The 134825-nt window shown below is 38.7% G+C and overlaps 4 protein-coding genes and 2 long non-coding RNA genes across 16 annotated transcripts; 5 read left to right on the forward strand and 1 right to left on the reverse strand.

The window, feature by feature from the left end:
* Positions 1-6563: 6563 nt before the first annotated feature.
* Positions 6564-12620, forward strand: LOC131325709 (uncharacterized). Of its 2 annotated transcripts, XM_058358113.1 has the most exons (3): positions 6564-8170; positions 10839-11051; positions 12096-12620. In XM_058358113.1, exons 1-3 carry the CDS (start codon positions 8047-8049, stop codon positions 12167-12169), a joined length of 411 nt encoding a protein of 136 aa, XP_058214096.1. In that variant the 5' UTR covers positions 6564-8046; the 3' UTR covers positions 12170-12620. The 2 variants fall into 2 exon arrangements, 1 of the variants encoding a protein (XP_058214096.1); XR_009199793.1 differs by lacking the exon at positions 10839-11051 and having other exon boundaries at positions 7560-8170.
* A 1369-nt stretch (positions 12621-13989) lies between these two features.
* On the reverse strand, positions 13990-104535 carry LOC131325667 (probable LRR receptor-like serine/threonine-protein kinase At3g47570). 10 transcript variants are annotated; one of them, XM_058358038.1, is made up of 5 exons: positions 104112-104533; positions 103792-103874; positions 101662-103365; positions 15100-15537; positions 13990-14214 (listed from the first exon to the last, which is right to left on the reverse strand). In XM_058358038.1, the coding sequence occupies exons 1-4, from the start codon at positions 104354-104356 to the stop codon at positions 15110-15112; spliced, it is 2460 nt and encodes an 819-aa protein (XP_058214021.1). In that variant the 5' UTR covers positions 104357-104533; the 3' UTR covers positions 13990-14214; positions 15100-15109. The 10 variants fall into 10 exon arrangements, 7 of the variants coding, with proteins under 7 accessions (XP_058214021.1, XP_058214018.1, XP_058214020.1 ...); XM_058358035.1 differs by having other exon boundaries at positions 101662-103874; positions 104112-104534; XM_058358037.1 differs by having other exon boundaries at positions 103792-104533.
* LOC131325718 (uncharacterized) lies at positions 15547-103069 on the forward strand. Its single transcript, XR_009199796.1, has 2 exons — positions 15547-15964; positions 101177-103069. It is a non-coding gene; the product is annotated as an uncharacterized LOC131325718 (long non-coding RNA).
* On the forward strand, positions 71507-98226 carry LOC131325715 (uncharacterized). The gene is made up of 3 exons (XR_009199794.1): positions 71507-72096; positions 97248-97299; positions 98113-98226. It is a non-coding gene; the product is annotated as an uncharacterized LOC131325715 (long non-coding RNA).
* A 1587-nt stretch (positions 104536-106122) lies between the features above and the next one.
* LOC131327525 (uncharacterized) lies at positions 106123-106996 on the forward strand. Its single transcript, XM_058360681.1, has one exon. The coding sequence runs from the start codon at positions 106430-106432 to the stop codon at positions 106994-106996; it is 567 nt and encodes a 188-aa protein (XP_058216664.1). The 5' UTR covers positions 106123-106429.
* A 10733-nt stretch (positions 106997-117729) lies between these two features.
* LOC131327526 (uncharacterized) lies at positions 117730-120162 on the forward strand. Its single transcript, XM_058360682.1, has 2 exons — positions 117730-118489; positions 118733-120162. Exons 1-2 carry the CDS (start codon positions 117730-117732, stop codon positions 120160-120162), a joined length of 2190 nt encoding a protein of 729 aa, XP_058216665.1.
* Positions 120163-134825: the final 14663 nt, after the last annotated feature.

The raw sequence follows: 134825 nt of genomic DNA on the forward strand, positions 1-134825 counted from the left end.
GAGCGGCTCGGATCATTTGTATGGGACCCGCGGTGGACCCCACAAAAAAATATGTGTACAATCTGTGCGCTTTCGTCTTTGTGTAGCAGCCTTCTAAATCTAAATTCAAAAAAATTGAACGTAAGATAAGAAAAATGGTATGGTAGTACTTTATTGCGCGCATATGTACAAATATCAAATTAAACGAATCACGTACACATTGGACAAAACAGTAGAAACTAGAAAGTACGCGTAAAATCAAAATCCTCCGAAGATGAATATTGTTCATTAGATATTGTTTGTATTGTTCTCCTGAAGTCATATCTGATCAATTTTAAACCTCTTGGTTTTCAATAAATGATGGAGAAAGCAATTATGCCATTTTCTATTCACAAACCTGTTACAAATTAAGATTGGCCGAAAAAATACATACCCAGCAAGCACTACAATAGATTAGATTCAACCTAAAGAAATTTCACACCGAGAAAACATTACAACAGATTCTTTTTAAGCCGTTCCATACCTTCGGTTGATGTATGGCCTACTCAAAAAAAAAAAAAAAAATCCAACCAACTCTGGAGAAGATGAAAACCATAAAAATTCATGGATAAAATTGAATATGTAAAAGAATAAAATCATAGAAATCCTTGACAAATACTAATAATGGATAAAAAATTGCTCTTTCTCTAACTACCCAGTCCATCCATCATTTGTACTCTATTCATTTTGAAAAAGGATACCAGAATCCCATAATTCAAGGATGGAATAATTAGCTGTAAATCTTCTTTTATCTTCTTTTTAAGAATTGAACATTTATTAGTTTTTCAAAAGTTAGCAATGGAAATTCTAAACTTTCGGGAAAAAAAAAAAAAAAGGTTAGCCTATCAGTTAGTTAAACTATTTTTAGGTCAATTAATACCTATCTAATGTGGAGATAATAGGATCATTACAAAATTTGCGTGCTTTCCATAAATCGCAAATTTTGAATTTTACGATTTGAATGAGATAAGTCTATCCCTTCCATAGGTATTTTATCAAGGGAAATGTTAGTGACACATCAATGTGTCACACACCTCTTTCACATGCATGTGTGGAAATTTCACAATAAATGCTAGGGATCCGCTAGGGACCTACATGTATGTAAAAGGAATGTGATTGAGGTGTGACAATTGATGTGCCCCTAGCATCTCATTTTTACCAATGGCTCCTATAAAGGAATAATTTCTTAAGGTATTTTACCAATTGGAAGTCGTATATTACCTGTTTAATTCTGTGGGGCTCTCGATCGAGATCTGGTTACCTCGCCTGAGCCACTAGTTTGGATGGATGGGTTCTCGTCTAGCCCTTCGCCTGAGCCTCCGAGTCAGCGACTGAGTTCGCCTAGCTTGCACAGTGAAGCATGCTTCTGCCGCAACCTAACCTCTCAGAAATAGGTTTGCACCCCAAGCGTAGGGCTAGGTCATTGAAAGCATAATAACCGGTAAGACCGGAATCGTTCCACAGAGAAATCTTCTTTAGCGAATTTGGATTAGATGTTGCGTAGAGAGTTGTGGCATTCAAGCGGCCAACTTTGGTATTTGATTTGAATAACGAAATTTAAACTTGGAAATAAACTAGGTTAAGATGGTCGAGTCAAAGGGATTGATTCACCCACGACTTAGCCGTCAAACGGTTTCTTCATCTAACTCATGAATGGACCGAAACCGTCCGGATCCACTAGACGAATTAAAAGCTGAAGACTACTTATAACTTAATTCAAAGCTCTAATTCAAATTGAACTCATTTAACGCAAGTGAGAGACGAAAAAAGATCGTTCGCACGCGTAGGATTATCAAGCACGTAGCACAAGGCGATAGACTTCATTGATCAAAGAAGCCACCAATCCCCATGATCAAAGCTAGAAATCATGGGTTTAATTCATTCAAAACCTTGAGATTAAGCTAAAGTTAAGAGAAACCATTTAATGGACTAATCCATAGGGTGAACCTCACCCCATGACCAAACCGATTAACTACTCACTCATAATAAAAAGACTAGAAAGCATGCTAAGAAAGGTAAACATGATTAACCGATAGAATTGAAAACAAACTTGATTTATAAGAAGATCCATACAATAGCTACAACATTAATAAACGAGAGTTTAACATAAGACAATTACCTTAAGGAGTTCTTGAAGGAAACACAAACAAAAGCTTGAAAGACTAACAATGGAGTCCTAGGAAGAAAGAAAAGACTTAGGCCTAAAAAAAACTAACTAATGGCCATTATTCCCATAAATGGCATACAAGACTATTTATAGACCTTACAAAATCAGCCTTACAATGGACAAAAAGGCCCCCAAAATATCCCAAAAACATACTGGAAGTAGAAACTTTCCATTTATGGAAGGTTGAAATATTCAGCAAAAAAGGTGCTGGCCGAAGGGCATTGGTACCAATACCTAAAAAATGAGGTATTGGTACCAATCCAACTGTCTTCTAATTCGGCATGATGGTACCAATACCTAAAAAATGAGGTATTGGTACCTCTGTGTGAAAACAGCAGAACAGGGTCAGCTTGGGCCATCATGCCTTGTCGTGCCCCGACGGCCTTCCAATGCTTCATTACATGATCAACGGGACTTGGCGGAGGTATGCCTTATGGCCTTGGAGTCTCGGATACCATCGAGGGCCATCCTCGATGCATTAGGCTCGCTTGAACCACTTTGGCACGTTCCTTGCCAACCTTGACCGCCGGCTAATCTCCGAGGCTTCTTGTGGCACCGTTAGGCTTCGGTGACAATGAAATGAGTACCGGCGGGCATTTGGACACTTGGTTCATCCCGGAACGTTTATTGGCGATCAAAACCGCCTTATTAGCACGTTTTACCTGAAATACACAAAAACGTACCTTACGTGCAATATCGCATAAAAACGACAATATATATGTACAAACACAACATACTAGAGGACTTAAGCACCAAGAATATGCATTATTGGGTGCTTATCAAAGCACGACTAACAAACCACACCGGAGGGACTCCGAAATGATCCTCGTACGTGAGAGTGATATAGTGCGGAGCAAGAGGTTAAAGCATTAGGGTTTTGAGGGTACGAGACGATGTACCTTTTTAGGGTTGCTTAGCTTCCTTTATATAAAGCATCCTTACTTGCTCCCTAAGTACTAGCATGCGCCATGCACGCTTCGGCTGACGCCGCCTGACGTAACAGATAAGGTTGCCAATTAACAATCTTTTGCATGAGTGCACCCACATGCGCTCGCATCTCTTCACATAACCGCTCGAATGACACCTTCGTCATACCAGATAAGATGGTTATATGCATGTGAATGAGTTGGCATAATGTTCACCGCCGTGCCTAGTGTTTGAGCACTAGACCGATCGCAGTAATGTTCACTGCCGTGCCTAGTGTCAGAGGACCAGACCGATCATAGCGACTCTATAGGGCTTGTTGGATGGGGTATTAAGAAGGGGTATTAGTTTCCCCCCCTCTTAAGACTGTGGGCCCAAGCTTATCACTTGGTTTGGCAACCCAAAAATGCAGGGGTATTAGGTTTCTCCCCTCTTGTACTGGCTAATACCCCGTGCGGGGGGATTATTTATGGGTTGATTTTGGGGTGTTATTAGTTAATACCCCCGGATAAGGCTAATATAACACCCCATCCTCCTCCATTTCAACTACAAAACAATCTTATCCCCACATTTTATCCCTCATCCAAACCAAATACAATTTTATCCTAATACCTCATCAAAACCAACTACTATTTAATCCCGCTTCATAAACATCACATCAATGTGCGTCAGCTATTGTTAACCAACACCCCTTACTATTTTATCCCTCATACATAAATAATACCCCCAATTCTTATCCCGCATCCAAACGAGCCTGTGTGTTGCTAATGGACCAACAGCCCTCACTTGCCCGCCAAGCACTATCATAGCCGAACCTTGTTGCCGAGCCTAAATGCTCAAATGTAAGTCCACGTGCTTTGGATATCATAGCCGAACCTTGTTGCCGAGCCTAAATGCTCAAATGTAAGTCCACGTGCTTTGGATACAACGTGACTTGTGGCCTGGCTTTCGCCTAGCACCTCGATAGTGGCCGAACCCTTAATGTTCGAATCGTAGAAAGGAGCATTAACCTCAAATGGGTTGGCCGAACCATAGCGAGGAGCGTTGACCTCTTTATAAATTGGCAGTTAGATACTCCATATCCGAATATCGCCACGCCCCTATTTATCTGAACCTAAGAGTTCGATGCTTGACTCGGCCTTACTATGAGCTCGCCGAACCACCATGTCCGAGCCATAAGAGAGCTTGAGTGTCAACCTCAACATAGGCGGATAGGCCGATCATTCATATCTTCTTGTCCGAACGTCACGTTTGTGCCGAACCAAGCCCTACCTTTCCTAGCAACCCGGTCAATGCCTCGATCAGCTCAGACAAAATCGAATACTTTAACCCGGCCTTTCGCGAACAACATATTCGGCCCAGTACAAATTCTATACATTCTTGATAAAGTTCAATCATTATCATGTTACTTTCCTTTCTTCTTATTTTTTTTCCTTTTCTTTGGATGATTTATTTATACTAACCTATTGGAAAATATTTATTTAACTTTAATTATCTTTTCATGCAATCAAATCTCGCCATTTGTCACGATGAGAGTCCTCCTTATTAACGACAACTTTGCTTTAATATATAGCATAGATGGATAGAAGTATAGATATAGATAATGCTAGTTATTCCCATTTGGCCGTTTGGCTCATCGGCTCATTAGAAAATACTAGGTGATCGGCACGTGCCAGCACGAGGTGTCCTATGCCTAGTATTGGTATTGGTATTGGTAGGAGGTGTCCCGTGCGTGTTTGGAGTATTGGCACTGTAGTTGTAGATGTTTGTGCCTATGATATTATAGTAGTAGGTTTTATTTACAGTGAAGTAATTTGCACGAGAGGTAGGACTAAAAAGCTTGCAAGCTAATGACATGTCAGTATTTTTCTTTCTGCCCTTTAGAGAGAGAGAGAGAGAGATGTGTCATAGGTAAGAAGTAGGATGGGCATCATGGCCGGCAAATGCACAAACAAGAGGTGGAATAAGATTAGTAATAACACCTTCCGCATTGGAGCTGAGCAGCTTTCCATTTTGTTTTTGTTCTTATTGTTTCGGTGTTTTTTGTTCTCGTTTTGTTGTATTTGTTATTTTTCGGCCTATGGACCGAGCAATTTGTATCTGATTTGTATCAATATTACTTGCGTTTTCTTTCCCCGAAAAAAAAAAAAAAAAACCCCTCTCACATGTGATGGCTAATCCCCATTTTAGCTAATCCCCTCCAACTCAACTTTTGTAGACCGAACAAAGAACTAGAGATTTACAATGCAATCCCCCATCTACAATTGTTATCCGAAATGCCCAAGTATATGATAGTAACAATTTTTTCGAATTTGAAATTCGTATCTAGCATCTGTTTAGTATTCTTAGTTTTCTAAGGAAATGATATATTTCTGCGATCTCTTTGCTTACCTTTTGTATTTCGATAAATCTATTAATTTTTATTGTTAGATTTATGTAGTTGTTAAATTGATTTGGTATATCTTTCTTTTTTCTTATCAAGTAGCTGTGCATGCGTTTTGTACAGCTGTTTTTCTTAGATCTATTATTTTCGCAGTAGGAATTCTGAATATAAAAGGGCGCCGATGTCCTCCATATATATGTGTGTGAGATTATAAAGCATACGTATGGTTGTAATCATAAATTTATAATGCATATAGAGATGCTGAGTAATAAACAGCATGTACCGGATCTCATGCACATGTACTTATCTATTGAACATGGATAGGTACTAGCGGATTACTCGTGCCAACTACACTTGCAACAAATTTTTTTAGCTCACTTAACTTTTGCCTGATGGCCTTTCAACCGATTAAAAAGAATATAGAAATATTTTGAAAAATCTTCAAATTTATTTTGTGATTATAAATTTTATATTTAATTCTAGACCGAAAAAAAATCACTCTAATGAAATGATACAACCCAATACACAGAAGGTTGAACGCTTGGGTACACTCCTATAACCCCATGCCTATAAGAAATTATTAATTGCTCTTGGAGCCTCACACGGGCAACGCCACAGCTTATTGTGGGTGTGCAAGTGAACACCGAACATAAAATTTTGTAAAGAAAAAAAAATTGATATTTGATATTTAGGTTTGGCCACTACATTGAATACCCTACCCAATTAATTTTGAACATCATAACAATTCATTTTATTCAAATTTATTTGTTAGGAGACCATGCAAAAATTAAGTTCTATTAGATATCATAAGTGCTTGACCTGACCCTTCTCATCATGGGCCTGTCAAACTACAAACCAATGGTCCTCAGAACAAGCAGAACTCGAACCCCACAGCCCAAATATAAGGGAGACGTGTTTTGATAATTAATATCTGTCAATGACATTTTTAGTATTAACAAATATTTTTAACTTATTCTTGGCGGGTATTAATTATCAAAACACGTTATTGGCCGTCATTTTCCCCAAATATAATCCACAATGATAAAGCCGTAGAAGGTTCAACATTGAAATGCAAATTGATTCTGCTAGCCCCCAACCAGATTTGGTCGCGTCCAAGATCTCAAAGTTCAAATACCAGGCTACCCACAATGGGCAAAGACCCAGTTCGTCTAGCGGACCATAGAAAAACTCAAGCCCAAAAATTTCTCTAGCCCCTATCAAAAGCACAGTCCATAATCGCAAAGGTAAAGAATCCCTGCATGGAGGTAGTAGATTAAAGCCCATTTTCAAGCCCATCAATTCCGTCTCTATTGATCTCAACCTGGCAAACCCTATTCACACCACCAACCTAACCGCCCCTTAACTGGTCCAAATTAACCCTCCCATTTCCCTCTCCGTCCCCCGTTTCCACAACAAAAAACCACTGGACCCAACAACCCTACCCACTCTAACCTACCATGAATATGCCAGAAATGCAGAGAATGCAATTCAGTCACCACAAGATGCAAGTGTGGCTAGAGTCAGGGACCGAAGCAACTCACCTGGTCGAAGCTGCTATCTGGTGGACGAAGGAAATGATTCTGAAGCTAAAGCTTTGCGAACAGTTTCCGGAGGGAATGGATCATCACACAGAGGTCCTGAAACCGCTCCAGAAACAGGATCGGAGCAAAAGTAGGTCCAAAACCTTCTTCGTCTTCCCGGGAACCCCCGTTTTTCAACCACCAGTCTATGGCGTCTTTCAATATCCTTATTTGGAACTGCAGAGGAGCGGGTAACAACCGATTTAAACGAAATTTCTCAGAGATGCTGCGTTCTCGCAAACCTGAGGTGGTGGCACTCCTGGAAACAAAGGTCACTCTTAACTCTATGGGAATGTTTTTCAACTCATTTGGACTTTCAGCCTCTACCCATGTTGATCCCAGCGGCAGAGTGGGTGGAATTTGAGTTCTTTGGGACCCAACGAAAGTTACCCTTAATACGACGCATATCTCCGCTTAGGCTATCCATGCTACCGTTAGGAAAGACGGCTTCGAGGAATGGATTTTCTCTGCTATCTATGAGGAGCGGATAACAACCGATTTAAACGAAATTTCTCAGAGATGCTGCGTTCTCGCAAACCTGAGGTGGTGGCACTCCTGGAAACAAAGGTCACTCTTAACTCTATGGGAATGTTTTTCAACTCATTTGGACTTTCAGCCTCTACCCATGTTGATCCCAGCGGCAGAGTGGGTGGAATTTGGGTTCTTTGGGACCCAACGAAAGTTACCCTTAATACGACGCATATCTCCGCTTAGGCTATCCATGCTACCGTTACGAAAGACGGCTTCGAGGAATGGATTTTCTCTGCTATCTATGCCAGTCCTAATGCCCGTCTTAGGGATATCTCTGGGAGGACATGGAAGATTTAGCCGCCTCCAACCAGCTCTCTTGGATGGCCGCTGGTGATTTCAATGATGTGGTATCTCTCTGTGAATTGAAAACCTCTTCCAGCGATTTAAGCTCTAGTCAACGTTGAAAATTCTCTGAGAACATTAACAAGTGCAACCTTGTTGACATGGGATCTGCTGGCCCTAAATTCAAATTCACGTGGACTAATGGAAGACGAGGTCCAGCCAATGTGCAGAAAAGGCTAGACCGTGCCCTCTGTAATGAAAATTGGAGGACACTATTTCCGGAAGGTATGACTCTAGTACTCCCTCGTACTTACTCCGATCCTTCTCCCCTTCTCATTTATATTCTTGGTAAACCTACCACTTGCATAAGAAATAGACCATTTCGTTTTGAAGCCGCTTGGTTGATGGATCCTTCCTTCGAAGATCTGGTTAGAAGAGCTTGGACTGGTGTTGATCCCTGACCATATTAACATATTAAAAAAATTTCCACTGCGGCTTCCACATGGAACAAAAATGTGTTTGGAAACATTTTTAGAAGGAAAAGGTAGGTGAAATCTAGAATTGGCGGGATCCAAAAGGCCCAGGGAATTAATTTCTCCCATAACCTTTTTCTTCTTGAGAAAGACCTCATTTTTGAATTTAACCAGATCCTAGCCCAAGAAGAAATGCTTTGGTTTCAACAGTCTAGGAGTAAATGGATTACTCAAGTAGAGAATAACACCAGATATTTCCATCTCTCTACTGTCATTCGTAGAAGGAAATCCAAAATTAATATTTTGAAAAATGATGCGAACATTTGGGTTGATGATCCTAGCATTATGAAAGAGATGGTACAAAATTATTTCGTCAATCTTTTTAAGGATCCCCAATTCCAATGCGGGCATGAACCAGGAGATGTTCCCACATCCTTCTCTAGATAGCAATGATAATGCTAGACTTTCCTATCCTGTCACCCCTATTGACGTTTGGAACTGCATGAAAAACATTCAACCTTATAAAGCACCTGGGCCCGGTATCCAGGCCGTTTTTTATCAAAAGCATTGGAATGTGGTGAGTGAAGAGATTTGCTCCTTTGTTCAATATTGTTTCATCACCAGCACTGTCCCTGAGGAGGTAAACAAAACTCTTGTTTCCTTTATTCCAAAAGTGGATAATCCTGATTCTATCAAAATGTTTAGACCCATTAGCTTGTGCAATGTGGTCTATAAAGTTATCTCTAAAATCATCATTGATAGGCTTCGTCCTTTGCTGACTAAGATTGTTAGCCCCTTTCAGAGGAGCTTTATACCTGGGCATACTACTAATGACAATATCATTATCACCCAGGAAATCCTTCACACTCTTAGAAGTAAGAAAGGGAAAAAGGTGGTATGATTTTCAAAATTGACCTTGAAAAAGCCTATTACAGTTTCTTGGAAGTTCCTTCATGATACTCTCATTTTCTTTAATCTTAATGCTTCATGGGTGAATCTCATTATGAGCTGTGTGTCCAATGTGAAAACCTCCATCCTTTGGAATGGAGAATCTCTTAGTGAATTCTCTCCTAGTCGTGGTCTCAGGCAGGGGATCCTCTATCCCCCTACCTTTTTGTCCTTTGCATGGAGAGACTCTCTATCATCATTAATAGCAAAAGTGAAAATGGCAGCTGGAAGGGTATTAGAGCTTCTAAGACTTCATGCCCTCTCACACACCTATTTTTTGCTGATGATCTGATGCTCTTTGGCCAGGCTAATCTTTCCACTTGTAGGACCATTATGGAGGTCCTTCACACTTTCTGTGATATGTCTGGACAGACCATCAGCTAAGTCCAAGCTTTTTGTTTCCCCTAATGTTCATAGGAGAAAAGCTAGAAGATTTAGTGACTTTTGTGGCATCCCTTTAACTAATGATCTTGGTAAATACCTCGGAGTTCCTTTATTTCACAAAAGAGTTAGCAAAAATCACTTTAACCAACTTATTGAAAAAATGGAGAGGAAGCTGTCTGGATGGAAGACTAATACCCTAAGGCTTTCTGGGAGAGCCACCTTGGCTCAGTCTGTTACCACCACTATCCCTAGTTACACCATGCAAACCATGAAATTACCAGCCTCTGTTTGTGAGAAACTTGACAGGCTTAACAGAAACTTCATTTGGGGTGACACCCCTGACAATAAAAAACTGCACTTGGTTAATTGGGAAAAAGTGTGTGAAAGCAAAGACTGTGGTGGTTTGGGCATTAAATCTGCTAGAAAGCAGAATATGGCCCTTGTTGCTAAACTGGGATGGAAAGTGAATGGTAAAGAGGATAGTCTTTGGGCTACTATCTGAGAGATAAATACCTGAAAGACCATGATTTCTTTTGTTGGCCTAGAAAAAGGCCTGCCTCTCACATTTGGAGAAGTATTGTGGATACCCAATCTGTCATTTCCAAGGGCCTGAAATGGGTCATTGGGGATGGTAAATCTGTGGATATATGAAAGGATTGGTGGTGTGGGGAAACTCCTTTGGCTCTCTTGTTTCCTAGTAATCACACCAATTCTAACGCTAAAGTTGTGGAGCTTATTGAGCATGGTAGATGGAATTTGGATATGCTCTTCCCTTTAGTGGACCAAGGTGTGATTGATTCCATTTCCAGAATCAAACTCCCTTTGGGTCCTAACGTGCCTGGTCACCCCACTTGGGCGGGTTCCCCTAGTGGGAATTTTTCAGTTGCGGCTGCACAGTGTTTTAACAAGTGCGTGAGGCGCGCGCTATGGCGCGAGGCGCAATGCAGCGCAAGAATTGCGCTTCGAAAATTTGGGCTATAGCGCGGAACACAAAGGCGCACGAAAGGTGCTGAGGCGTGCGCTATAGTGCGAGGCGCAGAGGCGCGCGCTTTTTGTTTTGAAGTAAAAATCAATCTCACACGTTCGCGATGCACTGAATAATTTCTTCCTGTAAATCAATCTCAACCTTATTCAATCGACAAATGCAGATCGAGCAGTGGCCTTTTCTTCTTCCGATGATTCAGACCCAGCTTCTTCTTCTCCCTTTCTGATCGTCGTCTGTCCAGGACTCCAGGTAACATCATCTTCTTCTTCTTCTTCGATCGACAAATGCAGATCGAGCAGCGGCCTCTTCTTCTTCAGACGATTTAGACCCAGCTTCTTCCTCTCCCTCTCTAATCGTCGTCTGTCCAGGACTCCAGGTAACTTCTTCTTCTTCTTCCTCTTTCTCCTCCTCTCACCGTCTCACTTCTTCTTTTTCTTCTATTTTCCACTGACATGACCCACCCACTTGTTTTTTTTTTTTTCCAGTCACTGACACAGTCACACAGTGACACTCACCTGCTATTATTATTATTTTTTGTTTCAAGCTATGTTTAAAGTATTTGTTCAGTTTGTTGTATTTATTTGTACTTGTTAATTGTAGATGACATCTGAAAATTCTAGTAAAAAGGTCATTTGAAAGTTTTACAAGTGTTTGTTTGTGTTTAAAACTTGTTATGTTTTATGGCATTTGAAAGTTTTACAAGTGTTTGTTTGTGTTGAAAACTTGTTTTAATAAAATTTGCCTCGTTGCGAAGATTTTTTTTTTTTTTTTTTGCGCTTCGGGTCAATAAAGCGCCTTGCGCTAAAGTCCCAAGGGACCGTTGCGCCTCGGTGTGCCTTTCGCCATTTAAAACGCTGCGGCTGCTTATAATCTGATCAACAAAGATGAAACGGATGTAAAGGGGTGGAAATGGTTTTGGAAACTAAAATTACTTGCTAAATTGAAAACTTTTATTTGGCTTATTCTCCTTCAAAAATTACCCACTAACAAGCTGCGCGCCAGAAGAGGAATTGTTACCTCGGATTTATGTCCGAGATGTAACAATCTCCCCGAAGACATAGATCACTTGTTCAGAGATTGCCCCAAAGCTGTTGAGCTTTGGAATGCAATCACTTTACGCCATAGCATGTGAAGGGGATGGGATAGACCTTTATCTGAATGGTTACATTTGAACCTAAAGTTTAAAAATTATGCGAGCATATAGATGGAATATTAACTTGGCCTACTTTATTTATGACTTCTCTTTGGCAAATTTGGAAAGACTGTAATAAAAAAAGTTTTGATAATATGGACTCGGCGGTTTTCATTAGTGCCAAGCTAATATACTCTTATGCGCGCGAGATTGAGGAAGCCTTTAAATTCCTCTGCATGCATGGCCTGCCCCATTCACATTGTGCTAATTGGATTGCTCCTTGTACAGGTTCAATCAAGTTTAACATGGATGGTTGCTGGAATGAATCAAACGGTAAAGGAGGCTTTGGAGGATTTTTTTGAGACTCAAAGGGCGACTGGATCCTAGGGTGCTTTGGTAAGCTCGTCTGCGACTCTAGCCATGAAGCGGAACTCTGGGGAATTTATAGAGGGCTTACTATTATCCTGGAGAAAAGTTTGGCAAATGTTACTATCGAATTAGATTCTCTTGTGGCTATTGAGCTCATCAATGACAGCAATCCAGGTAATCACACTCAAAGTATCATCATAACTGAAGCTCATAGGCTGCTAAACCACACGGGCACCAAGTTATCCCACACTTACTGCAATGCCAATTAATGTGCCGACCATCTCGCTCACTTGGGAGCTGAACAAAACGATGAGCTGATTATTGAAGTAACTACCCTCATCTCCCTACGGGAGTTCTTGATTAAAGATAGCCTTCTTCTTAAGCAGACTTTAGATTAGTGCTCTTTGGACTTATCTCGGGCTATTATATCCTTTATTTTTGTTATGACGTTGCTGTGGATTTTGCTTTTTTACTTAATTGAATTTCCGACGTACCCAAAAAAAAAAAAAAAGTGCTTGATATGTACATCGATTTTGTTGGGTTAAAATTCTCAAGCGAGAATTGAATTTTTAGATCAAGCACTTAATGATATGTAAATGGGTTGAATTGTTGTATGGTCTCCTAATAAATCAATTTGAATAAAACGAATAGTTATGATCATCAAATCGACACCCGAAAAAGGCCTCATTCAAAATGAGGTTTTTTTTTTTTTTTTGATAGTTATTTCTTTTTTCAATCTAATCAAGGAACTAAGGGAATTAAGTAGATAGGGATCATCTTTTGTATCTGCTTATTCGTTCTTCTATTCTAGTACATAAAAAGGGATAGGCAATTGGCGTGAATGGATTTTTGAAGCCCGATCATCTTTTGTCTCTGCTTATTTTTTTTTATTTTTTTTATCATCTTCTATTATTTCCTTTTGCAATTCTCTTATATGTACATCCTCAAACCTTAATAATCCGTATGATGTTGAACAGGGAGAGGTCAAAGGTGATCGATCGCAAGTTAGTCTGATCATATAGCTAGTTTGGTGGAGGCATAAGAGTATTTAGATGGATTTTTTTTTTCCCCTTAAAAAATCAGCACTTGAATATGAATAGAATTTGCATTTGGGCAATTCCCACTCTAGCATTAACACGCAAAATATCGAGGGACTGGAGGGAAGAGCAACAAGATAATTAGAAGGAGAAACACATTTCGGGTGTGTTTAAACCTAACATTGCTAGTCATTCCCATATATATGCTTGATAGAAGATATTTATTGCATTCTCGAACAACATTGGTAAAATATTTGTATTGTTCCCCACATTGTAATTTTAGAGCAATGCAGGCTTGTAATCAAGTGGGGCATTAGAGTAGTTAAATATTGTTGCAATTCCTCAATATCTATCTGGGGTTTATGTATTCTCAGTCATGTGGCTTATGGGTCGGTAGCAAATTCAATGCAAATAAAGTAATTTGGTTCAGATGGAGACAACCTTGCACATATATACTAGAAATTGGTGACAAGAAACAATTACTCCCTCCGTCCCTTTTTAAATGTCCTATTTCGTAACTCCAACTTATTAAAAAAATATCATCATTATACCTTTCACATCAACTTTTTCCTCCACTTTCTTTACTTATCCATCATCATTACACTTTTTACTCACTAACTTTTCAAAATGGAATCTACTTTTAAGGATAAAATAGACAATGTACCATATTTTACCCACTAACTTTACCAAATGGACACTTATTAAGGGATAACCCAAAATGGAATACTGGACTATAATAAGGGGACGGAGGGAGTACTTTTTGCTCATACGCTATTGAAGTCCCACTTAACATGCATGTTAGTCTTATAGTACATTTACATGAGAAAATTCTCATGCTTGAAACAAACTAAAAACACTAGAGGAGCATAAACTTGGAAAAAAAAATGCAGAAATTGAACAACAAACTAGCACGAATAATGCGTACCCAAAGCAATATGCGCGCAGCATCACAAAGTTGTAGTCTCGGCAGATACCTTCAAGACCCACCAAACCTTAAGCACCTACGAGAGAAGAAGGAAAATTAGTTATTGAAGAAGTTTGATGGGCGAAGATAATCACTTACGGAATGTTTAACTTTGATCGAAGATGCAACATATTGAAAATTGGGTTGGTTTGTGCACATAATTAAATATACGTAGAAAAATGCTATCGTATACTCCAATTTTCAGTAAAAGAAAGGAGGAGGAAAACACAACCTCATCCTCCTTTTGATAGATGCAGAGGTTATTCAAGAACTTGCCTCATTGACGTTACGAAAATAAGATTTGTTTATCCTGAATTGGAATGTGGCATTAGAGTTCCTACTTAATTTGTTGTCTCTTCACTATTGTTCAGAAAAATACTTAGGTAACTGAGGTTCTAGGTGAATTTATTGATTCTCAAGTTTGAATTAGACCACGTGAGAACTACTCCCTCCGTCTCTTTTTAAGTGTCCTGTTTCGTAACTCCAACTTATTAAAAAGACATCATCATTACACCTTTCACATTAACTTTTTCCTCCAATTTCCTTACTTACCCATCATCATTACACTTTTACTCACTAACTAATAAAATCTACTTTTAGGGACAAAATAGACAATGCATCAACTTTTACCCCCCTAACTTTACAAAATGGACACTTATTAAGGGACAGCCCAAAATGAAATACTGGACACAAAAAAAGGGGCGGAGGGAGTATTTGAATTGGCATAAAGAGGAGCAAATGAAAACATCATGGTTCTTGGAAACCTGGGTGAAGTTGAACAAAACTAAAATGCTTATGTAAGTCAGCAACAACTGAACAAAACAATCGAAGTTTCACCGGCTGAGTGCAGAATTGGGGTGGTTTTAGTGCCAAATGTAGGTTTTTTCCTCCAGTAGTTATTGGAATGTAAAAGGAGTCATACCTACACATGATCAAGCTGCAATACTAGCTCTCATTCCTCCGTGTACTCCAACTCCGAGAAGAGTGTTCTTGATGACATGTAACTGAGTAATGATTTCTTCGATATCTGGTCGATCTCTTGGTAGTTCTTCTGAACAAGCTATTCCCACTTTAAGAATTGAAATCAAACACTCCCGAACTTCGTGAATGCTAGCTGGACTTTGATTCTGAGAGCTGTTGATGCTTGAGCTCTTCTCTCCCATTACTACTTGTTGAAACAATGTTGGATCAGCAATGTTTGTTACTTGTTCAGCCATAGCCATCTTAACAAAGTTGTGGAGAGTCAGACTACCCTCGAACATGGCATCTGTCGGTCTCTTCCCTGTGAACATCTCCAATAAGAGAATACCGAAACTGTACATATCACCCGATGTTGATACTTCATTTCCCATGCCATACTCTGCAATTCATCCATCATAAAGATAAGATTATTGCAAATCTGCTTGATAAGCAGCCTCACAAGGAATAGTAAAGAAACTTCAGCAGACAATTCTTAGATGGATACTCCTAATTTTATGTCTCGAATAAGACTACAAAGAGTTGTGTCGACTTCTTTGCCTCTTGCTAGATCACAAATAACAACATTTGGTTCTGCCTATGCCATATGAAATGCCAAATTTGTATCACGCCTAATTGGTTCACTATGAATTTTTTGGGTACATGTATATTTCATTAAAAAGCTCGACAATAACGTACAACAAAACCAAGGGTCATACCCCAGCATACAAGAAGGAACCATAATTACCAGAGCATGAAAACAAAGAGAGCTAAATTTTCTTAGTAGCCATTACCTAACCATAAACTTATCAATTATCCTTATATTTGTTGTAGGTTTGTGGTACTCACGTAATAAATTTAGAAATTAAAAAGTCTAAGGAGATAGTGTTCTTTGAATGCCGGTTAATTCATGTAAAATGAACTAGGAAAATATACTAGCTCCATCTCCATTTTAAGAAACAATCTAGACACTTTATGCTTAACTCAACTCTAATACTTTTAAAAGCAAGATGATGCAGTGGGGAGTAAATCATATGAACCAGCATCTATACTTCTGTGTATGGGTTACCAGACTCAAAGGACAAGTTAATTAAATCTAAAACCGAAGGAAGTGAAGGAAAACAGAAACACGAAATGAGTTTGAGGGATACATTTACCTGGAGCTACATAACCGGATGACCCACGCAAGCCAATAGAACTTGATTGATTTGTAGAAGCAATACATGTCGCATCTACAAGGAATCTTGCTAACCCAAAATCACCTACATGTCCAACCAGTTCATCGTCAAGAAGAACGTTGCTTGGTTTCAAGTCACAGTGAACTATTGGTTCTGAGCAATGGTGGTGAAGATAAAAAAGTGCAGAAGCAACATCAAAAGCAATATTTAACCTCTTTAGAAAGTTTAAACTCTGTGACTTGTTGTGTGCATCATCTTCTTTCTCATTTGGATGCAACCACTCCTCTAGGCTCCCATTGACCATGAAATCATAAACCAGAGCCTTGAACTCGTCACCTTTATAGTCAACACTTGAACATGCGGTGAAGACATGTACAAGATTTCGATGTCTAATGCTCCTTAAGGCCTTACACTCGGCAATGAAGCTCTTGGCAGCTCCTTGGGATTGAAGGTTTAATACCTTCACAGCGACTAGTTTTTCACCTTGATCAAGATCAAGAATTCCTTTATACACTGAACCAAAACTACCCATGCCGATTAGATTGACTGAAGAGAACCCATTGGTCGCTTTTAATAGACTCTGGTAAGACAACATAGGAAGCGCGTGGCCAAAAAAGCTAAAAGATCGTACCTCTGTTTTCTTTTTAAACCAACGAAGATACATGAAATATATCATTAAAAGTAGACATACAAGCCCAAAGGACGATGGGAGTACCAACTTCACGACGTGAGTAAATTTCTTCCTTGTGAATCCCTTGAATTGGCAATTGCGTAGTTTTAAATCAGGTATACCACCACAAAGCTTCTTGTTTCCCTCAATAGAAATAGCTGCCGCAATCATAAAAATGCCTCGTTTTGGTACTTCTCCATCAAAATCATTGAATGATATATTTAGTTTTTGTAAGAAATGAAAGCCCTCTAAATAATCTGGGATTTTTCCCGAGAAATCATTCATAGAAATGTCTAGATCCTCCAAGCCTCTCAATTGGCTCAAAGTTGATGGAAGGACTCCCCAGAACTTGTTGCCCTTCAAATTAAGAGATGCCAATTTCACACAACTACCAAGGCTACTTGGAATATTACCAACCAACATATTCTCAGAAACATTTAGTGTTTCAAGATTTTTTAAAACCCCGATTTCCATGGGGATGACACCAGTCAAGTTGTTATGAGATAGGTCTAGAGAAAACAATGATGAGAGACTAACAACTCCTTTGGGTATGGTGCCGCTAAGATTGTTTTTGGCGAGCGTAAGCTTCAGCAACATCTGGCATTTGCTTAAATTCGATGGGATGCTTCCTTGAAGACTATTTTCGGATAGATCTAGAGTTAGTAACAAGGATAAGTTTCCGAAAGAGGACGGGATGTCACCATAGAATCTATTACCTCCGAGAGAAAACACATGGAGGTCTTGAAGCTTCCCAAAATCAGCAGGAATGTTACCAGTCAAATGGTTGTTCTCTGTTCCAAGTTCTTGCAAATTTACCAGATTCCCGATCCCTCTTGGGATGCTCCCATACAGGTTATTGTCCCCCAAGGCTACGGATCTAAGATGATTGGAGAAATTAGTAATTGCTTCAGGAAACACGCCTCCAAAACTGTTGCTGTTCAGCCCCAACGCATTCAACTCGGTGGCATTGATCAAAGAGGAGAGAAAACTCAAGTCATCCGCTTCCCCTGTTCCTAGATGATTAAAACCAGCAGTTAACCGCTTAAGATTACGCAGCTTATCCAAAGAAGGCATTTTTCCACTAAGGCTGTTGCCTCCCAGCCCAAGGTTATATAGATTGGTGGCATTAGATATTGAACTAGGAATGGATCCGGTCAACAAGTTGTCCGAAACTCCAAGGAACTTGAGATTAGGAAATGAAGTTCCTAGGTTCGAGGGAAGAATCCCTTGGATTTGGTTCCTTCCGATGTCGAAAACCTTAATGGAAGAGATATTAAATAACGAGGAAGGGATTGTACCGACGAACCTGTTCTCCCCTAACGCAAAAATTTCTAAGTTTGTCAATCTGCTTAAACCATCAGGCATCTTCCCACCAATACTATTAAAGGGTATCATGAGGGTTGTTAGAGATGACAGATTGCCAATAGTTGGAGGCACACCTCCTGTTAGATAGTTTTTTCCAACATACAATAGCTTAAGTTTAGATAGGCGACTGAGCTCCGTTGGAATTTTTCCTGTTAGCCTGTTTGCACTAAACTTAAGGACAACAAGGTTAGAGCAACGAGAGAGATTGGCTGGAATTTCGCCGGTAACTAAATTATTATACAGTGACATGTATTGCAGTCTGCGTAAGTTGCCGATTTGTTGGGGGATGTTATGGCTCAAGCTATTGTTCTGCAAGTGTAACATCATAAGGAAACTTAAATTTCCAATGTGAGGCGAAATGGACCCTGTTAGTTTTGCGTCACTAAGGATTAACCTTATGACCCTCTGGTGTCGACGGCCACATGTTACACCAACCCATTGGCAGAAGTGGACGGATCCATTCCAAGAGCTCAGTATCCTGAGGGGATCACCAGTGATCTCGGCCTTGAATGCTAGTAAGGCTAGTCGGTCGGTCTCGTTCCCGTAGTGCACAGAGTCGGGTACTGAACCCACAAGCAAGAGAAGAACAAAAAACATGAACAGGAAAGGGGAAAATGAAGGCGGCGGTAACAGACCCATGTGTTGGTAAGGTTTGCGGTGGAGCGGATTTTGCTGCTTACTTTGTGTTGAATCTGAAAAAGAAGAAGAAGAGGCTGGTGCGAGGAAATTGGAAGTGAACGCGGAAATTTTCTGGTGGAGTTGTTTGAATGGGATGTTGGGTTGAGCTAATTAAGCTTGCACTTCTCCAAGTGGTGGAGCCCTTTGTTTTTTCCTTGCGTGTTCACTAATCAGAAATTGATGGGGGAAAATTATTTCTGAGTTTTTGGGGAGAAATGAAGTAAACGAAAAGGAAATTTTTTGTTTTTTTGGGCATTCTTTGTATCAAGAAATTTTTGAGTGTCGGGTGGATACCACATGGTCCCCAACTCAGCACATTTGGGCCGTCCATTTCTGTTTTGGATGGCTCAGATTTGGAGAAAGAAAGAGGAGAAAGAGTGGTGGGGTGAGAGGAGAGAGAGGGTTTCAATCTAGGCCGTCCAACACACTTTTGGACGTCCTGGATGGGCTGCTCCCACATGGTCACGTGGTACCCACCCGGTACTGAAAAATTTCTTTTTTGGATCAAAGAATTTTGTCAGGAGGTGAAAAAATTTGTTCAGGCTTCAGGAACCTGGTATAAAAACAAGATTTTCTACAAAATCTTCCTGACTTTTTGGCATGACCTATTTTATTATTTGCTCTTAATCGTGAAAAGATTTGCGTCGAATTTTTACACCACATTGTTCATCTCGATGAGAGGAATCAAAAAAGTATAAAAATATGGACCAAAAAAAATAATATAAGGCAGCGAACAAATCCAAAAGTTTAGTCTATATTTTTAAAATTAAGAAAACTAATTAAAAAAAAACACGTCAAATGAGTCAGAGAGGCCTTAAAGAAAGTATGACATGTGTATTTGGGTGTCTATTTCTTGCCAACTTCGTTCGTGCTTAGGAAAGTATACAATCGGTCGCCTTGGACATTCATTCGTGACAATGATGATTTTCTCCAAGAAAGTATGACATGTGTATTTGGGTGTTTATTTCTTGCCAACTTCGTTCGTGCTTAGAAAAGTATACAATTGGTCGCCTTGGACATTCATTCGTGACAATGATGATTTTCTCCAAATATTCTTCTTAAATTAGTTGTTATTATCAGTCAAGCTTATGAAATCTTTTCCTCAAAAAAAATCCAAACATTCGTGACAATGATAAGTCTTGACGGGAGGTGGGAAAAGCCGGTCTCATGTCTTAACTAATAATGTGGTGATAACTTTATCTTTCCTTTAGTGCATGTTTCTAAAAAGCCATTGACTCAGACCTCGAGTCTATTCACTCGGCCCAAGTCAGCCTTCGCTGAAATTGACACCAGCTGTTGTATATCTTGGATTCGGTTTCTCTGCATTAGAAAGATGTACGGTTTTCTCTGAATCGTTCATATTAACAATTAATGGTAAAAGTCTTTTATTACTGATACAAGATTGAAAACAAATCTGAACCATTAAAAACACTATCCGACGGTAGCGATTACTTGGACCGCACCTCTGCAGTCTAAACCTGGACAGCACACAAGCCAAATTTTTACGTCTTATAATCTATAATGTTTTAGGTGATTTTAAAATTTTTGTTTAATAGTATAAATTTAACCAATTTAAAATCCAGTAAGAATGGAATGAGGGTTAAAAATGGGGACGAAGAGAGTACATTGTTTGTGATCCCCACTAGGTGGTATGCATAGCGTTACAACAAATCTACCTTCAAAATATTGCTGAGGTATTCGGGCAAGGTATAATATCTCTTGAGGCAAATTCAACCAATATAACCCAAACGTGTTTGGCTATTCTGGGGTAATTTCCAACTCAGTGGGGTCAGGTGACCCCACTTGCCATAACATAGTCAAACTGGTAAAATTTTACACCACTAACTTTGCTTATAGAGAAATTTTTCAGTGCCGGATGGGTATATCCCCGTGGTATCCTCTCGGCACATTTGGCCGTCCAATACACTTTTGGATGGTTCGGATTGAAACATTTTCTCTCCCCTCACTTAACACTGTCTCTCTCCTTTTTTTTCTCTCCAAATCTGAGCAGTCCAAAACGCTATGGACGGCTCAGATGCGCCGAATGGGCACCACGTGGTGCCCACCCGAAATTTTTTCCGTGCTTATAGGTATTACAATTTTTAATTGTTGATCGATTAAGTTGTGTTGTTCCCGGTGTTCCTATGCACAAATTGTGTGGCAGTTGTCTCTGTTGGGAATTAATATGAACTCGATTCAAGGTGATTCGTTTCTAAGTTGGTGGGACATTTTCTAAGTTGGTGGGACATCTGCTGGTGGAAAGGAATAGCTGAAAAGAAGGAGGTGTGGGCAGCCGTGGGATCAATTGTTAGGAGAATCTGAAAATGCAGGAACGACGCCGTCATTAACGATAAAATGTGGAGACCGGATGAAGCTTGCACTGCTGCTATTAGGGAGACAACTGAATGCTTCGTCCGTCAATATATTGAAATATGATCACCCCAAGCGTAGGGTAAATACGTCATTTGAAGCATAATAATCCGGAAGATCCGGACCGTACCCAAGGGAATATTTAATTTGACTTGAATGGATTTGTAGATGTAAGCAAGGTTTTCGGCCTTTAGACAGCCAACTTTGTTTTACTTTATGCGGGAGAAATTAAAAGGGTAAATTAAACAGCGAATTAACTAAGATAAAAGGCAGGTTAGGTCTAGGAATTCCTAACACCCACGACTCAAGTCAAATCACTTTTCTCACCCGATTACACGGTTTGAGATACTCAACTAAGGTCATCAACCCTAAAGATATATGGTTCGATTACCAAGCTAACTCTAGAATTCATTTGGCAAACGCCTCGTGTGACAGAGCTCCAAGCATCATGTGTGGCAAGTAGGCAATGCTCTTGCCTACACATGATCAAGGAGGTTAACACCTTAGCAATTTGACAAACAAACCCGAACCACACATCGATTTTCGAACCAAATATTCAAACTTTATGGTGAGAAAAGTAATTTTAACTCAAACCATGAGGTGTTAGTCACTCCATGATCTAACCTTTAAAAACTACTCACTCATATCTAGAGAGATAAAAGCAAGCAAAAATCTAACTAACATATTGAAATAGTAAAACATGAAATAAACTAGAGATTTAGATAGATTGAAGGAAACGTTACAACTTTAATGAAGGCAAAAACAACAAATCTAGATTAACTAAGGTAGGAAATTAAAGATTCAAAGCTGAAAAAATGAAGAACAATTCAGAAAGCAAGTAAATCCTATTCTAGATATAAAAATGGGTACATTTCTGTCAGAATCGTGCAATAGTGACATAATGGGGTATTTATACCGCCCCCAATTACGTATAGAATATTTCCAAAGATGCCCTAAAAATTCTGCTCCGAAGGCCCTCGGTATCGATACCTCTTTTGAGTTGGTATCGGTACCGAACTCATTAACTGCCGCCTCTAAGCTCCTCGATACCGATACCTCTTCTGCCTTGATATCGATACCGAAGCCTTTAGCTCCAGCTCCAGCTTCAGCTTCACAGTACCCAACAGCTTTCACAGCATCTTATTTTCATTCCCTAAACTTAAGTAAAGACTACATTTTAAACATTTCTTTTACATTTTCTTTACTTTAATGAAAATAAATAAGTACCCCCCATTTAGAAACAACATGGCATTACTAGAATTTTGAGATTTTAATCCAATCAAACTATTGACCCCCAGCTTTTAGTGTAAAATAGAAAACAACACGCTTTTCTATATAAGAAATGACTCAACACATGACCTTGCTCTTCGAATAAAACCCTTCAAATTTGAAGTTGCTCTTAGAAAATCTAAGGATCAATTATCGCCATTTTTTATCTTGAAAATCGATATTTTTTCGAAAAGTTATTTTTCCATACTTAGACAGATTTTCAGGAGCCAACAGGGTTTTCATTAGTTCATCGAATACTTGGACGCACTTGGGCCATCCATGACGTCAAAACATGACTTATTCACACGATTTACCTGCAAACACTAAAAATATACCTTACGTGCAATATCAAATAAAAAAGACTAATTTAACGACGAAATTAAACAAAATTAAGGACCTAGCGCACCCTTAATGGCATTGTCGGGTGCTTATCACCGAATTTCTGGTTGCTAATGAAGGTGGACACAGACCAATAGGAGCAGGTCGGGTAGCAGCTATAGAAGTTCAGATTCTATGGCGAAGACCCATGAATGGTTGGGTGAAAATTAATTTTGATGGTGGACTGGATAGTCAAATGAAATCGAGTGGTATTGGGATTATAATCAGAGATTCATGTGCCAGATTTCGGGCGGCACGAGCAATTCATTTTGGGCATTTGATGGAGCGAGTAATTATAAAGGCAATGGCGGCTAGGGAAAGTTTGATTTTTGCGCAAGAACTCGGTATGCAAAAGGTACAATATAGTAGGTGATTCTCGACAGGTGGTTAACATGATCCAAAGGATAGGTGACTTCATCACGTCGGTGGGCGTGTTAATTGTAGACGCGAACCGGTTGAAGCAAGGGTTTGTAGGAATGCAAGCAAGCTTTGTTTGAAGAGGTGGCAATTCGGTGGCACACGCTGTGGCCAAAAATACTGTGAGAGCGAGTGGAGTCCGTTCATAGAATCTCGGCTTTTCTATCCACTTTGTGAGGATGAGAGTCCATATGATGTATTTGATTTTCATTGTTTCCTCTCTCCTAAACTGTGGCCCAAAAAAAAAGAAAAAGTTGTGTTGTTCCTAGCTCCTTGTATTGGAATTTATTGATGATTGTTAACTTTAAAAACAATTGACTTTTAATTATACTACTGTGGATGACCTTAGTCTCCTACTTTTACTCTAACTAATCAAACCATTATCCAACTTCTGATTTTAAGTCCAAAAGTAGGTGTTTATTGAGCCATTTAGTCTAGCTTAGATTTTAATAAGTTTTACAGTCCACTAATTTAAAAGCGTTATGGTTAAGGTCATTGATTTGACAAAAATACCCCGTCTCTCTTTGCAATTGAGCGCGCCTCCCTGCTTTCTCTCTCTCGTGAGCCCCATAGAGAGCCCCATGTATAGCACTTACTGTTCATTTTGTGTACGACTAATGGGTTTGCTTGGGCCTACTTGTGGACAAATGGTTTTTTTTTCTTTTTTTCTTTTTCCGCGACAAGTCTATTCATTTCAAGCGCTATTATTCACTGTTAGCGAAAAACAACCGTGGGACTCCTGATTCAACCAAATGACACATCTGCTCTGCCTTTTCATGAAAATTACCACTATATGATGACCTACCCGCTTATGATGAAATTTCCTACTCCGGACCCATCACCAAAAAAGAAATCCATCCTATCCTGCTAAAGCAAAAGCAGCCTCCTTTTCTTTTCCACCATGTCGGACAATTATGAAACCCAAAGAGCAGGTTCGGGCCCATCTAGCTCAGCTTGTTATGGCGAGACAAAGACAAGGAAAAGTCATCTTTATGGTTGGAATTGAACTCTTTCACACCCAAATCTCAATGCACCGATGAAATGTGTTTTACAATTGTGGATATTACAATTATGGTTTGGAGTTTTTTTTTTCTTTTAATTTTGTTTGGTTTGGAAATGTTTAGCAAAATGAATTTTACCTCCTATTTCGTTTCATAAACAAAAATAAAAAAATTTCCTCCACTTTTTTTACGACAAATAATCAGCCTAAAGTCAAAAAAAGTGAAACACATATGTTGATTTGGACAATAACCATATTTGTTGAGTTTATTACGCTTGTACAAAGTACAGTGATAAGTATAATATACCTAAAGAGCTCAGCACTACCAGGCCTACGGACCTGGGGAGTATGAGCTCCCTTCTTTCCAAGCTCTTGTAAAGGACCTACGAGGAACAGAGCAATAACCTTCCAGGTCCGTCCTACGGTCGAAGCTGGAAGGTAAGTCCTAGGACCAGCTCCGACTCCTAGCTCCCTTGAGAAGCTTAACCTCTACGGAATGATACGAAAGGTATACTTGTTTAGATAAAGATGCCACGACTGGAAGAAGGAATCCAAAGGGATAAGAGAAGGATAAGCCCAAAGGGTCAAAGCACAACCATGATTAAAGATAAGAGTCCTAGCCTTGACAGGAATCACATGGATTACTAGCTAAGATAGGACTCCACACTCCACAAGGAGGAGATCCAAAATCTACAAAGTATAGTCCAACAAGGACTCAAACTCCGAGAGTAAATGCCTATATAAAGATCACATCTCCACCTCCCAAAGGTACACAACTCTAACACAGAGAAATTCCATTAATTGACGAGAAAGTTCCTACTGACTTAGGCATCGGAGGGTGGTTGGCACGCCACCATTCCGGTGACATAAGTTATCTTCTTGTTTTGCAGGTTCGGATCGGAGCTATCATCAAAGTTGCTTCATCAGTTGGCGCCGTCTGTGGGAAACGTATTTTTCCTTATGGTGAACGGCTTTGCATGGTAGAGACCCGATCAAGTTGAACAACAATGGCTTCAAACCCCGAACAAATGGGTATCGACGACGCTGCACAAGCCGCTACTGCGACAAGAACTACTGCTGCTGCCAAGGCAGCCAAAGCTGCCAAGGCAGCCGCCGCCGCCGAAAAGGCTGCAAAAGTAGCAGAGGCGGCTAAGGCCGCTGCGATGAATTTTTCGGAAGGTAATCAGATCACCCCAGAAGCATTTGCCCAAATGCAAGAACAAATAAAGACCTTAACTCAAGGGTTACTAACCGCGAGGCAAGAAAACGCGAATTTACGGAAACAAATCTCCGAGTCAAGTATCCCTAAATTGCAAAATAGTCACCGTAATGACGATGAAGATATGGAGGAAGGCGAATCTAGCGAAAAGGAATGCCAAAATCAAAGAAAGTATGGCAATCCACCCCTTGAGAAGTCGCCTCAAGAAGAAGGGATGATACTCAAGATGCAAAACCAGATTGAAGGGTTAATGAAACATGTTAAAGCGCAAACCCCCGCCACGGTAGAGGAATTGGTGCAAAATACAGATTCACCCTTCACACCTGAAGTTATGAGACGCCCTCTTCCGAGAAAGTTTAAGATGCCCCAATTGGAGACGTTCAATGGTTCCACGGACCCATTGGATCATCTTGAAACATATAAATCCTTGATGCACTTACAAGCAGTGCTCGACGAGGTGATGTGCCGAGCATTCCCAGTTACCCTCAAAGGAAGTGCTCGAGCATGGTTCAACAAGCTCCCGCCAGGAAGTATACGTAACTTTAAAGAACTTAGCACAAGCTTTGTAAGTTACTTCATTGCTGGTCAACGCTACGGCAAACCAGCAACGCATCTCCTGACGGTAAAACAAGGGAAATGGGAATCATTAAGAGAATACACCACAAGGTTTAATAAGGAGGTGGTCCAAATAGATGAAGCTGACGACAACGTGAGCATAACCGCCTATATTGCCGGATTGTATTCAGGGCAATTTCTATATCTTGTGTCCCAAGAACCACCAAAAACCATGGCAGAGCTCATGCTCAGAGCTTAAAAGCATATGAACGCAGAAGAGGCTGTCTATGCCAGGCGTGCACGTGATGGTTTTGATCCCCAAGCAGGGCCGTCACAGATTGGCAAATTCTCCCTAATAGACAAAAGAAGGTGAGAAGCTGTCCGCAAATCAGGGGGAGAACCTAGAAATAAAAAGGTGGACTCAAGGTTATCCCCCAAAAGTGGGACAACCGAAGGACCTCCCCAAGGAAAATACAAACAGTTTACCCCACTCATAGCTACGTCAGAGCAGATCCTCAGCAATCTACAAGATGATCCAGACCTCAAGTGGCCAGGAAAGTTGAGGTCCGATCCTAGCCGGAGAGCTAAGGATAAATACTGCAGGTTCCACAGGGACCACGGACATAATACAGATGATTGCATCGACTTGAAATAGCAGATTGAGGATTTAATTCAAAGAGGGAGACTTCAGCGTTTTGTAACAAAGAAACACCAGAAGCAACCCACAAAGGAAGATGCAAACAAAAGGCGAGCAGATGGAGTTCCATCTCGGTCCGGACCCATTAAGGAGATCAAGGTCATTCATGGAGGATTTGCCGGAGGTGGAGAGTCCAGCCATGCAAGAAAGGCCCGTCTAAGAAAATTGCAAACAGAGGAATATTTGGAGATCAACACGATTGACCGGCCCAACAAAATCCAGAAAAAAGAGGAGATACCCATCATTTTCTCAGAAGAAGACCTCAAAGGGATTCAGACTCCCCATGATGATCCTTTAGTCATAACCATTGTCATAGCAAATTACCTTACACGAAGAGTATTGATCGATAGCGGAAGTTCAGCTGATATACTCTACCTTCATGCATATGACCAGCTAAAGGTTGGACGAGAAAGGCTAAGGCCTATGGTGTCACCACTGGTTGGATTTGCAGGTACACTTGTTTATCCAGCCGGTCAGATAGCGCTACCAATTACTATGGGAGAGGAGAAAAATCAGATTACACGCATGATTGACTTCATAGTAGTCGACTGTCCCTCAGCATATAATGCAATTTTAGGAAGAACTACTTTGAACAAGATTGGGGCAATAATCTCCACTTACCATTTGATGTTAAAATTCCCAGCTTCAGAAGGAGTGGCCTGTGTCAAAGGAGATCAGAAAGTAGCACGGGAATGCTATGTTACCTCACTCAAAGGAGCTAATATCACCATGAATATAAAGAGTCTCGACACTCGAGATGAAGAGAAACTCCAACATGGAGAGCCCGTGGAAGAGCTTATTGAAGAACTCCTAGAGCCACAGCAATCAAGGAAGACGGTGAGGATTGGAACAGGATTAAATATGATTGCAAAATCAGAGCTGTTGCAATTCTTAAGAAAGAATAAAGATGTTTTTGCGTGGTCCCATGAAGACATCCCCGGAATTGACCCAAGAGTCATATCTCACAAACTGAATGTCGACCCCATTGTACGCCCAGTCAAGCAAAAGAAAAGAGCCACAGCTCTAGAACGAAGTGAGGCAGCAACCACGGAGGTAGATAAACTCATTCAGGCATAATCCATCCGGGAAGTTCTTTACCCTGATTGGTTGGCCAACGTGGTCATGGTGAGGAAAGCTAATGGCAAATGGAGAATGTGTGTAGACTTCACCGACCTCAACAAAGCATGTCCAAAGGATAGCTTTCCCCTCCCCAGAATTGACTCCTTGGTAGATTCCACTGCCGGACATGAGCTTCTTAGCTTCATGGATGCATTTTCAGGGTAAAATCAAATCCAAATGCATGAGGGAGATCAAGAAAAAACTTCATTTATCACTGATAGGGGATTATATTGCTACAAAGTAATGCCCTTCGGTCTTAAAAATGCAGGGGCGACATACCAGAGGTTGGTCAACAGGATGTTTAAGCAGCAAATCGGACGCATTGTAGAGGTATATGTGGATGACATGTTGGTTAAAAGTGCTAAGGCACATAACCATGTCGATGATCTGGAAGAAACCTTCCAGGTTCTCAGAAAATACCAAATGAAGCTCAACTCAACAAAATGTGCTTTTGAAATCTCATCAGGAAAGTTCTTAGGTTTCATGGTGTCTTAAAGAGGGATCTAAGCAAATCCAGAAAAGATTCAGGCTATACTCACCATGCGTTCACCACAGAACATAAAGGAGGTCCAAAAGCTCACAGGAAGAGTCGCAGCTTTGAGCAGGTTTATTTCAAGGGCAACTGACAAATGCCAAACATTTTTCAAAGTTTTGAAAAAGGCCTTTGAATGGACAACCACGGAGGAACTGGCTTTCATCCAATTGAAGGAGTATCTGGCGTCACCACCACTCTTGGGAAGGACTCAGGATGGGGAGAATCTATTCCTGTATCTAGCTGTTTCCCCTCACGCAGTTAGCACGGTTTTGGTTCGGGAAGAGCAGGGAACTCAACTCCCAGTATATTATACTAGCAGGGCATTACAAGGAGCTGAGTTAAGATACCCCAGAGCTGAAAAAATAGCCTTTGCAATGATAATAGCTGCCAGAAGGCTACGACCATATTTCCAAGCTCACCCAATCAAAGTGTTGACAGACCAACCGCTTCGAAGGATTCTCCACTCACCGGAGACGTCAGGCCGACTAATTCATTGGTCAATAGAGCTTGGTGAATTTGACATAGAATATAAACCTCGAATTGCCATAAAGGCACAGGTACTGGCAAATTTCCTTGCAGAATACACATATCCAGAGCCGGAGGAGCTCAGCAGAGAAGAACCCAAACCTTGGGTCCTTCAGGTCGATGGATCAACAACTAAAGATGCAAGCGGGGCAGGCTTAATTCTAACATCCCCGAAAGGACAACGCCTTAGCTACGCGCTCAGGTTTGAGTTCAAAACAACCAACAATGAAGCCGAATGCGAAGCCCTAGTGGTTGGATTGGAATTGGCAAATGCCGTTGGACCTAGGCATATACTAGCCAAAAGCGATTCACAGCTAGTTGTGGGACAAGTCCTTGGGGAGTACACTGTCAAGGAGGGGATCATGCAAAAGTATGTGGATAAAGTAAAGGCTCAAGTTGCAAAATTGCAAAGCTTCAATATTGTCAGTATCCCAAGGGAGGAAAATAATGAAGCAGATTATTTGGCAAAATTGGCCACGGTTAAGGAGGATGCTATTCCACGGAATACGCCTGTAAGATACTTAGAGTTACCAAGTATCGCCTCCCCAGATACACAAGTTCAAACCATTAATTACAGTGATTCATGGACTGGACCCACAGTTGACTATATAACTAACGGGACGCTACCAGAGGATAAAATCAAAGCTAGACAGCTCAAGATCAGAGCTGCAAAGTACTTGATGATAGGTGACGTGCTATATAGAAGAAGTTTTTCATTACCTTACCTGAGGTGCCTCACCACAACGGAATCTTTGAAAGCAATGGAAGAGGTCCACCAAGGAATATGTGGAGATCATCAAAGTGGCCGCATGTTAGCTTGCAAACTCCTCAGGATAGGGTATTATTGGCCCAGCATGCAAAAGGATTGCAATTCTATGGTGCAAAAATGTGAAAGATGTCAATGCTTTGCAAATATCATTCATGGATCACCTACAGTTCTAACCCCAATGAGAGGACCTTGGCCATTTGCCCAATGGGGGTTGGACCTGATTGGCCCACTTCCGATGGCTGCGGGCCAAGTCCAGTATGCTATAATAGCTATGGATTACTTCACAAAATGGGTTGAAGCAAAGGCACTCGCCACAATCACAGCGGAGGTTACCATTGATTTCTTATGGAAATTAATTATTAGCCATTTTGGATTGCCACGAGTAATCGTTACAGATCGGGGAAAACAATTTGACAATGCTTAGTTTAAAGCATATTGTATATCCAAAGGAATACATGTGCATTATGCCTCAAAAGCTCACCCAAAAGCTAATGGGCAGGTTGAAGTTACAAATCGAACCATTAAAAAAGGGATTAAGAAGAGGCTACGCGAGGCCAAAGGAACCTGGCCAGATGAACTTTATAATGTGCTATGGGCATATCGAACCACACCCCGAACAGCAACTGGAGAAACACCATATTCTCTTGCATTCGGGGCAGAAGCAGTAGTCCCCGTTGAAGTGGAACTCCTCAACTACAGGACTGCAAACATCGACCGCCAAGAAAACCAACAGGATCTTAGGGCTGAGCTAGATCTCTTGGAAGAAACAAGGGAAGCAGCAATGGCCAAAATCGCCGTTTATTAGCAGAGGATGGTTAAATACCATGAAGCACATGTTAAACCAAGAAGTTTTCGTACTGGTGATCTAGTTCTACGGAAAGTAGATCCTACTAGGAAAAAGGTGGGCAAACTCGGCCCAAACTGGGAAGGCCCTTATCAAGTCCTGCACCATGTCAAAGCTGGTGCATACAGGCTTGCAACCCTAAGGGGAAAAGAACTACCAAACTCGTGGAACGTGGAGCATCTTAAAAAGTACTACAAGTAGGTGCTTGTAATGGGATTATATTTTTTGCTTTCTAGTTTCGGTTCTGTTTTTAGGAGACTTTCAGTTTTTAAGTATAGCTTTAGTAGAAAAATGTTTTAGGACCATGTGTTTTATTTACGATTCTGTGAGGCCAATAAAATCTCCACGAGGGACAGTTATTTACTTCTTCTCCTAAACGCATGATCAAAAAAGAAAAGCAGAAAGCAGAAAAATAAAATCAAAATTTTATTAATAAATCCACACCCTAAAGGATGTGGACAACATTTTTACATAAACCTTTATGGGTAAACCCACAAAGTTACAGCCTAAACACTATCTCCCTCCCTTGGAGGGGAGAGAACAGGAGGGGCTGGCTGCCCTTGGAAAGCTGCCAACTGGTCCCAATTGGCTATCAGCATCATGCGGACCGTCTTCTCCATGACAGAGATAGACTCTGCCATGGCCTCCACCTTGGAGGACAGCCCCTCAATGGCTGCCTTCAGATCTTTGAGCTCTTGACACAAGGATTGCTCTTCGTTCGCCATTATCAGATGAGAACTGCTTATGAAGTGAAATTGAACTTCTGGCATTCGGCAGTATTTTTAACAAAATATAGGCGGATTACTAACCGTTTGCTAAACCAATTAGCACAATCGTAATTAAATCTGTGGGGTACAACCGCCGCTCTAAAACTGCCTAGAGTAATGGGAAGTTACACATCTGATTACCTCGGGTAAACAAAATGACGCAACAAATATTAAAATCCCAAGAGCCAATTTAATATCCACGCTCTTAAACGTAGCACAGCTATGCAAAATGATGAGCTCAGGAAAAATATCCAAGCTCTTGACGTAGCACAGCTATGCAAAATGATGAGCTCAGGAAAAATATCCAAGCTCTTAGACGTAGCACAGCTATGCAAAATGATGAGCTCAGAAAAAATATCCAAGCTCTTAAACATAGCACAGCTATGCAAAATGATGAGCTCAGGAAAAAGACATAGCACAGCTATGCAAAATGATGAGCTCAGGAAAAATATCCAAGCTCTTAGACGTAGCACAGCTATACAAAATGATGAGCTCAGGAAGAATATCCAAACTCTTAGACGTAGCATAGCTATGCAAAATAATGAGCTCAGGAAAAATATCCAAGCTCTTAAATGTAGCATAGCTATACATTCTACAAAACTACGATGAGTACCCACGGGGAAAACTAATAAGTATATCCATTGTTTGGACGCAAACGATGAATACACTTAGGGGAGTACAACGTAGTATACAGCAAACAGTTGGAATTAAATTCAACAAGGGGGCAAAAAATTGCAAAAGCAGTAGGTAAAAACCATACGGATTTACCATAAAAACATAGAATGAAAGTATTCTTCCATTTTGTCTACATCAGCCTTCTAAACAGACTCATCACCAGGATCATCACCAGCAACTATCAAGTTATAGAGTTAAGACCAAAACTAATGGCCACTCCAAAAGAAACACAGTCAAAATACGAAAGTATTAAAAAGTATTTAGTTACAAACCCAGACGAATTTAAGAAGTTTCAAAGGCAAGATTATCAAACAGCCTTTCCATCATCAGATGATGGACAGGAAGAGTTGTTGCAGGGATTGGAGATTCGAGGGGAAGAGAAACTTTCTCTGGAGCCTGTAGAAGGGATACATTTGCTGAGCTGGGAATGGATGTATCTTTTGACGCTGCATCATCGCCATCCTCTTCCTCCCTACGTCCCCCATCAAAGCTAGAGGGCGCTTCTTCATCATCAACTTCAAATTTTGAAAAATCCAAATTCGGAAAAGCTAAAGCCGCCCAACTCCTCATAGCTTCAAATCCGTCAAAATACTGTTGGGTTATATCCTGACGATATTCAGGGGACTGCAGGAAAAGTTCAATGGCCTCCCTTCGAGCATTCTTTACCTTCTCAAGCATTCCTTGACTCATAGTCCGGTATTTCTCCATCTCCACGTCCCATTCAGAAATCTTCTGCTCCAGACTTTGAGCAGCTGCCACGGCAGTATCTCTCTCTACCTCCAGCTCTTTCTTCAACTTCAAAGCAATGTCCCTCTCAGTGGTAGCCTTTTGAAGCTCAGCAGTCATTGAGGCACCTTGTTTCACAAGCTTAAAATTGGCTTCCGTAAGGGTAACAACCTGTTTGCCCAGACTATGGCTTTGAGAAGTGAGATACCGACCACGGACTGCAGCCTACAAGAATAGGCAAAAAGTCAGAAAGGAAAAAATAACAAATCGAAAAGTGATAAAGACAGAAGAAAAAGAGCATACCACGGCTAATTCAACCAACATTTGCTCCCCAACTTCTTGAAGAGACATATCCCCCATCAATTCTTCATCTGTTGTATAGAGCAACTCAGAAGCAAGCCTAAGGGCTTCTTGACGGTCACCCAAAACAGAAGGGCCAGCAGAGACCTTTGACTTCTTTGCAGGAGGAGTGCTTCCCATAACAGTACCCTTTGCTTTTCTCTTTAAATTCTCAACATTTTGCTCGACTGACAACTCAGAAGCAGGGGTAATAAATAGGTCAGCATCTAAGAAACTTTCAACATTCAGGTCTTTTTGAAGGCGAGAGCTTTTCCTTTTTGGAGCCATAGCTCCAGATGACTGCTTAACCCTCTCAGCTTTCAATTGGGCCAGTAAGGCTTTGTCCATCTTAGGTGCCATCTCTTTACTTTCACCTTCTTCTTCTAAAAAAGAAAGGAAGTGAAAAGCAATATGAAAATCAGCTAGAGACATGGCAGCAAACCAAAACAAAAACTACCTCTAGAAAGTGCTAAGGCCTCACGAGTAGTCTCTGGACCCAGCAGATACGCGGCCAACGACTCTGAAGTCACAAGCAATTCCCAACTGTGAACTGAGTAGCCCCTAGCTTGTTGTAGCTCTGCTTCTTGGGAAGAGCTCAACGGAAATGGGACTCTAGCTGCCAAAATTGGAAGTGAATCATAAATATATGGGTTAAATTATTCAGACAACAAATTGCAGAAAAGCATTGGCTTACAATTTGTAGTGGGAATTCCCCATCTACTGGGAATCCGAGGAGTACATGTTCCAATCTCCCAATTGGGAAGCTCCCAACCATCACCACCAACAAAAAAGAATTTATCTTTCCAATTTTTACTCACAGTAGGAAGATTTGTGACTAGCTCCCCTCCACCAGGCCTCTTCGCAAAATAAAACCACCCAGAACCTCCAGGGGCTTCTTTAATAGAAAACTGGTTCAAGAAAGGTCCTTTCGACAAAGAAATCTGCCCATCAGACATTGCTCCCCACAGCGCGGCACAGCCTATTAACAGGCGCCAAGAATTGGGGACAATCTGGCTAGGAGCCAAACCAAGAAAACTCAAAGTATCTCTCACAACTGTAGGCAAGGGCAGACGTAAGCCCCCTTCTAAAGAACCAACATAAAGGCAAGTCCCATTCTCAACAAAAGAACAGGCTCGCTCTAACCCAGAGGGCTTCCTAAGAGAAACGGATTCTGGAATAGAATATCTAACTCTGAGAGCAGCCAACTCCTCATTTGTGATGGTAGAAGGAATGTTAGAGGCAGAAAAAGCGGGAATCCTACGAGAACCCCTTGATACAGAAGCAGGGGGCGATGAGTGTCTAACACCACTAGACTGACCCACATTAGGCGAAGCCCTAATACTACTACGATGATGCATCGAAACTTCTTCTTCTATGGTCGACTCTTCAGCGTTAAGAATCGACGAAAAATTAATGAAACCTTCCGCCATTAAGGTCCCAATAGCGAATCGTGGGTACAAAGAAGCAGATAGGTAAAAAAGCTCACGGAAAACCCTGTTTTGAAGAACACGAGAGTAGGGTGCAAAATCCTCTATAATGGGAGAATGCAAATTGATACAGGAAAAACCAATCAACCTAGCACAGATAAATCCCCCAGGAATGACCCGCGTCGGGTCCGTAATCTCTATACAAGAAAGAGGATCCAGCGCAAAAACAAAGAGAGAACAGTAAAGAAAGAGGAAGCGTACCTACGAAGGATGAGCTCTAACGCGATGACGGAGAGGAACGATGAAAGAAAATCTCACACTGAAACCGCTTAAGAAGTTTTGAAAGCCTCTCTGTACTAAAAGAGATGATCAAAGAAGGGGGAAACCTAAAAGATCAGCTCTAGTCCCGAGAACGGTTTCTAAATCTTCGTCGTACACCTCATAAAATCAAAATACTAAGAGATCTCGACACTTGTCCCATGATAAGACCTGCGTGTTTAAAACTCTCTGAAGAATAGTCAAAAAGCAGTAACTGCCATTCGAGCTTTTCCAATGTTCCCAACCTCTGAAAGCGAATCAAGAGCTTAGGAACAGGGGAGTACCTGATAAGTATAATATACCTAAAGAGCTCAGCACTACCAGGCCTACGGACCTGGGGAGTACGAGCTCCCTTCTCTCCAAGCTCTTGTAAAGGACCTACGAGGAACAGAGCAATAACCTTCCAAGTCCGTCCTACGGTCGAAGTTGGAAGGTAAGTCCTAGGAGCAGCTCCGACTCCTAGCTCCCTTGAGAAGCTTAACCTCTACGGAATGATACGAAAAGTATACTTGTTTAGATAAAGATGCCACTACTGGAAGAAGGAATCCAAAGGGATAAGAGAAGGATGAGCCCAAAGGGTCAAAGATAAGCACAACCATGATTAAAGATAAGAGTCCTAGCCTTGATAGGAATTGCATGGATTACTAGCTAAGATAGGACTCCACACTCCATAAGGAGGAGATCCGAAATCTACAAAGTATAGTCCAACAAGGACTCAAACTCCGAGAGTAAATGCCTATATAAAGATCACATCTCCACCTCCCAAAGGTACACAACTCTAACACAGAGAAATTCCATTAATTGACGAGAAAGTTCCTACTGACTTAGGCATCGGAGGGTGGTTGGCACGCCACCATACCGGTGACATAAGTTATCTTCTTGTTTTGCAGGTTCGGATCGGAGCTATCATCAAAATTGCTTCATTATCCATGTTCTACTTTTATTTGGTTCTCTCTTATAAATTCTTTGATATTTTGTGATCAAAGAAATCAAGAAGGAGCAGCAGCAATCCCTTCGGAAAACCATGTCGGCCCTGTCTTCGTCTAGTTCGGCATCTTTATGGATTTCGGTATCCATATATGTGTGTGTGTATGTTGTATGTATGCTTTTTATATTTTTTTGAATCTATTTCTCTTGACAGTGAAGGTGGTCTTGAAAACCTAAACATCCTATCTATGGCAGATTTGAAGAATCATCCAATTAGATTGTTTAGACCCAATTTTCATGGTTGATTTGAAGAAATATTTCATGATAATACATGTGTTAGAAAAATAGGTCGGTTCGGATCGGACCCAACCCATATGGGTTATGTGATTGAGTTGGTTAGAAGGATGAGAAAGGACTCCTAATCTCTATCTGTTAGGAGAGTTCAAACACATCTATCTATTAGAAGACTTTGAACTCTTAAACTTGAATCTATAAATTTAGAGTTTCATGATCTCTCCTTCTCCTCTAGAAAATATTCTCATGTGAAATATCTTCTCTCTCTAAAGTTTCCATCTAAGAACCCTAAGATTTGCGTGTGGATATTAAGAGCAGACTCTAGTAGTCTCCTCTACCTGGCATGGAGAGAAGACGGTGTTCATGTACGTAATCGGTGCTTGTAGAGCGGACCTCAGTTCGTCGATCGTGAAAAACTTGAAGCATCTTAATTCCGTTGCGCTTCAATCGTGTAAGTCTTATATGATTTACGAGCTTTCGATGCTATAAAATTAACAACATGTTAGTTTCATGATTGATTTAAAGGATACGTTGAAGCTACAATCCTCACATCCAATCTTACAGTATTTTCTCTCCAAAATGACATGCAGCCATGAGCCTACAAGAACCATTTTATTAGATTACTAAAGATAAACGTGTTTGTAATCCTAATTCCTATTCCCACCCACTACACTCACCAATTGTACCATAAAGTACTAACCATTTTATCCTTACCAATACCTTATTCTCATTTTACCAAAGCTTTGGTTTCCCTTCTTTTGGCACTCTTGTGGTGTAATTTGTCATGACAAGAGGTTCGAGCCATGGTACCCACACTCACCTTATTCTCATAATTTTCTTATTATTGAATGTCCCGGACAACTTTTGCGCTCTTTGCTAATCCCGAATCATTCAAGGAAACGTCTAGACAAACTTCCAATGACCCTCAAATCTTTCTTCTTCTTTTTTTTTCACTAAGGGTGGAAATCAAACCTACGAGTTCAAAATAAGCTGCTAACCATTGTATCGCTTCCCAACTAGTAATACTCAGGGTTTCAGAAGTCTTTACGCCATCATCATTCGAAAGGCACACATCTCAAATCTCAGCACAATCAACAGCAACAATTTATCAAACAAGGAAAAGTAACCTTTTTGTTCTTTTCTCTGTCATCTACTACCTAATTCTTTTTCCCTCTTACATAGATAACTTTTTTCTGGGGTAAATATCACTGAAATTTTATTTCCTTTTTCCTTATTCATTTCTTTAGTGGTGCTACACCCACTGCACAGTTTTACTACTCAAAATTCACCGATCAACATCTCACCGTCCGCCTTGGCAATCAATGGTCCGGCGATATTGAGAGCGGTGGAAGGATTGGTAAAAGATGAACGGCGGGTGTAGACTATCTATTTTGTTTCTTTTCAAACTGAAACAAGTACCATCTATGGAAGTAAAAAGGAAAACACATGCATTACCGAAACTATCTCTCGGAAAACTCGTCTAGCCATTGGTAGTGCCCAACTGAACTTGACCACCATTGTTACCGGCACCGTCTTCGTTACTAACATGCTTGTTCTTCTCCAATTCTCGCATTGTTGACCTCCACTTAAAGAACGTACCAAACAAGACCTGCATTTCCACGAGGATTCTCCCGTGTTTCCAGGAGCAGAGTGTAGAAGAAAACCCAACTCACGATTGCCACTCCCATGAAGAGAAAGAAAGCCCCACCGATCGTGATGGCCTTGTAAAGAGAGATGAAAGTCATCAATATGATTCCACTCATCAGACGGTTCATAGCCGTTCCCATGCTCGTTCCCTGGGGCGCGCAGTCTCAATGGGAAGATCTCCGAGCCGTAGACCCACGCTATGGGGCCCAGCCCCATCGAGAACGATGCGACGAATGAAAGCACCGATGCGATGGCCAGAGCATCAGCCCATATAACTTTCTTCTCCGAGTGATCTATGATTGTTAAACACGTGCCTAGAGTCGCGAGGGATATGATCATGCCCCCAACGCTGCTTAACAGCAACGGTCTTTGCCCAATCCGATCCAGTAAGAACGTGGCGACAAGAATGAACGTAGTGTCTCTCATTTAAGTACTTAATTGTGTATCGATTCATATCTAATACGCTCTCCCAATTGCGATATTCAATTGATGCGCTTAATGTATGTCTCACAAATATGTGGCCTCGAAAAAGGTGTATTAGGGCATTGAATAAAGTTTCAATTCCGATTCCGAAAGATCAACTAAATGAACATGCGAACGACTAGCAAAAACATGGCCATCGCCGGCCTTGAGCTAAACCTGAAGGTGCCGGCACTTTAAATTCAATTTTTTTCTTTTTTTGTAATTTTTAGATTCCTTTTTTATTTTGATATCTATATTATAAAACAGAGTGGTTTTTTACCAAAATGTCTATACATACAAACATAGATGCATCTACAGTTGTTCGATCGTACGTACTTCCTGTTAATTTTGTATCCGTCAGATCGAATGCATATTTCCTAATTATAAACCTACAATTAGGGGTGTCAAATGGGAGGGCTTGGGCCAAAATAGGTAAGTTGCAAGTGGGTTGGGTCTTTAATGGGTCATTGACCCATTTAGCCCCATTAATTATGAGTCTAATTACCCATACCTAACCCCGCCCATTTATTTAAAAGCAAACCCGATCCGCTCATTAACCCAATTACATATTATATATTAAAATAAAATGACTAAAATACATATGTACATTAAAATGACCATATTGCCCCTGTAAATTTAAAGGACTAAAATACCATGTACACTAAAATTACCAAACTATCCATCTACTACAAATATGACCAAATTACCCATGTACTCTTAATTACCATATTGGTCGCTCTTAATTACTGAATCACAACGTATCCAAGTGGCTTATTTTTTTGTCTTTATTCAAATATTTTTCGCATTTGTTAGTTTTTTGTCAAATTTTTGAGGATTATTACTTTTTCATGACGAAAAGAATCTAAAAAGTAAAAAACTACGATCGAAATTCATATATTTTTGAATAAAAATGAAAAAATTGGCTTATTTTTGTCTTCATTCAAAAAATTTAGGTTTCGATCATAATTTTTTACTTTTTAGATTCCTCCTGTCATGTCGAAGCAATAATCCACAAAAAAATTAACGAAAAACAAACAAATGCGAAAAAAATTGAATAAGAACAAAAAAAAAAGCCACGAACAAGTCAGCTTTCCATTTATAAGTTGAATTTTCCATTCGATCTGAATCAAAACCAGCCCGTTGCAAGATGTATATATATATATATATATATATATTTTTTTTGTCTTTATTCAATTTTTTTCGTATTTGATAGTTTTGCGTGAATGCTTCGTTCACTCCGATATATGGAATAACGCCCTAAGCATAGGGCTTAATACATCAGTTGAAGCATGATAATCCGGAAGACCGGGATCGTACCCAAGAGAATAATTAATACGACTTTGCTGGATTTGTAAATGCAAGTAAGGGCTTTCGGCTTTTAGATAGCCAACTTGGTTTTACGTGTGTAGTGAAAATTAAAAGGGGCTAGATTGAAAAGCGAATAAACTAAGATAAAAGACAGGTTAGGTTTAGGAATTATCAACACTCACGACTCAAGTTAAACTGCATTTCTCACCCAATTACGCAGTGCAGGATACACAATTAAGGTTCCCAAATCGGAAATAGAATGGTTCGATTACTAAGCTAGCTCTAGAATTTATTTAGCAAATGCCTCGTGCATCAGAACTTCAAGCATCATGTGTGGTAAGTAGGCGGTGCTCTTACTTACACATGATCAAGGAGATTAACACCTTAGCGATTTGACAAATAAACCCGAACCCCACATCGATTCTCGAACCAAAGATTTAAACTTTATGGTGAAAAATGCAATTCTAATTGAGCCATGAGGTGCTAATCACCCCATGACCTAACCTTGGAAAACTACTCACACATATCTATTGAGATAAGAACAAGCAAAAATCTTCTTAGCATAATTGAAATAACAACACTAGAAGAAAATTGGATTAAACGATAGATCGAGTAATTTGCTACAACTTTAATGAAGACGACACTATCAAAAACTAATTAATGAAGACAGAAAATTAAAGACTCAAAGCTGGAAATTGAAGAACAACCAAGAACAATTCAAAATCTAGATTTAGATCTAAAAATGATGTAATCCAATCTATTCTACTTCCAAGGTACGCGCCTGGAATATTCTCAAGAGATGCTCTGAAAATCTGCTCTTAGTCCTTCGGTACCAATGGAGACAGGCTTAAGCTGCTGTGCTAAGAGGCTCGGTACCGATAGAATAAATAGTATGGTATCGGTACCGAGTGGCTTATCTGCTGTTGCTTGAAGGGCTCGGTACCGATAGAATAAATAGTATGGTATCGGTACCGAGGGGCTTATCTCCAGCACTTGACTTTGTTCTTCTGCTTTGGCCATGGCTTGCCCTGGTGAGTCGTCGGGTCGCCTTCGTCTTGTGACATGCCTTAGGCCTTAAAGCTCCTGTTATTTGGTAAATTCCTACAAAACGAAACTGGAAAACCTTACGAGCAAAAGCAGTTAAAACAACTAAATTAACGATAAAATTAACTAAAACTAGATAGCTGGCGCACCCTACTTTTCATTGTCGGGTGCTTATCAGTCAAACTTTGTGACTTAGTGATTGGTCTCGTTGAAAAAAATCGAAAAAATAAAAATTTATGATCGAAACTCATAAATTTTTACAGAAAGACAAGAATAAGTAAATTATTTTTGTTTTTATTCAAAAAATTATAAGTTTCGATCAAATTTTTTTACTTTTCCGATTCCTCTCATCGAAACTAATTAATAAGTCACAAAAGTTTGACGCAAAACAAAAAAATGCAAAAAAATTTGAATAAGGACAAAAAATAAGTCACTTAACTTTTTAATCCAAACCCTATGCGGGACTACCATGAGAGAAACTTATTCATGACGGAGCGCAATTTCATCAGTTCATTCGCACAATCGATGGATGAGATGTGTTTTCAATTTGATTGGTCAAAATAATTATTTCGGTCACAATTGGTTTTTAAATCGAACCGTTCAAAATAATTTTGGACACTTGTAATTTAGCATAGAAGAATTGAGAGAGAGAGAGAGAGAGAGAGAGAGAGAGAGAGAGAGAGAGAGAGAGTTGGGTTATTTGATATTTTTTAGCGAGATAGAGAGCATGATTTGGTACTTTGATATTTTTTTGTGCGAGAGAGAGTATTGGGTTTGTTCCTTGGGTTTTTTCTTGAGTTATATGCATGCCTTATTGGGTCATTTAAGTTGATCAAATTGATGCCCAATTGAGACCCATTCTAACCCAACTTATAAATGGGTTGGGTTGGGTCTATTTTTTAGTTAATGGGTTTGGATTCAATTTGCCATCCCTAGGGAGAATTTTTCATAAATCCACTATAGCACTTTCCAAACCCATCTAGTCCACTTCTAAATTTCATAACCCACTAAGTCCACTAATAATTTTAATGACAAAAATACCCCACCTAAGAAATAAGGGTCTTGTTTGGCTAACTCAAATATATATATATTTTTCATTTTTTTTCGTTTTTGTTGCAATCAAGCCGCGGCCGTGGCCGCCGCCACCACTGCCGTCGCTGCCACCGCAGCCGCCGCCGCCACCACCACCGTCGCCGCTGCCATCACGCCACATATAACTTTATATGTGTAACAAAAAACGTATTTTTTCATTTTTCTCGATTTTTTTTATTGAACCCGCTACACTTAACATTTAACATTATATATGTGACAAATTTCTCTTTTTGTTTTTTTTCCTATTTTTCTTATATTGATTTTTTAACGTTATATGAGTGATAAAAATTTCCTAACATACAAAATTATATGTGGCAAAAAATTTCTAACATGCAACATTTCTTTTTGGTTTTTTTTTGTTTTTAGTCTTTAACGTTATATGTTGGTCCATACAAAACAAATAACATTATATGTGGGTTATTGAATATCTAAATATCGCAAAAAAAAAAATATATAACATTATATTTGAGCTTCTGCAACTCGGAATCTCACAAAAAAATAGAACAAAACATATAACCTTATATATATTTCCAAAAAACACAACCTGTTCTAACCTTATATGTCTAGCCCTAGAAAAAACACACATATAACCTTATATATTTATTCAAAAAACTTCAAATATATCAGAAGCAAGTTGGAGAGGCCGCTGCACGGACCAAATCAATAAGTGTTTGATGAAAAACACAAATATAACCTTATATATTTATTCAAAAAACTTCAGATCTCTAACCCTAGAAAAAATACACATATAACCTTATGTATTTATTCAAAAACCTCCAAATCTGATGATAATCGGACACGGGACAAACGAAAGACCAGATCAACCTTCTTCACGAGCCACAAGATTTCAAATACCACCACTAAGCTCACCATCATTTCAAAAACCACCACTAGAACAACACAACTAATCAAAATGGGAAGAAGACAGCAAATTACATAAAAGAGTTCACAGATCTACACCTGTACAAGTCAAACACATACTCATTTTGTTTGAAAAAGAAAGAACAAAAAATTACATCTAAAAGGCCACTAATAGATCTGGACGAAGAGCTCCAATCTGGTGCATGTGAGCCCAGCGACATTTGACGGCCACCAATCGCCGCGAGGGTTCTCTACACTTACGATAGCGCCGCTGATGGGTTCAATGCAGTGCTTTCCGAAGACGAGATGGAGACTGTGAAGAAGTTACCAGGGTTTCTCTTGGCTTACGGTGACAGGCAAGTGACGGTGGACACCACCCACACGTTCGAGTTCCTGTCGCTTAACCCGGTCACCGGGCTCCGGCCGGCGTCGGATTACAGGAAGGACGTGATTGTCGGCGTGCTAGACAGCGGTGTGTGGCCGGAGAGCAAGAGCTACCACAATGAGAGATGGAGAGAGAGGTGGCTATGCTCCAGATTTGTTTTGGTCTAGGGTTTCTCTCTATATGATAGCTTATATAGGAGGACATTTTTATCTTGGTTTAATTTCTTTTTTAAAAGAAGTGGATTTAAGACCTTACTAAACTATATTAGTGGACTAGAGGGGTTATAAACATTAGAAATGGACTAACTGGGTTACAAGTTCTCTATAGTGGACCTTAGACCAATTTTTTATTAAATATATCCCTTTCCTTAATTTTGTTCCATTTTCTAAATTGGAGTAAATCAATTGACCCAGTTCAATAATGTAAACGTTTTGAAACGTTTTCAAAATGTTTCTCTGTTCCCTTTTCCAATTGATTTTCTCATTTTCAATTGATTTCTACAACTCATCTTTCTCTTTGGTTCAAATGTAGCACCTTTCGGAAGTTATCACAACCATCGCCACCAGCACCTTCGTACACCATCGCAAACCACAAATCACCGTCGTCGGCAACAACAGCCACAAGTCCTTCATCGTCGATCGTTTTCTCAATTAGGTTTTTTTCATTATAGATTTTTTTCCTCGATTTCTCTTACTTCTAAATAATTTCCTGTTTGATTCCTACCAATAGTAATTTTTTGGGTGCTATTTGTAGTAATCTGCAGAGAAGGTTTGATTCACTTAAAAATACCTCAATGTAAGTTATTATATGATAAGTTCAAACTTTTCTTATTGTTTTTTTATCGGCAAAATGAAAATTTATTAAAAAATGGGGGAAAGGGGAAGGGGATCCAACAAAGAGTTGGAAGATACACCTCAAGGGCAAAAGCCCGAAACACCCAAAGAGTTCAACCTTTTCTTATGGGGATTGCGTTGTTCTATTTTGAGTTGAGTTGTGTCGGTTTCATTAGGGATTTATTTTGACCATAATATTTACTCAGAACATTCCTCTCTCATTTATACGTTCGTGTTTACCAACGTTGGCTCCTCCACAACCGAAGCTGCAGACCACAGCTCCGAATAAACAATAACTACTATGGTATCGGAAGCATTTTTGACTTATTCGCTGAATCTCACGTTCTCTCTATTTATCTCATTGTTTGTCTAATTTTGAGTTTTGTTTCATTTTCTTTTTAGCTTGGAAGGCACTCTACTAATGGTGAGAAATCTTTTTCTCCGTAAGTGCTTATTGTTCAATTAAAGAGGGTTAATAACTCTTACAAAAAGGTTATAACCTTACCCTTTTTTTCATTAGGCAAGTTTCACGATCTCTCTCTACGTTGATTTACATTCGGCAGAGTGCACAGATTTAGCAGCGGCATTATCTGGGAGGTTTGTGCCTGAGTTCTCTAACTGCGTCACTCAATCACTCTTTGCAATAGCGTTGTCCATGGAAAAATCACTCACACTAGATCGATCCATTTGTATACATCCTACAATACCTTACTGTTATATACTCCATCAATTTTCTTGAACTCATATCTAAATGCAAAATATACAAGTAAAAAAGTGACTTTCTGGATTTTTTACTACCCTTCGAGACTTTTCGTTACCTTTAACTCATATTGTTGCGCCGATTAAAAAAAATGCAAAATACACATTCTATTCTTCGTCTACTAGAAACAAACGCAATCTATTAGTTTGGTGATATTTGCTTATGTCCTGCTTCTTGGGTGGTACTTAGACATAATTCTTTTGCAAGTGTGTTGGGTTTTTCATGAATGAAAATAAGTTTTCCTTTGATAAAAAATAAAAAACTACAATCATGGGTTGTGTTGAGAACGGCTAGATATGTATCTGGATTCACATTACTCTCTAAAAGGACACGGTTTCAAAAACAAAAAAGGAAACGGGAAAGAAAGCATTACAGCCAATTAACGACCTACATCCCAAATCTTATTTTCTGTTTCGTTTTACTACCTGTTAGTATTCCCATGACATATTTGCCTATGTTTGAAGTATTTTTAGTACAACTTTTATACATTTTTAAAGGGTGTTTTGAATTGATGTGTGCCATGTTTATTTATGCAATTGATTAGATAAACTATGCTTAAACATAGTATTTAACTATTAGTCGGCTTGGTTGACGAGGTGGTCAGCAACATTCATTTGAAATATTAGATTTTTTCAAGTACTACTATGCATTATGTAGTCGCCATGAAAAGAGTTCATACATGTTGACCCCAATACAACTTAGGATCGATGTATAGCATGTGTTGTTGTGTAGTTCGAATTTCGCAAATGGGGTCTTGGCCTTCTAGAGATTAGAGGGACAAAAATGAATAATTTATTGAATACCAAATTCGAGTCGTGCCTTCAGACACGGGTATGCGCTAGTTCCTTATAAAAGTCCATTCAAAATATGTATATTTGACTATTGCTGCTACAGTTAGACGGCATCCGTAAATTAAAAGTGGGACTTTGTTTCATTGGATTTCCTTTCCTTTTCTGTTTTTGCTCTGTTTCATCCAATGATGTATTGTATAGGGGTGAGCATGGTCCAGATTGGTTCGGTTTTATAATAAACCAAGAACCAAACCAATATTTACAGATTATGAATTTAGAGAATCAAACCAATCCACAAAAGTCGTAGAACCAAACCAATCCAAACTATTAAATTTCGGTTCGGTGGTTTCAGTTTTAAACCACGGTTTGCTTTGAATTATGCTATCATCTTTAGGAAAAAAAATTAAAGTACATAAAATTATGAATATAAATTAAAAGCAGAATACCAACAATTGTCTCAAGTCTTAAACTAAAAAAATGAATTACCGATAAGTCATTAAAATGAACCAACTAAGAATACCAACTACTAACATCTTGGCAAGAAAGGAAAACTAAATATTGCGGTGGATTGAATAGGATCAATAAATTAGGAAAGTATTTGGCTAACGCTCCCATATTTATTTGTTGATTTCATAATTAAATTATATATATAATGTATTATACGGTGCGGATCGGTTTGGAACCATGACCATAAATGTGAATTCACAAACAAAACCATAAAACGCGGTTTCTAATTTTTTAAAACCATGACCAAACTATACTGGAGTACTAAAAAACCGAACCAAACCTTTCGGTTTGAATTGAGTTGGACTGGATTCGTGGTTTGACGGATTTTTTGCTCACCCCTAAACTATTGTATGTTTTGTGGAACCAAAAAAAATGTATTGGATGTTTTTACCATTTCTTTGGTTTTAGCTTCTGCCCATGATTTCGCTTGGGTCCGGGTGCCAACATAATATACTGTTGGGATACTTTCTATTAGCTATACGCTAAAGCTTTAACCCTCCTCGATATGTACCCTCTTATCAAGTTATCAATAACTTTCCTTTGCGGATAAAAAATTACTATGTCACAATAAAGGTTGAATAGGCTATACATGAAATTGTGAAATGATGGATTATGTGTGCATAATTAGATTTCTTTTTCCTGCTAAATTGTTCAAGGGTGATATTTATGTTTTCAAAATCTTGTGATGTGCGGTTATTTTTTTGATTTAGTAATATCTAAGTGTTGCTTTTGAAATCTTATAATGTTCGGTATTACTATAGAATTTTCCTCGTTGATGATGAGTACTTGTGTTTGGTTTAAAAATGTGACTTATCTAGTTTATACTGTAATTTATTTGCAAAAATTCATATAGGGTCCCATTTTGTATTTCCATTAATTTAGGCTTCATCTAGTTTATACTGTAATTGAAGCCGACCCTGATGCCTTCTAAAAATGTGACTTATCTTTATTTCTGTTTTATGGTGATTTCACAGTTTTTGTCATGATTTCGATATGTGTGTTTTGATTTCTCCAAATATTGTCATGAGTTCTATTTACTATAGTTTCATAAGGATAATTTTACAATACGTATTCATGATAGTTTATGTTGCACGGTGATTCTTTGTCATGATGTTCCGTAAGTGTGTTTCGGCTTTTCAAAAATTTGTCATGTTTTTTGTTTACTTTAGTTTCGTCGGCACTATCATTCGATTGAAGTAGATGAACAAAATATTATCAATCCACAAAACATGACAAGTATTGATAAGAAGATTCAGTCATTCTACATGTATCAAAATCATGATTAACTTGAACGGGCATGACTAGTGTAAACTGATTTGACCATTGGTAGAAACACTGCTTGTGGTTTCCTAGAATCATGCTCACTACAAGTAATTTTAACAATTATATTCTTATAGGTGGGGTGTTTATTTCCTGGTGCATGGAAGGGAAAACTAGTTAACTTGTATGCCTAATTGTTGGGCTTTTCTGTTTCATATCTAGGCCTTACATGCCCTTCTTCTGTTCTAAAATTGGCTAGCTCTGTAGTTTACTATGCCATATCCTTTCATATCCGAGAAAGGATCGAGTGTTTCCTATTCTTTTGATGAAGGGAATCTTTGTTCATTCGAAAAGGAAGATTTCCTCCTCAATTCCCATCAAGCCTTCAATGTTTTTATTCCTAAACAAAAAATAAATAAAGTAAATAAAAACTCTAATAAATAAGACAATTAAACACAAACTAACATAAAATTAAGAGTAAAAGTATGCTGAAACTTGCATAGAAATTAAGCACATCACTCCTCCTCCATTGAAAAATTTGAGAGAGAGGAGAAAAGAGAGGATGAAAATGAAGAAGAAAGAGAGCTTGAGAGAGAAAGGAGAAGAGAAGATGAAGAACACGTCGCCTGGTGTGTGTGTGTGTTTTTTTTTTTTTAAACGTGAATGATGATTTTTGAGGGAAAAGGGGGAAGAAGATAATTTAGGGTTTTGGTCATAAGGGCATGTAGGTCATTTCATGTATAGGTATAAGGGTAAGTAGGTCATTTTGCATTGGAGGTCATGTTGTAATTAGTTGGAAATTTTTAACGGATTAAGGGAGAAAATAGAGGGCTGCAAATGGTCGGCCCCGGGCAAGCCCAACAGTCTAGGTAAATTACATTTTTAGCTAAGGCCAAACCACAAAATGAGCCCTCCAATTGAAGCTCGGTAATTAGGCCCAACGAACAGTACCTCGCCTCATTTGCTGAGGGACAGAGGGCGGTGGAACTGTTCCATGGCAGTACTAGTTACATTTGGATCTGATTGTTTCACAAATTAATGTTCCCTTTAAGTTTTGGCCGTCGGAATTGGAGAATAGCCGGAGTATAGTGGCCGGCCATCGTTTGTTGAAGTGTGTAGAGTTCTAATGAAAAAGTAGTAAACAAAAATAATGGAAAGGCAGGGAAATTATTATTATTTTTTTAATAGAGATGATTGGTAAAAATGACTACTGTTGTTGGGGTGTTGCAAAGAAAGAGGGCAGCCAAACCAACAAAAAAAAAAGCACTGTTCACCATATAGTTTGGCTAGGTATTGGTGTGGCCATGCCCTTAATTAAAACTTGAAATTGAGCAGTGAAGTTGGTGTAAAAACTTTCCACAAGAGCCATTATTATTAGGGGAAAAGAAATGAGAAAAATGTATGTAGCGAAGTTGGTGTTCTCCACGGGTAAGCCAAAGTTGCTTTAGAAATTACTTATCAAATTAGTAGTAGTAAAAAGCTATTTTTGGTACCAAATTTGACATGGGCTTGAATAAGCTTTTGCCGAATCTTCCATATGAGAAATTTTTTGGTGCCGGTTGGGTATATCCCACGTGGTATCCGCTCGGCACATCCGGGTCGTCCAATACAAAATCAGGTAAATATGAAGATACAAACATGAATCCATGATGTATGTATATAGCCAACGCTAGTTACCAAATCTTGGATGAGAAAGCTTGATGCCTTCGATGTTCTTTTATGTAGTTGGGTTTTAGGACTCATCTACGTTGATTGTTCACGCAATGGAAAGGTCGAGAGATGACTGGACCCCTTCCAGTGGAGTCCTTTGGGTAAAAGTCGAAAACCCATTGTAAGTCAAGTCCCGTCCATGTTCCCTCACGACAGTTGAAGTCACAAAATCTTCCAGTACGATTCTTTCACGTTAGCCGAATGTGAATGTAACTTCTAGTCTAAAATTTCTTTGATTATGCATTGTTTGAACAATATGAATTCTGAAAAAACGATTTCAATGAAACGCATTATGTTATTTCAAAGAGTCTTGGAGCAATGTGTGGTTTTTTATGTTCTTAATCAGAGGCATTGTCTGTTAAAGGATCATGTAAATATATATAATCATCTAATACACAGTACTCCTTTGGTTGGTTGATCATCTCTGCAATCCTATTTCTATTTCCCATTGCTCAAGATTAGTCTGTGCAGCCTCTTTAATCAGATCTGAAACTTTAAAATATCAATCAGTATTTGCTCACAAAGTTAAACCTTTTGCTTTTGAATTGATTTTCCGTCAGTAGTATGTCAAAGTAGTTAGCGTCTACAACGAAAATTTCCCGAGCTGAAAAAGACCGCGTTCTGCTAAAATTCTACATTTTATGATCAGATTAAAATGTACATACTCGAAAAGGCAAAGAGTTGTTCATGTTGAAGAGCTGTTGCTCCAAGCTCAGGTGCTCGGATCTAGTACTAGCCCCTCCCCAGCTCCCCTTACCCCTCAGAAATAGGTTATTGTAAGTTTGTCGTGTCCAAAAGAAATACGACAGTGTAAGTTTGCCATGTCCAAAAGAACATAAAATGCGTTATGTACCTAAATGTGGTTACCAAAATATCACTGCAAACAAAAAGTGTCTACCGTACATGTCTATGTGGGAAATTGTGTTGCGTTCTTATCCAGAGGCTAGTCGATTTCTTGCTTGGCTAGTTTTTCAGGTCAAGTGTGTAATAGTAAAAAATCAACCAGACATTTCCCAGAAGACGTGGGAGACGGGAGAAAGGAAATGACAAACAGGAAGACTTGAAAAGGAAAAGACTAATGGGAAGACCTAAAAAGACTAATGGGAAGACTTGAAAAGGAAACTAGAAGACGGGAGAAAGGAAAAGACTATTGGGAAGGCCAAAAAAGATTAATGGGAAGACTTGAAAAGGAAACGTGGAAGACGGGGGAAAGGAAAAGACAAACGAGAATATTTTGTCCGGTCCAAATTAAGGACGAGAGAGGGTCGAATTTCAATCGGAATTATAGAGTGACATCAGACAGTAAATTTAGCAAAATGAAAATACTAATTCATGGTGGCAGTAAAATTTTGACTGAAGGTGGAGGCCAATGCCGGTACGCAATGCGGTGGGAATGTGGCTACAACGACAAAAAGTGTCGTGGTCCTGTGGACCCCTAAACATTGTCATGAACAGGTAGGGGTGTAAACGAGCCGAGTCGAGACGAGATTCGTAGTGTTCGAGCTCGGCTCATTTATTAATCGAACCTAAAACTCAAGTTCGAGTTTGGTTGCAAACTAGCCAAGCCCTTAACGAGCCACGCTTAGTTAATTTACTTAATGAGCCTCTTTAAACGAGTCGAGCTTATACAAACGAGCTGAGTTTTTGAGTGTCAAGCTCGGCTCGTTTAGTAAACGTCCCCAAAACTCGAGCTCGAGCTCGTCTTGATTACTAAACAAGTCAAGCTGACCCGAGTTACGAGCATGTCGATTTGTTTGCAACCCTATGAACAGGTCTACATGGAGGTTGTTGGGATAAGTTGAGACAAATAGGTAGTGATCAGATGAAAGTAATAAGTTGATAGAAAAATTATTAAAAACCGTTCATTGAGAGTAGCGTGATTCTGAAAACCCCATGTGAACAAAGTCGTGTCCTTGAGGAAAATTGTTGTCGTGTCCATGTGAACAAAGTCGTGTCCCATGTGAACAAAGTCATCTCATGCTTGTCTTGTTAGAGTGGTGTTTACCAATTTTTCCCTTGATCGAAATCGATGGAGATTTCGGAAAACAAAGCCAACAACAAAAGTAAAGGCGAATGCGGCTTGTCTCCACAAATGGATTTGAGGTTTCTTGCTGTATTTCAGGACTTCACCGGAAAAGAAATGGCGAATGAATCAAATGCTATTTTTTGGTGGTGATGAATTGACTCGTAAAAGAAGACCGTCACCCGCCAATCTTCAAGAACGGAATCGACCCATCGATTGGGCGGAGTGGATTGATGGTTTAGTGAAGTGGGGTGGAGCGGAAGAAAAATAACAAATGGACTTTGTTATTTTTCCAAGGTAGATTTACAATCAAAATGGATGGATCCCCATCGAAAGTAAGAAAATTAATTTAATTCTACTCCTACTCCTAGTTATAACCCGAATGGGTTGGTAGACAAATTTATAACAAAGTTGATTTGTTGAAGGAGTTTACAATGAAGCCAAAAGAGGCTATTTATAGAAAATACAATGTGTAGGAAATAACTTCCTAACTTCTCACTACTCTTCATCATCTTCCGAGTGTCCAAATAACTTCCCACAAACTCCAAAGTGTGTAGGAGCATGCCACTTGTCCAAATAACTTCTCTTCAACCTCAAAGTGTGTAGGACAATGACATGTGTCTTTTTAACTTCCAAATGTATAGGAACATGCCAAGTGTCCTGCACGTTATTAAAATACAAGCAAATAAAACTAGTTATATTATTAATACGAAATAATAAAATAGGAAGCATTCCCATAAACGCCACCTTTCGGTCGATCGACAGGTGGTGAATTATGGTACAAACAAGTGGCTCCAAATCGGTTTTTTGTTTTTGCTCTTTTAGCCAAGTATGTAACATTCATTGAGTTGGCACATTTTTGACAATTTACTAATGATTGCAAGGAAAGATGTGTTAGGCTAGATTTTTTTTTATTGTCCAAATGGATTAAACGGGCTAAAATTCACAAAAATATGGATTTCGATATAGGTAATTCTTCTCATACATATATCAACTAAAAGTTTACTTAGCAAAAATAACCCATTTGGAGCCCTTAAAATATTGACAACATCTTTGGGCAAAGCCACCCTTCACCCCATCCTAGATACACAAGCAGATTGCGTTCTCAGAAAGAATCACATTTTAAGAGTTCAATACTGCTGGGAAACGAGGCCCGACTCTGTTCGGGTTGAGGTAGGGAGTACAGAATAGAGCACCCAATGAACCGCGGTAGGGAGTACAGAATAGAGCACCCAATAGTTACCCAGTTGAGACTCGGGTTGGGGTACGGCGGTACGGCAAAGCTCGCCCCACCCTGCCCCATTGTCATGCCTAACCAAGAGTCATACAAATAGAAGTCGAAGAAAGGATTCTGTGAACGTTATTACGATGACACATCGAAATCACAGTACATTTTGTTAGCAAGGTGTTCCCAAATTTTCTGGTTTCTATCCAATCATTAAAGAAATGCCAATCGATAGAGAAATGATTTATGAGTGCTGGAAATATGGGTGAGTTGTGAAATGATGTTTGGTTCCTTGCCATGTTTTAGGACTTTTTTGGAAGTAAACGTAGTAATATGGAGTGAATGGAGATGGAAATTGAAGACTAATAAAAGGGACTTTTATTGATCTCCAAGTAGAAGCACAGGAGTCGACAGGGTATAACCTAATCGACAAAGTACAATTTGTTATTCTATCTGTCTCTTTTTAAGTGTCCTGCTTTGTAACTCTAACTTATTAAAAAGACATTATCATTATACCTTTCACATCAATTTTTTCGTCCACTTTCCTTACTTACCCATCATCATTACACTTTTACTCACTAACTTTTCAAAATGGAATATACTTTTAGGGACAAAATAGACAATGCACCAACTTTTACTTACTAACTTTACAAAATTGACACTTATTAAGGGACAGCCCAAAATGGAATACTGGACTATAAATAAGGGACGGATGGAGTAACAGTTATTCCTACTCCTAGAAAAGAAAAGTATTGCCCGTTGGCATTGTGAGTGTGTCTTGAAACTATCTGTTTACACCCGTTTTTGGCATCCAGTCCTGGGCAAGCGTTGGAAGGCTATTTAATTATCTTTTAATTAATTTGGACCAAAAAATAGAGATGAATTGGGTTAAAATTAATGAGCCAAACCCATGTTGATTGGGCCTAATTAATTTTAGTTTGGTTCGGGCTCGAGTTTGGAGGTTTTGGGCCAATTTGTAAAAGAATTCGGCTGGCCCAAATGTTGATATGGGCTAAATATGTTAATAGGCCATTTAATTTAATTAAATGGCCCATTACCCAAGTGGCCCATGAAAAGTGGAAGGAAAGAAAGAAGTTGTTGCCTGGTGAAAGCCATTTGACCGAGTCAAATGGCTGGGAGTTTTGTTACCCACGAAAAAAGGGATGACATGGCCCATTATTTGTTAACTGCCCATGGAAATAGGAAGTGGAGGAGAAAGACATGACCCATTATACTCTTAACCGCCCATGATCAAGAATTTACACATGGGCAAATTGATATTCACTCCTCTCAACCGCCCATGATTCCATGATGAGAAGATACATGGGACACTTGTCATTACGAGAAGAAATGACGGGAAATCCATTTCCATGTAAACTCACAAGAAGCCGTGGCCTATAAATACTAGAAGTCAAGAGGAAAAAAGGGTTCCCATACCAATCAAGCTCAACGCTTAAAACCAAAGCCTTCCCAGCGAAGCAACTATCTCTATTTTCTCACCCTCACTCAATTACTTCACCAAGTAATTCGGGTTTCAATCTCTCTTGTACCCCAACTTTATTATTACGAAACATAATAAAGTTATTCATATCTCTCTTCATCCCTTACTTTATTATTACGATATAGTAAAGTAATTCTACGTTGTTACTTTCTTTCCTACACGGTTAGGAAATTATTAAGTCCTCGCACGAAGAGGCAAAACCACGAAACTTCACTGCAATCCAGCCCTTAGGTTGCAGCACTATCGCCCTCTCAGATCTAGAAGTCAGAACAGGGATGTTTTGCCCTTTACGTTAGACGCAACAAGTCTTGGCACGCCCGCTCAGTCCTTGAGCCATTTCGGAGCCGAACACTATCACTAACTCATACATAAATAAGCCCTCCTAACGTTGAATTTGAACCTTTCTTTCCAATCCAAAGTGACGGTTTTTCCCTCCCTTCACTCAATAACTTCCACAAAGGAACAATGCAAATAACTTCCACGAAGGAACATGCACACATGTTGCATAACTGCTCCTTTGATCATGAGACAATTGGAAATACCTTCTTTCGCCACTTGTAATCCAATCGTCAGAGAGAACACACCATATATTAGTCAATCGACGGACGGAGGAAACAAACTTCATGTTACCTGATCGACAGTTAATTAATCCATAAAGCCTTATTAAGGCTTTATTATAATTAATCTAATTAATTAACCAACCATAAGTCCCATTAATTTTTCAATAATACCCTTTTATTTATGCCACGTGTCACTCAATCAACAGACAAAAGGGAAATCACAAATATGATGCAAACAATGCCTCCCTTATTTAGTTAAGTTAAAACATTTAACTCAAGTAAATAATTCCCCAAATACGTGATTAGCATACGGGTTTTTAAACGTATACAACCCTTTACTGTAAAAGTTAGGGTACACAATTTCACTCTCACTTTTGAAAGTTTCTTGAGCATAGTGATAGAAAAAATGGCTTTCTCGGCGTTTATAAAATGCCGGTATAAGTGAAATAAACACCAACAAAAGCCTTCCCGGCGTTTTCCGTAAACGCCGCGACTGTTGGGCTCGGGAATACTATACGGCGTTTGGTAAACGCCGGGAAAGGACTTGGCGTTTAAGTTTTCAGGTGACTGGAGCTAGTGACTTTTACTGGGGTTTGTTAAAAACGTCGGGAAAATTTTTCCAGCTACAATCCATACTGCCGCCGGCGAGGGAAATCCCCGCGTTTACTAAACGCCGGGAATAGTTTTTTTTTTTTTATAAAATAAAAATACTGATACCATTTTTACCCATTTACTATTATTTTCACCTGTTCATAATTCATCACGATCAACATAACAAACATATAAGTAACAAATACACACATACAAACAATCCATAATATTACACAAATCTGCCTCTCGTATTTCTGAATGAAAAATACATTGTCCACTATCAAACCACATACAATGTCTCGTAATTATACCTTGAGAGTATACTACTCAACAAATAAAAAGATAGAGTTTTCCGAATTCTTCTTGTACTGATGAGGTCTTTCTGCTAGTGAACGTGTGCACCATTCTCACAACGTTGTACATAAAAGAATTCAATCAGCACAATAAGAAGTTAAAAAAGCAACAAAAAATCATTACTGTTAATTAGATGTACATCTTGACATTAGTAAAATCTCACCAAGATCATTCCATAGATAATATTGTAATCAATTCTATTCACAACAAGATGAAATTACTCCCGCTGTTATGCTTCTATGCAGCCATTAGAAAGCCAAAAAGATTCCTTTATCTTTTTAGTCGGCCCCCTGTTCTTCATTCGATTCATCAGAATCGCTATCATTCCACGTTTTAGTAACGAGAGCCTTCTTTTTCATTTTATTTACACACTCTTGGGCGTAATGACCAAAACCATAGCAGTCGAAATATTGTGGTCCTTTTCCCTCCCTTTTATTTTTTCCAAAAAATTCTCCTTTCCCTTGATCAGATCAAAATGTACATACTCGAAAAGGCAAAGAGTTGTTCATGTTGAATAGCTGTTGCTCCAAGCTCATGTGCTCGGATCCAGTACTAGCCCCTCCTGTTTGTACCACAATTAAGATTTCTATTTTTACCCGTCGATTAGGTGACACGTGGCAGGGGTAAATATGAGCAAATGTGAGGATAGAATGGACTTAACCTAATGATTCAGCGTGAAGGTGAATCGATGGTGAAACTATAAAAAGTCTTGTCCATCGATTAGCCTCCACGTGGCGTATTCCTGTGGCATTTTGGACCGTCGATTGGGTGACAAGTGTTAAATGGACGTGGATCCCATGATTCCACGATTGAAGAGGATGGAAACCGCAATTAACAAGGCAACTTTCTCAACGTGGGCATGATCGGCAGTTAGAGAAAGTTCTTAATCAGAATTCGAGGGAATGTTCAACTGCCACTTTGGAGGGAAGATTTGAATTCAAAATGAAAGGAGGCCTATTTAAAGACAAGTTAGTAGCAGTTTCAAGGACACACAAACAACGCCAATCAGGCCTTTATCTTTTCTTTTCTAGGAGTAGAATTAACTTGTAATTGTTCACTCAATCATCTCGATTGATTGTTCTTCTACTTTGAGGGTTAATAAAGTCCATTTTGTTAATCTTCTTCCATACTTCATCCACTTCATTGTTTGTTTCCAAAGAAGTCCTGAAATACAGCAAGGAACCAAACTCCACTTTTCACATCCACATTCCAGCAAGCTTTACAATACGATTTCCCGTCGATTCTCCGTCGATTGGAAAGAAAACAAGAATTTTGGTAACAATTTTGGCGCTAGAAGGAGGGCTCATTACTAATTTGGAAGTGAGCAATGGCACCAAATGGCTCAGAGATTGAATCGTCTGACTTGATTCAACGATTTGCGAGGGTTTTAAATGATCCAGAGAGTAAAATAGCCAAAACATTGATGGCTATGTTTAAAGTTGCAATGGCTCGAAATCAGCCAATAATGGAAGTACCAATTAACGTAAACGTTAACCTTGGACAAAGCAGTGGATGTCCAAATTATGTTACTGAGGTACCTTTTTCTCAAGTATTTGAAAATCCAATTTTTGAACCTAGGCCTAGCCCAACAAGGCCAACGGATTTTTATCAACCACTTCCAAATACTAGTGGAAGTAATGGGGTTGGAAGTCAATGTGGTAATGACCAAAATGAAACCATTCCCATTGGTTTCGAAGTACCGCATGGATTTGGTACTAATCAAAGTCAATATGTGCCTCTTATGGCACACTACACATCAACCACAAGAATCCCAGAATTATTTGTTCAATTATTGATCAACAATATTCGGAAGAGGTATGGATTTTTTAGAAGCCATCTATATTGGTATCCGTATTGGTTTTGGTTGAAACATGCCCAATTTTGGTTAAGAGGTGTAGATAATGTTCATTGTTTTTCTACAATTTTTGGGCAAAAACCACAGTTTTGTCCGCACTAAGTTGGTTTTCGTAACCATTCAATAAGAAATTTGGCCTCGAATTGGCCGAAGTTCTCAGTCGTTAAAGCACTTGCCTTGTTTTATTAAGGAGAAATCATAATCTGATTGGCACACCAATGAATGGTGTGTTTAATTGATTATCCAATTAATAATTTTATAGAAAAAACAGCCATTGTTCAAGGCTGTTTAGAATCCAACACATTTGAAGACTAACGAAAAGTCTTCAAACCCAGAAGGATTTGTTTCGACATGTGTCGATTTGTTGGGTCATTCTCCATCTACATAGTTAAAGGAAAGCCAACATTCGTCGATGTATACCGCTACACACCGCTACACAGACAAGGAGATAGGCTGGCCCTGGTCGATTCCGGGGTTGAAAAACAAAGATCCAATGTGAATTGATTGAATTTTAAGCCTTGCATGAAGGTTTAAATTATTCATTAAAAGTAGGCCATTTGTAATTGGTGGATCTATACACGAAAAGTTTTCATCCAGATTTTATTAAGGATGAAGAGTAAATTATTGGCCAATTATGAATAAGAAATAGCCCTCTTATGATTTCAAGTTTGCATGGGGGGCAAACTCATCTTTACAATAGCCAATGTGGTTCGAAAGTTTAAAACTCAAAACGAGTTGAATCATGAAAATAATTCGACAGAAAAATAAGGCCGCTACCATCGATTATAATTAGGGCTTGTCGATTGTATCAAGGCCCGTCGATACCATCTTTGGCCTTCCACTAAGGTTATGGCCGAATTATGAAATAAGAAATTGTCCTCTTTTTGATATGGAATTTGCATGGGGGGCAAACTCATCTTTAGAAAGTCAAATTAGTCTTAGAATATGAATCCTTTTTTTGCATAGGCCATTTGTACTAGTTTAACCTGTTCATAGGTTGACATGAATTCCAAGTATACAAAAACAGTCTCTGTCGATTGACAATCCATCAAGATACTTGGCTCTGTCGATGGATACTTGGTTCTGTCGATTGATACTTGGCCCCATCGATTGACAATCCTACTGGATACTTGGCTAGATATAAACCAATCTCTGTTGATTAATGGTTTACACATGCGTATTGTGCAACGGGTCATAATACTCCAATAGATCACATTTCCTCGTTTCCTTTCTGTAGAAATTATAGTTGAAGGAAACTAATCGACGGAGGCATGCCACCATTCGATGGTTGTTTTTAAGCCTTGAAATCCCACCATGTTATTCTCGATAACGGCTTTTAAGCCTTCAAGGCTTTGTTATATTAGTCGAAAAGTGAAAAGAATTGGTGTAAAATTTATTTAAAAAAAAAACTCTTCGATAGTTGGGGGCAAAAAATGTTTTCACCGTAAAAGGTTATCACCCATCGATATCGATAGAGGGGTGATTTAAAACTAGTTATATTATTCACTTGGGTTACGTTAGCAGTTCACCCAAATGAATAAGGGGGGCATTGTTTGCTCCATATCTGTGATTTTTCTTATCCTCGTCGATTGAGTGACACGTGGCATGAAAAAGAATGATATTATTGGAAATTGAAAGGTGACTTTGGTTTACCTTAATATTATGGGTTTAAGTTAAGGAAACTTGATTAAGTAAAATAAAACTATGACAAAGTTTTATGCGTTACCCTTCCGTCGATTGGCCCGTTTATTGGCCAATATGTGGTGTATTCCCGTTAACATGCAACTAAGCATTATTTGGACTTGTTTCTTTTGATGAATTCAGTTACAAGTGTTAAAAGAAGATGTATGCAGTTACCCCCACGATTAAAGGAGCAGTTTTGCTTAGTCATGGAGCAGTTCCACTATGTGGAAGTTATTTGCTTCACTGCTCGTGGGAATTGTTTAAAGGCATAACATGAAGGAATAACTGCCATATTGGAGGGAGGATTCAAATTCAAATGTAAGGAGGCCTATTTAAAGACAAGTTAGTAGCAGTTTCAGGGACACACAAACAACGCCAATCAGGCCTTTATCTTTTCTTTTCTAGGAGTAGAATTAACTTGTAATTGTTCACTCAATCATCTCGATTGATTGTTCTTCTACTTTGAGGGTTAATAAAGTCCATTTTGTTAATCTTCTTCCATACTTCACCCACTTCATTGTTTGTTTCCAAAGAAGTCCTGAAATACGGCAAGGAACCAAACTCCACTTTTCACACCCACATTCCAGCAAGCTTACGATACGATTTTCCGTCGATTGGAAAGAAAACGAGAATTTTGATAACAATTTTGGCGCTAGAAGGAGGGCATCATTACTAAATCGGAAGTAATGGTGGAGATCGATGTGAAAATGCAAGCCTTGCATGTAAGGCTTGAACAATTTACGAAAATGAAATAACGGCCATTAGTTGGCCTACTCTTGAATCTTCTGGAAAAAAGAAAAGAACCGACAGACATGGATAATGGCTATAATGGCCAATTCTTGAGTCTGTTTGTATTTATGAATGACATCTGGAAGAAGGAAGATCAAATATTAAAAAAAAAGCCTAGCAAGGCTTGACAATTTATTGATGCAAAGAAAGCCATTCGTTGGCTAATTCTCAGTGGTTTACGTCAGAAAAGAAACAAATCGACGGAGGCACACTGAGAATTATATTTATACACACGTCCATATTGTTTAAGGATGTGGAGGAGAAACAGAAGCCAATAATAGGCCAATGGCTACTCATTAAATTTTTCGTTCCTGATTTTACAAGAAAATCAGAACATATGTGGCCAATTATGAATGAGAAATAGCCGTCTTTTGATGTCAAATTTGCTTGGGGGGCAAACTCATCTTTCTTTTGGCCAAATTATGCAACCTGTCGATCTTCGACGTAAAGGATGTTCATGCCATTACTATTGGAGGTTGAACTCCATTGGCCTCCAAATCCAAAAGAAATTATTGCTTTTGGTCCTTATTCTTGTTTCGACTTTGTTTTCCGAAATCTCGGATGAATTCGATAGAGGGAATGTTTGTCGTTTGCTACGCGCATGTTTTGGAAGAGGGAATGTTTGTCGTTTGCTACGCGCATGTTTTGGCCTTTTCTTTATCGAAAGAATCTCAACTCCCATAATTTGTCAAGGGAATGTTTGTCGTATTGCTGCGCGCATGGGTTTGGCCATTTCTTTATCAAATGTTGGGGGAGAAATTAAGTAAGCAAATGCTTGTGCTTGATTAAGGCTCATGGCATTAAATCCTTTTATCGATAGGCCATTCTTAGAGTTTGATCGATAGGCCTTTATTCGATAGGCCATGTTTTTGTTGTTTCTTGGTTTGGACGATGTTTTTGCCTCAGACAAAAAGATTCGACAGAGGAGCTGTAAAGCCATGACAATAGTTTTGAAGGTTTTTGCCTCTAATCGAAAACCACAAGAATGGTTTTTATGGATGAAACATGGCGCCAACAAATTTGGTGGGCAAAATATAGAATGAGAAGCCAGTGTAATGAGAAATGAAAGCCTAGAAATTAAGGCTTCAAAACTGATTTAAAAAAAAAAGGAGGCCGTTCTATCGATTGCCTTCTATCTGTTGTTAATACGAATAAATGACAAATGGGTTATGTTGGCCATTTATTGAACCATTCTGGGTTTAAAAATTTGGAATCAACAGAGGTAAAAAAAAAAAAATGGAATCGACAAAGGTAAAAAAAAATTTGGAATCGACAGAGGGTTATAGTCAGTTAAAGACAGAGATTAATTTCTCGACAGAGGCAATACCATCGACAAAAGCGATATTATCCCATCATTATCGACGGAGGGAATATTACCTCTTAAAAGCCAAACTTGGTTTTCGATGGCAGAATTCAGCCTTGAAGAAGTAAAAGGATTGGTGTAAAATTTATCTAAAAATGCTTCAAGAGTTGGGGGGCAAATGTTTACACCGTAAAGAGTAATTACCCGTCGATATCGATATATGGGTGATTTAAAATTAGTTGAATTATTCACTTGGGTTACGTTAGCACTTCACCCAAATGAATAAGGGGGGCATTGTTTGTACCATATTTCACCGCCTGTCGATCGACCGAAAGGTGGCGTTTATGGGAATGCTTCCTATTTTATTATTTCGTATTAATAATATAACTAGTTTTTATTTGTTTGTATTTTAATAAAGTGCAGGACACTTGGCATGCTCCTATACATTTAGAAGTTAAAAAGACACTTGTCATTATCCTACACACTTTGAGGTTGAAGAGAAGTTATTTGGACAAGTGGCATGCTCCTACAAACTTTGGAGTTTGTGGGAAGTTATTTGGACACTTGGAAGATGATGAAGAGTAGTGAGAAGTTAGGAAGTTATTTCCTACACATTGTATTTTCTATAAATAGCCTCTTTTGACTTCATTGTAAACCCCTTCAACAAATCAAAGTCTACACTTTGTTCTTATTTTTGTCTTCCTAGGAGTAGGATTAACTTAACTCTCTTGCTTTCAATGAGGATCCGTCCTTTTTGATTGTAAATCTACCTTGAAAAAATAACAAAGTCCATTTGTTATTTTTCTTCCGCTACACCACACTTCACTAAACCATCAATTCATTCCGCCCAATCGATGGGTTGATTCCGTTCTTGAAGATTGGCGGGTGACGGTCTTCTTTTATGAGTCAATTCATCACCACCAAAAATAGCATTTGATTCATTCGCCATTTCTTTTCCGGTGAAGTCCTGAAATACGGCAAGGAACCTCAAATCCGTTTGTGGAGACAAGCCGCATTCGCCTTTACTTTTGTTGTTGGCTTTGTTTCCCGAAATCTCCGTTGATTGTAGTTAATAAGGTTTAGGACTCTACGTCTACAAAATAAAGAGGGATGATTTTATGAAAGATACCTGATGAGGATTCTTCAGGATCAAGTCTCAAGAGACAGTTGCTCAGATCTTTATTGAAGATGGTGGGTTTAATACAGTCCCAAAACAATTTGAATTCCGAAGTAAGGGAAGGTTCGGCCACAAAACTTGCTAGTTGAAAGCTGGCCTTGATGCCTTGAAATTGTCCAATCAGTTCTGTAATTAGAGAGGTCTGGGTCACAATTGGCCTCGTTTTGGCTAAGTCCTTAATCCTTGGATGTGTATGAGGGACAGGGATCCCTTGTGACAGACCAAATTGCCGAGCACACTGATTTGGCATGTAGACTTCAAAACTGCAATTGGAAAAGCGTGTGGTAGAGGGGGAGAATCCTATCGACAGGAATCTTGATATCAAAACGCTGGCCCAAAATTCATTAACTGTTTGGGCTGGCACCAAAAATTTGAGGATAGGTTCAATCCTTTGTGATGACGAGTACCGACAGTCCTTAAAAGGCAGCCAGGTAGGAGAGTCCTCAAGAAGAGGACTATGGAAAGCTGTGAAGTACCTTTTGAAGGATGAGTCTTCATGCTTGGGTTCATGAGCTAAAAAATATTCTGCGTAGCTCAGACACTTACCCCCATCTTTCCTTCTTGGAAAATAACTTAAAGGTTTAAGAAATGAAAAATAGGCATACAGCCATGCCTGGAGAATCCAAAAAGGGCCACCACAGTTACTGGTGATCTTATTATTTGTGAATGTCCATAACCCTTTATATAATGTCCCTAGTACAAAGGGAGCTAAAGCAAGTTGTGCATCTTGAGCTAGGCAGATAGCCAAACGGACATATTCCTTAGTGATCTTTAAACCAGACACACATAGCACGTATTTGTTGAGCCAATACAAATAAAAGGCCACTTTCTCAATAAATGATGGTTCTCTGAGATCAGAAGTGCAAAAAAGGGATATAAAGTGTGAATAACTCCACGAATTATCAGTAGAGGCCTCAAACGGTGGATCACAAGGACGATGATCCAAAGCAGCGTTAACTTCTGCACCTATACACGATAGGCCAGTCAGATGAGCAATGTCTAAGACTGTGGGACTCATGGGGCCGTACGGAAAAACAAAGGTGTTGGATGAAACAGACCAAAAACAGGCGGCACAGCAATCAAATTAGGGTTAAATTCAAAAGCCTGTATGGATAGGTCTATGGTTTCGTAAATTCCCATGGCACGCCACGAGAGGTGTAAGTATCCCCTCATACGGTCTACCCACTTGGTCCAAGATGGAAATACAGAGGGCCATGATCGGATTGTCCCTCTGGTATTCCAGCCAGTGCGATGGAGACCTGGGAGCGAGAGGAGCAAGGGCTCGTCAAAATTCACCGGATAATAGGTTGGTAGTGAATAAGGAGGGGTTGGAGAGTAAATAGGACCCAGAATGAATTTAGAGGGACAACCAACTACAGAAATAAAATAAAGAGGAAACTGTGGTGCCTCCCGTAGACATTGAGGATACCTTGGGGGATAGGACTCTGTTGGGGTTTCCGTTTTCTGAGAACTCGATGTTTTCTTCTGAGTTGTCTGAGGAGACGACGATTTGAAGAGAGCTTTGGAAGCCATGGCTTTGCCTTGAGGAGCTTTCTTACGCGCCATCGATTCGGGAGTTGATGGTTTCAAACGATGCCCTAATTTTTTATAAACAAGAGAATATATATACGTTGGAAGAGCCCCGTGTGTTAATCACGCCTTTTGGAAAAGGCGAAGGAATTATTTATTCGAGTTAAATGATTTTTTTTTTAACTCAAACAAATAAGGGGGGCATTGTTTGTACCACAATTAAGATTTCTATTTTTACCCGTCGATTAGGTGACACGTGGCAGGGGTAAATATGAGCAAATGTGAGGATAGAATGGACTTAACCTAATGATTCAGCGTGAAGGTGAATCGATGGTGAAACTATAAAAAGTCTTGTCCATCGATTAGCCTCCACGTGGCGTATTCCTGTGGCATTTTGGACCGTCGATTGGGTGACAAGTGTTAAATGGACGTGGATCCCATGATTCCACGATTGAAGAGGATGGAAACCGCAATTAACAAGGCAACTTTCTCAACGTGGGCATGATCGGCAGTTAGAGAAAGTTCTTAATCAGAATTCGAGGGAATGTTCAACTGCCACTTTGGAGGGAAGATTTGAATTCAAAATGAAAGGAGGCCTATTTAAAGACAAGTTAGTAGCAGTTTCAAGGACACACAAACAACGCCAATCAGGCCTTTATCTTTTCTTTTCTAGGAGTAGAATTAACTTGTAATTGTTCACTCAATCATCTCGATTGATTGTTCTTCTACTTTGAGGGTTAATAAAGTCCATTTTGTTAATCTTCTTCCATACTTCATCCACTTCATTGTTTGTTTCCAAAGAAGTCCTGAAATACAGCAAGGAACCAAACTCCCCTTTTCACATCCACATTCCAGCAAGCTTTACAATACGATTTCCCGTCAATTCTCCGTCGATTGGAAAGAAAACAAGAATTTTGGTAACACCTCCCCAGCTCCCCTTACCCCTCAGAAATAGGATATTGTAAGTTTGTCGTGTCCAAAAGAAATACGATAGTGTAAGTTTGCCATGTTCAAAAGAACAGAAAATGCGTTATGTACCCAAATGTGGTTATCAAAGTATCACTGCAAACAAAAAGTGTCTACCGTACGTGTCTTTGTGGGAAATTGTGTTGTGTTCTTACCCAGAGGCCAGTCGATCTCTTGCTTGGCTCGTTTTTCAGGTCAAGTGTGTAATAGTAAAAATCAACCAGACATTTCCCAGAAGACGTGGGAGACAGGAGAAAGGAAATAACAAACGGGAAGACTTGAAAAGGAAAAGATTAATGGGAAGACCTAAAAAGACTAATGGGAAGACTTGAAAAGGAAACTAGAAGAAGGGAGAAAGGAAGAGACTAATGGGAAGACTTGAAAAGGAAACGTGGAAGACGGGAGAAAGGTAATTAAAGACAAACGGGAATATTTTGTCCGGTCCAAATTAAAGACTAGAGAGGGTCCAATTCCAATCGGAATTATAGAGTGACATCAGACAGTAAATTTAGCAAAATGAAAATACTAATTCACGTGGCAGTAAAATTTTGACTGAAGGTGGAGACCAATGCCGTTACGCAATGCGGTGGGAATGTAGCTACAACGACAAAAAGTTTCGCGGTCCTGTGGACCCCTAAACATTGTCATGAACAGGCAGGGGTGTAAACGAGCCGAGCCGAGACGAGATTCGTAGTGTTTGAGCTCGGCTCGTTTATTAATCGAACCTAAAACTCAAGCTCGAGTTGGTTGTAAACTAGCCGAGCCCTTAATGAGCCACGCTTAGCTAATTTACTTAATGGGCCTCTTTAAACGAGCCGAGCTTATACAAACGAGCTGAGTTTTTGAGTGTTGAGCTCGGGTCATTTAGTAAACGTCCCCAAAACTTGAGCTTGAGCTCGGCTTTATTACTAAACAAGTCAAGTCGACCCGAGTTACGAGCAGGTCGATTCGTTTGCAACCCTATGAATAGGTCTACATGGAGGTTGTTGGGATAAGTTGAGACAAATAGGTAGTGATCAGATGAAAGTAATAAGTTGATAGAAAAATTATTAAAAATCGTGCACTGAGAGTGGCGTGATTCTGAAAACCCCATGTGAACAAAGTCGTGTCCTTGAGGAAAATTGTTGTCCAGAGGTCAGTCTCATGCTTGTCTAGTTAGAGTGGCTCCAAATCGATTTTTTGTTTTTGCTCTTTTAGCCAAGTATGTAACATTCGTTGAGTTGGCACATTTTTGACAATTTACTAATGATTGAAAGGAAAGATGTGTTAGGCTAGATTTTTTTTTATTGTCCAAATGAATTAAATGGGCTAAAATTCACAAAAATACGGATTTCGATATAGATAATTCTTTTCATATATATATCAACTAAAAGTTTGCTTAGCAAAAATAACCTGTCTGGAGCCCTTAAAATATTGACAACTTTTTGGGCAAAGCCACCCTTAACCCCATCCTAGATACACAAGCAGATTGCGTTCTTAGAAAGAATCACATTTTAAGAGTTCAATACTGCAGGGAAACGAGCCCCGACTCTGTTCGGGCCGAGGTAGGGAGTACAAAATAGAGGACCCAATGAACCGAGGTAGGGGGTACAGAATAGAGCACCCAATAGTTACCCAGTCGAGACTCGGGTTTGGGTACGGCGGTACGGCAAAGCTCGCCCCACCCTGCCCCCATTGCTGTGCCTAACCAAGAGTCATACAAATAGAAGTCGAAGAAAGGATTCTGTGAACGTTATTGCGATGACACATCGAAATCACAGTACATTTTGTTAGCAAGGTGTTCCCAAATTTTCTGGTTTCTATCCAATCGTTAACGAAATGCCAATCGACAGTGAAATGATTTACGAGTGTTGAAAATGTGGGTGAATTGTGAAATGATGTTTGGTTCCTTGCCGTATTTTAAGACTTCTTTGAAAGCAAACACAGTAATATGGAGTGAATGGAGATGGAAATTGAAGACTAATAAAAGGGACTTTTATTGATCTCCAAGTAGAAGCACATAATCGACAGGGTATAACCTAATCGACAAAGTACAATTTGTTACTCTCTCCGTTCCTTTTTAAGTGTCCTGCTTCGTAACTACAACTTATTAAAAAGGCATCATCAATATACCTTTCACATCAATTTTTTCCTCCACTTTCCTTACTTACCCATCATCATTACACTTTTACTCACTAACTTTTCAAAATGGAATCTACTTTTAGGGACAAAATAGACAATACACCAACTTTTACTCACTAACTTTACAAAATGGACATTTATTAAGGGACAATCCAAAATATAATACAGGACTATAAATAAGGGACGGAGGGAGTAAGAGTTATTCCTACTCCTAGAAAAGAAAAGTATTGCCTGTTGGCGTTGTGAGTGTGTCTTGAAACTACCACTAACTCATACATAAATAGACCCTCCTAACTTTGAATTCCTCCAATCCAAAGTGACGGTTTTTCCCTCCCTTCACTCAATAACTTCCAGAAAGGAACAATACAAATAACTTCCACAAAAGAACATGCACACATGTTGCATAACTGCTCCTTTGATCGTGGGACAATTGGAAATACCTTCTTTCGCCACCTAAAATCCAATCGTCAGAGAGAACACACCATATATTAGTCAATCGACGGACGGTGGAAGCAAACTTCATGTCAACTGATCGACAGTTAATTAATCCATAAAGCCTTATTAAGGCTTTATTATAATTAATTGAATTAACTAACCAACCATAAGTCCCATTAATTTTCCAACAATATCCTTTTATTTATACCACGTGTCACTCAATCGACAGACAAAAGGGAAATCACAGATATGATGCAAACAATGCCCACCTTATTTAGTTGAGTTAAAATATTTAACTCAAGTAAATAATTCCCCAAATACGTGATTAGCATACGGGGTTTTAAACATATATAACCCTTTACTGTAAAAGTTAGGGTACACAATTTCACTCACTTTTGAAAGTTTCTTGAGCATAGCAATCACTACAAGAAAAAATGGCTTTCTCGGCGTTTATAAAATGCCGGTAAAAGTGAAATAAACACTGGCAAAAGTCTTTTCGGCGTTTTCGGTAAACGCTGTGACTGCTGGGCTTGGGAATACTATACGGTGTTTGGTAAACGCCGGGAAAGGACCTGGTGTTTTTCCCGGCGTTTAAGTTTTCCGGTGACCGGAGCTGGTGACATTTACTGGGGTTTGTTAAAAACGCCGGGAAAAATTTTCCGGCTACAATCCATACTGCCGCTGGCGAGGGAAATCCCCACGTTTACTAAACGCCGGGAATAGTTTTTTTTTTTCATCGTCGATCAAGGAAGGAGAAGACCAGAACGGTTGATATACACGTTTTAGAATATATTAGAGCATCTTCAGCCTTGACTCAAATTTTTACCCAAATTTAGATCAAAATTTGGTTAAAAACCCATTTTGGGTCAAGCTCACTCCAATGGCAAGAAGATCTTTTATCCAAATATATTGGTTTTTTTATGCTGTCAAGAGCATTTTCCTCCATTTTGATTTCCCTCATTTTTTTCACCAACATCTCCTCCTATTTTATTTCCGTCTCATTTTTTACTGTTTTGCAAACAAATTTTCCTCTCACTTTTGTCTTATCCAAGACAAAACCTTACCAGATTTATATTGGAGAGATCATTTCCCTCCTGATTCCATCTCCCTCAAACAACTAACACCAAATATATGAGGATTCTGAATTCGACCTTTTTTTAGAGAGATAGGGGAATGTGGAAGAGTGGGTAATAAAAGACTTTCTTCATTGAATGGAGTTTTTTCAGACGAAAACAGAGGAGCTTGAACGGTTAGTTGAATGGAGTTTGTTCAAACATGGACAAAAGGCTTTTATTATTGGAGAAGGAGCTGTTGGAAAGTAGAAAAGAGCTATTGGAAAATGGGGAGAGGCTTTCTTTGTCCCAGATTTGAGCACGGAAATGGGTAAAATCCAAAAATGGGGAAGGATTTGGGTCATGATTGGAGATGGATTTTTAAGGATTTTGTTCAAATTTTAAATTTGGGTCTTAAAATGGGCCAAGATTGAAGATGCTCTTACATCCCTTAAATTAGTAATTTGTTAGACCTGTTTTATATTCTAATAATCTTATTTTTTAGTAGTTAATTTTATGCTTACAGGTGTCAAATGAGGTTGCTTAATAAATTGATATCTAGAGATAAAGAATAAGTTATAAACTTGGAGCAAGTAAGGACAAGTGTTGGTGTAGTTCAAGTGGCAATGTTACAGTGGCTAAAGAACCAAGATCCTAGGTTCCAAACTCGGTGAATCCATTCTACAATTCACATTTTTGGTGAAATAAAAAGAAGCGGAAAGCGCCGAATAATTTTTCTTAATTGCACCACGATGATGAGCATTGGATAAATTTTTCTTTCTACTTCCTACTTACAGCTGCTGCTATACCTGCTACTCCATATATGTTCTACTTTTATTTGGTTCTCTCTTATAAATTCTTTGATATTTTGTGATCAAAGAAATCAAGAAGGAGCAGCAGCAATACCTTCGGAAAACCATGTCGGCCCTGTCTTCGTCTAGTTCGGCATCTTTATGGATTTCGGTATCCATATATGTATTCTGTATGTGTGTTTTTTTATATTTAATTTCTTGAATCTATTTCAGGTGGTCTTGTAAACCTAAACATCCTATCTATGGCAGATTCGGAGAAACATCCAATTAGATTGTTTAGACCCAATTTTTAAGATTGATTTGAAGAAATATTTCTTGAATAATACATGTGTTAGAAAAATGGGTCGGTTCGGATCGGACCCAACCCACATGGGTCGTCCGCATGGGTTATGTGATTGAGTTGGTTAGAATGATAAAACAGGACCCCTAATCTCTATCTGTTAGGAGAGTTCAAAGATAATAGATCACTTTGAACTCTTGGATTTGAATCTATAAATATAGTCGTGCAGATATTTGGAGATACACACAATAACAAAGAGTTAGAGTTCCATGAGCTCTCCTCCTCCTCTAGAAAGTATTTATATTTCATATCATTAGTTATGTGACATGAAATATGAAAGTATTTATATTTCATATCCTCTAGAAAGTATTTATTATGCAACGGTTTCAAAATATGAAAACTCGACGTGTAATACCCTTATTTAAAAAAAAAAGAAAGTTATTTCATATAACGAATTTATATTTTCATTTAGGTATTGGGTTTGTTATGTAGCATTAAGTTTTAAGCAACAAAAGTAATGACTGGACTATTTGGATATGCATGCATGAATAGTCTTAGTTGTCTTAAGTTTGGCTGAGTGTGTGCACGTGGAATAAAATGGTGAGGGTGAGGTGTGAGCATACTTTTTTATGGTTTTGGCTATATATGCTTATAAGGACCTTAATTACAAGAAAAACAATAGAAAGGCAAAGGGCTAGGGAGAGAGAGCCGTGAGGCAGTGGCTAGTGGGGACTCTTTCTTATGAGTTTCGTGGTGGAATTATATTAGATGACAGGGCGGATTTGAGGGTGAGTATGAGATATATATTTCTTGTACAATATTAATGTTGGGTTCTTGTTGGTTGTGTTATGTGCGGTGACTGTATGTTGTGGAACTGTTTTGTATATGATGGGGTGACTAGGCTAATAAGCTATGCTAAAAGACAAGTTGGCCAATGGACTGTGGTAAGGCTAGTGAGGTGGTACGTCACCCGTCATATACCGAGGAGGACCGGATATGTGGTTCCATTTATGTTGAATGTGTTATATTCGTGATTGGTGTTTATACGTGGTGGTACGTTGATGTTGTGCAGTTTATTTGGTGTTGATATTGTACACGTTATTATGTCTCACACACTCATGGGGTCCTTTGAAACTCTAGCTTGCAGGTTGGTTAGCGGCCAGGTGCCGGTGGTGTGAGCTTGTCTGAGTTGCTGCAAGAATGGGTTGTCGTTTATTTACTTTACAGATAGTTGTCAATTGTAAAGTTTTTGGAATAAAGGACAAATTGTGATCTTTTTAATATCGTGGTGCTTGTGGTTTCGGGTTGTTACACGACGGGACAATTGTAATGTCTTATGTATTTTGACTATTTTCATGTTTTTTCGTCTGACCGTTGATATTAATAGGAGTATCCAATTTTATTTCATTTAATTATTTTACCTTTTCTTGTTAATTATTGTTATAGAGCTTGTGTAGTTTTTTGCATTTTCTTGAAAACCCTGCTAAAAAATTCTGGAGCCGCCACTGAAGCACCGTCACGTGATGTTCGAAGGGCCTCCTCCATCACCACACTTTCATTCAGGACCATGATAAAGTGTAAGGACCCTACATGAATGTGTGGTAATGAAGACTTCTAGAGCACCTTAATTCTTGTATTTGTGCTTAATTGGGTTTGTGATCCCATAAGTCCCATTTCGAAATGTAGACCTCAATTTAGAAATTATTTTTCAGGAATGGGTCCCACCCCCTAGGCAAAAATTTTGGTTAGTGAGATAAAAAATTACATTCATATGTAAGTTATTGTTGCATGTCAAAAAAAAAAAATGTAAGTTATTGTTTTATTTTGCTAACCTAAAGATATAATCCAATTAAGAGGCTAATTAAAAGGTGTATATATGTGCTGACAAATGTAATGTAATTTACAATTGATCCAAAAGACTTATTATATTGGAAAAAGATCCAAGAGGGTCACATTCATAATGCCATGAACTCTAAAAACAAGAGAATACTTGGAGTTTTTAAAGATTTTTTGTAGGTCAAACTAACAAAATTTGACTGCAATTTATCAAATATAATCCTTGTGTGAAATTAAATTTGACCTCTGTAGACCTCACACCCACACCCTAAATAATTGTACCCTTGTGTCATTTTCCTCCTCCATAATCTAGAGGGGAGAGTGAAAACCTTTTAATTAGCCTTCTATCTGTCTTAGGTTTTTTTTTTTGGAAAAATTGGATGTTGATCCCGTCAATTCACGCTTACTTGGACAAAATTCAAGACCATATATTCAGGTAACGATGAATAACATCCAGTGACTCAAACACTTGTTATTGACAGTAAGAGACCAACTTGCGAGATCTAAATGATTTGAGATTTGGAGAACTTAAATAAGGGTCCTCTCCTATATAGATACTTATGTCCTAATCCTAAGGGTTTTGAAAACTTATGTTATCATCCTGAAATGTAAATAATACCCATCTTACCCTTAAGATTTGGTTTACTGCATTTTTCCTTTAAACAAATTTGAATGGATAATATCCCATAACTACCTGAAAAACTGTTTGGTGGAGGTCCTGTATTCATTAGAATTGGATGTAGATAATTATTAGGGATTATATCCCATAACTATTGGACAAAAACGTTTGGAGAAGGTCCTATTTTACCTAAAAATGAGAATTAGCCGATATATCGGGAAAAAATATCCCATTATTATACATGGAAGGTCCCACCATCCCAAAAATTATTTGCCTCAGCTTTTTCCATTCCGTATCGTTCAAACAGAAAGAAGAAGAAAGGGGGAACTGAAATGGCAGGTCGTGTTTCTCCTCCCATCGGCGATCTATATTTTGTTCCGGCATATGCGAACCCCCTTTGGTGAGTTGGTCGGCCTGTGAATCCCAAAACTACCTAGACCCAACCAATTGGAACTCATTTATTTCATCGAACTCAATTGGAAAACCCTAGGAGGTGACATATATAAGCGATTTGGAATGGCTAGACTTCGTAAATTGCAATTTCTAACCCAATTCCTCTTGTTTCTGTTTTATGGTGATTTCACAGTTTTTGTCATGATTTCAGTTGTGTGTCTTGATTTCTCCAAATATTGTCATGAGTTCTGTTTACTATAGTTTCATAGGGATAATTTTGAATACGTATTCATGATAGTTTATGTTGCATGGTGATTCTTTGTCATGATGTTCTGTAAGTGTATTTCGATTTTTCAAAAATTTGTCATGTTTTTTGTTTACTTTAGTTTCATCGGCATTATCATTTGATTGAGGTAGATAAACAAAACAGGATTAATCCACAAAACATGACCAGTTTTGATACGAAGAATCAGTCATTCAACATGTATCAAAATCATGATTAACTTGAACGGGCATAACTAGTGTAAACTGATTTGACCATTGGTAGAAACAATGCTTGTAGTTTTCTATTTCAAACTAATTTGGGTCATTCCTAGAATCATGCTCACTAGAAGTAATTTTTACAATTACATTCTCATAGGTGGGGTGTTTATTTCCTGGTGCATGGAAGGGAAAACTAGTTAACTTGTATTGGCTTTATAGCTTGGCTATCAATGAGATCCTGGATGTCATGGCGGAGACGCATGCAACGGTCCGTCTCATGCCTAGGGTGTTAGTGGTAAGCGCACTGTTTGTTGGCATAATTGTTTGGGCCATAAGGTGGCTGAGGAGGTGGGTTGTTCAAGGGCTTCAGATGTCATTGACGGCTCAGAATGGTTAAGGCTTGGGATGAGGTCATATAAAGAGGGTCAAAGTTGCGGCGGGGGCTATTTGAGTTTCGGGATGAGCTAGCTTGGAATGGTTCTTGAGATAAGGCTAGGTCAAGAGCATTAACAGAGGCATGAGAAGTACAAATAGGGAAGGTTTTCTTGGATGGAGAAGGAGTTTCTTCTTTCCTAATGAGCCCCAGCCTGATTCCATCTTCAATCTATAGCCCAGTAGCATGTAGGCGTTTGAAATAGGTGATAGCCAGAGTGTAGAGATGCCTGAGATACTTGGGCTGCAGATTTTGACAACTATCCTGACTTGATCTTCCTCAGAGGGACGACTTTTCATCTTATCGGCTTTCTCTCTCCATCTAGCCACAAAGGTAGCAAAGTCTTCGCTCGACTCTTGCTTGGTCATCTCCAAATCTCGAGTAGTTAACTCAATTTGGACATTGTATGCATTCTGCTTAACGAAAGCATTGGCAATTTCTGGCCAGGTATGATAATGCACAAACTCCAAAGTAAGAAACCAATCGAGAGCGCTTCTAGCGAGAGTCCTTAGAAATAATTGAGCAATGAGCTCATCATTCAAGCCCATTGGTTTCAAGGTGTTGATAACATGGCAGACATGGCTGGTATAGTTGCCAGTTCCATTGAACTTCTCAATGTTTGGCATTTTGAACTTCTTTGGTAGTTGAGAATTTGGAAAAAGGCAAGGTCCTTCAAAGTCCAGAATTTGGTCCCCCTGTGAATGAGTCAGGGCATGTTTGATCTCCTTGACTTGCTTGGTCAATTCAGGATTCTCTGCCAATGCCACTTTACGAGGATTTTCTGCTTCTTCCTTATCTGCAGCATCTCTTACTGCTTTCTCAGCTATTAAATAGGTGACTTGAGCTTGGAGCTCAACAATGATAGCGTCGTTGTCTGACATCTCTGAGATGGGATTGGGAGAAAAGCTTGGTGAAGCTTGGGATTTGGCTAATAATTAGGTTTGCTAAGAGGATGTCCGTGAAGAACCAGGAAGTGATGGAGACCGTTGCGGTAGAGGTGTTCTGACAGGCGAGGATGACAGGCAGGATGGCTGTAAAGACCTCTATTTGGCGTGGCTTCGGGTGTTATAAGAGTATAAAATTGGCTGTGGTTGCGTCTTTGACTTACCTATCGTGTCTGCTTAAAAGTAAAATACATGTAAGTCAGTACTTGGCTGTATAGGGTTAGGATTTGGGCTGAAAATCCTAACCCTTCTGCATAGAAAGAGATGTTACAACAATAGTTTATACAAGGTGTGAGGAAGAACTTCAAAGTTAAATGCAAGAAAATGTCTTAACCTGTGGGTTCTTGTCTTATTTTGATAAGTTTTACGGCTCTCTAACACATGTAAAGTTTGGATAGTCTCAAGGGTGCTCCGTTGTCAAAGGGCAACAGTCCTTTCGCTAGCCCATCAGAGGTGGCAATCGGGTGATTTCCATTTTGATATACCACTAGGCACAAGTGATTGTGGAGTTTGCTGGAACCCCTAACATAGCCCGTGACATGTCGGGATATTAGGTGAACTCAAATAGGTTGCCTGTTTGATGCATATGATAAAAGAATTAGATGAAGAAAATATTAATCTATGTCGAGCTTTCTGGTTATGGCTCTCAAGTCCCCAGCAAAGTCTTCAAAAACTGTAGACACCTCCCAAACGGGGTATCGCCAAATAGATTGATCATGCTTGTTTAGTTCCACTTCATAAACCAAGATCATGGATATTCTCATGGCTAGGAACATCGCCACACGATAACGGTTATCATCAAAACAGAGTCGCCACCTAATTTATAAAAACTAGAAAAAAACAAGTAGAGATTCCGGGTACGGGAGCCAAAAATACAATAAGGGGAAGGTGTTAGGAACCCTTCTTTGCCCAATTGTGAGACTGGCCCATAATCGTTCGACACATGATATGTATTTGCCTTATCTAATTCTAAGCACGTAAACTGATTTTAGCCTTTAAACAATTGATAAGGTGAGCCAAAATAGTAATGAAAACATGCATCAAAATAGAAAGCAAACTGTTCCAGAGAATGGATCCCTCGGCCGGTGAATGGATGTCACAACCGAGAAATCCTTGTGGATTGATGTACCGGCCGAAGGATTGAAGATCCAGGCGATGTTCTTCCTCACACCAGACTAGGCGTTTAACAAAAAATCAAAGTACTATGACTAATGAACAAAAGCATAAAAGAACCAAACCATAGGCTCTTGGGCCTCACCACCTTGATTCCTCAGTTGCTTGATTGCTTCGGATTGGAGGTGATTGACTGATTTGCTTCTCGAAAACCCTAGGGTTAGGGTTTGTACTTCGGGGGGTTTGATCGTCGGATTACGGCTGCCTTTGGAAGATTAGGGCTTTTGTAGAGGGGATATGGAAGAGTGTTTCTGCAGAATTTTGTGGCTAGAGGGTTGATTGTTGTTGTTAATTTTGAACCTTAAGTGCCTTTTTATATAGGCAATTGGTAACTCACTCCGGCCAATCAAATGGCGTGAATCAAAAAGGAATTATAGGGTAATAGGATCTCTAAACGAAATCTGCTTTCGTGGCCTGAACGCATTGGAAAAAGGCTGCTAGGGTTTTGAGAACGGATCAAACGATTGACAGAACATTCCAAAATCTAGAAAAAGGGCGATCTAGCGACCGAGCAAAAGATCTGGCGGCCCAGTGATGGATGTGGCGGCCGAAGAATTGATATGGCTACCGAGGAATTAATCTCTCACAGAGATTTTCAAGCAACATGTTTCACGGGTGAAAGAATGAAGTTGAGGCCGTGAGATCAATGTTATGGCCGACAAATGGATTCTCCTATGATACTGTATTTCTGTCTGAAAGGCTGTATGGCTCTGAATTGGGTCCTCTAAGTGGCTAAAAGTACTCACCAAAAGTCCATAGGTTTACGAGAAGTCAATCTGCAATCACATGTATCCATTCATCATCGGGATGGTCCCCAAGGTGGGACTTGAAATAATTGTTAGGCCAAATTGGGGTGCCTACAACTCCAATGGAAAAATGATCTCTTACCCAAATATACTGGTTTTTTTATGCTGTCAAGAGTATTTTCCTCAATTTTGGTTTTTCTTGTTTTTTTCACCAATAATATCTCTTATTTTATTTCCCTCTCATTTTTCACTTTTTCGCAAACAAATTTCTCTCTCAATTTTGTCTTATCCAAGATAAACCCTTACCAGATTTATATTGGAGAGATCATTTCCCTCCTGATTCCATCTCCCTTAAACAACTGATACCAGATATATGAGGATTCTAAATGCGACCTATTTATAGAGATAGGGGAATGTGGAAGAGCGGGTAATAAAAGACTTTCTTCATTGAATAGAGTTTGTTCAGACAAAAACAAATGAGCTTGGACGGTTGGTTGAATGAAGTTTGTTCAAACACGGACGAAAGACTTTTATTATCGGAGAAAGAGCTGTTGGAAAGTAGAAAAGAGCTTTTGGAAAATGGAGCGAAAAATAGGTAGAGGCTTTCTTTGTCTCAGATTTGAGCAAAGAAATGGGTCATGATTGGAAATGGATTTTTAAGGATTTTGCCCAAATTTTAAATTTGGATCTTAAAATGGGCCAAAATTGGTGATGCTCTTACATCCCTTAAATTAGTATTTTGTTCGACCTATTTTATATTCTAATAATCTTATTTTTTAGTAGTTAATTTTATGTTTGCAAGTGTCAAATAAGGTTGCTTAATAAATTGAAATCTAGAGAGAAAGAATAACTTATAAACTTGAAGCAATTAATGACAAGCGTCGGTGTAGTTCAAGTGGCAAAGTTACATTGGCTAAAGACCCAAGGTCCTCGGTTCCAAACTTGGTGAATCCATTCTACAAGTCACATTTTTGGTAAAATAAAAAGAAACGCAAAGCATCGAATAATTTTTCTAGTTCGGCATCTTTATGGATTTCGGTATCCATATATCTATATATATATATATGTGTATATATATATATATACACACATATATATATATATATATCTCTATATATATATGTGTATCTCTCTCTCTCTCTCTCTCTCTCTCTCTCTCTCTCTCTCTCTCTCTCTCTCTCTCTATATATATATATATATATATATATATATATATATATATATATATATATGTACCACCGATGGCCGTAGCTTGGATGGCAAAAGCCTCCTTCATCCCTAGGCAAGACTCGGGTTCGAGTCTTCTTAGTGACGAAGGAATGGGGGATTTGTTCCCTTGCCATCTTTACCCAGGTGGTGCTATGGTGACGGCCTGTCGTCACGGACAATAGCTATGGCATGAACCGGACATTCCACAGCAGGTAGGGAGTCCCTATGGTCACGTTCAAGGGGGGTTGCTACACTGGTCTCCCCCTCCTACCCTTTTTTTTGATAAAAAAAAATATAAATATATGTGTGTGTGTGTATTCTGTATGTGTCTTTTTTATATTTTCTTGAATCTATTTCTCTTGACAAAGAAGGTGGTCTTGAAAACCTAAACATCCTATCTATGGCAGATTTGAAGAAACATCCCATTAGATTGTTTAGACCCAATTTCATGATTGATTTGAAGAAATATTTCATGATAATACATGTGTTAAAAAAATGGGTCGGTTCGGATCGGACCCAACCCACATGGGTTATGTGATTGAGGTGGTGTTCCAAATGAATAGTAAAAAGAACTTTTAGAAAAAGAAGGTTTTTCAAGCTCAAATATAATGAAAATGAAAAATAATTTTTTAATTTTTTTGCACCGTTTAAAAGATCTCAATGAGATCTATCAAACAAGATTCATATTGGTAGGAAAATTATTTGCGTAAACATATTATTTTTTAGCTTGAAAAACCTTTTTTTTAAAGTTCTTTTTACTATTCATTTCGTACACCACCTGAGTTGGCTAGAACGATGAGACATGACTCCTAATCTCTATATGTTAGGAGAGTTCAAAGATAATAGATCACCTATATCTATTAGGAAACTTTGAACTCTTGGACTTGAATCTATAAATATAGTCATGCAGATATTTGGAGATATACACAATAACAAGTTAGAGTTCCATGATCTCTCCTTCTCCTCTAGAAAATATGCTCCTATGAAATATCTTCTCTTTCTCTAGGGTTTCCATTTAAGAACCCTAGGATTTGCGGTGTGGATATTAAGAGCAGACTCTAGTAGTCTCCTCTACCCGGCGTGAAGAGAAGACGGTGTTTGTGTACGTAATCGGTGCTTGTAGAGCGAGCCTCAGTTCGTCGATCGTGAAAAGCTTGAAGCATCTTAATTCCGTTGCGCTTCAATCATGTAAGTCTTATGTGATGTACGAGCTTTCGATCCGATAAAGTTAACGTTGGTATCAGAGCTATTAGGGCTCGGTCTCGCATATAACGTGCACCGTATAATCTATTCGTAATAGTCCTCGTCACAAAAATAATTATTTTTATTAATGGCCTTGCTTTGTGCTCAATTTGACCTTTGTTAAAGTTTTTTTTGGACAATGAAAATTATCTGATAGGATTTTGTTTTTCCTAAGCTTCACATCGATATAAGATTCGTTAGATTTGGAGTTAAAACGAAAAAGATACAATTTGAAATTTGGAGTTTTATGTGCGATTTTCTGGAAATCTGGAACAGTAACAAAAGAGCGTGACTCGGCTAGATAAGCTGCTCGCGGATCAGCTTGACAACGTGGCTCTGTAAGCGGCTCGCGGCTTGGTTTGATTGCGCGGCTCGGTCAAGGCTCGGCGGCTTAATAGCGCGCGGCTTCGCTTGATTAAAAATTAAAAAAAGGTGTTTTTAGTGAGAGCCGCAAGGATTGAACTTGCGACCACTGCACCAACTTTGATATATTTGATGCTGTTCCGTTTTTTAAAATATCATCAGATTTCGAGTCCATAAATAAAAAATTCAGTGCGCACTAGGGTTGTGCTAGCCGGGCCCCAACCTTACAATAATTCTTTTTAATTATTTTATGATTGTTGCGTTTGGATACGTTGCGATTATTATGAACAAATTGTATATTTTTTCATATTCATTATGTATCGATTGTTTATTGCCACGTTACGGCGCAAACAATTGTATCCTTAGTAATTGGACTTTACCCATCTTCTTAGAGGGAGAGTGTGGTGGAACCATCCATGCCTTTACCCATTATGTGTTGTTGTATGTTGGCATGGATGGTCAATTGAAGGGTAATATATTTGTATGCGTTTGGAGATGGGCTCTCATTGATGATAGAGACTGAAGACAAATTTATTATATGGAAATAAGTGTAACACCCTCATTTGTTTTTTATTTGTAAGGTGGTGAATTTTTGCACTTATGTTTGTATAATATTTTTGCCTCTCATTCTTGCATAAAATATTAATTAGGGACTTAAAAAACTAGTCCCGTCCTCTTACTGGTATATTGATTCATTGGAAATTTTGTCTAAAAATCGATTAAGAAATGATGGTTTACACCATGTGTTGGAGTGATGACTACAAGCTTTGCAAATTTTCGATCTCTATCCATGGTTAAAATCATCATTTGCTTAATAGGGTTTTAAGATAAAATTATTGTAATTCGCCAAATATTTCCAATGCGCAAATAAATGTAGTGAAATGGCCTCGAAGACTGTTATTGCTGATCTTGTTAAGGGGGAGAAACTGGATGGAAAAAACTATGACATGTGGCACAAGAAAATCTAGTATCTCCTGAATGAGCCAGAAGTACTTGAAACCTTGATCAATACCATGACTGTCCCCGAAGAGGGGACCACTGCCCAAGACCGTCGAAACATGGAAACTTATCAAAATTGGGTCAAGAAAGACCATTGTGTGCACTTTAATATGTTAGCCAACATGCACAATGATCTCATTGCAAGTTTGAAAATTGCGCTACTGCCCAAGAAATGTGGAACTAGCTGAAAATTGCTTTTGGTGGCATAACGGCAACTAGGTTACGCGCGTTAACATTTAAGTTTGACAGTTATAAAATGAACCCCCAACATTCCATGCCTGAACATTTAAGGGTTATGTCGACTATGATACGCGACCTTAGGACTACCGGCAACGTTTTGACCGATGAGCAGCAGATTCTCGTTGTGCTTAGGAATCTACCTGATGAGACATGAGACCATTTTAAGCTCACAATGACACACAAAGAAATGGTTAAAACCTTTAATGATTTGAAGTGTCATCTTGAGCTTGAAGCCGAGCGCCAAGATGCAAAGCAAGGCAATGAGGTTCTCGTGGTTGAAGCTGGCCAGCGCAAGACAATTGGGTCTAAGCGCAAAAGGCAAGGTGGTGAGGCTAAGCATGTAGAAACTAGCGATAATGCACCAAAAGAATGTGTTAAGCGCTGCAGAGGCAAAAAGCATGAATCCAAAGTCAATTGTTACAACTGTCAGAAGATTGGACACTTCGCTCGTGATTGCACTGAGCCGAAGAAGGTACCATCTAACCCTATTTCTAGCATGGATTGCTCTAATGTATTGGTTGCTCATACTGATCCTAGTTGGATTGTTGACACAGGAGCAACAAAACATGTAGCACAAGAACAAGGAGGATTTATCAAGTATCGTCGGATTCTTGTTGGTAGCTAGAGTGTATTTATGGGGAATAGTTCAGCCGAGGATTTGCTAGGAGTTAGCACTTATTAGCTGAGTGCAAAGTGGTCGCACACTTATTCTCTATGATGTACTTTATGCGCCTGGAGTTTGACATAACTTGATATCAGTAGTAGTTTTAAGAGTTAGGATTTTCCATTAATTTCAACAGAGATGGTTTTTTATTATGCCTAAATAATAAGTCGTTTGGGCATGGATCTATTTCTGGTGGTTTCTATGTTTTGGATTTGGATGGTTTAAATAATAAGGCATTTATGGCTTTTCATGATGATGATGTTTTTTCTTGTTCTATGAAATGGCATGCTAGGTTAGGCCAGATTGGCCAAGATAGGATGACTAGGTTAGCTTGAGACGGCTTTTTAGGCCCACTCGTTAAAGTCAACCTACCAATATGTGAGTCTTGCATGACAGGAAAAGCTATAAGAAAACCATTTGGTAAGGCAGTGAGAGCTATAAGTCCACTAGAGCTAGTACATTCGAACATTTCGCGATATTGATATGTCTATTTGATCACTCATAAATCAGAAGCATTGGACTACTTCATTCGATTTGTTAAAGAAGTTGAGAATCAAAAAGAAAGAAACCTAAAAGTTCTAAGGATAGATCGCAGATGTGAATACTTATCTGTGAAATTTAAAGGGCTCTGTGAAAATAAAGGTATCCAATGACAGTTAATGAGATTAGGTACTTCGCAACAAAATGGTGTTGCAGAAAGAAGAAATTGTACACTGTTAAATATGGTTAGGTCGATGATGGCGCATACTAATCTTCCAATTAGTTTTTGGGGAGATGCTCTATTAAGTGCGGCCTATATCTTTAACCGTGTGCCAAGTAAATCAGCCTCTTCTACACCATATGAGTTATGGGTAGGTAGGAAGCCAGTAATTTACCATTTGAGAACCTGTGGGTCATTAGATGTGCGCATTATGTTATGATATGTGAACAACCTGATGGTAGATTGACTGAGATTGATGAGTCCAAATATGTGAATTTCATTGAACATGAGTTTCCAAGCAGAGAAGATGTGAGGGAAGATCTTAATCTTTATGAGATATGTGAATCAGAGGAAGTTACACTTGTTCTCAGCGAGGGTGGGAGTTTAAATCCTCATCCTATGGTCATCGAGAACAGTGGGAGTAGCTTGCCTCCTAATGGGAGTACTCCACTAGACTATTGATTCTTAAGATCCTCCGCCACATAGATGTCATCGTGAAAGTATTCATCATTGTTGTTTTGAGATTGAAAGGGAATCGTTAATGTGTGCTCCTCAAGAGGAAAATGAGCCTAGTTCGTATAATGAGGCTTTGTCTTCACCTGCTTGTAAGAAATGACTAGCTGCTATGGAGGATGCGTTTAATTCTATGGGCAAATATTAGGTGTGGGAGTTGGTTGATCTTCTGCTTGGGCGCAAGACTATTGGCAATAAATAGGTCTTAAAGGTTGTTTGATTGAGGAGATTCTTATAGCGCCTTGACACAAGGCCTAGATCTAGTTGGCTTGTGACTCTATATTGTGATAGTACGACAACTCTTACTTATGCTAAGGATCTAAAATATCATGAAAAATCTAAACACATTGACATTCGTTTTCACTACATTCGAGATATGGTTGCGCAAGGAGATGTGGTCCTAAAGCATATATCCACGACAAGTATGGTTGTTGATCCCTTGACTAAGCCTATAGCGAGGGATGTCTTTCAGAGCCATGTCAGTAGTCTGGGACTTCGTAGGATTTAAGTTGTTTATACTTTATTGAGATACCTTCAGATATTTATTGTTGCACTGGTTTTTATATTTTAGTTGGTTGTGAAAATAAAAATCATGTTGCATTTAAATTATTATGCACTTACAATTGTGTGTTAAAAGGCATAGGGTTGACCATCTCACACGGTAACCTACCTCGGTGCTAATGGGCAAGTGAGATGAGACATAATTATACTCTTTATATGATGCGGAGTTTAGAGTATTGTCGCCTTGGTTGGACCAAGATGAGGTCACTTGATCGAACACAGAAAGTGTGTAGCTTTTTGCTTGAGCCCTTGAGCCAGATGGAGACCTAGATAGGGTGCAGTGCATGCGACAAATTTGAAAGTCTCGAGTAAGGTGCTTTTAGTAGCGACTGTACTTATGTTTGTACAGTATTTTTTGGGAATGACCCAATCTTTATGGATTACTCCACTGTAGCATGTGAATCATACCACATATGCTGTAGTCGACCATACTTAGAAGAGTGATAGCATGGATCCCTTTCCTATCATTGTATGAGCTCAAGAGTCATTTATATGACCACTCTTTACCCGTACTTGACTTGAGACTATGTCCTGAAGTAGAGACTTTGTGTTGCTACTCTAGCTTGACTACCTAAGGCCACGAAATGTCAGGGTCCCATGGAGCATGATTGGGAAAGCAACAAGGATAACATGGATAGACATGAGGGCTCAAGCAAGACTTTCTTGTATCACATTCGTTTATGCAGTTGGTTGTGCTTTGTGCCAGCACAAGTTATTATATTTTTATATACTGTATATCAAAATGAAAAATAATTTTGAAATTTGAAGCACACAAACGCAAGGGAGTTGACTATAGCTCAGAGCTGGGACTCAAGAGGGATTGAAGATGCTCGATCCAGGCCAGATTTGTCTAGGGAAATGACGAGATCTTTTGGAATGATGTGCCATGTTAGTATGCTATAAGCTAATATGGTACTCCTATTTAGCTTGTTTCTTTCTCGTCGGTCGCACACCTCATTTCTTGTATGAAGAGAGAATTGACAAGATTGACATTGTAAGGACTCGTATTTTCAGAAATCATTAAAAGGTTTATTCGATATTATAAATGAGGACAATATGAATTTAGTTGAGTTTGTATGAATTGGGGCTTATGTGAGATGATTGTTACTCTAGGGGTGTTTATGCAATTTGAATATATGTTACTCTCTCCGTCCATTTTCAAGTGTCCCACTTCGTAACTCCAACTTATTAAGAAAACATCATTATTACATGCACCTTTCACATCAACTTTTACTTCAACTTTTCCTACTTACCCTCTATGGAAACATCATCATTACACTTTTATTTACTAACTTTTTAAAATAGAATCTACTTTTAGGGGCAAAATGGAAAATGTATCAACTTTTATCCACTAACTTTACAAAATGGACACTTATTAAGGGACAGCCTAAAATGAAATACAGGACTTTAAAAAGGGGACGGGGGAGTAGTATATATAGGTGTGTGTGTGTGTATGTGTGTAGGAGATAATAATACATCTCTTCTCCATCTCTATCTCTCATGGCTCTCTCGCTCTCTCTCTCTCCCCCCCTCCCCCTCTCTCTCTCTCTCTCTCTCAAGCTCCAAACCCACCAAGATCTACCGCCAAATCAACCTTCTTAAGTGCTCTAAGCCTTGGGTTTTGTCCGTTCAAGCTAGGAGGAGGTGTGTTTCGCTCGGTTTCAACTTTGGAGTTCTAGGGCTTGCTTGGGTTTCGTTCGAATTACTTAAGGTAGGGATTTCTTGTGTAACACCCCGACTTCTTAGAACGAAAAAGAATAAGGAAAGTAAGGGGATAATCATTTAACGGGCCGCTTACCGTTAGAATTCAGAAAGTAGATTGTTTGTGACTTAAGATATAAAACAAATAGAGTATTTTCTGCATATATGTTAATTTTTAAAACGTTATTGCCTTAACCCTGTTAACGACATTGTGGCCAAGGGAAAAGACATAAGTTTCCGCGAGGCAGAGAACCGAAATAAAATAATCCGGAAAGAGGTAACATCTCATTATAGGGCGAATCGAATCAAATCCTATTAGAATATCCCTAGATTTTGTGGGATATGCTTAGATATGATAAGATTTTATTAGATTTGGATAAGATATGATAATATTTTATTACATTATATATAGATTATTCTAGATTTGGATAAGATATGATAAGATTACCCTAGATTTGGATAAGATATAGTTGGATATGATAGAATATTCTAGAGCTTGTGATCCAACACTATAAATAGCCTTCTCAACTACTCCACAAGCACACACTACACACACACAACCCAAAACACACACACCACACTCACGGCACTCAACTTGAAAAGAAGAGGAAAAATTTGGATAAGATATAGTTGGATATGATAGAATATTCTAGAGCTTGTGATCCAACACTATAAATAGCCTTCTCAACTACTCCACAAGCACACACTACACACACACAACCCAAAACACACACACCACACTCACGGCACTCAACTTGAAAAGAAGAGGAAAAAAGAAGAAGAAGAGAGAGAGTGAAAAGAGGAGGAAAGAAGCGGAAAAGAATTAAGTACGAGTCCTTCAAAGTAGTTGATCATAAGCCAAGTTGAACGGAACGAAAGGTGAGTTATGAATTATCCCTGTTACATGAGTTTTTGTAAAGTTTATGTTTTTAAATTATGGTTATTTAACAATAAAGTTCTTTTGTAGCAAATATACCATGGAATTATGATGTTTTGAACAGTTTATGGAAAAAGTTATTATCGATATATCCGAACGATGTCCCTGAATTTAGGAGACGTTAAAGATACTAGTCGGAATGGTGTTATAGGGATGGAATGGAAAAAGGAGCATAGCCAGGTGTCCAACTGAATTGATCAATTCATCATGTTATGTTGGGGGTCGCTCCCTCATTACTGGTGGTAATCGTTGGATGGTATATCGTATTATGTTTACAGCATGTTATGTTATATACGAACTTGTTTATGATGTTGGTTACAGTTTAAGCAATGAAAAACTGAAGTTATGGTTTTTGTTACAGTTCAAGCCATGAAAAACTGAAGTAATGGTTCCTGTTTCTCTTTGATAAAAAGAATTCCATGGTAGCTCATGTAACTTTGATAATTCATAATCTCACACAAGCAGTGGCTTAGATTATTGAAATCTTTCTTTTCAGGTAATCAGGATTAGAGAGACGGGCCAAGTATTAATATTATTATGCCGGTGATATGGTTATGTAATGAATAAAAGAAGAGTGTAGCCTTTGTTGATATTAGCATAATGAATAAATCACCCTATGTGATTGTTGATTACTGAAGAAGGCTTCCGTAAATGTTATGGATATTTCTTTTTGAAAAGAAAAGAAAAGAGGGTCAATAAAGGCCTTTGGTGAGACGGACTCACTGGCCGGTCACGATATTCAAATCCGCTAGATTTGGGTCGTGACATCTTGCTTGTTCTATATGTTTATAAGTAGATTCAATGTCTAAAACTTGCCTTGGATCGTTATTTGGAGGCCTTGTGTTTGCCTTTGAAAGCTGTCAAAATCGTGTTGAAGAACCCAGGCTCTACATGTACCAGTGTTTACCCTGGCACATGTACCAAACCCAGATTTCTCTAATTTTGTTCATTGGGTACATGTAGCACCCTTAACCCTGCTATATGTACCAAACTGGAAAATTTTGAAAAGTTTCTTCTTCCATGGTTTGGACCCCCGATCTCTTCTAATACCTTTTAAACGTCTTAATTTCGCTGCGCTTCAATCGTGTTAAGTCTTATGTGATTTACGAGCTTTCCATCCTATAAAGTTAACAACATGTTAGTTTCATGATTGATTTAAAGGATATGTTGATGCTACAATCCAATCTCACAGATTTTCTCTCCAAAATGATATGCAGCCATGAGCCTACAAGAACGATTTTATTAAATTACTCCCTCCGTCCCTTTTTAAATGTCTCGCTTCATAACTTCAACTTATTAAGAAAACATCATCATTACACCTTTCACATCAACTTTTATCTCCACTTTTCCTATTTACCCTCGATGGAGATATCATCATTACACTTTTACTCACTAACTTTTCAAAATGGAATCTACTTTTAGGGGCAAAATGGAAAATGTATCAATTTTTACTCACTAACTTTCAAAATGAACATTTATTAAGGGACAGCTTAAAATGAAATACTGGACTTTAAAAGGGGATGGAGGGAGTACTAAAGATAAACATCTTTGTAATCCTAATTCCTACACCCACCCACTACACTCACCAATTGTACCATAAAGTACTAACCATTTTATCCTTACCAATACCTTATTCTTACTTTACCAAAGCTTTGGTTTCCCTTTTTTGGCATTCTTGTGGTGTCATTTGTCATGTCAAGGGGTTCGAGTCATGGTACCCATATTCACCTTATTCTCATTTAATTTTCTTACTATTGGATGTCCAGGACAATTTTTGCGCTCTTTGCTAATCCCAAATCCTTCAAGTAAACGTTTAGACAAACTTCTAATGACCCTCAGATCTTTCTATTTTTTTTTCTCTAACAATGGAAATCAAACCTACGAGTTCAAATAAGCTGCTAACCATCGTATCGCTTCCCAACTACTAATACTCAGGGTTTCCGAAGTCTTTACACCATCATCATTCGAAAAGCACCTCTCAAATCTCAGCACAATCAACAACATCAATTTATCAAACAAGGAAAAGTAACATTTTCATTCTTTTCTCTGTTATCTACTAATTCTTTTCCCCTCTTACATCCATAACTTTTTTCTGGGGTAATTATCACTGAAATTCTATTTCCTTTTTCCTTATTTTTTTCTTTAGTGGTGCTACACCCATTGCTCAGTTTTACTATTCAAAATTCACCGATCAATATCTCACCGTCCGCCTCGGCAATCAATGATCCGGCGATATTGAGAGTGGTGGGAGGATTGGTAAAAGATGAACGGCGGGTGTACATCGACTATCTATTTTTTTCTTTTTCAAACTGAAACAAGTAGTACTATCTTTGATAGTAGATACTAGTCTATGCCGATCGCAAATCGCGCAAGAAGGAAAACACATGCATTACCGAAACTATCCCTCGGTAAACTTCTCTAGCCATTGGTAGTGCCCAACTGAACTTGACCACCATTGTTACCGGTACCATCTCCGTTACTAACATGCTTGTTCTTCTCCAATTCTCGCATTGTCGACCTCCACTTAAAGAACGTACCAAACAAGATCTGCATTTCCTCGAGGGTTCTCCCTTGTGTTTCGGAGCAGAGTGTAGAAGAAAACCCAACTCATGATTGCCACTCCCATGAAGAGAAAGAAAGCCCCACCGATTGTGATGGCCTTGTAAAGAGAGAGGAAAGTCATCGATATGATTCCACTCATCAGACGGTTCATAGCCGTTCCCATGCTCGTTCCCTGGGCTCGCAGCCTCAATGGGAAGATCTTCGAGCTGTAGACCCACGCTATGGGGCCCGACCCCATCGAGAACAATGCGACAAATGATAGCACCGATGCGATGGCCAGAGCAACAGCCGATATAACCTTCTTCTCCGAGTGATCTATGATTGTTAAACACGTGCCTAGAGTCGCGAGGGACACGATCATGCCCCCAACGCTGCTTAACAGCAACGGTCTTCGCCCAATCCAATCCAGTAAGAACGTGGCGACGAGAATGAATGTAGTGTCTCTCATTTCACTTCATTGTGTATCGATTCATATCTAATACGCTCTCCCAATTGCGATATTCAATTGATGCGGGCTTTTTGACTTTTTTGGTCCCCAAAGTATTTCCGTCGTGCCACTTTGGTCCCCAATATTCCAATTGCTAACATTGCATCCCCAAAATATCAATTTTGTGTTTGAATGGTCCATGCAGCTCACGCCGTTCCTCTCCTCCGTCAAAACCAAGGGCAAAGTTGGTATTTTACCTCAAAACGGCGTCGTTTGGTTGGAAACGGCTTTTTGACTTTTTTGGTCCCCAAAGTATTTCCGTCATGCCAATTTGGTCCCCAATATTTCAATTTTTTGAACACTTAATTTTTTCACCATATTTTTTAATTTATAAACAGCCTCGAAAAATCAAGTTTTCCAATTTTCAATCCGTTTGAATCGGTGCGAAAATTTTAATTTTCTGTTCATTTTATCCTAAAGGGTCATAATTAATGTTTTGACTTTAAGGCTTTCAATGAGAACCCTAAAGAACCATAGAATATAAAAAATTGTTATTTCACCTCTTTAGGATAAAAAAAAAATAATTATAATCTTTTAGGATAAAATGATCAGAAAATTAAGATCTTCGCACCGATTCAAATGGGTTGAAAATTGAAACACTTGATTTTTTTAGACTTTTTATATATTAAAAAATATGGTAAAAAAATTAAGTGTTCAAATTTGCAATCTGTTTGAACCTGTACGAAGATTTTCATTTTTTGATCATTTTACCCTAAAGAATCATAATTTTTTTTTGACTTTAAGGCTTTCAATGAGAACCCTAAGAGAACCATGGAAAAGAAAAATCTATGTTTCCAACCAAACGACACCGTTTTGAGATGAAATACCAACCTTGCCCTTGGTTTTGACGGAGGGAAAGAATGGCGTGAGCCGCAAGGACCATTTAAATACAAAATTGATACTTTGGGGATGCAATGTTAGCAATTGAAATATTGGGGACCAAATTGGCATGACGGAAATACTTTGGGGACCAAAAAAGTCAAAAAGCCGTTTCCAACAAAACGACGCCGTTTTGAGGTGAAATACCAACTTTGCCCTTGGTTTTGACGGAGGAGAGGAACGGCGTGAGCCGCAAGGACCATTTAAACACAAAATTGATACTTTGGGGATGCAATGTTAGCAATTGAAATATTGGGGATCAAAGTGGCACAACGAAAATACTTCGGGGACCAAAAAAGTCAAAAAGCCATTGATGCGCTTAATGTATGTCTCACAAATATGTGGCTTTGACTTGAAAAAGGTGTATTAGGGCATTGAATGAAGTTTCAATTCCGATTCCGAAAGATCAACCAAATGAACAATCGGAATGACTAGCAAAAACATGGCCATCACCGGCCCTGAGCTAAACCTCAAGGTGCCGGCACTTTAAATTCAATTTTTTTTTTTTTGTAATTTTTGAGTGGTGCTATTTGCACCGACCGTTTTCTACCGACGGTATACCGACGGCCACGCGCGGCCGTCTTCGGCCATCGGACGGCCGATCCGAGCCGTTCAAAAATTTTATAAAAAAAAACCGAGGGGCCCAACGCGGGAATCAACGGCATCCGATGTGTGTAGGGTGCTTGATCTAAACACCCTATTTTTCGTGTATATATGGCTCGGATCGGCCGTCGGTACGATTTCCCTATATTTTTGGTCAGTACGTATAGGATTTTCGGTAATTTTTAGAATCCCTTTTTATTTTGATATTCCTTATATAAGTCCATTCAAAATATGTATATTTGACTATTGCTGCTACAGTTAGACGGCATCCCTAAATGAAAAGTGTGACTTTGTTTCATTGGATTTCCTTTCCTTTTCTGTTTTTGCTCTGTTTCATCCAATGATGTATTGGATGTTTTTGCCATTTCTTTGGTTTTAGCTTCTGCCCATGATTTCGCTTGGGTCCGGCCGGGTGCCAACATAATATTGTTGGGATGCTTTTTATTAGCTATACGCTAAAGCTTTAACCCTCCTCGATGTACCCTCTTATCAAGTTATCAATAACTTTCCTTTGCAGATAAAAAATTATGTCACAAGAAAGGTTGAATAGGCTATACATGAAATTGTGAAAAGATGGATCAAGCGTGCATAATTAGATTTTGTTTTTTGCCCAGAATTTTCCTCGTTGATGATGAGTACTTGTGTTTGGTTTAAAAATGTGACTTATCTAGTTTATACTGTAATTTATTTGCAAAAATTCATATAGGGTCCCATTTTGTATTTCCATATATTGCAGGCTTCTAAAAAATTAGAGCCGACCCTGATGGCCGACGTACCAAAAAATATATCTCAGGCTATATATCGCAATCCATGACAACGTCCTTCTGCGCTTGGATTGCTATCAATTAAGCGAAACATGGGTCAATCATATTACCTATGTTTTATTATAGTTGCAGTTACGAGGGGATTGGTAATGACATAGGATTAGGGATAGAAATTCATAATGAGTAGTTTTCAAAAGGGAGGTGTTTTTTTTTTGATAGGCAACAAAATTTATTAGAACTCGACAAAGGGTATATCGAGGAGGCCAAAAGTCCAGATACAAGAAGACCTTGGAGCTAAAGAAGGCCAAAAGAAAGAAAAGAAAGGAAATGAAAAGTGCATCCAATGAGACATTGAAATTAAACCACAGTAAAGAGTGGAATCATCACAGCATATTGCGCAGCTTGAAATTGTACGCGCTGATTATGTTCCATCACGCACCATAACCGGCCACTAATCCTTACACCACCAAAAACCTCCTAAATGGACCCTAGCCTGCATAGGAGGATTATTCTTCCAGAACAATATATACCTCAAACTCAGCCAACAGAGCAGCAATGCAGAGCAACAATAAATCATAGGCATAGTAGTAACGTTAACACCTTGCCAAAGAGGGTAATCCGCCTTGGAATAATTGAAGCAATACATGTGATTACCCATAACCATGACGACTGATCGATATAGCAAATATCAGCTACAGATAAGGCCTCTTAGCCCTCCCAAAGTGGGAGTTGAAAAGAGGTACAACCAAACTTAGGAATTCATACAACTAGAATATCAGCAGCTTGACTACCATTCCCAGCTTAACAGCAAACATCGATCCTTGAACCTCTTAGCCCTCCAAAAATTGGAGTTGAAAGAGTAATCTCTGCATCTGTGCTCTAACCGTAGTAATTAGTTGGTTGGACCAAAGTTTTTAGCCCTCCAAGAAGTTTGAGAATAGCATTAAAATCAGTCGAATAACTCCTTGAAGATGTTAATTAATAACAAGAATTTTCAGAGCGGCAAACTCAAGCTATATATAGAATTTCAGCATTGTGAAACAGTATTCCAGCACTTTGACATCGCACACCTCATCAAAACCATTAAGCTGAATTAAAACAGCGCCTGACCTCATAAGGGAGGTGTTAATTCAACCTCCACATTTGTTTTGCCACGGATCAGATAATGGAATCAATAATGACATGTTAGTATTTTTCTTTATACCCTTCAGAGAGAGAGAGAGAGAGAGAGAGAGAGAGCTGTCATGCATGGGTAAGAATTAGCATGGGCATCACGGCCGGCAAATGTACAAACAAGAGGTAGAATAAGATTAGTAATAACACCTTCCACATTCGAGCTGAGCAGCTTTCCCTTTTCATTTTTGTTCTTGTTGTTTTTGTGTTTTATGTTCTTGTTCTGTTGTTTTTCGGCCTATATGGACCGAGCAATTTGTATCTGTTTTGTATCAATACAACTTGTGTTTTCTTTCCCCGGAAGAAGAATAAAAAAAACACCTCCCACATGGGATGGCTAATCCCCTCCAACTCAACTTTTGTAGACCGAACAAAGAACTAGAGATTTAATTACAATGCAAACCCCATCTACAATTGTTATCCGAAATGCCTAAGTATATGATAACAATTTTTTTCGAATTTGAAATTCGTATATAGCATCTCTTTAGTATTCGTAGTTTTCTACGAAAATGAAATATTTCTGCGATCTCTTTGCTTACCTTTTGTATTTCGATAAATCTATTAATTTTTATTGTTAGATTTATGTAGTTGTTAAATTGATTTGGTATATCTTTTTTTTTCCTTATCACATAGCTGTGCATTTTGTACAGCTGTTTCTCTTAGATCTACTATTACTTTCGCAGTAGGAATTCTGAATACAAAAGGGGCGCCGATATCCTCCATATATATGTATGTGAGATTCTAACGCATACGTATGCATGTGATTCTAAATTTATAATGCATATAGAGATGCTGAGTAATAAACAGCATGTACCGGATCTCATGCACATGTACTTATCTACTGAACATGGATAGGTACTAGCTAGCGGATTACCCGTGCCAACTACACTCTGCAGCAAATTTTTTTAGCTCACTTAACTTTTGCCTGATGACCTTTCAACCTATTAAAAAGAATATAGAAATATTTTGAAAAATCTTCAAATTTATTTTGTAATTATAAATTTTATATTTAATTCTAACCCAAAAAAAATCACTCTAATGAAAAGATACAACCCAATTGCACAGAAGGTTGAACGCTTGGGTACACTCCTATAACCCGTGCCTACAAGAAATTATTAATTGTTCTTGGAGCCTCACATTGGTAGCGCCACAGCTTGTTGTGGGTGTGCAAGTGAACACCGAACAAAAAATTTTGTAAAGACAAAAAATTTGATATTTAGGTTTGCCCACTACATTGAATACCCTACCCAATTAATTTTGAACACCCTACGCAATTAATCTTGATTAGAACAGTTCATTTTATTCAAATTTTTTTGTTAGGAGACCACGCAAAAATTAAGTTCTATTAGATATCATAAGTGCTTGATATGTACATCTATTTTGTTGGGTTAAAATTCTCGAGTGAGAATTGAATTTTTAGATCAAGCAATTAATGATATGTAAATGAGTTGAATTGTTGTATGGTCTCCTAATAAATCAATTTGAATAAAACAAATAGTTATGATCATCAAATCGACACCCGAAAAGGTCTCATTCAAAATGAGGTTTTTTTTTTGCACTCTATAATGCAAATTATGCAATGGGAGATGAGTGAATGAATGATTGATTGGTTGCATTCAGTGAAAAAGATGTTTTTTGTATCATTAATTATGAGGTTATTATGCAACGGTTTCAAAATATGAAAACTCGTCGGGACAATTGTAATGTCTTATGTATTTAGACTATTTTCATGTTTTTTCGTTTGACCGTTGATATTAATAGGAGTATCCAATTTTATTTTATTTTATATTCAAAGTTGCAACAACTATAGATGTATTAAATTGATGAGTCATACGATGAAGTTGTGGGAAAGAGTTATTGAACATCGCTTGAGGTTGGTGACTACGGTGTTAGAGAAACAGTTTGGGTTCATGCCTGACAGATCAACCATAGAAGCTATCTACCTATTAAGGAGAATGGTAGAAAAACACAGAGTAAAGAAGAAGGATCTCCATATGGTTTTCATAGATTTAGAAAAGGCTTATGATAGGGTGCCTAGAGACATCATATGGTGGATTCTGGAGTGACCAAAGGGTATATCAAGGTGATTAGAGACATGTATGAAGGTCCCATCATTACCATTCGATCACCAGTTGGGGAAACAAGTGAATTTTCAATCACTGTAGGATTGCATCAAGGGTCAGCCTTGAGCCCGTACCTATTTGCCTTAGTTATGGATGAATTGACTAGACAATTTCAAGAGGATATACCTTGGTGTATGATGTTTGCAGATGACATTGTCATCGTAGATGAAACTGCTAAAGGTGTTAATACGAAACTAGAAATTTGGAGGGAAGTATTAGAGTCAAAGGATTTTCGGATAAGTAGGAGTAAAACTGAGTATATGGTATGCAAGTTTAGTCATACTAGCAGTGCGCACGAAGAAAGAGTGATGATCGAAGACCAGAAGACGCCTAAGAGTGATCATTTAGGTACTTAGGCTCAATTATTATTAGTAGAGATGAAGAGATTGCCGATGATGTGACCCATAAGATTCAAGTGAGGTGGCTCAAGTGGAAGAGCGCTATTGGTGTACTGTGTGACAAGAGGGTACCCATAAAATCGAATGAAATTTTTTTATGGAACTGCCATCAGACCAACGATGCTTTATGAGACAGAATGTTGGCCTATTAAGAAACAACAGGTGAACAAGATAAGTGTAGCGAAAATGAGAATGTTGAGGTGGATGTGTGGTAAAACTAGACGAGACAGGATTATAAATGAAACGGTTTGTGAGATGGTAGATGTAACGCCCATAAAAGAGAAGTTGAGGGAAAATAGGCTAAGGTGGTTTGGGCATGTCTACCATAGATAAGGAGATGCAGTAGTTGAGAGAGCGGATATGATAACTTTTGGTAGCAATGCTACGGGGTGGGGTAGACCTAAATTGACATTAAATGCTGTGGTGTGTAACGATATGAGGATAGTAGGTTTGTGTGAACAAGTGGCTCTTGAAAGAGCTCAATGGAGGAAAATGATTCATGTAGTCGACCTCAAGTAATTGAGACATAAGGCTCGGTTTGGTTTTAATTTCTTGTTATTGTTATAGAGCTTGTGTAGTTTTTTGCATTTTCTTGAAAACCCTGCTAAAAAATTCTGGAGCCGCCACTAAAGCACTGCCATGTGATGCTTGAAGGGCTTCCTCAATCACCACACTTTCACGCAGGACCATGATAAAGTGTAAGGACCCTACTTGAATGTGTGATAATGAAGACTTCTAGAGCACCTTAATTCTTGTATTTGTGTTTGGGTTTGTGATCCCTTAAGTCCCCTTTGGAAATGTTGACTTCAATTTAGAAATTATTTTATAGGAACCGATGCCACCCCTAGGGCAAAATTTTTGGTTAATGAGGTAAAAAATTACATTCATATGTAAGTTATTGTTGCTTGTAAAAAAAAAAAAATTTGTAAGTTATTGTTTTATTTTGCTAACCTAAAGATATAATCCAATTAAGAGGCTAATTAAAAGATGTATATATATGCTGACAAATGTAGTGTAATTTACAATTGATCCCAAAAGACTTACTCCTTCTGTCCCTTTTTTTGTGTCCAGTATTTCATTTTGGGCTGTCCCTTAATAAGTGTCCATTTTGTAAAATTAGGGGGGTAAAAGTTGGTGTATTGTCTATTTTGTCCCTAAAAGTAAATTTTATTTTGAAAAGTTAGTGAGTAAAAGTGTAATGATGATGGGTAAGTAGGGAAAGTGGAGGAAAAAGTTGATGTGAAAGGTGTAATGATGATGTCTTTTTAATAAGTTGGAGTTACGAAGCAGGACACTTAAAAAGGGACGGAGGGAGTACTATATTTCGAAAAAGATGCAAGAGGGTCACATTCATAATGCTGTCAACTCTAAAAAGAAAAGAATACTTGGAGGTTTTTTTTGTAGGTCAAACTAACGAAATTTGACTGCAAAGTATCAAATATAATCCTTGTGTGAAATTAAATTTGACCTCTTAGACCTCACACCCACACCCTAAATAATTGTACCCTTGTGTCATTTTCCTCCCCCATAGTCCAGAGGGGAGAGTGAAAACCTTTTAATTAGCCTTCTTCTTCTTTTTTTTATGCGTAATTAGACAAAATTCAAGACCATATATTCAGGTAACGACGAATAACATCCAGTGACTCTAACAATTTTTATTGACAGTAAGAGACCAACTTGCGAGCTCGACCTAAATGCCCGTGTCATTTTCCTCCCCCATAATCGAGAGGGGAGAGTGAAAACCTTTTAATTAGCCTTCTTCTTCTTTTTAATATGTACTTGGACAAAATTCAAGACCATATATTCAGGTAACGACGAAGGGGAACTTAAATAGGGGTCCTCTCCTATATAGATATTTATGTCCTAATCATAAAGGGTTTGAAAACTTATGTTATCATCCTGAAATGTAAATAATACCCATCTTACCCTTAAGATTTGTTTTACTGCATTTTGTCTTTAAACAAATTTGAACGGATAATATCCCATAACTACTTGAAAAAATTGTTTGGTGGAGGTCTTGTATTCATTAGAATTGGATGTAGATAATTATTAGGGATTATATTCCATAACCATTGGACAAAAACGTTTGGAGAAGGTCCTATTTTAACTAAAAATGAGAATTAGCGGATGTATGAGGAAAAAATATCCCATTATTATACATGGAAGGTCCCACCATCCCAAAAATTACTTGGAAAAAATATCTCATTACTCATACATGGAAGGTCCCACCATCCCAAAAATTACTTGCCACAGCTTTTTCCATTCCCTATCGTTGGAGAAATTTTTCAGTGCCGGGCGGGCACGGGCCACGTGGTGCTGTGCACCAATCTCGGCCATTCAATGAAGTTTTGGACGGCTCAGATAAGTTACATCGACATGCTATAACTGTAAGGATATTATGTGGAAGAAGGCCTTAACATGTAAGGAAAAGTTTTACTAGGTCGGTAACAGGCAAGTGTAACCATTCACTATATTGTTCATTGTTTTGTTTGTTGCAAATAGTATTGCCCAGAATATGAGGAACTTCCTGTGGAAATGAAAGTGGAGATGTAAAAAGACATGCCTTTTGATTTCTCAAATTTTGTCATGATTTCGGTATGAGAGCTTTGATTTCTCCAAATTTGATTTCGGTATGCGTTTTTTGACTTCTCCAAATTTTTTTAGTTTAATGTAGTTTCATAATAATTTAATACGTATTCATGATAAGTTATGTTGCATGGTGATTCCACAAATTTTGTCATGATTTTCGGTAGGTGTGTTTCGGTTTCTCAAAAATTTGTCATGTTTTTGGTTTACTGTAGTTTCACCGGCATGATCATTCAATCGAGGTAGAGGAACAAAACATGATCAATTCACAAACATGACGAGTTTTGATACGAAGGTTCAGACATTCGACTTGTATCAAAATCATGATTAACTTGAACGGGCATAGCAAGTGTAAACTGATCGGACCATTGGTAGAAATTCTGCTTGTAATTTTTTATTTCATACTAATCTGGGACGTCGTTTCTAGAATCATGCTCACTAGAAGTAATTTTAACAGTTAAATTCTCATAGGTGGGGTGTTTATTTTCTTGGTGCATCGAAGGAAAAACTAGATAATTTGTATACCTAATTGTTGGGCTGTTTTTGTTTCATATCTGGGCCTTACATGCCCTTCTTCTGTTCTACAATTGGCTAGCTCTGTATTTTACTATGCCTTACCCTGAATCTGATAAGCCATGTGGAATTGTGTGCTTAAAATGTAATTGAACAGTTATATTACTTGGACATTCTAGGATTATTAGAAAGTTAAATGATTTAATGATGGTCCTGTTTGATTTGGCTTTCCTGTTTCTGACGGATGCTCTGAATTTGATTTGATGTTGGGTTGACAACGCCACAATTCAGTCCTCGTCTTTGTGAAGAAGCATGTTGGGTACTCCTTTACTGACGACGGCTGGTCTTGGGGCAGACGAGGGCGGACGCGGGGGCTCTGCTGCCCGGGGGCGCAGCAGCCCCTACCCACTCTCTTTAAACGGCACCGTTTCTATTAAATAAAAAATCTCAACCGCCAATTTGCAATCCTATGGAGCAGAAACGTGATTATGAGAGCTTTAGAGACAAAATTTGATTATGTCTCTTTAGAATAATATGATCAGAATAGTAAGATCTTCACACCCGTTCAAACAAATTAAAAATTGGACCACTTAATTTTTAACCATATTTTTTAATATATAAACGGTCTAAAAAAAATTATTGCTCAAATTTTCACTCCGATTGAATCGGTACAAAGATCTTGTTATTCTTGTCATATTATTCTAAAGGGTCATAATTTATTTTTATCTATAGGGCTCTCATAATCACACTTATGCTCCATAGGGTCCTAATAAAGAATATATACTTAATATGAGAGCCCTAAAGATAAAAATGAATTACGACCTTTTAGAATAATATGATAAGAATAACAAGATCTTTGTACAGATTCAATCTGAGTGAAAATTTGAGCAATAATTTTTTTAGACCGTTTATATATTAAAAAATATGGTTAAAAAATTAAGTGGTCCAATTTTTAATTTGTTTGAACGGGTGTGAAGATCTTACTATTCTGATCATATTATTCTAAAGAGACATAATCAAATTTTGTCTCTAAAGCTCTCATAATCATGTTTCTGCTCCATAGGATTGAAAAGTAGCGGTTGAGATTTTTTATTTAATAGAAACGGTGCCGTTTAAAGAAAGTGGGTAGGGGCTGCTGCGCCCCCGGGCAGCAGAGCCCCCGCGTCCGACGAGGGCGCCCTCCTAGAGGTGGAGCTGGAGGAGAGCATGGTGGAAGCAGTAGAGGAAGTTAGTTGAGAAGTGATAGTTCATGTTGCGCCCCGATTTGTTGGGTACTCCTTTACTGACTTGTTCTTTTCTCTCTTTTGTCTCAAGATTTTTTGTTTCAATATTATTTTGACTGGTGGATGGTTGGATATTTTGATGGAGGAGTAGAGAGAGAGAGAGAGAGAGAGAGAGAGAGAGAGAGAGAGAGAGAGAGAGAGAGAGAGAGAGAGAGAGAGAGAGAGAGAGAGCAATGTAGGCTTGTAACCAAGAGGGGCATTAGAGTAGTTAAATGTTGTTGCAATTTCTCAATATCTATCTGGCGGGTTTACGTATTCTCACTTGAAATCAATTATCACCACCTCATTTAGTATAATTAGATAGAGATCGACTTTCGTAATTTATTATAGAACGTAATTGATGTATTTATTATATTGTTTGACCTCTTTTTTGTTTCCCAATACCGTGATTTGATCATATAAGTTTCTTTGCCTAATGCAAACTTAGCACATTCCCTTTTTTTTTTGAGTTAAAACTAGGCAATTGTTAGATTAATTGCACAGAGATCATAAAGATTGTTCTTTTCTATTGTCGCCGGGTCTCGCAACTGGGTTACTTTGAAAGACAAGAAGGTCACTCATTTCTTCGTTATAAGGTTCGATTCAAGCTTAATAGGAAAATATCCTTTGCCTTTAGCCGTGCCTCTAGAGTGTATGCCTATTAATTTGTTAAACTTCTATTTATTCACGTTGTTGTGAAACAATGGACTTCTGTAATAATTGTTAATTTGCTATGAGGTTTATATATTGGACACAGGAAGTGTCGATTGTTGTGAGGTTGGATTAGTTAAATTTTTTGTTTTGGGAAGCTTTGGGCCATCCTCTACTACGATCGACTCCATGCTCGACAAAGCATTTTATATCGATATTGTGGGCAATATCGAAGGGAAACACATTTGTATGTAGAAGACTTGAGAAAGTGGACCTATTTTGAGTAATTGATCTTCAACTTCAATAATCTCATGTCCTTTTTTATGTATTGCGATGAAAAAGGCATAGGCACTTGAATATTTGTATTGTTTCCCACATTGTAATTTTTAGAGTAATGTAGGCTTGTAATTAGGTGCTGCAATTCCTCAATATCTATCTGGGGTTTATGTATTCTCAATCATGTGGCTTATGGGTCCGTAGCAAATTCAATGCAAAGAAAGTAATTTGGTTCAGATGGAGACAACCTTGCACATATATAATAGAAATTGGTGACAAGAAACAATTACATTTTGCTCATATATGCTATTGAAGTCCCACTTAACATGCATGTAAGTTTTATAGTACATTTAAATGAGAAAATTCTCATGCTTGAAACAAACTAAAAACACAAGAGGAACATAAACTTGGAAAAAAAAATGCAGAAATTGAACAACAAACTAGCATGCATAATGCGTACCCAAAGCAATATGCAGCATCACAAAGTTGTACTCTTGACAGATACCTTCAAGACCCGTACCAAACCTTAAGCACCTACGAGGGAAGAAGGAAAATTAGTAATTGAAGAAGTTTGATGGGAGAAGATAATCACTTACGGAATGTTTAACTTTGATCGAAGATGCAGCAGCTTGAAAATTGGGTTGGTTTGTGCACATAATTGAATATATGTAGAAAAATGCTATCGTATACACCAATTTTCAGTAAAAGAAGGGAGGAGGAAAACACAACCACATCCTCCTTTTGATAGATGCAGAGGTTATTCAAGAACTTGCCTCATTGAAGTTACCAAATGAGATTTGTTTATCTTGAATTGAAATGTGGCATTAGAGTTCCTACTTTGTTGTCTCTTCACTATTGTTCAGAAAAATAATTAGTTAACTGATTCTCAAGTTTGAATTAGAAATGGAAATCCGACGTTTTGTTCATAGTTGTAGACTACGTGAGAACTATTTGAATTGGCGTAAAGAGGAGCAAATGAAAACAACATGGTGCTTAGAAACCTAGGTGAAGTTGAACAGAACTAAAACGCTTATGTAAGTCAGCGCAACAACTGAACAAACCAATGTTTCACCGGCTGAGTGCAAAATTGTGGTGGTTTTAGTGCCAAATGCAGGTTTTTCCCTCCAACAGTTATTGGAATGTAAAAAGGGGTCATACCTGCACATGATCAAGCTGCAATACTAGCGTTCATTAATTCCTCCGTGTACTCTAACTCCGAGAAGAGTGTTCTTGATGACATGCAACTGAGTAACGATATCTTTGATATCCGGTCGATCTCTTGGTAGTTCTTCTGAACAAGCTATTCCCACTTTAAGTATTGAAGTCAAACACTCCTGGACTTCGTGAATGCTAGCTGGGCTTTGATTCTGAGAGTTGTTGATGCTTGAGCTTGCCTCTCCCATTACTACTTGTTGAAACAATGTTGGATCAGCAATGTTTGCTACTTGTTCAGCCATAGCCATCTTAACAAAGTTGTGGAGAGTCAGACTACCCTCGAACATGGCATCTGTTGGTCTCTTCCCTGTGAACATCTCCAATAAGAGAATACCGAAACTGTACATATCACCTGACGTTGATACTTCATGTCCCATGCCATACTCTACAATCCATCCATCATAAAGGTAAGAATATTGCAAATCTGCTTGATAAGCAGCCTCTCAAAGAATAGTAAAGAAACTTCAGCAGACAATTCTTAGATGGATTCTCCTAATTTTATGTCTCAAATAAGACTACAAAGAGTTGTTTCGACTTCTTTGCTTCTTGCTTGATCACGAATAACATCATTTGGTTCTGCATGTGCCATCTGAAATGCCTAATTTGAATCATGCCTGATTGGTTCATTATGAATTTTCTGAGTAAATATATATTTCATTAAAAAGCCTGAACATAATGTACAACAAAACCAAGGGTCATACCCCAGCATACAAGAAGGAAACCTTAATTACCAGAGCATCAAAACAAAGAGAGCTAAATTTTCTTAGTAGCGATTACCTAACCATAACTTATCAATTATCCTTATATTTGTTGTAGGTTTGTGGTACTCACGTAATAAATTAAGAAATTAAAAAGTCTCTACTTTCTGGAAAATGAAAGATACTAACAGAAACCTGAGGAGATAGTGTTCTTTGAATGCCGGTCAATTCATGTAAAATGAACTAGGAATATATACTAGCTCTACTCTAAAATAAAAAAAAACGTGGGTACAACCTGTAATCAAGAAAGCAGTAAAGTTAAGAAGATACAATTGTTGTTTTTTTTAGGATAATATGTCTTGGCTATAACAAAGAAAGAAACTTACTCCATCTCCATTTCAAGAAACAATCTAGACAATTTCTACTTAACTCAACTCTAATACTTTTGAAAGCAAGATGATGCAGTGAGGAGTAAAACATAAGAACTAGCAGCTTTACTTCTGTGTAGGGGTTACCAGACTCAAAGGAGAAGTGAATTAAATCTAAAACCGAAGGAACTGAAGCAGAATATAAACACGAAATGAGTCTAAGGGATACATTTACCTGGAGCTGCATAACCGGATGACCCACGTAAGCCAATAGAACTTGATTGATTTGCAGAAGCAATACATGTCGCATCTACAAGGAATCTAGCTAACCCAAAATCACCTACATGTCCAACCATTTCATCGTCAAGAAGAACGTTGCTCGGTTTCAAGTCACAGTGAACTATTGGTTCTGAGCAATGGTGGTGAAGATAAAAAAGTGCAGAAGCAACATCAAACGCAATATTTAACCTCTTTAGAAGGTTTAAACTCTGCGACTTATTGTGTGCATCATCTTCTTTCTCATTTGGATGCAACCACTCCTCTAGGCTCCCATTAACCATGAAATCGTAAACCAGAGCCTTGAACTCGTCACCTTTATAGTCAACACTTGAACATGCAGTGAGGACATGTACAAGATTCCGATGTCTGATGCTCCTTAAGGCCTTACACTCGGCAATGAAGCTCTTGGCAGCTCCCCCGGATTGAAGGTTTAACACCTTCACAGCGACTAGTTTTTCACTTTGATCAAGATCAACAATTCCTTTGTACACCGAACCAAAACTACCCATGCCGATTAGATTGGCTGAAGAGAATCCGTTGGTCGCTTTTAATAGACTCCGATAAGACAACATAGGAAACGAGTGGCCAAAAAAGCTGAAAGATCGTACCTCTGTTTTCTTTTTAAACCAACGAAGATACACGAAATATATCATTAAAAGTAGACATACAAGCCCAAAGGACGATGGGAGTACCAACTTCACAACTTGAGTAAATTTCTTCCTTGTGAATCCCTTGGATTGGCAATTGCGTAGTTTTAAATCAGGTATACCACCACAAAGCTTCTTGTTTCCCTCAACAGAAATAGCTGCCGCAATCGTAAATATGCCTTGTTTTGGTACTTCTCCATCAAAATCATTGAATGATATATTTAGTTTTTGTAAGAAATGAAAGCCCTCTAAATAGTCTGGGATTTTTCCCGAGAAATCATTTATAGAAATGTCTAGATCCTCCAAGCCTCTCAATTGGCTCAAAGTTGATGGAAGGACTCCCCAGAACTTGTTGCCCTTCAAATTAAGAGATGCCAATTTCACACAACTACCAAGGCTGCTTGGAATATTACCAACCAACAAATTCTCAGAAACATTTAGTGTTACAAGATTTTTTAAAACCCCGATTTCCAAGGGGATGACACCAGTCAAGTTGTTATGAGATAGGTCTAGAGAAAACAATGATGAGAGACTAATAACTCCTTTGGGTATGGTGCCACTAAGACTATTTTTGGCGAGCGTAAGCTCCATCAACATCTGGCATTTGCTCAAACTCGACGGGATGCTTCCCTGAAGATTATTTTCGGATAGATCTAGAGTTAGTAACAAGGATAAGTTTCCGAAAGAGGATGGGATGTCACCATAGAATCTATTACCTCCGATAAACAATTGATGCAGGTCTTGAAGCTTCCCAAAATCAGCAGGAATGTTACCTGTCAAATGGTTGTTCTGTGTTTCAAGTAGTTGCAAATTTACCAGATTCCCGATCCCTCTTGGGATGCTCCCATACAGGTTATTGTCCCCCAAGTATATGGTACTAAGACGAATGGAGAAATTGGTAATTGCTTCAGGAAACACGCCTCCAAAACCGTTGCTGCTCAGCTCAAACGCATTCAATTCAGTGGCATTGATCAAAGAGGAGAGAAAACTCAAGTCATCCGCTTCGCCTGTTCCTAGATGATTAAAACCAGCAATTAACCACTGAAGATTACACACCTTATCCAAAGAAGGCATTTTCCCACTAAGGTTGTTGTTTGGCAGCCCAAGATAATATAGATTGGTGGCATTAGATATTGAACTAGGAATGGATCCAGTCAACAAGTTTGAACCAACTCCAAGGAACTCGAGATTAGGAAGTGAAGTTCCTAGGTTCAAGGGAAGAATCCCTTGGATTTGGTTCCCTCCGATGTCGAAAACCGTAATGGAAGAGATATTAAATAACGAGGAAGGGATTGTACCGACGAACTTGTTGTCCCCTATTGCAAAAATTTCCAAGTTTGTCAATCGGCCTAGACCATCAGGTAACTTCCCACCAATACTATTAAAGGTTATTAAGAGGTTTATTAGAGATGATAGATTACCAATAGTTGGAGGCATACCTCCTGTTAGATTGTTTTTTCCAACATACAATCGCTTGAGTTTAGATAGGCGACCGAGCTCGGTTGGAATTTTTCCCGTTAGCCTGTTTGCAGTAAACTCAAGGTCAACAAGATTAGAGCAACGAGAGAGATTGGCAGGAATTTCACCAGTAACTAAATTATTATACAGTGTCATGAATTTCAGTCTGCGTAAGTTGCCAATTTGTTGGGGGATGTCATGGCTCAAGCTATTGTTTTTCAAGCTTAAGATCATAAGGAAACTTAAATTTCCAATGTGAGGCGAAATGGACCCTGTTAGTTTTGCATAACTAAGAATTAACCTTGTGACCCTCTGGTGTCGACGGCCACATGTTACACCAACCCATTGGCAGAAGTGGACGGATCCATTCCAAGAGCTCAGTACCCTGAGGGGATCGCCAGTGATCTCAGCCTTGAATGCTAGTAAGGCTAGTCGGTCGGTCTCGTTCCCGTAGTGCACAGAGTCGGGTACTGAACCCACAAGCAAGAGAAGAACAAAAAACATGAACAGAAAAGGGGAAAACGAAGGCGGCGGTAACGGACCCATGTGTTGGTAAGGTCTGCGGTGGAGCAGATTTTGCTGCTTACTTTGTGTTGAATCTGAAAAAGAAGAAGAAGAGGCTGGTGCAAGGAAATTGGAAGGGAACGCTGAAATTTTCTGGTGGAGTTGTTTGAATGGGATGTTGGGTTGAGCTAATTAAGCTTGCACTTCTCCAAGTGGTGGAGCCCTTTGTTTTTTCCTCGCGTGTTCACCTATCAGAAATTGATGGGGGGAAATTATTTCAGAAATTGATGGGGGGAAATTATTTCTGAGTTTTGGGGCGAAATGAAGTAAACGAAAAAGAAATTAAATTTTTTGTTTTTTTGGGCATTCTTTGGATCAAGAAATTTTTCAGTGTCGGGTGGGTACCACGTGGTCCCAGCTCGGCACATTCAGGCCGTCCATTTCTGTTTTGGATTGCTCGGATTTGGAGAGAGAAAGAGGAGAGAGAGTACGTGGTGGGGTGAGAGGAGAGAGAGAATTTCAATCTAGGCCATCCAACACACTTTTGGACGTCTCGGATGGGTTGCTCAGGCACCATGTGGGCATGGTCACGTGGTACCCACCCAGTACTGAAAAATTTCTTTTTTGAATCAAAGAATTTTGTTAGGGGGTGAAAAAATTTGTTAAGAGCTTCAGGAACCTGGTATAAAAACAAGATTTTCTACAGAATCTTCCTGACTTTTTGGCACAGCCTATTTTATTATTTGCTCTTAATCGTGAAAAGATTTGCGTCGAATTTTTACACCACATCCTTCGTCTCGATGAGAGGAATCAAAAAAATATAAAAATATGGACTAAAAAATATAATATAAGGCGGCGAAAAAATCCAAAAGTTTAGTCTAAATTAAGAAAACTAATTAAAAAAAACATGCCAATTTAAAATCCGGTAAGGATGGAACGAGGGTTAAAAAAATGGGGACGAAGAGAGTACATTGTTTGTGATCCCCACCAGGTGGTATGCATAGCGTTACAACAAATTTGCCTTCAAAATATTGTTAAGGTACTCAGGTGAGGTATAACATCTCTTGGGGCAAATTCAACCAATACAAACACTAAGTTGGTTAGGATCGTAAAGAGAACACAACAAGGAATTATAAGAACAAGCGACTGTAATATTATTACAAACACTGACTGGCTTTCTAACTTGGTTCTTTACAATGGGGGAACCCCTCCTTTTATAGGCGTAAGGAGGTGACGCTTACATCACTGATTACCTACACAAACAGTATAAACATATAATTGGTTTACCACCAATTATATTCGTTACACTACTAAAGCCTACTGCACACATTTATTACAACAGACTAATAATAATACTACTATTTACCTAAATAGTACTTTCCAATAATTTCACCCAAACGTGTTTGGCTATTCTGGGGTAATTTCCAACTCAGTGGGGTCAGGTGACCCCACTTGCCATAACGAAGTCAAACTGGTAAAGTTTTACTCCACTAACTTTGCTTATAGAGAATTTTTTCGGTGCCGGGTGGGTATATTTCACGTGGTATCTGCTCGGCACATTTGGCCGTCTAATACATTTTTGGACGGTTCGGATTGAAACATTTTCTCTCCTCTCACCCAACACTGTCTGTCTCCTTTTTTCTCTCCCCAAATTCGAGCAGTCCAAAAACGCAATGGACGGCTCGGATGCGCCGAATGGACACCACGTGGTACCCACCAGACATTGAAAATTTTTCCGTGCTTATAGGTATTACAATTTTCAATTGTTGATCGATTGTGTTGTTCCTAGTGTTCCTTTGCACAGATTGTGTGGCAGTTGTCTCCGTTGGGAATTAATATGAACTTGATTCAAGGGGATTCGTTTCTAAGTTGGTGGGACAATCTGCTGGTGGTAAGGAATAGCTGAAAAGAAGGAGGTGTGGCAGCTGTGGGATCAATTGTTTGTAGAATCTGGAAATGCAGGAACGACGCCGTCTTTAACGATAAAATGTGGAAGCTTGCACTACTGCTATTAGGGAGGCAACCAAATTTCTGGTTGCTAATGAAGGTGGACGCAGACCAGTAGGAGCAGGTTGGGTAGCAGCTACAGAAGTTCAGATTCGATGGCAAAGACCCATGAATGGTTGGGTGAAAATTAATTTTGATGGTGGACTGGATAGTCAAATGAAATTGAGTGGTATTGGGATTATAATCAGAGATTCATGTGGCAGATTTCGGGCGGCACGAGCAATTCATTTTGGGCATTTGATGGAGCCAGTAATTATAGAGGCAATGGCGGCTAGGGAAAGTTTGATTTTTGCGCAAGAACTCGGTATGCAAAAGGTACATATAGAAGGTGATTCTCAACAGGTGGTTGACATGATCCAAAGGATAGGTGACTTCATCACGTCGGTGGGCGTGTTAATTGTAAACTTGAACCGGTTGAAGCAAGAGTTTGTAGAAATGCAAGCGAGCTTTGTTCGAAGAGGTGACAATTCAGTGGCACACGCTGTGGCCAAAAATGTTGTGAGAGGGAGTAGAGTCTGTTCATGGAATCCTGACTTTTCTATCTACTTTGTGAGGATGAGAGCCCCATATGATGTATTTGATTTTCATTGTTTCCTGGTTTTAATAAAATCTCTCTTAAACTGTGGCCCAAAAAAAAAAGTTGTGTTGTTCCTACTTCCTTGTATTGAAATTTAATGATGATTGTTAACTTTAAAAACAATTGACTTTTAATTATATCACTATGGATGGCCTTAATTTCCTACTTTTACTCTAACTAATCAAACCATTATCCAACTTCTGATTTAATGATAATTTTTAATTTTAACTTCTGATTTTAAGTCCAAAAGTAGGTGCTTATTGGGCCATTTAGTCTAGCTTAGATTTTAGTAAGCTTTACGGTCCACTAATTTAAAAGCGTTACGGTTAAGGTCCTTGATTTGACAAAAATACACCGTCTCTCTTCTCAATTGCGCGCCTCTCCTTGCGTTCTCTCTCTCGCGACCCCCATGTATAGCAATTATTTCAAGCGCTATTATTCACCGTTAGCGTAAAAACAACCGTGGGACTCCTGATTCAACCGGGGGGGGTGCTGTCCCCTTGGGGACAGTAGCATGCTGCTGGGCCCACTCCGGTTTCACTTCGATGATCGGAATCGTTCATTTTGTAAAGCTCGTCGAGTAGAACAACTATTAAAAAATCAGCTTAATTGGATATCATTAAGTGCCTGATCGGAACCCATATAACTCTCGATCCATGGATTACAGTGGATTTGATCCAGTGTTTCGGATCCATTCTTTGCAAGATAAAAAAGTTCCGATTAGGCACTTAATGATTTCCAATTACGCTAATTTTTTTTAAAGTTATTCTACTCGACGAGCTTTACAAAGTAAACGATTCTGATCATCAGAATGAGACGGAAGTAGATCCCGAAAGTGAGCCCAGCAGCACGTTGCTGTCCCCAAGCGGACAGCAGCCCCCGCTTCCAACCAAATGACACCTCTGCCTTTTCATGAAAATTACCACTATATGATGACCTACCCGCTTATGATTCGATTTCCTACTCCGGACCCACCACCAAAAAAGAAATCCATCCTATCCTGCTAAAGCAAAAGCAGCCTCCTTTTCTTTTCCACCATGTCGGACAATTATGAACCCCAAAGAGCAGGTTCGGCCCATCTAACTCAGCTTGTTACGGTGAGACAAGACAAGCAAAAGCCATCTTTATGGCTGGCATTGAACTCTTTCACACCCAAATCTCAATGCACCGATGAAATATGTTTCACAATTGTGGATATTACAATTATGGTTTGGAGTTTTTTTTTTCTTTTAATTTTGTTGGGTCTGGAAATTTTTAGCAAAATGAATTTTACCTCCTATTTCGTTTCCTAAACAAAAATAAAAAAAATTCCTCCACTTTTTTTACAACAAATAATCAGCCTAAACTCAAAAAAAATGGAACACATATGTTGATTTGGACAAATAACCATATTTGTTGAGTTTATTACGCTTGTACAAAATACAGTTTTCACGTAAATTACCTTATCTCTGTTAGTCTTTTGGGATAATACATAGTATAGATTTGGATAGATACCTATATCGGTTGGTTATATTGATATTATACAAAATTCAGAGTTCACACAAATAACCTTATTTGTTGCTGATAAAAAAAAGAAAAAAAAAACCTTATTTGTTGCTGATAAAAAAAAAGATAACCTTATCTGTTGTCTTTTTGTCAATCTAGTAAGTATACAAAAATATTGTTACATCAAAAAATTTACCTTCACATTTTTACAATAAGAAATTGGTCTACAGTTAAAAAATGAAACACATATGTTCACTCTTGTGGGATAATATAGAGTAGGGTTGTCCACAGTCGGGTTTTGTTTGAACGGCAAAAAAATCTTCAAATTGTCATAAGACTAATAGGATCTTCGAAACAACTCCATGTTAAAACAAACAAATTTGCCCAATCCCTATGATTGGCAAGAAACCAATCAAAGGACACTCATAAGGGACAAAGCCCACTTCAAGAGGCCGAAGCCCAACACCCTATGGGTTTAAAAACCCAAATCATACATAATCAGCACAGAAAAATCAAGAGGCCTAAAAGCCCAAATCAAAAAAAATTCAACTCAATACATGGGCCAAGCCCAGTCCAAAAGAACTGAGCCCAGCCCAAGACACCACTTCCTAACCTAGCCCCACTACAGAAAAAAGCCTCTGCCGCCTGTCGCTGACCACCGAAGCCCAGGCGTCCACCACCACCAGCACAGCCTTACCAGACCACAAAACCATAACCACCAAATTCCACAAGCAGATATCTACGCCGCCGTTCAGCCTACACAGCCGGAACCTCGTGGAATCTGCCACAGTCGGGTTTTGTTGGGTTCGCGTCGGGTTGGACCCGACCTGACCTGACTTTAGTTGGATTTTTGAAATGTGCACCTAACACTGATCAAACCACTAATCAGGTTGGAGTTGTCGGGTCCGGTTGGGTTGTCGATTTTGGGGAAAAAAAAAAAAAAACTACATGCAGAAATCAGGAGAGAGATCAAGGAACCCATATCCTAGAACACATCACTTTCCATTTCAAAACATAAATACATACAAATCCTAATGATAAGAATATCAAACTTCAGAAGTTGGTTGAACAAGTGCACTCCGAGAATGAATAATTTATAAACTTGGAGCAATTAAGGACGAAAGTGTTGGTGTAGTTCAAGTGGCAAAGTTATATTGGCTAAAGACATATAAGGTCCTACGTTCCAAACTTGGTAAATCCATTCTACAAGTTACATTTTTGGTGAAATAAAAAGAAGCGCAAAGCACTGAATAATTTTTCTTAGTTGCATCACCATGAGGAGCATTGGATAAATTTTCTTTCTACTTCCTAGCTATACCTTCTACTCCATGTTCTACTTTTATTTGGTTCTCTCTTTTAAATTCTTTGATATTTTGTGATCAAAGAAATCAAGAAGGAGCAGCAGTAGTGTTTACCAATTTTTCCTTTGATCGAAATCAACAGAGATTTCAGGAAACAATGCCAACAACAAAAATAAGGACGAATGTGGCTTGTCTCCACGAACGGATTTGAGGTTTCTTGCCATATTTCAGGACTTCACCGGAAGAGAAATGGCGAATGAATCAAATGCTATTTTTTGGTGGTGATAAATTGACTCATAAAAGAAGACCGTCACCCGCCAATCTTCAAGAACAGAATCGACCCATCGATTGGGCAGAGTGGATTGATGGTTTAGTGAAGTGGGGTGGAGCGGAAGAAAAATAACAAATGGACTTTGTTATTTTTCCAAGGTAGAATTACAATTAAGAAGGATGGATCCTCATTGAAAGTAAGAAAATTAAGTTAATCCTACTCGTACTCCTAATTATAACACATAAATGGGTTAGTAATGCCAAAAATTAAGAACAAAGTTAAGATTTTGATTTGTTGGGGGGAATACAATGAAGCCAAAAGAGGCTATTTATAGGAAACAACAAATGTGTAGGAAATAACTTTCTAACTTCCCACTACTCTTCATTCATCTAATTTGCTTCCAAGTGCCCAAATAACTTCCTTTCAACTTCAAAGTGTGTACGACAGTGATAAGTGTCTTTTTAACTTCCAAATGTGTAGGGAGTATGCCAAGTGTCCTGCACTTTATTAAAATACAAACAAATAAAAGAAATAAAAACTAGTTATATTATTAATATGAAATAATAAAATAGGAAGCATTCTCATAATTGCCACCTTTCGGTCGATCATCGACATGCGATGAATATATGGTGCAAACAATGCCCCCCTTATTCATTTGGGTGAAGGGCTAACGTAATTTAACTAGTTTTAAATCACCCTTCTGTCGATATCGACGGGTGATAACTTATTATGGTGTAAATAATTATGTCTCCAACTCTCGAAGAGTTTTAGATAAATTTTACACAATCTTTTCACTTTTCAACAAGCCTTCAAGGCTTAATTCTGCTATTGTTACCTAGTTTTTTGATTTCTATCCAATCGATGGAGAAACTATATTGTGATTTGTTGGAATGTGGGGTGTAAAGATGGAGTTTGGTTTCTTGCCGTTTTCAGGTCGTTTTTGGAAACAAACAATGAAGTGGATGGATTGTGGAAGAAGAATAATAAAATGGACTTTATTAATCTCCAAAGTAGAAGAACAATCGATTAAGATAACCGAGTGAACAATTCTACGTTATAACTACTCCTAGAAAAGAAAAGATAAAGGCATGTTAGAGTTGTTTTTGTGTTTCTTTTACAATGAGGCCTAAAAAGACTATTTATAGGAAAACAAAATGTGTAGGAAATAACTTCCTGACTTCTTAAATACTCTTCATTCTCCTTTGCTTCCACTTGTCCAAATAACTTCCCTCTAACATCAAAGTGTGTAGGAGTATGCCAAGTGTTCTTTTCAACCTCCAAGTGTGTAGGACAATGCCATCTGTCTTTTAAACTTCCAAATATGTAGGAGTAAGCCAAGTATCCTGCACTTTATTAAAATACAAACAAATAAAAGAAATAAAAACTAGTTATATTATTAATACGAAATAATAAAATATGAAGCATTCTCATAATTGCCACCTTTCGGTCGATCATCGACAGGCGGTAAAATATATGGTGCAAACAATGCCCCCCTTATTCATTTGGGTGAAGTACTAACGCAACCCAAGTGAATAATTTAACTAGGAGTATGCCAAATGTTCTTTTCAACCTCCAAATGTGTAGGACAATAACATGTGTCCTTTAAACTTCCAAATATGTAGGAGTAAACCAAGTGCATGTCCTGCACTTTATTAAAATACAAACAAATAAAAGAAATAAAAACTAGTTATATTATTAATACGAAATAATAAAATATGAAGCATTCTCATAATTGACACATTTCGGTCGATCATCGACAGGCGGTAAAATATATGGTGCAAACAATGCCCCCCTTATTCATTTGGGTGAAGTACTAACGCAACCCAAGTGAATAATTTAACTAGTTTTAAATCACCCCTCTGTCGATATTGACGGGTGATAACCTTTACGATGTAAACATTTATGCCCCAAACTCTCGAAGAGTTTTAGATAAATTTTACACCAACTTTTTTCACTTTTCGACAGATATAACAAAGCCTTCAAGGCTTAATTCCGCTGTCGAAAACCATATTTGGCTTCGAATCTAAGATGCAATATTCCCTGTCGATAATTATGGGATAGTATTGCTTCTGTCGAGAAATCTCCACTGATGATTTTCCTTGAACTATACTTCCTACTGAAAGGAAACGTGGTCCATGTTATGACCCTGCACAATTAAGAGTAAGAAGCACCAAGCATATGCCATGGGCCTTTAACAGCCAATTAACCACCTTAATAGGCATTTATCTTGTTTCTAAAAATGAATTTTTCCCCCCCAAATTCATTTGTCTAAACTAAATAATATCTTTCGGGCAATCATCAACTTTCACATATTTTTCAAAGGATTCTTTTTGGCCATAATCAATGGTCAATAATACAAGAATCGTGCTTTAAAAGTATGTGCTATATTTGTCAGAAAGCCTTGTCCATTTTCGATTGTGCAAAAATTGACAGGACCATGGCCTAATTATATCCATGGCAAAATAACCCATTTGATCAAAAGCACACTGCCATGCCCGAAATATGGGTAACTGGGGTGTAATTATAAAATTTAATAACACATGGATCAATAGATTTATCAATGAAGCCTATATATAAGCCAATTGATGATAGTCTGTTTATTGACCATATCCATGCACGAACCCAGAATGGGTATAATTTATTCACATAATCTCTGTCGATTACAAATATATATATATATATATATATATATATATATATATATATATATAAAATGAGGTGGTCCTCATTTTAGTTAAAATGCGGACCTCCTCATTTCTCTCATTTTCCGATTGAATTTTGATAATCCGAGCCGCTCAATGTGTTCAGAACGTGATTTTAAGGGTACCCGCAAGAAATCGGCAAAAAAAATGACCGGGAAGAACTTCATCGGAGCAGTTTTTGTTTGAACTGTTCGATAAAAAACAAACAAAAACTGCTCGGATAAAGCCATTCCTGGTCATTTTTTTTGCTGATTTCTCGCGGGTACCCTTAAAATCACGTTTTGAACACATTGAGCGGCTCATCAAAATTCAACCGGGAAAGGGAGGTCCGCATTTTATTAAAATAAGGTGGTCCGCATTTATATATATACACACTAAACCCCAGATTGTGTTGATCGATCGACAAAAATCAATACAAAATTCGTAGCCATGTTTGGCTTAAACACATATACTTCATGGCAAAGGTTTTACCATTACTTTCCTTAACCAATATTGTTGGAATGGAGGGACCATCTCCTACTTCGATCATCCATGATCTAAAATGAAAAATTCTAGTCGAATCATTTTCATGATTCAACTCCATTTGAGTTTCAATGCCAAAGTCACTTTTTTTTTTTACATAATTTGGCTTTTGAAGATGAGTTTGCCCCCATGCAAACTCGATATCAAAAGAGGCCTATTTATCATTCTGAGATAATTGAAGAGGCTATTTGTTCACTCTCGACTGGTTCCCCCTTTTGACCAAAGATCTTCATGGGCATAATGTTTACTGATCACAATGTTTTTTTTTAAAACAAAATTGATCAAAATTGGTTAACCCCAGATTGTTCAAAAAATGGGCCAATAAATAGTTTGCCTCTTTTGAACAATAAACTGTTTCAAGCCTTGACGTGTAAGGCTTCCATGCAAGACTTGTCAATGAGCCCTTGATTTTGGGTTCACATTTGTTCAATAAATGGCCGGTCTTCCATTTGATAACCGTTTCTGATTCCGTAAAAGGAACCATGCATGGCCAACAAAGCCAACAAATGGCCGAAGGAAAGCCATAACAAATGGCCAACAAAATGACAGACGGCCAACAAAGCCGTGTTGGAACAATTTTTTTTAAAATTTTGTTCCACATGTAAATCACGCCATGTGGTTTTGCTACAAACAACGGTGATTTGTAGAATCGATAGACAGTCGCTTCTTCTTTTCTTTTTCCAGAAGATTCAAGAGTTGGCCAACAAATGGCCGTTATTCCATTTCTGCAAAATGTTCAAGTCTTACGCGCAAGGCTTTCATTTCCACATTTGATTTTGGCCATCACTTCCAATTTAATGATGGTGTGGACAAAACTGTGGCCAATTTGGCCACTTATATTTGCCCAAAATTGTAGAAAAGCAATGATATACGCCTCTTAACCAAAACTGGGCATGCATATTTCAACCAAAACCAATACATATACCAATACAGATGACTTCTAAAAAATCCATACCTCTTACGAATACTGTTGATCAACAATTGAACAAATAATTCTGGAGCCCTTGTGGTTGACGTGTAGTGTGCCATAGGAGGCACATATTGGCTTTGACTAGTACCAAATCCAGGCGCTGCATTGAAACCAATGGGAATGTTTCCATTTTGGCCATTACCATATTGACTTCCAATTCCATTACTTCCACTAGTATTTGGAACTAGTTGATAAAAATTCGTTGGCCTTGCTAGGTTAGGCTTAGGTTGACTGGACCCTAATGGAATTCGATTCACTCTATTCAGAGGTTCAAAAGTAGAATTAGTATATACCTGTTGAGGATACTGTAACAACCCGAAAATTTTACTAATAATAATAACGTTTAATTAGTGTTACTAATAAGGAAATTAATTTTTTTTTATTTTTATAAATACAAATAAGAATTTTCCTATTATAATTATCCTATTTCAATTTCTTTTAATTGCATGCATGCATTATTACGAAATTCCTTCCATCTCTCCCTCTCCTACTCAACCTCTATTTCCTCTCCACCCTTATTTTCGTCCACCTCAAGCCAAGAGTTAGAATTCCATTGAAACTCTATTTTTATCAACTTTTATAAAAAAATTCTCTTATATATACCCCATTAATCCGACCCTAGGGCATACCACAAAATTCCCCACGCCCCACCAGTCCAGAAAGAGAGAGGAATAGGAGAAAAATTGAACTCCAATCCATGGAGTTCTAGAGAGAGAAAAGTGGGTTTTATAGCCACGACATACCGAGACTCGAATTGACCACCCCAATCACGTCCCTCAATCCCAAGCATCCCCAAGCATCACTCAATTCAAGCCCAAGGTCCCCCGATCGCCAAAACCGAAGTCGTCTTCTCCAAAAAATCAAGTTTCGTTCTAAAATCAATTCGGCCCGAACCAAGGTATTATAATCCTATCCAAACACTCCTCTAAGTATATTAAGTGTTTTTAAGCCTAACCCTATGCCCTAATTGGACCCATGCATCAAAACTGTGACGAAAAGACGAAAAAACGAAACCTGCATTCAACCTTGCGGCCGCAACATGCGAGCCGCATGAACCAGAGACAAGGTTGCGTTGGAGGCCCCAGCCGCAAGGTTGACTGGTCCAACCTTGCGGTACGTACTGTTTTGGTTCGAAAGTGTTTTGCGACCTCCCGAACACCGTTTTTGACCCCCGAACTATTTTTTCTAGACTTTTCACATCTCAAATATCATACCTTGTTAATTTCATAATTTATTTATTTATTTAGATATTTATTAATTATTTATTCGTTATCTTTCAAGATTTTGTAAACGAAAAATATTTGCGACCTTCCAAATAATATTCTTAACACCCAAACTATTTTTCCTAGATTCCTCACACCTCAAAGATGTTATCTTGTTAAATTCATATTTTTTTATTTAATTTACTATTTATTATTATTTTTACAGCGTTTCCAATTAAAATTACCTTACGACCTTATAAACCATATTATTAATGCCCGAGTAATTTTATTTAGACTACCTACATTCTGAAGATGAAACTTTGTTAACCTCAATATATTTTAATTAGTAAATTATTTATTATCTATTTACTTCACTTTCGGTCACTTTATTTAACGTCTTTATTTAAAATAATCTCGCGACCCTCCGAACCCAACTTTTGATACTCAACTGGTTGCATAGGACCTCTTGGACTCTTAATCAAGTCACTTTAATTATTTTAATATTTTTACCTAATTAATGTATTTAATTAGTTTTTAATTAATCTATTATCTTAGAATTAATTAATAAGAGTTCAGAAAATTTTCCTTTTGATTCCTTTCAAAAACTCTTACTTGATTATTAACATTTTGACCATACAAGATTAAGGGCAATGGCTCATCCATAAAAAGTTGCGTGATTTCATTATCTATTAATTGTTTTAATTGATTAATTGCATATTGTGCCGATACTTGACTTGGATGCTAGATTGAACCCTAGAGACAGGGGGTGGTATTGCGAAATAGAATTCACTTAGACGGTGCTAAGTAATGGATAAATTGAAAAGTTTTATTTCTAGATTGCCTGCAGGCGTGAAGTTGAGATTTGTGATGAGAGTGAAACTGGCGTGTGTCCAGAGATGAAAATAAAACTGGCGGGTGTCGAGTGATAAAAACACCAGTGATATGTTGATGAAAATAAAACTGGCAGGTGTCCAGTGATAAAAACACCAGTGGTATATTGATGAAAATAAAACTGGCGGGTGTCCAGTGATAAAAACACCAGTGCACCAGTGGTATATTGATGAAAATAAAACTGGCGGGTGTCCAGTGATGGTTGTGAAGTGATTTGTGAGGTGGTATATAAGATAGGCGAACCCTAATTGTGATTCAGGCATGATAAGCTTTCCCCTTGTTGTAGTTATTGGGATGCATACTCGGTACATGACTTAGGTGCATCAGCGACAGCAAAGGGAAGTGACCTCATGGGACCGAGCATGGCTAGCGGTTGAGGGAGGAAAGATTCCGCGGAGGAGATCTTAGGTTTCAAGTCAAGTTAATGCATAGTAATGAACTGATTTATGTGGAACAAACTCTGTATTACTTTTTTGCACTATTATTATCCTGTTGCATGCTAACTGTAAAGTAAGAAGGGTAGTTAGGTTGGATTATACTACGGGGTGAACTTGTTCACTCAGGTACGGATTGCCTGGCTTCCGTGCCAGATTTTGCAGATAATCAAGAAGGGACACCAAATCCCGAAGGTGAACAGTTTTATGCTGAAGAGAACCCAGAGGTAGGAGCTGAGCCAGAATATGCTTGGGATCCGTATCAAACTTAGAAGATGGCTCCGTTATTTTGTTTAGTTTATTACCACAAAGACTATTTTCAGTATTTCCACGATAATTTGTAATAGACGAAACTTTAGGGTGAATTATCCGGTTTGGATTTTGAATTTTAATTCAATAAATTTTTAGAAATCAATATTTAAAACCTCCGATTTTATTTTCAAAAATCGGGGCGTTACAACTTGGTATCAGAGCCTTAGGTTCAACCCTCGGCCTTGGGTAGTTTGGGTAGATCACATCAGATTGTGTATTTCACTACAAGTTTAAAATGGCACTATTTGAAATATACCGAAACCTAACGATAAATATATATATATATATATTTTCTCGCCTTTATAGATGGACCTCAACTATGCAGAGATACCCATCCGCCTAGAACCTTATGATTACCCCAAACTCCAACCAGCAGGAACCACTATGGCGAGTAACATGGCGTTGCTACGGGCTCACAGAGGACACCGTCGAAGAGCAGAGTCTTTTGGCAGAATATTTTCCTATGCTTTTCAATTGACCGTTTTCGTCAGCGTTTCCTAATTATTTCACGCACAGTACATTTTCTTTTAGGAAAACAATTGTGGTAGTAGGATTTATCTCGACTTTTGGTAGCTACACGTCTAAGTATTGTGTTTTGACATGATTGATGTGTTTGATTCGTTTGTTTAATAAAAGAAAAGTTTCTTATGATGTTTTACTTCCACGTATTTAATAATTATACAAATATATATGTTCTTATAATAAACCCCCCTTTACTAAAATTAACATAACGGTATCTAGATGGAGGAAACGAGAGACAACCAGAATAACGAGCAAAGCAATGGACAAAATGGAGCCCCTCAACTCAACAACCAAATTGGGACTACCGAACTAGTCCAACTCATGCAAGCATTCATTACCGCTGCGACTGCGAACAACCAGAATCAGCGTGGAGTCCCGCACACACCTCGAGGACCAATGACCAGAAGTCAGGCATTAAATGAATTCTGCAAGCGCCGCCCGCCCTACTTTCAAGGAGAACCTAACCCCACAACTGCGGAAGCTTGGCTAGCGGAAATCAAGAAAATTCTTGAAACCCTAGACATTCAAGAGGCCAGCAATCGAATTGCCCTAGCTACCTATCAGATGCATAGTGAAGCTCAGCATTGGTGGGACCTGATGAAGAACACCCATGATGTGGCAGCAATGACTTGGGACAGGTTCGAAGAAATTTTCCTTGACAAGTACTTTCCAGCACCTGTCAAACAAGCATTGGCCTCAGAATTCATGAATCTTGAGCAGGGCACAATGACTGTGACCCAGTACGCAGCACGGTTTGAAGAGCTGTCTCGCTATGGCACAAAAATAATACCTACTGATGATGACAAGGCAAGAAAATTTGAGTGGGGACTCAATGAGACACGCCCAGCAGTGGTGGCGCAGACGCTTCCCACCTACTCACAAGTGGTACAATGTGCACTTAAGATGGAGAGAGAAAACTTGGATTCCAAGACAAGGCGTGAGCAGAAAAAGACAATACCTGCAGTTGGAGGACCTATCCGTACCAACCCTAACAACAGGAGTGCCCCAACCTCCCAACCCTACTACCAAAACTACCCTCGCCTGCAACCAATACAACCCAACCCAGCTTGGAGAAACCCCAATCCAAGCTTCAATCGAACCCTTAACCCTAATCCGAACTAGATCCAAGTACCAAACCAAGGCCCAAACCCTAATCTTGGACCAAACCGCAACCCTCTTTCCCAGAATCAAAACATAGACTACCGCTGTTTTTACTGCCAAGAAGAAGGACATATCAAGAGGAATTGTCCTAGGTTGAATGGCACTGGAAACTATGGAGGACAACCACAAAACCAAGTCAGGACTGCAGGATTTGGGAATCAGAATCAAAACACAGCTAGGCCAGTTTGGAATGGTAACCAAGCTGGAGGACAGAACCAGCCTCGCGGTGGGTGGAACCAGCCGCCAACTCAGAACAGTGGATCGAACGGACCAATCCAGCCCAATGCTGGAAGGGTGTTTGCGCTACAAGGAACAGAAGAGGAGATGGACCCTGCAGTAATCCAAGGTACCCTCACTCTTTTTACTACATGCGTTCAAGCATTATTTGATTCTGGAGCTTCGCACTCATTCATATCTGCCACATGTGTACCTACACTTGGATTAGAAACTGAACCTCTAAAGACAACTATGCATGTGACCTCACCATTAGGGGGTAAGATTTCGGTAGTACTAATTTGTAAAGGGTGCGAACTAGAAGTATCGAACTTGCGGTTAATACGCGACCTACGAGTAATCGAAATGACGGACTTTGATGTCATACTCGGAATGGACTGGTTGACTGCGCACCGAGCTGTCATAGACTGCCATCGAAAGGTGGTGACAGCCTATACACCAGATGGAACGAGTTTCAAGTTTAAGGGGGATAGACAAGACCCTTCTGCACCCCACGCATACAAAACGAAGCGGCATAGGAAGCTTGCTGGATGGTTAGCGAGTCTCACATTGGAGGAAACGGACCGAATGGAGTTGGGCCTCCCTCACGTTGTCCGCGAGTACGAGGACGTATTTCCCGAGGAATTACCGGGATTACCACCACCAAGGGAATTGGATTTCACCATCGAGCTACAACCCGGCACGGCTCCAATTTCGATGGCCCCGTATCGAATGGCTCCAGCAGAACTACGAGAGTTGAAAACACAATTGCAGGAACTCTTAAAGAAGGGTTTTATCCGACCTAGTACCTCACCATGGGGAGCTCCAACGCTATTCGTCAAAAAGAAAGAAGGAACACTCCGACTCTGTATCGACTACCGTCAACTCAACAAAATCACCATCAAGAACCGATATCCTCTACCGAGAATAGACGACTTGTTCGACCAACTGAGAGGGTCGACTTGTTTCTCAAAGATTGATCTGAGATCTGGATATCACCAATTGCGAATTCGGGATTGCGACATACTCAAGACGGCGTTCCGCACGCGTTATGGACACTACGAGTTCATAGTCATGCCGTTCGGTCTAACCAATGCCCCTGCTGTTTTCATGTGCCTGATGAACCAAATTTTCACACCGTACTTGGACAAATTTGTGGTAGTGTTCATCGATGATATCCTTGTATACTCTCCAACGGAGAAAGAACACGAAGACCACTTGAGAATTATCCTCCAAGTACTTCGAGACAACCATTTGTATGCGAAGGCCAGCAAGTGAGAATTCTGGATGAAAGAAGTCAAATTCCTGGGACACGTAGTGTCAGAGAAAGGAATCTCAGTCGACGACAGCAAAGTAGAAGCAGTCATGGACTGGAAAAGACCTTCTACGGTATTCGAGATTAGAAGTTTCTTGGGGTTAGCCGGTTACTACAGAAGATTCATTCAGGATTTCTCCATCTTGGGAAAACCATTGACGCGATTGACCCAGAAAGGAGTTAAGTTTGAATGGAACGAAGCATGCGAGAGATCATTCCAAGAACTTAAGAAGAGGCTGACTAGCGCTCCTATATTGATCATACCTGAACGAGACGCAGGGCATACCGTGTACTGCGACACATCCAGAGATGGATTGGGAGCTGTACTCATGCAAAATAGAAAAGTAGTTGCTTACGGATCCCGACAGTTGAGGCCGCATGAAAGGAACTATCCAACTCATGATTTGGAACTAACGGCAGTAGTATTTGCCCTAAAGTCTTGGCGACACTATTTATACAGAGAGCAGTTCGAGGTATTTACGGACCACAAAAGTTTGAAATACTTGTTTACTTAGAAGGAGCTAAACATGAGACAAAAGAGATGTGTAGAATACTTGGAGGATTTCAACTTCACAATGTCCTATCATCCTGGAAAGGCAAATGTAGTTGCTGATGCGCTGAGTCGCAAGAACCGAGGACACGTGGCTAGTTTAGCCATAAGAGAGTGGAAAATGATGGAGGACAATCCGAAAGAACAATCCAAATCTTAGAAGACATGCTCCGCGCCTGTGTTTTGGACTTTAAAGGAAGTTGAGAACGACAGCTACCCCTAGTTGAGTTCGCCTACAATAACAGCTATCAATCCAGCATAGACATGGCACCATACGAAGCTCTGTATGGGCGACCTTGTCGATCGCCAGTTTGTTGGGCTGAATTGGGAGAAGCAAGCTTACTAGGACCAGAGTTAGTCCGAGAGACGACAGAAAAGATCCAAACCATTCGCCAACGGCTCCTAACCGCGCAGAGTCGACAAAAGAGCTACGCTGACAAGAGGACCAGACCATTGACCTTCCAGGTTGGAGAACATGTATTCCTAAAGATCAGACCACGAAAAGGAATTATCCGATTCGGAAAGAAAGGAAAACTGTCGCCACGATACATTGGCCCTTTTGAAATCCTCGAGAAAATTGGAGAAGTGGCGTACCGCCTAGCACTACCGCCACAACTGGACCGAGTTCACAACGTGTTCCACGTGTCAATGCTCCGAAGGTACATGACACATCCTTCCCGCATCATCAATTGGGAAAACATCGAACTCAACGAGGACGTCACTCTCGAGGAACAGCCAGTGGAAATCCAAGACTATAGCGAGAAGTGCATTCGAGGAAAAACCATTCAACTCGTCCGAATCCTTTGGCTACATCGAGGAATTGAGGAATCAACCTGGGAACGAACCGATACTATGCGTGCCAACTACCCGAATCTATTTCCTCCTAAAGGTACACTCTAATTTCGAGGACGAAATTTTGTTAAGGGGGATAGGTTGTAACAACCCGAAAATTTTACTAATAATAATAACGTTTAATTAGTGTTACTAATAAGGAAATTAATTTTTTTTTATTTTTATAAATACAAATAAGAATTTTCCTATTATAATTATCCTATTTCAATTTCTTTTAATTGCATGCATGCATTATTACGAAATTCCTTCCATCTCTCCCTCTCCTACTCAACCTCTACTTCCTCTCCACCCTTATTTTCGTCCACCTCAAGCCAAGAGTTAGAATTCCATTGAAACTCTATTTTTATCAACTTTTATAAAAAAATTCTCTTATATATACCCCATTAATCCGACCCTAGGGCATACCACAAAATTCCCCACGCCCCACCAGTCCAGAAAGAGAGAGGAATCGGAGAAAAATTGAACTCCAATCCATGGAGTTCTAGAGAGAGAAAGAAAGAGAGAGAAAAGTGGGTTTTATAGCCACGACATACCGAGACCCGAATTGACCACCCCAATCACTTCCCTCAATCCCAAGCATCCCCAAGCATCACTCAATTCAAGCCCAAGGTCCCCCGATCGCCAAAACCGAAGTCGTCTTCTCCAAAAAATCAAGTTTCGTTCTAAAATCAATTCGGCCCGAACCAAGGTATTATAATCCTATCCAAACACTCCTCTAGGTATATTAAGTGTTTTTAAGCCTAACCCTATGCCCTAATTGGACCCATGCATCAAAACCGTGACGAAAAGACGAAAAAACGAAACCTGCATTCAACCTTGCGGCCGCAACATGCGGGCCGCATGAACCAGAGACAAGGTTGCGTTGGAGGCCCCAGCCGCAAGGTTGACTGGTCCAACCTTGCGGTATGTACTGTTTTGGTTCGAAAGTGTTTTGCGACCTCCCGAACACCGTTTTTGACCCCCGAACTATTTTTTCTAGACTTTTCACATCTCAAATATCATACCTTGTTAATTTCATAATTTATTTATTTATTTAGATATTTGTTAATTATTTATTCGTTATCCTTCAAGATTTTGTAAACGAAAAATATTTGCGACCTTCCAAATAATATTCTTAACACCCAAACTATTTTTCCTAGATTCCTCACACCTCAAAGATGTTATCTTGTTAAATTCATATTTTTTTATTTAATTTACTATTTATTATTATTTTTACAGCGTTTCCAATTAAAATTATCTTACGACCTTATAAACCATATTATTAATGCCCGAGTAATTTTATTTAGACTACCTACATTCTGAAGATGAAACTTTGTTAACCTCAATATATTTTAATTAGTAAATTATTTATTATCTATTTACTTCACTTTCGGTCACTTTATTTAACGTCTTTATTTAAAATAATCTCGCGACCCTCCGAACCCAACTTTTGATACTCAACTGGTTGCATAGGACCTCTCGGACTCTTAATCAAGTCACTTTAATTATTTTAATATTTTTACCTAATTAATGTATTTAATTAGTTTTTAATTAATCTATTATCTTAGAATTAATTAATAAGAGTTCAGAAAATTTTCCTTTTGATTCCTTTTAAAAACTCTTACTTGATTATTAACATTTTGACCATACAAGATTAAGGGCAATGGCTCATCCATAAAAAGTTGCGTGATTTCATTATCTATTAATTGTTTTAATTGATTAATTGCATATTGTGCCGATACTTGACTTGGATGCTAGATTGAACCCTAGAGACAGGGGGTGGTATTGCGAAATAGAATTCACTTAGACGGTGCTAAGTAATGGATAAATTGAAAAGTTTTATTTCTAGATTGCCTGCAGGCGTGAAGTTGAGATTTGTGATGAGAGTGAAACTGGCGTGTGTCCAGAGATGAAAATAAAACTGGCGGGTGTCGAGTGATAAAAACACCAGTGATATGTTGATGAAAATAAAACTGGCAGGTGTCCAGTGATAAAAACACCAGTGATACGTTGATGAAAATAAAACTAGCGGGTGTCCAGTGATAAAAACACCAGTGATATGTTGATTAAAATAAAACTGGCGGGTGTCTAGTGATAAAAACTGATTAAAATAAAACTGGCGGGTGTCCAGTGATAAAAACACCAGTGATATGTTGATGAAAATAAAACTGGCGGGTGTCCAGTGATAAAAACACCAGTGCACCAGCGGTATATTGATGAAAATAAAACTGGCGGGTGTCCAGTGATAAATTGATAGACTGGCGGGTGTCCAGTGATGGTTGTGAAGTGATTTGTGAGGTGGTATATAAGATAGGCGAACCCTAATTGTGATTCAGGCATGATAAGCTTTCCCCTTGTTGTAGTTATTGGGATGCATACTCGGTACATGACTTAGGTGCATCAGCGACAGGAAAGGGAAGTGACCTCATGGGACCGAGCATGGCTAGCGGTTGAGGGAGGAAAGATTCCGCGGAGGAGAGCTTAGGTTTCAAGTCAAGTTAATGCATAGTAATGAACTGATTTATGTGGAACAAACTCTGTATTACTTTTTCGCACTATTATTATCCTGTTGCATGCTAACTGTAAAGTAAGAAGGTAGTTGGGTTGGATTATACTACGGGGTGAACTTGTTCACTCAGGTACGGATTGCCTGGCTTCCGTGCCAGATTTTGCAGATAATCAAGAAGGGACACCAAATCCCGAAGGTGAACAGTTTTATGCTGAAGAGAACCCAGAGGTAGGAGCTGAGCCAGAATATGCTTGGGATCCGTATCAAACTTAGAAGATGGCTCTGTTATTTTGTTTAGTTTATTACCACAAAGACTATTTTCAGTATTTCCACGATAATTTGTAATAGACGAAACTTTAGGGTGAATTATCCGGTTTGGATTTTGAATTTTAATTCAATAAATTTTTAGAAATCAATATTTAAAATCTCCGATTTTATTTCCAAAATCAGGGCGTTACAGATACCCCCAGGCATATCTGAAGTTTCTGGAGTTTTCCTGTCGTTAGGCAAACCATTAGAAGAAGGAATTTCTTCTTGTCCTGATGCAATCGACCTTCGTAATAGAGTCGATAATTCTTGGGCTAAGTCATCTTGCGGATTTGCCAAAACATGAACCAATAACCTGATTATGTGTGCCATTACTTCCAAATTAGTAATGCGGCCCTCCTTAGAGCGCCAAAATTGTTACCTAATTTTCTGATTTCTATCCAATCGACGGAGAAACTGTATTGTGATTTGCTGGAATGTGGGGTGTAAAGATGGAGTTTGGTTCCTTGCCGTTTTCAGGACTTCTTTGAAAACAAACAATATAGTGGATGGATTGTGGAAAAAGAATAATAAAATGGACTTTATTAATCTCCAAAGTAGAAGAACAATCGATTAAGATAATCGAGTGAATAATTATAAGTTATAACTACTCCTAGAAGAGAAAAGATAAAGGCCTGTTGGCGTTGTTTGTGTGTTTAAAACTATCACGACCTCAAGCATAAATAGGCCTGCTCCAATTTGAATTTGAATCTTCCCTCCAATCCAATATGGCAATTACTTCTCCTTTTCGTCCCTCCTCGTAAATAACTTCCATGAACATTGGAGCATATCCAAACAACTGCTCCTTTAATCATGGGAGAACTGCCCCTTTGATCATGGGAAAAACTGCTTCTTTGATCATGGGAGAAACCAAACACCTTTCCTTTTGACACCTGTGATTTAATCGTTAAAGGTAAGAAACTGTAATAGTCAATCGACGGGTGAACCCTCCTCTGATGTTTAGCTTATAAGAATTTATTATGGATTTATAATAATCACGTTAATTAACCATATTAATTAACCAGACCATAAGTCTCATTGATTTTTCAATAATACCCTTCTATCTATGCCACATGTCACTTAATCGATGGGGAATTCGAGAAATTACAAATATGGTACAAACAACTATCCAGAACCAAGCTTAGCTTCTAAGATGCAAACTTCTCTCTGTCGATAATTTTCCTTCAACTAATTCCTACTGAAAGGAAACGAGGAAATGTGATCTATTGGAGTATTATGACCCTTAGCACAATAGGCATGTGTAAACCATTAATCAACAGATTGGTTTATTTCGAGCCAAGTATCCTAGTGGATTGTCAATCGACGGAGCCAAGTATCCATCGACGGAGCCAAGTATCCTGATGGATTGTCAATCGATGGAGACTGGTTTTGTATGCTTGGAATTCATGTCAACCTATGAATAGGTTAAACTAGTACAAATGGCCTATGCAAAAAGGTTGTCGATTAAAAATGAATAAACCAATCTTGACCACAAAACAACCTGTTCAATCATGCATGTGTAGTGCCACGCCCAAAATATAGATTTGCCATAATTGGCCATTTCTATTAGTCCTCGACAGAAAGTCTTCTGCTAGCCAAAGATCAATGGTGAGACAAGTGGCATAGACCAATACTTAGTGTTTTTTTCGACTAAAGCCAATACAAATGCCTTCGGAGATTCCATCCCTCTTAACACATGGATACTTGTCGATCAATAATTCACGGCCACAATTGGCTTGAACTCATATTTCATGAGAAAATTTTCTCCATTCTTAACCCGTATAGATGGAGTGAAGAGATCATTTTCTACTTCGACCATTCATGGTCTAAATCGAGAAACTCTAGTCAACTTATATTCATAATTCGACTCACTTTGAGTTTCAAACTTTCGAGCCATTTAAGTTTTGAGTACTGCTATGAGCACCGACCGGCCGGAAGGGAAATCGTACTGACCGGCCGCGCCGGGCCATCTCCGGCCATCAGACGGCCGATCCAAGCTGTCCAAAAATTCTATAAAAAAAAACCAAGGGGCCTGGCGTGAGAATCAACGGCATCCGAGGTGTGTAAGGTGCTTGATCCGAGCATCCTTTTTTCGTGTATATAAACGTATATACATATTTACACGAAAAAGGGGTGCTCGGATCAAGCACTCTACACACCTCGGATGCCGTTGATTCTCACGCTAGACCCCTCGGTTTTTTATTTTAAAATTTTTGGACGGCTCGGATCTGCCGTCTGGTGGCCGGAGACGGCCCGGCGCCGCCAGTCGGTACGATTTCCCTCCCCAGCCGTCGGTACCTATATCATTGACGTTAAGTTTTATAGTTGGCTCTTCTAAAAATAAATTTTTACCCCACAAATTCATTGACGGCAAGAAAAAGAAATCAAAAACCATTTCCTTCGTCCTTGATCACCACACAATGACTCGTAATAAGACAAAATTGTTACCTATTAGGTGTTAGTCCTTCGGTTTTGTGAAGAAAAAGGACTTGAGAATCCATTGTCTCAAAGGGGCTTTCTTTTTCGACAGAGAACAATTCTTTCGACAGAACACTACTTTCTTCTTTATGTTTATTTATTTATTTTTTATATTTGATCCGGAACCTGACTGTTCCAATTGGCCAACAAATGGCCGTTTATCTATTATGTAAAATGTCAAAAACCTTGCAAGGTTTTCTTTTCACATATGATTTCACCACTACTTCCAATTTAGTAATGTTGCCCTCTTTCTAGCGTCAAAAATTGTTTGCCAATTTCTCTTATTTCAATTCTATCCAATCGACGGAGAATACCAATCGACAGGGAACTGTATTGTGACTTTGCTGGAATGTGGAGTGTAAAAAGTGGAATTCGTTTCCTTGCCGTTTTCAGGACTTCTTTGGAAACAAACAATGAAGTGGATGAAATATGAAAGAAGAATAATAAATGGACTTTATTAATCTCCAAAGTGTTGGGATTTTGGATCCCTCGCCGCAACGGAAGCACGCCACAAAATTAAACAAGCACAAGAAAAATAAAGAACACAAGATTTTCGTGGTTCGGTCTCAATACCTACTCCACAAACAAAAGAGAAATTCCACTATATTGACATTAATCCCCAAGCCCGCACTAATATTTTTTATCTCTCCCTCACCCAACACTGTCTCTCTCCTTTGTTCTCTCGCCAAATCCGAGCAGTCAAAAAATGCAATGGACGGCTCGGATGCGCCGAATGGGCACCACGTGATACCCATCCGACACTAAAAATTTTTCCGTGTTTATTACAATTTTTAACTGTTGATCGATTAAGTTGTGTTGTTCCCGATGTTCCTTTGCACAGATTGTGTGGCAGTTGTCTCCGTTGGGAATTAATATGAACTCGATTCAAGGTGATTTGTTTCTAAGTTGGTGGGGGGACAATCTGCTGGTGGAAAGGAATAGCTGTAAAGATGGATAATAATCCGGAAGACCGAGATCGTACATAAGGAAATATTTAATATGACTTGAATGGATTTGTAAATGTAAGTAAGGTTTTCGACCTTTAGACAGTCAACTTTGTTTTACTTTATGCAGTGGAAATTAAAAGGGTAAATTAAACAACAAATTAACTAAGATAAAAGGCAGGCTAGGTCTAGCAATTTCTAACACCCACGACTCAAGTCGAATCTCTTTTCTCACCCGATTATACGATTTGAGATACTGAACTAAGGTCCTCAACCCGGAAGATACATGGTTCGATTACCAAGCTAACTCTAGAATTCATTTGGCAAATGCCTTCGTGCGACAGAGCTTCAAGCATCATGTGTGGCAAGTAGGCAATGCTTTTGCCTACACATGATCAAAGAGGTACATTTCTATCCAAATCGTGCAATAATGACAATGGGGTATCTATACCGCCCCCAATTAAGTACAGAATATTCCCGAAGATGCCCTAACAATTCTGCTCCGAAGGCCCTCGGTATTGATACCTCTGCTGAGTTGGTGTCGGTACCGAACTCATTAACTGCCTCCTCTAAGCTCCTCGGTACTGATACGTCTTCTTCCTTGGTATCGATACCGAAGCCTTCAGCTCCAGTTCCAGCTACCACAACACCCAACAGCTTTTACAGCATCTTATTTTCATTCCCTAAACTTAAGTAAAAACTACATTTAAACATTTCTTTTACCTTTTCTTTACTTTAATTTATTTAATGAAAATAAGAAAGTACCCCCCATTTACAAACAATGGCATTACCAGAATTTTGAGATTTTAATCCAATCAAAATGTTGACCCACAGCTTCTAATGTAAAACAGAAAACAGCACATTTTTCTATATAAGAAATGGCTCAAAACATGACCTTGCTCTTCGAATAAAACCTTTCAAATTTGAAGTTGCTCTTAGAAAATCTAATGATCAATTACCGCCATTTTTTATCTTGAAAATCGATACTTTTTCGAAAAATCATTTTTCCATACTTAGATAGATTTTCAGGAGCCGACAGGGTTTTCATTGGTTCATCGGATACTTGGACGCACTCGGGCCATCCATGACATTAAAACATTTCTTATTCAAACGATTTACCTGAAAACACTAAAAACATACCTTATGTTCAATATCAAATAAAAACGACTAATTTAATGACAAAATTAAACTAAACTAAGGACCTAGCGCACCCATAATGGCATTGTCGGGTGTTTATCACCGAATTTCTAGTTGCTAATGAAGGAGGACGTAGACCAGTAGGAGCAGGTCGGGTAGCAGCTACAGAAGTTCAGATTCGATGGCGAAGACCCATGAATGGTTGGGTGAAAATTAATTTTGATGGTGGACTAATTTAGTCTAGCTTTGATTTTAGTAAGCTTTATAGTCCACTAATTTAAAAGCGTTACGGTTAAGATCCTTGATTTGACAAAAATACCCCGTCTCTCTTCTCAATTGCGCGCACCTCCCTGCGTTCTCTCTCTCGCGAGCCCCATGCATAGCACTTACTGTTCATTTTGGGTACGACTAATGGGTTTGCTTGGGCCCTACTTGTGGACAAATGGTTTTTTTTAATCCGCGACAGGTCTATCCATTTCAAGCGCTATTATTCTCTATTAGCGAAAAAATAACCGTGGACTCCTGATTCAACCAAATGACACCTCTGCTCTGCCTTTTCATGAAAATTACCACTATATGATGACCTACCCGCTTATGATGCAATTTCCTACTCCGGACCCACCACCCAAAAAGAAATCCATCCTATCCTGCTAAAGCAAAAGCAGCCTCCTTTTCTTTTCCACCATGTTGGACAATTATGAACCCCAATGAGCAAGTTCGGGCCCATCTAGCTCAGCTTGTTATGGTGAGACAAGACAAGCAAAAGCCATCTTTATGGCTGGCATTGAACTCTTTCACACCCAAATCTCAATGCACCGATGAAATATATTTCACAATTGCGGATATTACAATTATGGTTTGGAGTTTTTTTTTCTTTTAATTTTGTTGGGTCTGAGAATGTTTAGCAAAATGAATTTTACCTCCTATTTCGTTTCCTATACAAAAAAAAAAAAAAAAAATTCCTCCACTTTTTTTACAACAAATAATCAGCCTAATTAAAGTCAAAAAAAAGTGAAACACATATGTTGATTTGGACGAATAACCATATTTGTTGAGTTTATTACGCTTGTACAAAGTACAAATTTCACATAAATTACCTTATCTCTGTGAGTCTTTTGGGATAATACAAAGTATAGATTTGGATAGATACCTATATCTGTTGGTTTTATTGATATTATACAAAATTCAGAGTTCACACAAATAACCTTATTTGTTGCTGATGAAAAAAAAGAACATAACCTTATTTGTTGCTGATAAAAAGAAGATAACCTTATCTGTTGTCTTTTTGGTAGTCCAGTAAGTATACAAAAACATTGTTCCATCAAAAAATTTACCTTCAATTTTTACAATAAGAAATTGGTCTACAGTTAAAAAATGAAACACATATGATCACTCTTGTGGGATAATATAGAGTAGGGTTGTCCACGGTCGGGTTTTGTTTGAACGGCAAAAAAATCTTGAAATTGTTACTCCCTCCGTCCCTTTTTGTGTGTCCAGTATTCCATTTTGGGCTGTCCCATATTAAGTGTCCATTTTGTAAAGTTAGGGAGGTAAAAGTTAGTGTATTGTCTATTTTGTCCCTAAAAGTAGATTTTTTTTAAAAAGTTAGTGAGTAAAAGTGTAATGATGATGGGTAAGTAGGGAAAGTGGAGGAAAAAGTTGATGTAAAAGGTGTAATGATGATGTCTTTTTAATAAGTTGGAGTTACGAAACATGACATTTAAAAAGGGACGGAGGGAGTATAAGACTAATAGAAGTTAGGAAACAGCATTATGTTCAAGCGGACAAATTTGCCCAATCCCTATGATTGGCAAGAAACCAATCAAAGGACACCCATATGGGACAAAGCCCACTTCAAGACGCCGAAGCCCAACACTCTATGGGTTTAAAAACCCGAATCATACATAATCAGCACAGAAAAAGCAAGAGACCTAAAAGCCCAAATAAAAAAAAAATTCAACTCAATACATGGGCCAAGCCCAGTCCAAAAGAACTGAGCCCAGCCCAAGACACCACTTCCTAACCTAGCCCCACTACAAAAAAAAAGCCTCTGCCGCCTGTCGCCGACAACCGAAGCTCAGGCGTCCACCACCACCAGCACAACCTTACCAAACCACAAAACCATAACCACCAGATTCCACAAGTAGAGATCTACGCCGCTGTTTAGCCTACACAGCCAAAACCCCGTGGAATCTACCAAGAAGCCGCCACGGTAGGGTTTTGTTGGGTTCGTGTCAGGTTGGACCCGACCCGACTTTAGTCGAATTTTTGAAATGTGCCCCTGAGACCAACCAAACCACTGATCAGGTTGGAGTTGTCGGGTTCGGTTGAGTTGTCGATTTTGGTAAGAAAAAAAAAACTACATGCAGAAATCAGGAGAGAGATCGAGTAACCCATATCCAAGAACACATCACTTTCCATTTCAAAACATAAATACATACAAATCCTAATGATAAGAATATCAAACTTCAGAAGCTAGTTGAACAAGTGCACTCCAAGAACAACATAGTCATTGTCGATCAAGGAAGAAGAAGACCAGAACGGCTGATATACACGTTTTAGAGTATATTAGAGCATCTCTAGCCTTGACTCAATTTTTTTATCCAAATCTGGATCAAAATTTGGGTAAAAATTCATTTTGGGTCAAGCTCACTCCAATGGTAAAATGATCTCTTACCCAAGTATATTGAGTTTTTTATACTGTCAAGAGTATTTTTCTCCATTTTGGTTTCCCTCGTTTTTTTCACCAACATCTCCTCCTATTTTATTTCCCTCTCATTTTTCACTTTTTTGCAAACAAATTCCCCTCTCAATTTTGTCTTATCCAAGACAAACTCTTACCAGATTTATATTGGAGAGAACATTTCCCTCCTGATTCCATCTCCCTCAAACAAATGATACCAGATATACGAGGATTCTGAATGCGACCTATTTAGAGAGATATGGGAATGTGGAAGAGTGGGTAATAAAAGATTTTCTTCGTTGAATGGAGTTTGTTCAAATGAAAATAAAGGAGCTTAAACGGTTGGTTGAATGGAGTTTGTTCAAACACGGACGAAAGGCTTTATTACCGGAGAAAGAGCCGTTGGAAAGTAGAAAAGAGTTGTTGGAAAATGGGGAGAAAAATGGGCGGAGACTTTCTTTGTCTCATATTTGAGCAAAGAAATGGGTAAAACAAAAAATGGGGAAGGATTTGGATCATGATTGGAGATGAATTTTTAAGGGTTTTGCCCAAATTTTAAACTTGGATCTTAAAATGGGCCAACATTGGAGATGTTCTTACATCCCTTAAATTAGTATTTTGTTAGACCTGTTTTATATTCTAATAAACTTTTTTTTTAGTAGTTAATTTTATGTTTGCATGTGTCAAAATAAGGTTGCTTAATAAATAGAAATCTGGAGAGAAAGAATAAGTTATAAACTTGGAGCAATTAAGGATAAGTGTTGGTGTAGTTCAAGTGGCAAAATTACATTGGCTAAAGACACAAGGTTCTAGGTTTCAAACTTGGTGAATCCATTCTACAAGTCACATTTTTGGTGAAATAAAAAGAAGCGCAAAGTGCCGAATAATTTTTCTTAAAATGCACCACCATGATGAGCATTGGATAAATTTTTCTTTCCACTTCCTACTTACAGCTGCTGCTATACCAGCTACTCCATGTCGGCCCTGTCTTTGTCTAGTTCGGCATCTTTATGGATTTCGGTATCCATATATATATATATGTATTTTGTATGTGCATGTGTTTTTTATATTTTCTTGAATCTATTTCTCTTGACAGTGAAGGTGGTCTTGAAAACCTAAACATCCTATCTATGGCAGATTTGAAGAAACATCCAATTAGATTGTTTAGACCCAATTTTCATGATTGATTTGAAGAAATATTTCATGATAATACATGTGTTAGAAAAATGGATCGATTCGGATCGGACCGAACCCATATGGGTCGTCCACATGGGTTATGTAATTGAGTTGGTTAGAAAGATAAGACAGGACTCCTAATCTCTATCTGTTAGGAGAGTTCAAAGATAATAGATCACCTATATCTATTAGGAGACTTTGAACCCTTGGACTAGAATCTATAAATATAGTCCTGCAGATATTTGGAGATACACACAATAACAAAGAGTTAGAGTTCCTTGATCTCTCCTTCTCCTCTAGAAAATATTCTCCTATGAAATATCTTCTCTCTCTAGGATTTCAATCTAAGAACCCTAGGATTTGCAGTGTGGATATTAGGAGCAGACTCTAGTAGTCTCCTCAACCCGGCGTGAAGAGAAGACGGTGTTCGTGTACGTAATCGGTGCTTGTAGAGCGGGCCTTAGTTCGTCAATTGTGAAAAGCTTGAAGAATTCTGTTGCGCTTCAATCGTGTAAGTTTTATGTGATTTACGAGCTTTCAATCCTATAAAGTTAACATTGGTATCAGAACTATTAGGGCTCGCTCTCGCATATAATGTGCACCATATAATATGTTCGTAACAATCCTCGTCACAAAAATAATTATTTTTTATTAATGGCCTTGCTTTGTGCCTAATCTGACCTTTGTTAAAGTTTTGTTTTTTTTTTTTGTCGATGAAAATTATCTGATAGGATTCTGTTTTCCTAAGCTTCACATCGATATAAGATTCGTCAAATTTGGAGTTAAAACAAAAAATATATGGCCATTTGAAATTTAGAGTTTTATGTGCGATTTTCTGGAAATCTGGAACAGTAACAAAAGAGTGTGATGCAGTTCGCGGATCAGCTTGGCTTGATTGTGCGGCTCTGTCAAGGCTCAGCGGCTTGATAGCGTGCGGCTTCACTTGATCAACAATTTTTAAAAAAGGTGTTTTTAGTGAGAGGCGCAGGGATTGAACTTGCGACCAGTACTGCACTGCACCAACTTTGATATATTTGATGCTGCTCCGTTTTAAAAAATATCATCAGATTTCGAGTCAATAAATAAAAAATTCAATGCACACTGGGGCTGTGCTAGCCGGGCTCCAACCTTCCAATAATTCTTTTTAATTGTTTTGTGACTGTTGCGTTTGGATACGTTGCGATTATTATGAACAAATTGTATATTTTTTCATATTCATTATGTACTGATTGTTTATTGCTGCGTTACGGCACAAACAATTGTACCCTTAGTAATCGGACTTTACCCATCTTCTTAGAGGGAGAGTGTGGTGGAACCATCTATGCCTTTACCCATTATGTGTTGTTGTATGTTGGCAAGGATGGTCAATTGAAGGGTAATATATTTGTATGCGTTTGGAGATGGGCTCTCATTGATGATAGAGACCGGAGACAAATTTATTATTTGGAATAAGTGCAACACCCTCATTTGTTTTTTATTTGTAAGGGGGTGAATTTTTGCACTTATGTTTGTATAATATTTTTGCCTCCCATTCTTGTATAAAATATTAATTAGGGACTTAAAATAACTAGTCGCATCCTCTTACTAGTATATTGATTCATTGGAAAATTTGTCTAAAAATCAATTAAGAAATGATGATTTACACCATGTGTTGGAGTGATGACTACGAGCTTTGTAGATTTTCGATCTCTATTCATGGTTAAAATCATCATTTGCTTAATAGGGTTTTAAGATAAAATTCTTGTAACGTGCTAAATATTTCCAATGCGCAAATAAATGTAGTGAAATGGCCTCGAAGACTATTATTGCTTATCTTGTTAAGGGGGAGAAATTGGATGGAAAAAACTATGACATGTGGCACAAGAAAATCTAGTATCTCCTGAATGAGCAAGAAGTACTTGAAACCTTGACCAATATCATGACTGTCCCCGAAGAGGGGACCACTGCTCAAGACCACCGAAACATGAAAACTTATCAAAATTGGGTCAAGAAAGACCATTGTGCGCGCTTTA

This window comes from Rhododendron vialii, chromosome 5a, assembly GCF_030253575.1.
Source record: "Rhododendron vialii isolate Sample 1 chromosome 5a, ASM3025357v1".
Lineage (NCBI taxonomy): Eukaryota > Viridiplantae > Streptophyta > Magnoliopsida > Ericales > Ericaceae > Rhododendron > Rhododendron vialii.

Excerpts from the sequence above, each read along its gene's own strand:
- LOC131325709 (XM_058358113.1), top strand. The coding sequence starts at position 8,047 with ATGGGATCTGCTGGCCCTAAATTCAAATTCACGTGGACTAATGGAAGA. Across the intron at positions 8,171-10,838 it reads GAGGACACTATTTCCGGAAG|ATCGAGCAGTGGCCTTTTCT; the intron begins GTATGACTCTAG and ends CGACAAATGCAG. Across the intron at positions 11,052-12,095 it reads TCGTCTGTCCAGGACTCCAG|GTTCAATCAAGTTTAACATG; the intron begins GTAACTTCTTCT and ends CTCCTTGTACAG.
- LOC131325667 (XM_058358032.1), bottom strand. The coding sequence starts at position 104,356 with ATGGGTCCGTTACCGCCGCCTTCGTTTTCCCCTTTTCTGTTCATGTTT. Across the intron at positions 15,538-101,661 it reads ATCCGGTTATGCAGCTCCAG|AGTATGGCATGGGAAATGAA; the intron begins GTAAATGTATCC and ends GATGAATTGCAG.
- LOC131327525 (XM_058360681.1), top strand. The coding sequence starts at position 106,430 with ATGAATGGTTGGGTGAAAATTAATTTTGATGGTGGACTGGATAGTCAA.
- LOC131327526 (XM_058360682.1), top strand. The coding sequence starts at position 117,730 with ATGGAGGAAACGAGAGACAACCAGAATAACGAGCAAAGCAATGGACAA. Across the intron at positions 118,490-118,732 it reads TGCAGTTGGAGGACCTATCC|AAGAAGGACATATCAAGAGG; the intron begins GTACCAACCCTA and ends TTTACTGCCAAG.